The sequence below is a fragment of the Vitis riparia genome, chromosome 16, assembly GCF_004353265.1.
Source record: "Vitis riparia cultivar Riparia Gloire de Montpellier isolate 1030 chromosome 16, EGFV_Vit.rip_1.0, whole genome shotgun sequence".
Classification (NCBI taxonomy): Eukaryota; Viridiplantae; Streptophyta; class Magnoliopsida; order Vitales; family Vitaceae; genus Vitis; species Vitis riparia.
The window spans coordinates 4,455,823-4,600,001 of record NC_048446.1 but is presented as its reverse complement, the minus strand read 5'-3'; the positions used below and the strand labels follow the sequence as shown (position 1 = coordinate 4,600,001).

General features: G+C 31.9%; 10 protein-coding genes and 1 long non-coding RNA gene across 11 annotated transcripts in view; 3 read left to right on the top strand and 8 right to left on the bottom strand.

Annotated features, from left to right (window-relative positions):
• LOC117934055 (putative germin-like protein 2-1) overlaps positions 1 to 686 on the top strand; it is a 1,021-nt gene extending 335 nt beyond the window's left edge. The window contains exon 2 of the mRNA XM_034855648.1: positions 1 to 686. This exon is cut by the window's left edge and continues 25 nt beyond it. Within this exon, the coding sequence (XP_034711539.1) occupies positions 1 to 532 (532 nt within the window). The 3' untranslated portion in view covers positions 533 to 686.
• Positions 687 to 16,015: 15,329 nt separating this feature from the next.
• On the bottom strand, positions 16,016 to 16,832 carry LOC117934288. Its single transcript, XM_034855966.1, has 2 exons — positions 16,290 to 16,832; positions 16,016 to 16,178 (listed from the first exon to the last, which is right to left on the bottom strand). Exons 1-2 carry the CDS (start codon positions 16,615 to 16,617, stop codon positions 16,162 to 16,164), a joined length of 345 nt encoding a protein of 114 aa, XP_034711857.1. The 5' UTR covers positions 16,618 to 16,832; the 3' UTR covers positions 16,016 to 16,161.
• A 1,821-nt stretch (positions 16,833 to 18,653) lies between these two features.
• LOC117934293 lies at positions 18,654 to 19,263 on the bottom strand. Its single transcript, XR_004654459.1, has 2 exons — positions 18,927 to 19,263; positions 18,654 to 18,824 (listed from the first exon to the last, which is right to left on the bottom strand). It is a non-coding gene; the product is annotated as an uncharacterized LOC117934293 (long non-coding RNA).
• Positions 19,264 to 27,465: 8,202 nt separating this feature from the next.
• Positions 27,466 to 27,807, bottom strand: LOC117933164 (30S ribosomal protein S4, chloroplastic). The gene has a single exon (XM_034854557.1). The coding sequence runs from the start codon at positions 27,805 to 27,807 to the stop codon at positions 27,466 to 27,468; it is 342 nt and encodes a 113-aa protein (XP_034710448.1).
• Positions 27,808 to 39,998: 12,191 nt separating this feature from the next.
• On the bottom strand, positions 39,999 to 40,692 carry LOC117933162 (uncharacterized mitochondrial protein AtMg00810-like). The gene is made up of 2 exons (XM_034854556.1): positions 40,524 to 40,692; positions 39,999 to 40,393 (listed from the first exon to the last, which is right to left on the bottom strand). The coding sequence occupies exons 1-2, from the start codon at positions 40,690 to 40,692 to the stop codon at positions 39,999 to 40,001; spliced, it is 564 nt and encodes a 187-aa protein (XP_034710447.1).
• Positions 40,693 to 51,414: 10,722 nt separating this feature from the next.
• LOC117934297 lies at positions 51,415 to 52,033 on the bottom strand. Its single transcript, XM_034855978.1, has 2 exons — positions 51,697 to 52,033; positions 51,415 to 51,594 (listed from the first exon to the last, which is right to left on the bottom strand). The coding sequence occupies exons 1-2, from the start codon at positions 52,022 to 52,024 to the stop codon at positions 51,578 to 51,580; spliced, it is 345 nt and encodes a 114-aa protein (XP_034711869.1). The 5' UTR covers positions 52,025 to 52,033; the 3' UTR covers positions 51,415 to 51,577.
• Positions 52,034 to 61,307: 9,274 nt separating this feature from the next.
• Positions 61,308 to 61,896, bottom strand: LOC117933161. Its single transcript, XM_034854555.1, has 2 exons — positions 61,584 to 61,896; positions 61,308 to 61,507 (listed from the first exon to the last, which is right to left on the bottom strand). Exons 1-2 carry the CDS (start codon positions 61,894 to 61,896, stop codon positions 61,491 to 61,493), a joined length of 330 nt encoding a protein of 109 aa, XP_034710446.1. The 3' UTR covers positions 61,308 to 61,490.
• An 11,567-nt stretch (positions 61,897 to 73,463) lies between these two features.
• Positions 73,464 to 76,501, top strand: LOC117933160 (putative germin-like protein 2-1). Its single transcript, XM_034854554.1, has 2 exons — positions 73,464 to 73,595; positions 76,079 to 76,501. Exons 1-2 carry the CDS (start codon positions 73,464 to 73,466, stop codon positions 76,499 to 76,501), a joined length of 555 nt encoding a protein of 184 aa, XP_034710445.1.
• Positions 76,502 to 87,708: 11,207 nt separating this feature from the next.
• LOC117934309 lies at positions 87,709 to 88,335 on the bottom strand. The gene is made up of 2 exons (XM_034855995.1): positions 87,999 to 88,335; positions 87,709 to 87,896 (listed from the first exon to the last, which is right to left on the bottom strand). The coding sequence occupies exons 1-2, from the start codon at positions 88,324 to 88,326 to the stop codon at positions 87,880 to 87,882; spliced, it is 345 nt and encodes a 114-aa protein (XP_034711886.1). The 5' UTR covers positions 88,327 to 88,335; the 3' UTR covers positions 87,709 to 87,879.
• Positions 88,336 to 97,788: 9,453 nt separating this feature from the next.
• Positions 97,789 to 98,417, bottom strand: LOC117934135. Its single transcript, XM_034855771.1, has 2 exons — positions 98,071 to 98,417; positions 97,789 to 97,988 (listed from the first exon to the last, which is right to left on the bottom strand). The coding sequence occupies exons 1-2, from the start codon at positions 98,396 to 98,398 to the stop codon at positions 97,972 to 97,974; spliced, it is 345 nt and encodes a 114-aa protein (XP_034711662.1). The 5' UTR covers positions 98,399 to 98,417; the 3' UTR covers positions 97,789 to 97,971.
• Positions 98,418 to 131,572: 33,155 nt separating this feature from the next.
• LOC117934078 (protein FANTASTIC FOUR 1-like) lies at positions 131,573 to 133,323 on the top strand. The gene has a single exon (XM_034855680.1). It carries the CDS (start codon positions 132,216 to 132,218, stop codon positions 133,221 to 133,223), a length of 1,008 nt encoding a protein of 335 aa, XP_034711571.1. The 5' UTR covers positions 131,573 to 132,215; the 3' UTR covers positions 133,224 to 133,323.
• Positions 133,324 to 144,179: the final 10,856 nt, after the last annotated feature.

Genomic DNA, 144,179 nt, shown 5'->3' with positions numbered 1-144,179 from the left:
GGATCCAAAGCTTGCAACGCCAAATGATTTCTTCTTTTCGGGGCTTCGTGTTCCAGGGAATACATCAAACAAACTTGGGTCGATGGTCACACCAGCAAACGTGGCACAGATACCTGGACTCAACACCCTTGGCGTTTCCCTCGCTCGGGTTGACTATGCGCCATACGGTCTCAACCCTCCCCACACCCACCCGCGTGCCACAGAGATCCTCACTGTCTTGGAGGGCACACTTTATGTGGGCTTTGTCACCTCTAACCCTGACAACCGCCTCATCTCCAAGGTCCTTTACAAAGGAGACGTTTTCGTCTTCCCACAAGGTCTCATTCACTTCCAGCTCAATGTGGGAAAAACAAACGCAGTGGCCATTGCTTCATTGAGTAGCCAGAACCCAGGCGTGATCACCATTGCAAATGCAGTGTTTGGATCAAAGCCAGCAATATCAGCTGATGTTCTCACGAAGGCCTTCCAAGTGGACAAGAATGTGGTTAACTATCTTCAATCTCAGTTCTGGACTGACAACCACACCTACTAGGAGGAAACTCACCATGCAGATCCAGCTAATCATTATAATACCATAAATAGATTGTTTCAATATGCAACCATCAAGCTTTGCATATCCCTATGAAAATAATTATATTTAATTTTCATCATTCAGCTATCCAATGAATTTTCCGTTTTTTTTTGTTTTTTTTTCTCCTAAAGGCAAAGCTCCTGTACCATGATAACTAATTATCAACTGAATTAATTCAAAAGGTTAAAAAGCAATAGTAATAATTTCTGGATAAAAAGAAGAAACTTTTATAAAATAAAAAAAATAAAAAGTATTATTTTATGCATCTAAAAATTACTTTCAAAAATTTTAAATTTTAAATTTTATAAAGCATTTGTAATTGCATATAAAGTATTTATCTCTAGTTAAATGCCAACAAAACAATGAAACAAAGGGTAGTAAGAAGGGAGGTAAGATTTCGAAGTTATGCACAAGTTCCAAAATAATTCATGTTATATACTCTCGAAAGATAATTAGACTTGTATGTACTCTAAAGTTAAAGGTATTACCCATTCAAATGAAATGCAGTACATATATCATTAAAAAATGGTAATTCGTATTATCTTAGTTAGACTTAGATGTGCATAAGACAACAAATATTTTGGGATTACATAATATCATTTAAAATATGTAAATACAAATTATCATTTTTTATATATTTCAATGAGTACAAAAAACACAATTTTCCTTTTATAAGAATGAGGTTGATTAGGTTGAATAATTCAAATTAGACATCATATTTTATTGGACTTGGACCAAATATTTTTAAGTTTTGATCTTTTTAGCAACTTGATCTAATTTGTACCCTGAGAAAAGTTGAGTGGATGCCATTGGGATTTGTTAGTATATTTTTTGACAAGGTTTTCATACAAGGGATTTGTATGAAAATCTAAGATTTTGAAACCTCATGATCATATTAGATTGTCTTGAAGAGCATAATTTATTGAAGAGAGTTTTTAAATTTTAAATATTTCATACTATGAAGTCATTTCATTTGTATAAGGCATTATAAAACTCTTCAATAATGAGAAAGATCTTTTGCATATTTGAACTTCTGCATAGGGTGTAATGATTTGATTTCTTATATACATTGATGCAATTACAAGATGAATCATAAATAATAGTTGTGCTTTTTTTATATGCTTTAAAAAAAATTAAAAGTTTTGGTTAACAAATTATGTTGATTTATTTTGTTAATAATATTTTTAATAAATTATTTAAAAATGACTTAGATTGTAAATTATATCAATTTTAAATAAATTAAATCAAATATATTAAATTAATACTTGAACTAATGAATTGTACATGCCAAATTCAACAATTAGTTGGCATATATATTAGAAGAATACAAAATTGTATGTATATCTTATTATTCTGATTAAAATATTCTGATATCATTAAAAAACAAATAATCTTAAAAAGCAAAAGGGTTTTTTTTATTTTATTTTTATTTTCTATTTACATGTAACGAATCTAAAAAATAAAAAATAAAAAATAAATAAAAAAGAACTTGTATTTAAACACATTTTCGTATTTTTATTTTTTAAAAACAAAGAAGTGATAGAAAAAAAAATAAAAACAAACCATTTTTAAGGGAAATTCAACTATTTAAACATAAACTTCTCTCAGTTTTTGTCTCTTATATTAATGGAAAAATGCATTTAAACAATTAATTTGATTTCTAAATACTCTATTTACTTATGATTCATCATCAAAGAAATTGTAATAATTAATATTAGTTGAAATATTGTTTTAAAAATGAAAAAAAAGGCCACAAATATATTGTTTTGCGGTGGTCTAAGCTACCATTTACTAGTTTGGATTGTTATTTCCTCTCTTCTATTATTTATATTTTGGTAAGACCGAAACTTTTGAGTGTGGTGATTTTTGTTGAAATCCTAAGTTATTGATGAATGATACCTTCTAGTTTTATTACTAAAGAACTCGTTGTACCGATCAATTTTTATTAGTGGAAGATTTTAGTGGACTGTATCTTGTATTTTTTCTCTTCACATTAGAGGATTTGCTTCGTAAAAATTGTTGTACTCTTAATGTTTGTAGATTCTGTTAATTTATCTTGTTTGAATTATTCATTTAATATTGCTAAGTATGCATATGCCTGGTTCCTTGTACAAAAGGAAAAAATGATTTATTTGTTTTGTTTAGATTTGTTTCTATGAGGAAGATTGCTAGTTTTTTCAACAAGTGATGATACAGCAACCTTATTTGGGAAATTTTTTAGCCCTAATTAAATGGGGGATTCGGGTAATAATAGTAATATTATTATCAAACTCACGACTACAAACTATTCAATTTGAAAGTCATGAATGAAGAATTTGCTTTGAGTATGAAGATAGTTTGTTAGGTGATAGTTACAAACCAAATAATTCGTCTAATAAGGATTGGGTAAAACTAAACAAAAACACAATTAGAAAGATTAGGCAATTGGTTGACTAAAATGTATATCAATGTGTTACATATGAAACTAATGCTTATAAAGTGTGGAATACTCTACAGGAGTTCTATGAAAAGAATAATACACAAGGCAAAGCTTTTCTTAATTAAAAAAAAAAAAAAAAAAAACCCTATTTTTTTGAAATATCATGATGAAACCTCTACTTTTGAGCACTTAAATGTTTTTCAAGGTATATCAAACCAATTGGATGCAACGGAAATTAATTTGGATGATGAGATTTATGTTCTATGTTTGATTGGTTTGTTGTCCGATGGTTGGGAGACTCTTATTGTTTCTTTTTTTATTATACTCCAAACAATGCAGTCACTTTGAAAATAGTAAAAGAAAGCATGTTGATGAGAAAAACCACAAAAATGACTGAGATGTAATTGCATAGAGTCCAATGTTGCTTACTAAAAGATGAGGTAGAAGCAATAGCAGAAATATGAATCATGGTAGTAGTGACAAGACATAAGGAACATCCAACTCAAGGAAAGAGATTAAGTGTTATCATTGTAGCAAGCTACGACACACAAGAAGTTTCAATATAAAGTACTTGAAGGGAATAATATAGAAAAAGGTGAGGAAAATAAAGGAGTCAATCTTGCAATTGTAGTTGTCATTGATGTTTATATTGTTTGTGATGATGGTAGCATCAATCTCACATATTAAGATTCACGTTGGGTCGTAGACTTTAATGCTTTGCGTCATGTCACTTTGCTTCGTGATGTTTTCTCCTCTTATACTAGTGGCTAGTTTTGTTATATGATGATGGGGAATGATGTTGAGTGCTAAATTGATAGCATGAGAGATATCTATCTAAATATAAACATTGCTTAATTATAAATTGTTTATGAAGAATAATGTGAGGCATGTTAATGAAATTCATCTTAATTTAATTTCCACTAGTTTATTTGACAACGAGGGTTATCACAACCACTTAGGTGAAGGAAAATGAAAGCTCATAAAGGGGCATTTACTAGTAGCTAGAGGAAGTAAATGTAATTCTCTTTATGTGACAGAGGCTACATCTTACGGGAGGGGTAATTACAGTTGAAGATTCTTCCACTCAACTGTAGTACGTACACTTGGTCACTTGAGTCAGAATGGTATGTCCATTCTTTCTAAGAAGCATAATCTTCCTAGATTGAAATTTATAGATTTGAAGGTATGCACTTATTGTATGATAGGTAAACAAGATAGGGTTGTATTTAAAAGTTTCTATTCATCTAGGAAACCAAATGGTTTAAATTTGGTCCATATTGATATTTGTTCCATGGATGCTATGAGTCTTCGTAATACTCATTCTTATCTTACTTTTATTGATGATCATTCTAGAAAAGTGTGGGCTTATTATTTTTTTTGGAAAAAAGAAAACAAGGACTAGGATCTAGATTTTTTCAAGCTCTTTGATGTTGTAGTTGAGTAGGAAACTAAAAGGAAGTTGAAGTACATGTGTGCAAATAATGGTAATGAATATAGAGGGCCATTTGTAGAGTAGGAAAAGGAAAAATTGCATTACAACCTCATATCAGTAAAAGCATTTTAGATTTTCTAGACAATTAAAAGAAACCAAACAACTTCAACCAAATTTTAATTATCTAGCAAAATATTATAAAAATACTTACCTCACAACATCATGATGAGGAATACCCTAATTTGTCAACCTAGCAAAAATGCATGAGCTTTAGTGAAGGCTTTCATTAAGAATGATTGAGAAGAATCTTTGATTGACCTTAAGAGAGTCTTTCTAGAAAAAAAATTAAGAAACTAATGGAATTAGAAGTCAACCCTTACAATTTTAGAAGTCCAATAAGAGAATTGTTTGTAAGTTAACAAACGAACCAACTAGAAACAATTTATGGCAAATCTTAATATTTTGTATACAATTTATTTGTTGATTTTTGTTAGGTATCTTATATCCATCGAAATAGTTACTGTCACTTATCATTAAGTCTCTTATAATCAATTACAAGTCTAAATTTTCCCTTATTGATTTCATTCCTATTTCTAACCATAAAAGCTAATGTTTGTTGTTTTGTCTTGTCACTCCTAACTTAATTAATTCACTTATCTATTCTTTAAAAATTTTTTATATCTAACAAGGTGTTATATGCATTTTTGACCTTTTGAACTATGTTTCCAACTCATTTTCTCATTTTTTTTTCTTTTTATCATTCATCATGAAGATTTGATACGAATACATGAATCACCAAGGTTATCCAAATCAAACCCCTATTACAACCAGATCACCATTATCCTCCGTCATTTGCAGAAAATTTCAATAAATATTAATAAGAAAATCATTTTTTTAATAATAATTGAAAATTTTGTAGTTCTGCATATGCTATTGACAAATATGAGAAGTTGAGCCATTTACTTCATTTATTGGAATTAATTCTTCTCCATATAAAATTTTTTAATCTCATGGTAAATGTTCATAATGAATAATTGTTATTAAAAACTAGTATATCATCTACATGCACCCAAAAAAAATTACAATATTTAAAGAAATTATCCATCTTTGGCTGCAATATTGTTGGTGCCTTTTTTAATCCAAATGCTAACACTAGCCATTTATAGTGTCCCTTATGGGCATGAAAATTCCGTCCAAAGAATTGAATCTTTATCTAAAGTTTTGTGCTCTAAGCAAAGACATTGAGATGGAATATCATATGCATGTAATACATTTAACAATTGATTTTAAGTTTTTGTTCTTGAACATCATATCTTGATGTATTTTATGGAAAAATGTACATATAATTAAGGATATAATGGATGTCTAAATATTTATGCATTTTAATAAGTTCTTTTTCTTTTAATGCCACAACCACGCCTTTAAATAAAACCAAAGCAATTGACTCATTTTTCTACTTTAATAAAATGGATTGTGGGTTTATTTACTATGGGATATTCTTCTTTACTTGCTATAAACATTTATATTTAGAAATTGTGTTTGTCAATGTCAATTGCTATAAAAGATTAAAGACTTAAGGCATTGGGTAAAACTTAATATTTAATAGTTAATAACTTAAGTTGACTTTAAGTTAAATTATACTCAAGTTATTGACTTGAAACTTATTACTTATTTCTTACTTTAAGTATTAAGGTTATTTAATAAAATTAATTTAAAATTTTTTCGAAATCATTAAATTGATATATTTATCCTCATAAATTTTAAGTAGAGCAAAGGATGTTGAATGATAATGAAGGTTGTGGAGTAGCAAAAGAAATTGTGTAGATAATTATAACAAATAATGGTAATAAATTAAAATAAAGATATGAACTTAAGAATAAGTTAATTGTTTTTATTTATTAATTGAAGTTGTTTTTTTACTTTTAATCATATCAGTAAGTTGTTTTATCAAATATACTTAATTTATTTACTGACTTAAATTAAGTTATTAAGTTGGTTTACTAAACACTCACTTAATATGTAATTAAATGAACTAATTTGACTTTCTATTAAATTAGACTTAAGTTATTAACTTCAAACTTATTAATAAATTCTTGTTTCAAGTATATATATATATATTTAGTTCCTAAAAAGTGTTAGAAAAGGAAAATAAAAGAAAACAAATATAAAATATTTTCCTTATTGGTTATCAAGGAAAACAAAAGGAAATTAGAAATAAAAACACTATCCATGGTGAATTAAGATTATGCATGGCTCATGGAAAGTACTAATTAAGGAAAAAAATATATATTTTTCTTTATATTTATATTTAGATATTACAACAAGATGCGAGGAAAAAAAAATATTTAAAAAAAAAACCCTTTACTAAAAGAATTTCCTTTTAATTTCCTTCGAATAAAAATAAAGAAAGTTTGAGAAAATTTTATTATATTCATCATCTACATTTTCTTTCATTCAAAAATTTCTTACACTTCTTATGTAGTCTTATTGTTTTAAGTTACTTGGTTCTATTTATTTATATATTACTTTTATATATTTGTGTTTTTATTTAGGGAAAATTGTGTTTTCGACCTAATTGGACCCAAAAATTAAGCTTTGGTCCATATAAGCTCACTATTTAAGCCCAAAACCTAGAAGAATTGTGAAAATTGAGAAGAATAATATGAATTTTTTATCTTTTCAAAAATGATCTTTATTGACTATAAAAAAAAAGAGTAAATAAACATTAATTTAAATTTTATTCATTTTGTAAACCTCAATAAAATTTAATTTAATTTAATTTAGTGATTTGGAAAAAAATACACCCTTTTCCAAAAAAATAAAAATAAATTATTATTATTATTATTATTTTATTAAATTTTCATCATTCAGCTATGCAATAAATTTCATTTTTTTTTCCTCGTAAAGGCAAAGCTCCTGTACCATGATAACTAACTATCACTGAATTAATTCAAAAGGTTAAAAGGTTGCTTTCTAGTAAATAATAATAACTTCCGGATAAAAAGAAGAAACTTCTATAAAATAAAAAATAAATAAATAAAAAGTATTAGTTTATGTATCTAAAAATTACTTTCAAAAATTTTAAAAGTCAAGATAGTAAAAGTTATTTAATACCTGGTTTTTTTACTTAATATCATTTTAAGTCTGGTAAGAGTCTTATATTTTATATAGAAGGTTTGGTGTTTGAATGCAACTCCTATTTTTTAATTTTTTTTTAAAAAAAAGTTATATACAAATTATATAAGAACTCTTATATAAAAATAAGATATTTACATTATCTTCTTAAAATGCTTTTCAAAATTTTAAAATATGTATGAGAAAAAAAAAATTTACTTTTTAAATTTTATAAAGCATTTGTAATTACATATAGAGTATTTATCTCTAGTTAAATGCCAATAAAACAATGAAACAAAGGGTAGTGAGAAGGGAGGTAAGATTTCGAAGTTATGCACAAGTTCCAAAATAATTCATGTTATATACTCTCGAAAGATAATTAGACTTGTATGTACTCTAAAGTTAAAGGTATTACCCATTCAAATGAAATGCAGTACATATATCATTAGAAAATGGTAACTCGTATTATCTTAGTTCAACTTAGATGTGCATAAGAAAACAAACATTTTGGGATTACATAATATCATTTAAAATATGAAAATACCAATTATCATTTTCTATACATTTCAATGAGTACAAAAAACACAATTTTCCTTTTATAAGAATGAGGTTGATTAGGTTGAATAATTCAAATTAGACATCATATTTTATTGGACTTGGACCAAATATTTTAAGTTTTGATTTTTTTTTTTTTTTTTTTTTAAGCAACTTGATCTAATTTGTACCTTGAAAAAAGTTGAGTGGATGTCATTGGGGATTTGTTAGAATATTTTTTTTACAAGGTTTTCATACAAGGGATTTGTATGAAAATATAAGACTTCGAAACCTCTTCATATTAGCTTGTCTTCAAGAACATAATTTATTGAAGGGAGTTTTTAAATTTTAAATATTTTATTGTACTTTCAAGTCATTTAATATGTATAAGGCATTATAAACTCTTCAATAACGAGAAAGATCTTTTGCATATTTGAACTTCTGCATAGGGTGTAATGATTTGATTTCTTATATAACATTGATGCAATTATAACATGAATCATAAATAATAGTTGTGCTTTTTATATGCTTTAAAAAAAAAAAACAAAAAAAGCTTTGGTTAACAAATTATGTTTTTGTTAATAATATTTGTAATAAATTATTTAAAAATAACTTAAATTGTAAATTATATAAATTTTAAATATATTAAATCAAATATATTAAATTAATACTTGAACTAATGAATTGTACATGCCAAATTCAACAATTAGTTGGCATATATATTAGAAGAATACAAAATTATGTATATCTTATTATTCTGATTAAAAAAATTCCGATATAATTATATAACAAATAATCTTAAAATGCAAGAGGGTTTTTTATTTTATTTTATTTTATTTTTCTATTTACATGTAACATATTTTAAAAAATAAATAAAAAAAGAACTTGTATTTAAACACATTTTGTATTTTTATTTTTATTTTTAAAAAAAGTGATAGAAAAAAAAACCATTTTTAAGGGAAATTCAACTATTTAAACATAAACTTCTCTCAATTTTTGTCTCTTATATTAATGCAAAAAATGCATTTAAACAATTAATTTGATTTCTAAATACACTATTTACTTATGATGCATTGTCAAAGAAATTTTAATCATTAATATTAGTTGAAATATTCTTTTCAAAATGAAAAAAAAAATGCCCCAAATATATGATTTGTTTTGCCGTGGTCTGAGCTACGATTTATTGCTATTTTCTCTCTTCTATTGTTTATATTTTGGTAAGACCGAAACTTTTGAGTGTGGTGATTTTTGTTGAAATATGAATGATAGCCTCTAGTTTTATTACTAAAGAACTCATTGTACCCGATCAATTTTTATTAGATGAAGATTTGAGTGGACCATATCATGTATTTTTTCTCCACATTAGAGGATTTGCTTCATAAAAATTGTTGTAGTCTTAATGTTTGTAGATTATGTTAATTTGTCTTGTCTGAATTATTCATTTAATATTGCTAAGTATGCATATGTCTGGTTCCTTGCATAAAAGGAAAAAAGGATTTATTTGTTTTGTTTATATTTGTTTCTATGAGGAATTGTTTTAAGATTGCTAGTTTTTTCAACAAGTAATGTTAGAGGCAAGTTATTTGGGGAATTTTTTAGCCCTAATTAAATAGAGGATTCATGTTGTAATAATAATACTATGATCAAACTCACAGCTACAAAATATTCAATTTGAAAGTCATGAATGAAGAATTTGCTTTGAGTATGAAGATACTCTATTAGGTGATAGTAGCAAACTAAATAATTCGTCTAATAAGGATTGGGTAAAACTAAACAAAAAGACAATTAAAAAGATTAGGCAATTAGTTGACTACAATGTATATCAATGTGTTACACATGAAACTAATGCTTATAAAGTGTGGAATACTCTACAGGAGTTGTATGAAAAGAATAATGCACATGACAAAGCTTTTCTTAATTAAAAAGAAAAAAACCTTATTTTTTTTAAATATCATGATGAAACCTCTACTTTTGAGCACTTAAATGTTTTTCAAGATATATTGAACTAATTGGATACAATGGAAATTAATTTGGATGATGAGATTTATGCTCCATGTTTGATTGGTTTGTTGTCTTATATATGGTTGGGAGACTCTTATTGTCTCTTTTATTTATTATACTCCAAACAATGTAGTCACTTTGAAAAAAGTAAAAGAAAGCATGTTGATGAGAAAAATAATCAAAACGATTAAGATGTAATTGCATAGACTCAAGTGTTGCTTACTTAAAGATGAGGTAGAAGCAATAGCAGAAATATGAATCATGGTAGTAGTGACAAGACATAAGGAACATTCAACTCAAGGAAAGAGATTAAGTGTTATCATTGTGGCAAGCAAGGACACACAAGAAGTTTCAATATAAAGTACTTGAAGGGAATAAATATAGAAAAAGGTAAGGAAAACAAAGGAGTCAATCTTGCAGTTGTAGTTATCATTGATGTTTATATTGTTTGTGATGATGGTAGCATTAATCTCACATGTTAGGATTCATGCTGGGTCATAGACTTCAATGCTTTGCGTCATGTCACTTTGCTTCGTGATGTTTTCTCCTCTTATACTAGTGGCTAGTTTTGTTATATGAAGATGGAGAATGATGTTGAGTGCAAAATTGCTAGCATGAGAGATATCTATCTAAATATAAACATTGCTTAATTATAAATTATTTATGAAGAACAATGTGAGGCATGTTAATGAAATTCATCTTAATTTAATTTCAACTAGTTTATTTGATGACAAAGGTTATCATAACCATTTTGGTGAAGGAAAATGAAAGCTCATAAAGGGATATTTAGTAGTAGCTAGAGGAAGTAAATGTAATTCTCTTTATGTGACAAAGGCTACATCCTATGGGAGAGGTAATTACAGTTGAAGATTCTTCCACTCAACTTTAGTATGTACGCTTGTTCGCTTGTGTCAAAATGGTATGTCGATTCTTTCTAAGAAGCATAATCTTCCTAGATTGAAATTTATAGATTTGAAGGTATGCACTTATTGTATGATAGGTAAACGACACAAGGTTGTATTTAAAAGTTTCTATTCATCTAGGAAACCAAATGGTTTAAATTTTGTCCATATTGATATTTGTTCCATGGATGTTGTGAGTTTTCACAATACTCATTCTTATCTTACTTTCATTGATGATCATTCGAGAAAAACGTGGGCTTATTAATTTTTTGGAAAAAAAAAAAAAGAAAACAAGGACTAGAATCCAGATTTTTTCAAGCTCTTTGATATTGTAGTTGAGTGGGAAACTTAAAGGAAGTTGAAATACATGTGTGCAAATAATGGTAATGAATATAGAGGGCCATTTTAGAGTAGGAAAAGGAAAAATTGCATTACAACCTCATATCAGTAAAAACATTTTAGATTTTCTAGACAAGTTAAAAGAAACCAAACAACTTCAACCAAATTTTAATTATCTAGCAAAATACTATAAAAATACTCAATTCACAACGTCATCATGAGGAATACCCTAATTTGTCAACCTATCAAAATGTATGAGCTTCATTGAAGGCTTTCATTAAGATTGATTGAGAAGAATCTTTGATTGACCTCAAGAGAGTCTTTTTAGAAAAATTTAAGAAACTAATGGAATTAAGAGTCAACCTTTACAATTTTATATATCTAATAAGAGAACTGCTTGTAAATTAACAAATGAACCAACTAAAAACAATATATGGCAAACCTTAGCATTTTGTATACAATTTATCAGGTGATTTTTGTTAGGTATCTTATATCCATCGAAATAGTTATTGTCAATCATCATTAAGTCTCTTATGATCAATTACAAGTCTAGATTTCCCCTATTGATTTTGTTCCTATTGCTAACCATAAAAGTTGATGTTTGTTGTTTTGTCCTATTATTGCTAACTTAAGTAATTCACATATATATTCTCTAAACTTTTGTATATCTAACGAGGTGTAATTTGCATTTTCTACCTTTTGAACTATGTTTAATTTCCAACTCATTTTCTCTTTTTTTTTTTTTTCTTTTTATCATTCATTGTGAAGATTTGATAAGAATATATGGATCACAAAGGTTATCCAAATCAAACCCCTATCATCACCATTATCCTCCGTCATTTGCAGAAAATTTCAATAAATATTAATAAGAAAATCTTTTTTCTTTTTAATAATAATTGAGAATTTGGTAGTTCTACATATTTAATTGATGAATATGAGAAGTGAACCACTTACTTCATTTATTGGAATTAATTCTTCTCCATATAAAAATTTTTAATCTCATGGTAAATGTTCATAATGAATAATTGTTATTAAGAACTAGTATATCATATACATGCATCAAAACAAAATTATAATATTTAAAGAAATTATCCATCTTTGGCTACAATATTGTTGGTGCCCTTTTTTAATCCAAATGCTAATACTAGCTATTTATAATGTCCCTTATGGGCATGAAAATTCCGTCCAAAGAATTGAATCTTTATCTAAAGTTTTTTAATCTAAGCAAAGACATTAAGATGGAATATCATATGCATGTAATACATTTTACAATTGATTTTAAGTTTTTGTTCTTGAACATCATATCTTGATGTATTTTATGGAAAAATGTACATATAATTAAGGATATAATGGATGTCTAAATATTTATGCATTTTAATAAGTTCTTTTTCTTTTCATGCCACAACCACACCCTTTACTTGCTCTAAATATTTATATTTAGAAATTGTGTTTGTCAATGTCAATTGTTGCAAAAGATTAAAGTTTGATAGTTGATAACTTAAGATGACTTTTAAGTTAAATTATACTCAAGTTATTGACTTAAAACTTATTACTTAATTCTTACTTTAAGTATTAAGGTTATTCAATAAAATTAATTTAAAATTTATTCCATATTATTAAATTGACATATTTATCCTCATAAATTATAAGTAAAGCAAATGATGTCAAATGATAATGAAGGTCGTGGAGTATCAAAAGAAATTGTGTAGGTAATTATAACAAATAATAGTAAAAAGATAAAATAAAGATATGGAATTAATAATAAACTAATTGTTTTTATTTATTAATTAAAGTTATTTTTTACTTTTAATCATATCATTAAGTTTTTTTTATCAAACATCCTTAATTTATTTAATGACTTAAATTAAGTTATTAAGTCACTTTAACTTATTAAGTTTATTTACTAAACACTCACTTAATATGTAGTTAAATGAATTAATTTGATTTTATGTTAAATTAGACTTAAGTTATTGATTTAAAACTTATTAATAAATTCTTGTTTCAAGTGTATATGTATTTAGTTCATAAATATAAAAGTGTTAGAGAAAGAAAATAAAAGAAAACAAATATAAAATATTTTCCTTAGTGGGTTATCAAGGAAAACAAAAGGAAATTAGAAATAAAAACACTATCCATGGTGAATTAAGATTATGCATGGCTCATGGAAAGTACTAATTAAGGAAAAAAAACCATTTTCTTTATATTTATATTTAGATATTACGACAAGATGCGAGGAAAAAATTCTTTAAAAAAGAAAAAAGAAAAAAAGAACATCTACTAAAAGATTTTCCTTTTAATTTCCTTCAAAGAAAAATAAAAAAAGTTTGAGAAAATTTTATTATATTCATCATCTACATTTGCTTTCGTTCAAAAATTTCATGCACTTCTTATGTGATCTTATTGTTTTAAGTTACTTTGTTCTATTTATTTATATATTACTTTTATATATTTGTGTTTTTATTTAAAGATTTGGATTTTGTCATACGGGCTTTCAACGGCTGAAATTTAAAGTTGGATAGCTAATACCATAAAATTTTCCTTTTTATCTTGATCTGAATTGTTGCTCTTGTAATGGTTCTCATACCATAAATGTATGTATGAGAGTGTTAGAAAAGAATTTAGATTTTATTGTCAAGAGAAAATGATTAATAGGTAAAACTTCCAAGCACCCATATTGACCAAAGGACTCGAAAACCGCCCACTTGACACCCATACACTAGTGGAGGCATATTCCAAATTTCCAACTAGGCAACTACCAACAACTTTTGCCCCGTGTAAATCTTGAACAAGTAGGTCCCACCACGTCAATCACATAGCCATGTCTGAGCAAGCCAGTTGTTTTTAAGTTGATTTTGAAAAAAATAAAAATAAAATAATTTTTAAAAGAACGAAGTTTTAAAAAAATAGAGAAGAATTTGATAATAAATTGATTTTTTTAAACACAATTGTAATTATCTTTTCAAAAAACAACTTTCAATCGATATCTTCAAAAATATTTCAGTGGTCTCAAATTTTAAAAAGAAATATTTTTTGTGTTTTAAAGAATAATTGGTGTTTTTCAAATCTCTAAGAAACTTGGGGTCGTTTGGTTGCTGTTTTTAAAAAATTGTTTTAGAAAACAGTTTTTTGTATTTTTAGAAAAAAAAAAAAATTGTGTTTGGAAACTGAATTTTGAAAAACAGATTTTGTTCTCAAAAAAAAAAAAAAACTTGTTTGGTTGAATTAATAAAAAGGTTTTTTACAATAAGTAAAACAAAAAATATGTTTAAAAGTTTTTTTTAATTAATAAAGTATTTTCTTCCATTAACTTGATATTATAAATATATAAATAATTTTCATATACACAATTCACTTAAATTAAAAAAAATCATTTTGAAATTTTGGCACCAATTATAATTTTCTTAAACAAATGATAACTTTGTTAACATGTATAAGTATATTAATTTCAATAATTTAAAGAAGAAGAAAGGGTTTGTGGGTGGGGGTATGATAGTTGGGTGGAACTCACCTTTGTGGAAATAAAAAAAAAACAACTAAGAAAACACAAAAATAAAGAAGAGAAAACATGAAAAATAATCTATTCTTTGAACAGTGAAAAAATAATGAAAACATCTTTTTATTGTTATCGAAAATGTGGTTTTTGAAAACACAAAAAACATAAAAAATAAAAACACCCCCCCTACCGCAAACTAGTTTTTTTGTATTTTTTTTTTTTTTTTTTTTCAAGAACAGAAAACAGTTATTAAAAATAAGAACCAAACAGACCCTTAGTATTTGTTTTTAGAACCAAACATTTTCCCAAGCATTTGAGGTTATATACCAAAATGAATTAAAAAAATCTCTTAATCATTAGATTAATATATCTATCCTAAACAAGGAAGAAAGATACATTTTAAAAATTAATTATATAAATTTTAAAAATTAATTATTTTTATTCATTATGTTAAGTTATTTTTTAAAAAATTTAGCTTATGATATTAATTTATTTTATAAAACATATTTACATACTTCATAACTTAATCTAAAGTATTATTTAGATTGACTTTTGTTAAGTTAAGAATTCTTTTTTAAGCTTCACAAAAGCTTTTTATATGTTGGGTTAATTTTGTTGGAAAAAAATATATATATACTTAAAAAAATTCCTATGAAATATATAAAGAAAAAAAAAATGTTATTTCTTATAGAAACTTTATTTTTTAATACAACTTTTACAGTATTAATATTATTCTATAAAAATTATTATTATAACTTAATTTTCACATCAAAGTATTATTTAGCTTGAGTTGTTATAAGTTAAGTTTTATATGCTCACCGATTCAAAGGTAGTACTTATATTATTAAAAGGTAGTACATTTGGCAAAAAAAATATATATGAAATACTAATTTAAATAACAATTTGAAATTTGTATTTTATAAACTTAAGTTCCTATTTTGTGATTTTTGATTTTTCATATGAATGTATGAAAATACACTTTTCTTATTTCAATAAAAGCTTTGTAGATGTTTGACTAAAAAGAAAAAAAAGAAAGAAAATTATAATAGAAGGTAGAAAAATGTCAATTTTTTTATTTTAACTTATAAGATATCTAATTAAAAACTAAACTTTCCATGTCATAAGCCATTAAAAGCCAAAATTTCCATATCATAAGCCATAAATTTGATTTTAAAAAGTCAAAGTAAAGTTATTTGGTAATATACTCTTGTTTTATTCATAGTAAAGTCATAGTAGCACAACAGGAGCACAAGGAGATATTCGACTCACAAACATGGCAAGAGTAGCTAACACTCAGTACTTAAACATGGTAACTGATCAAACTATATTCATATCAAAGCGAGCAGGGTGTCTTCCTCATGGAGTGGTGATACCTGCAGAAACCAATAATCAAGTCAATTACATCAAACAAGTGCATTAATTAACCATCATCGTCAATTAATCAATAATGGCCTCCAATTAAAATATTAACAAAGCTAACTTACTCCCACACTTGAATTTTCGAGGAACTGTCCTTCCACACCCTTCAATTTTCTTAACCACGTATGGAACACCAAGGCCTCCAATGATGGCGGCGGTCTTGGTACTGACGTAGGGGCACACACACTCAACATGGCTCACTCGAACGCGCTGGCAGCAGTCTGCAGATGGGCTGCGCCAGTATAGCACTGGCCTGCAAGCGTTAACCAGCAGGTTCCTCTCCTCTTTGCACTCGCTGGGACTCGTGTCTGCGCTCGCCATGTGATTATTCCCCCAAATGCATACTAAGACTGCAGCCACCAGCACCAGAACCGCCCTTATGCTTCTCATCATTTTTTTTCCCCACAAGTTCAAAACATTGCTGAGGAGCAGCTGAAATATATAGAAATGAGTTGAGTACCCAAGTGGCCGTGTCCATTCCTTTGTGCACAAAGTCTATGGCATTTTCTTACAATATGTGTATTGCTTTTTTAGTTTTGGGTTGGTTGGAGCCCATCAACATGGTGGAGGATGCCATTTTCTTACCATTATCACTTTGAAGAACATTCCAAGTGTATTCTTTGTGGGAAAATTTATGTCTATGTGCTAGGTCGTGGTTAATTCTGTTTCAAAATTCAAGATAAATGCTCTATGGGACCCAAGCCAGTGGCTTGGTGAGGTTTCTGACGGAACCGATCATGCTTACGTTTCGCTTTATTTTTTCATTATGTGTATTGAGTGCTTTGACTAGATTATTAGGAAAATCTATCAGAGCTCTTCTGGTATGTACCCTGCACAAGAGAACCTCAAAGCAATAAAAAATATTGGGCATTCAATCCATCTCGGTTAGACGAACAGTAAGATGTACTAGTAATACTTTGAACTTGCCACTGTAGTTTTGGCAAGAGAATAGGTAATAATAAAATAAAATAAAACAATAACACATAGATTTAGGTGAAAAACCCTAAATGGGAAAAATCATAGATAGAGAAGAAAATCCATTATATTAAAATATTAGTATAAGAGGGGAGAGTAGTGAGTGGCTATGGCAGCAGCATAATCATCATAACTTCTTCACTAAGAAATTGAATGTGAGCTTCTTCAATGGTTCTACACTACACTTGGAATTCATGGGGAAAAAATGAAGATTTAAGCACCATGGCAAAAAAGCTTGACGCCCTCTGCCAATGTCCTAAAACTCAATTCTCTCGCCAGTAGGAACTCATCAAACCCAGCAGTGATCTAGGCCCAACAGTGAAGAGTCCCAAGTTTTGAGACCAAAAGCTATTAATTAAGGTACCATCAAAGCAATCTTCTTACTGACCATGTTAAGTTTGCTTTTGGTAAGACAAAAGTTTCACCATATTTTGATTTTTTTTTTTTCATGCATGTAAATAGTATACTATTTCAATTGACTTCTGATAAATCAAGAATTTTTTCTAAGTTTAATAAAAACTTTTATATCTATTTAATTAATTTTATTTATAAAAAAAGTTTATAACTTAGAAAAAACCTTAATATGGAAGTTAGCTTGAGTTCCACATGTTGAATAAAACTTTATCACGAATTCCTTAGGGCTAATAAAACTTTTATAATATTAATATTATTTTTTAAATTTATTACTATAACTTAATTTTGCATATTAAAGCACTATTTAGCCTGGGTTTTTATAAATCACCTTTTTCTTTTTCTTTTTTCTTTCTTTTTTTTGAAGTTCAATGACAGACTTATAGAAGTTGAATAATTTTGCTAAACAACTTATGATTTAAGAAAAAGGAACTTTCATAGAGAAGATAGAAAAATACCACTTTTTTTTTTTTTTTTTTGGAATAAAGCTCAATCTAATTAAAAACTAAAATTTTAATATTATAAGTAATTAAAAAGTTAAGGTCGTGTTTGGTAACTGTTTTTTAAAGTATTTATGAAAAATGGTTTTTGAAAATAGTTTTTGACAACCATTCTTTGATATTTTGTAGAACAAAAGTCTGTTTAGAAATTGAATTTTTTTTTAACTTATTTTTAATATTTTTAAATATGTTTTAAAAATAATTTTTATATCTAATGTTTTTTTTTAATCATTTTACATATTTGTATAATTATTTTTAAAACAGTTCTCAAAAAACAAGTAAAAATAATTAAAAATAATTAAAAGATGTTATTTGAAAACACCTTATTTTTTATTCTTACTAGAAAACAATTTTTTAGTTGTTAAATATATTTTTCTATTTTTATGTTTTAAATAATGAAAAACTATTCTCAAAAATAGTTTTCAAAGATACTTCAAAATTTCCATAGCATAAGCCATCAATTTGATTTTAAAAAGTCAAAGTTATTTGGTAATAGACTAATAATATATCCACCCATAGAAAATACAAGAAACATGCCATTCCTTTCCGATAAAATTTCCATAGTAAAGTCATACTAGCACAACAGAAGCACAAGGAGATATTCGACTCACAAACATGGCAAGAGTAGGACTGACACTCAGTATTTAAACATGGTAACTCAAACTATATCCATATTAAACCGAGTAGGGTTTCTTCCTCATGGAGTAGTGATACCTGCAGAAAGCAACAATCAAATTAACCAAAAACAATTAAATTAGCCGTCATGATCTATCATCAATGGCCTCCAAAATATGAAAAAAGACATAGAGAACTTACTCCCACACTTGAAATTGTGAGGAACTGCCCTTCCACACCCTTCAATTTTCTTAATGAGCTTGTTAAGACCATAGGCTCGAACGATGGAAGCGACCTTGGGAGAGACGTAGGGGCATATACACTCAACATGGGTAACTCGAATACGCTAGCAGCAGTTTGCAGATGGGTTTTGCCCATAGAGCACTGGCCGGCACGCGTTACCAGCGAGTTTCCTCTCCTCTTTGCACTCGGTGGGGCTCATGTCTGCGCTCGCCAAGTGAATATTCCCCCAAAATGCATACTAAGACTGCAACCACCAGAACTGCCCTCATGCTTCTCATCATTTTTTGCCCACACAATCACAAAACATTGAGAAGCAGCTGAAATTTATAGAAATGAGTTGGGTACCCAAGTGGCCGTGTCCATTACTATGAGCATGAAGTCTATTGCCATCCACAAACCTTAGGTTATTGGGGTTAAGCTGAGGATACATTATGTGTATTACTTTTTTAGTTTTTGGTTGGTTGGATCCCGTCAACATGGTAGAGGATGTCATTTTCTTGCAATTATTAATTTGAAGAACATTCAAATTAAGTGTATTCTTTGTGGGGAAATAGGTCCTAGTCAGATGTCCCATAATTGAAGCCAAATGCGCCATGGGACCCAAGCCAGTGACTTTGGTGCTTATGTTTCGGTTGTTTTTCCATTATGTGTATTGAGTACTTGACGGGATTGTTAGGAAAATCTATCAGAGTTTGTCTGGTATGTGCCTTGTACAAGAAAACCTGAAAACAATAAAAAAATATCTTGGGCATTCAATCCATCTTGGGTAGACAAACAGTAAGATGTACTCGTTATACTTTGAACTTTGCACTGTGGTTTTACCCTATATGGCAAAAACTTAGTCCTGATGAACTTAGTTTCTTGGTTGATTTCCACTTGATTATACACAAAGGAAAAGTCGTCATCCAGTTCAGTCACAATGAGCTTCACCAGATAAAAATCTAACTTGGTGGATTTTTCGATGACTTGATTGCTCTGTGTTGGGGATTTCTATTCCAATACATTTTCTCATCTCCATGCATTCCATAACCTGAGGTTATCATATTCCAAGAGATGACATTTTTTTCATTGATTGAAGTGAAATTTTCTCTTGATTTATGAGGTCGTTCACATTTTTTTAACATGTAAACCAATGCACTAGCTAGAGATGGTTCCAATTTAAACTATATAACTTCTTCGTAACGAAATGGAGCGTGAGCTAATTCTTCCATTGTACTACACTACAGTTGGACTTCATGGGGAAAAAGCAAAGATTTAAGCCGTTTTTGGTAATTGTTTTTTACCACAATTTTTTGTTCTTTAAAATAAATAAAAAATAAAAAATACTACATATAAAATTTATTTTTGAAACATATTTAAAAACATAGAAAAAAAGGCTAAAAGCATTGCAGGTTATCAAAGAGACATTTATTTAATAAAAATCAGAGAATACTTTTTAAAAATTACTTTATAGAACTATTTCTGAAAACAATTACCAAACATGGTCTAAGACTTTGTTTGGTAACTGTTTTTGAAAATAATTTTCGCAAATTTTTCTCTAATGTTTTGTAAAACAAAAGTTTATTTAGAAACATGAAATATTTTTAATCTATTTTCTATGTTCTAAAATATGATTTAAAAATAACTTTTATATATGGTATTTTATTTTTAATCATTCTCCATATTTATATTATTATTTTAAAAATAATCATTAAAAAATAAATAAAAACAATTGAAAATAATTAAAATATGAACGTGTTTTCTATAATAAATGTGAGGTAAATTATAGTATGGTTGATCGTGACCGGAATGACTTGGATTAAAGAATCGCTTGGCTAGGCTTGAGCCTATGACCGGGGGTATGCAAAACACAAACTCTAACCACCAACGCAACTTGTCCTTGGATATTATAAGTCACATATATTAATTATATACTATATATATGATTGTGCCATTTAAAACTTTTTTCGAAACTAATAAAATATAAAGATTGTTATGAAATGAAAAACAAGCTAACAAAATACAAATTGTAAAGAGGATTTAGAGGAGAGAAAAAAAGAATGAGAGAAAGAATATCAAATGACTATCGTACTCGGAGAATAGTCCTTACCCAAGGTATGAGAAGTCTTTTATAGGTTTCACCATATGAAGTCCCATTGCTCATCTTTAAGATTAGCAAATGGAAGTTCATAAATGAACTTCAATATTTCTTTGGATTAAATGATTAAAAAGGATGAAAACATCCCAAATTTGTAAAACCATCCTCTCCCATTTTGGAACTTGAAGAGTAACCCATTTTTGATGTAATACCCTCCAATAATTTAATTATTTACATGTATATTTTAAAAGAAAATGTTAGTTTTGCCAAAAAAAAGATGAGGGTATTTTTGTCCAAAATGAGTATGTTTTAGGTAGAAAAAAGGTGAAGGGTTGATTTTCCAAAGTGGGGATGATTTCATCCCTTTTAATCAGTTATCCCTATTTCTTTCAATGTGGTCATTCACCACTTATTTACAACACTCCCCCTTAGATGACCACCATATTAAAAGAGCATGCCTCATTAAAACCTTGCTAGTAAAAAACTTTATGGGAAAAACTATCAAAGGAAAAAAAAAAAAAAAAAAAGTACCACATTTTTATACTTTAAGTTATTCTTAATCTATTAGGACTGTCTCATTAAAAACCTTGTGAGTAAAACCTAGTGGAATAAAACTTAGACAAAAGGAAAAAATAGTACAATACACTAACATTCTTTTATAAGCATACTCCCCCTTATGTCAATATCCTTGAGTTGACGCATTCAATCTTGTATAGTAACTTCTTGAATGTTGAAGTTGGTAATGACTTTGTGAATAAATATGTTAGATTATCACTTAAGTATATTTGTTGAACATCTTTTGGAGTTCATGTGTGTAAAAGAATTTTGGTGAAATGTGTTTAGTTCTATCTCTTTTAATATAACCCCCTTTTATCTGTGCAATGTATGCAACATTATCTTCAAATAATATTATTAGGTTGCCTTTGATGGAGGAGAGTCCATATGATTCCCGAATATATTGGATCATACATCTTAGCTATATACATTCATGACTTGCTTCATGAATTGTAAATAATTCTAAATGATTTGATGATGTGAATGTCATTGTTTGTTTAATAGATCCCCATGAAATAGCAGTACCATTACAATTAAACACATACCTTATTTATGACCTAACTTTATGTGGATTTGAAAGGTATTCTGCATCTACATATCCAAGCAATTGTAGCTTTGATTCCTTTAAGTAAAATATACCCATATTTGTAGTTTCACGAAGATAGCACAATATATGCTTGATATCATTCCAATGTCTTTGGGTTGGAGTAGAACTGCATCGTGCTAATAAATTGATAAACAAAGCAATTTCTAAGGGTGTACAATTGGTGAGATACATAAGTGCACCAATAACACTAAGATATGGTACTTCAAGACCAAGTAATTATTCATCTTTTTTGCAATGATGAAATCGGTCTTTTTTTACGTCAAGTGATCAGATAACCGTTTGAGAATTTAAAGGATGCACTTTATCCATATAAAAATGCTCCAAAATTTTCTTAATGTATGTTGATTGATGTACTAAAACTCCATTTGGAAAATGCTCAATTTGCAAGCTGAGACAAAAAAAAAATAAAAAATCTAAGATCTTTCATCTCAAATTCATTTTTCAAATAACTTATTGTTCTTGTGATATCTTTAGGAGTCCCAACAAGATTTTAAGTCATCAACATATATTGCAATAGTTACAAATCTGGTTTCTGAATTCTAAATAAAAATACATGGACATATATAGTTATTCATAGATGGTTCTTTTAGCAAGTATTCGCTAAGGCAATTGTACCACATGTGTTAGGATTGCTTTAATCTATACAAGGATCGCTGTAACTTGATTAAGTTCATGCTACAAGGCTTTGTATTATTTTCTTCAGGCAATTTAAATCCTTCAAGGGTTTTCATGTATACATCATTATCCATGAATCCATATAAATATGTTGTAGTAGCATCCATGAGACGCATATCCAGTTCTTATGAGACTACCAAGCTAATTAAGAAATGAAATGTCATTGCATCCATGATGGAAGAGTATATTTCCTTGTAGTGAATACCAGGTCTCCATGAGAAATCTTGTGCTACTAATCGCACTTTATATCTTATGATCTCATTATTCTCATTGTGCTTTCATACAAATACCCATTTGTACCCAACAAATTTTGCATCTTTAGGCATTTAGACTACAGGCCCAAAAACTTCTCATTTTGTTAGTGAGTTTAACTCTACCTGAATAACTTCTTTCTATTTTGGTCAATCATTTCTATGTTGGCATTCTTCCACATTTCATTGTTTGGGATCTTCATCATTTCTTATGATATCAAAGGCCACTTGGAAAGTGAAAATATTGTTAATAATAATATTATTTCAATCCCATTTTTCTCTTGTGTGTACATAACTTATTGAGATCTCACAATTTTCAAGTTGTTATGCCTCTTTAGGGGTTGTTTGTTCAATTTGTACCTCTTCAGGGGTTTCTTGTTCAATATGTGCCTCTTTAGGGGTTTTCTTCTTCATTTGTGTCTTTTTTGAGGCTATAAATTTATCAATTTTAGACTAATCAGTCATTTTGATGGCCTCTTCTAGAGTGCCAGGTTTTCCTTGTGTTCTCCTCTTCTAAGGAGTTACATCATTTGGGCCAACAGGTCTACCACGCTTCAAACGTATCTTAAATTCATTTGTTAACTATCCTATAAGGACATCAATTGGTGTTGGAGTATTTCCAGCTAGGATATGTGACTTTGTCACTTTCTTTATATCAATGAATGTATCTGGTAATTGGTTAGCAAGATTTTGCAAATGAATGATCCTTCGAACTTCTAGTTCACATTGATTTGTAAAAGGATCAAGATGACATAGTAAATATATTCCAATTAATTTCTCATCGTTGATTTGGAATTGGTTTTTCTCTCTCTAATGGCGGAAAAACACTCTCATTAAAATGATAATTTGCAAAGCGAGCTATAAAAACATCTGTTGTCAAGGGTTTGAGATATCTTATGATAGATGGAGAATCAAAACCTACATAAATCCTAACATTGGGGACCCATTTTAGTGTGTTGTGTAGGTGCAATCAGTACTTATACTAGACAACCAAAGATTCATAAGTAAGAGATATTTAGATGTTTTCCAAGCACGAGTTGTGAAATGGAGTATTCATGGTAAGTTGTAAGTCAAATATAAACTAAAGTTGCAGCATGCATAATAGCATGTCCCCAGGTAAAAGTAGGTAATTTGGTTTTCATTAGTAATGGTCGAGCTATTAATTTGAGACGTTTGATGAAGGATTCTACTAAACCATTTTGGGTACATGTATGAGCAATAGGATGCTCAATATTTATCCCTACTAACATGCTATAGTCAATGAATGTTTGAGAAGTAAATTCGTCAGCATTATCAAGATGTATTGTCTTGATTCGATAGTCTAGAAATTGTGCTTGTAATTTGATCACTTGTGCAAGGAGCCTAGCAAAGGCAATATTATGTGTAGAAAGGAAATACACATGTGACCACCTAGTAAAGACATCTATTAAGATCATAAAATAACGAAATATTCCACATGGTGGATAGATAAACCCACATATGTCCCCATGTATTCTTTCTAAAAAGATCAATGACTTGGATATGACTTTAGTAAAAGATGGTATAACTATCAATTTCCCTTGTGAGCAAGCAACACATGAGTATTCATTAGGAAAAAGACTCTTTTGGTTTTTTAGTGAATGTCAATGTGGGTATTCTATTCTTTGATGCATCATTGAAGACCCTAGTTGACCAAGTATGTTTTGCCAAAGAATAAAAAATTTTGGGTCATTGAATTTCTGGTTCACAACAACATATGATTCAATAATCTTTATAGTTGTGTGATACAACACAAAGGAAAAACCTAAGAGTTTTCCCATCATAAGCTTTTTGCCAAAAATAATAGAAGTGATGTAAATATTTTCTACTTTACCTTCATTCATGATTTCAATATGATATCCATTTCTACAAATATCTTTAAAACCAAGAAAATTTCTTTTGGATTTTCTAGAATATAAAGCATCATTTATATGGGATCTAGTACCATGTGTTAGCATTAGATTTGCTCTTCCAAAGCCTTCAACCAAGTTTGTAATTCTAGATATGGTACTTACATTAGCTTTTATTAATGTCAATTTGAGAAAGTATCTTTTATCTAGAAGAATTGTGCGTGGTCACATAGTCTACAAGACATTCATCATCCTCATTCATCGTGAGACCCAATAACACATGGATTTTAGATATAACTAATATTTAGAGAAAAAAAACAAGACATAATGTAAATAATGATATAATAAATGTAATAACAAGATGTAAAATAAGACATAATGATATATTAATTAATACATAAAGTAACATCAATCAACACAAGTATTTTCATCATTTATTAAATAGTCAGTTTTTTCACTAGGACTTCCAATGAAATCAATGTCATAGTAGGTTCAGTTCAATCTGTCATGATCAGTGAAGTTCATCTATATCTCTTTTCCTTTTACTTTTATTGATTCTTGGTAAAGGTCGGTTAAATGTTTAAGCATACGACAAGTACGCACCCAATACCCTTTCATACCACATCTATAACAATTGTTCCCATGGTTTTTAGGAGGTTTATTTTGTATAAACTTCTCATTTTATTGTTTTGCCTTAGTATTACTCCACTTCTAATGGTGCAATGAGACTTTCTTTTTGTGAGAATTTGAGGAATAACTACCATGAGAACCATAGCATCAAGGATGCCTTCCATGATCATGACCACGACCCCATCCTTGTCCTCGTCCATGACCACGTCCACAAGTTTAGGACAATATTGCATTCACTTCAAGGAACCATTCAGAACTAATTGGACAAGACAAGTGATTTCTCATCAAAAGCTCATTATATTTTTTGGCAACAAGAAGACATGATATTAATTCAGAGTATTTTATAAATCTACGCTCTTGATATTGCTACTATAGGAACACATTTGAAGCATGAAATGTAGTAAAAGTTTTTTTAACATGTTTTGTTCTATGATTTTATTTTTTTTCTCTCTCTACATAGCCTTAATTGAGAGTTGATTTTGAATAATGTGGAGTTTTATTCATTAACAATTTTAAAATCTTACAACCTCAAGTGCATCTAGTCATATCGAGCTTTTAGGAGAATCACAGTTTTTTGGTGGCCATATCTTTCCTTCAAATCACTCCATAGAGTAAAAGGATCCCTTACTATAAGATATTTTTAAAATCTTCATGGAGATGATGGTGAAGGAAAATTAGCGTTTTTGTGTGATCCTACAAAGATCCTTGATTTCCTTCTTTGATCATAGCTTCAAGATTCATTGCATCAAGATATATTTCAACATCAAGGATCCAAGATATATAGTTCTTTCCCTAAATATCAAGACCACAAATTTGAGTTTTGTGAGATTCAACATTGTCAAAGAACTTTAGAGATATGATAAAATAATATTATTAGAATCAGTTACAATAAATTGATAACATTAGTATAATTTTTTATTATAATCAAAACCAAATAATTTGATTATCGCTTCTAATAATATATAACATTTTTTAAATGAACAAAATCAATAGTAATAAAAATATTTAAAATTTATTCTACACAAACAACTTCAAGTTTAAAATACAACAATTACATTCAGAGCAATTCATGTTGATAACGTATTATAAAGCAAAAAACAAACTAACAAAATATAAATTGTAAAAAAATAAATAAAAATAAAGGAGAGAATGAGTGAAAGAATGTCAAATGACTTTCTTACTCGGGGAATGGTCCTTACACAAGGTATGAGAAGCCTTTTATAGGCTTTCACCCTCTGAACTCCCATTAGTCATCTTTAAAATGAACAAATGGAAGTTTAAGAATGAACTTCAATACTTTATTCAATGTGGTCATTACCACTTATTTACAATAAAAATAAAATTCTAATAAATCAACTAAATTTAATTATCTCATGATATAAAAACATCATAATTACTTTTATAATGAGTAATTTTATAATTAAACAAATGTATATAAATTTTAACTAATAAATAAGTTATAAACATTTTAAAACAAAATAATAATTACATAAATCATTTTTTTTATCAAATGTATTCATGTAATTTTTTTTTTAGTAAAACAACTTTAATATGTAAATTATTACTTTTATTATTTCTTAAACTTTTTATGGATATAAGTTTTTAAAAATTTTATCGAAATTTTGTATATTTCCCTAAAATTTAAGTATAGATATTTTCATAAATTTTGATATTTTACTCATTCAAGGTTGTTTGCTTAATATAATAATGAGATGGTCAACTCACATTTAATATGCTAGTGAAAAGAGAACCATTGGAGCCACGTGCATGACAAACCAATGTTTTCAATTAATGTGATGTCTTGTACTTTCCCGTATTGCTTAACACAAATATGTCAACGATTAACTAATTGGCGGGCTCCAGGAATAGTCGAAGCCATACCCAATCGAAAAAGGATGTTATCCAAACGCATTTCAAGTAATTGGAGTAAAACCCGACCTGTTGCCCCTTTGGCTTTTCCGGCGATACGAACATAGTTAAGTAATTGGCGTTCTGTAAGACCATAATGAAAACGCAATTTTTGTTTTTCTTCTAGACGAATACGATATTGAGATCTTTTCCCGGAACGCGATTGGTTTCTAAGATCACTTCCGGCTCTAGGCCTTTTACTAGTTAGTCCCGGTAAAGCCCCCAGACGGCGTATTTTTTTGAAACGAGGCCCTCGGTAACGCGACATAAAGACTCCTTATTTTATTGAAATTTCATTTTACAGAAAAACTTAAATTAAAACTGAACTAAATGATAAATGAAGCGAAATCTACTGAAGTATTGTACTACAAAGAATAATGAGATGAATTGTCTCAATATCCAGACCCTTTTGTATTGTTCTTGATTTGTTCTGCAGAGATCTAACTCCTTCTATTTTGTATTATATAAGGATGAAAATATCAATAAATACAGAAATTATCAAAAAATATAGATATAGCAATATATGAATTTTATAAATATAAAAAAAAATATTGATAAAAATATCAATGAATATTTTAATAAAAATATTGGTGAGATAGAAATTATTTAAAATTTAATAAAATAATTAGAAAAACTTTAAATGATAAAATAAGTAAGAAAACATATGTTATAGTGTAAACCCCAAAATTTATCCCAATTTTAATTTTACATTAATTTTGAGCCTAATTTTAAATTTCGATTACATGTGTTATTTTAGGCCCACTCACCCTTTAATTTTTAGTTTTCATTATTTTGTAAATTATTTTTTATTTTACTTTATTTTATTTTTTTATTTATTCATTTTATTTGTTATTATTATTATTATTATATTATATTATATTTTTATTTTATTTATTCTTTATTTTATTATTTTATTTTTCCTCTCTCTTCTCTTCCTTTTCTCCTCCACCTATCCTCACCCACCCACTCTTCTCTCTCTACCCCCAAATTCTCTTTGGCCGGCCACCCTTTTTTTTCCTCCCCAAGTTTTCCCCCATTTTCTTCCCTAACAGCTCTCCATTCATCTCTCCTCCGTTACTCCTACACCGTGGCCCCCCCTCCCCCCATCCTTCTTCACTTCCCCCTCATTTTTTTTCCCTGGCCCATCTCCTTACTTCTTCTCACACACACGACGGGCGCCATTCCCACTTCCATTTTTTTCACTCCTCCTCACAACCCCATTTTTCTTTTTATTTTTTTATTTTCTTCTTCCCATAACACCCATTCTGGACGGCTAGGAACCTCCCACTTCTTCTCCCCATTTGATTTTTTTCTTCTTCCCCATTTTCCCAAGAAACGACCAGTTGATTTTTTTCTCATTTCCTTTCCATTCTTCATCTCCTTCCTCCCACACATAGCCACTCATTCCCAGAAGACCGGTCGGCCTCCTATTTTCCTCTTCCTTTTTTTTTTTTCTGTTTCTCTCCCTAAACTCTCATTCTCACGACCCCATTTTTTTATTTTATTTATTTATATTTAATATTTATTATTTATTTACTTTTTTTCTCTTCATTTTCTTCTTCACACCACTTTCTTTCTTTAGCAATCTCCATCCCCACTGCTGGCGGTATGACGCCGGCGAGCCACTACTGGCTGGCGACTCCCATTTTCTCCTATTCCCCCACTTTCCCATCCCACTCATTTTCTATTATTATTATTATTATTATTATTATTATTATTATTATTATTATTATTATTATTGTTATTGTTATTGATATTGTTATTGTTATTGTTGTTGATATTGTTATTGTTATTGATATTGTTATTGTTATGGTTATTGTTATTGTTGTTATTTTCTTTTATTTTAACAGTAATTGTTGTTTGTGAAATTTGGATTGTTGAATTAATATGAAATTTGGACTAATCTATTGTTGGTGAATTAATTTGGAATTTGTTAATTTGGGCTAAATTAGTTGATAATTTATATAGTTGTATTCATTTGAATTATTTAATTTTGACATGATGTAATATTGTAGTATATTTTGGATGTGGGTTTGAATATTAAATTGGGTTGATTTTGGTTGTGGATTTAGGTTTGCATGTTAAATTAGGCTGGAATGATGAGATATTAAATTTAGGCCTAATGAGATTTATTTTAATTTATTATGTTTTGGGTTTGATTAATTGGGCTTATATTTTGGCTATTAATTTGAAAATTTTAGATTAGGGCTTATGACATGTGAGATATTTTTTGTTTGGTTATATTCGTTAATTTGGGCCTATTTCTGAAATTTATTGGACTAATTTGAAACTTGAATAATTATTTTGGACTTTACATATTTTTGGATATTTACATTTGTGCTATTCTTGTTTTTTTGCATGGGTTTATTCTGCAATCTTATTGACTGAGTACGAATTGATGACACGTGGAGCTTGTTGTAAGTTTATTTGGGTACATATTTTATTTTCCACTTTTATTTGATTTTATTTTTATTAGTTTTTGTAAATATTCGTTTGTATATATATTTATTGAGTGTGTACAGAATTGAACATCGAACAAATTAGAAATTTTGTTTAATTAAGAAGAAGAATTCAGTAAATATGTTTTAATAAAATATTCTTTTTAATAAGAGAGTTTTTTTATTTATAAAAACTCAGAAAAATGCATTTAGAAAAATCCAAAAGAATTGTTTTTGATATAATTTGAAAATTTGTTTTTAATAAAATTGTCCAAAAATTGTTTTGTAAATAAAGTTGTCCCAAAAATTAATTTTTAATAAAATTGTCCAAAAAAATATTTTTTTGAATTCTTTTTCTTTAATTAAAATGGGATTAAAAGTGTTTTTTAGAAATAGAGGATTTTAAATATTTGTTTTTCTTTTTAATTAAAATTTCTTTTGCAAATAAAGTTATATCGTTTTAAATAATTTGTAAAAATCACATTTTTTTTAAATGAAAATGAATCAAAATACTTTTGTAAATAATTGTAAAAATTCATTATTTTCTAAAAAGAAAGCAAGTAAAATAATTTTTGTTGCCAAATTAAAATTTTGTGATAAATTTTTTTGATACAATAAGTATAAATAATTTTTTTTTGAAAATTAAATACAAATGAAATTGAATCAAATCATTAATTGAAAACAAATTGAAACGTTTTTTTTTTTTTTTTTGTAAATAAATAAATTGAAATCATTAATTCAAAATCATTTTTTATAAAATCCTTTGAAATTTCTTGAAAACCATTTTTTTAATACCTTTTATTTTTTAGTTCAATAAATCAGTTTTGCACAATTCTCTTGTTATTCATTTTATGTACTCTTATAATTAGATTTCATCATTATTTTTGTCTATATTAATTTTCATCATGACTTGTACATTGATTATTTTTCTTAGTATCCATAATTAATTAATTAATTACCATAATTCCCTTGATTCGTTTAGTAGAGGTCATATGTATACGGGCTTAGAGGGGTGCTATAGCTCACCACCGTACCTTCCCAATAAGTAACCTGACCCCCGAACCCGACTTTGGTTTTCCACAGACCTATTTTTCCTTCAAGAGTCACACTTAGGGTTTTTCTTTCTTATTTTGTTTTTCCCTTAAAAAAAAAATTAAAATAAGTGGCAACTCCAAGTCTTTCTAAAAATCAAATTTTCACTAAATAAATAAAAAATCGAGTCATGCTATCGAGTGGGAACGCTCGTGAAAATGTGGGATCCACAAAATGGCGACTCCACTGGGGATTTTTTTTAGAGGGTCAAACTTGAACTCAAGTTGAGAGAAATGTGGCGTTTGATTAGTTGATCAGTTGATACCCCTCTCTACGTGTCTTTGTATGATTGGGTGTTGATTACGTGTTGAGAGTTTTGATATGTTTATCTGTGATGCATGTTTGGTTATTATTGTTCATGGGAGATGTTGACATGTTGATTACATCGATTGATTCTCTTACCTACTTTAGCATAGTGACTCTTCTTGTTGTATGATTATCTTACTTTCTTGTACATGTATATTCTCATTTTTGTATATCTCATTCATCTTGGCATGATTGATTCTATTTGTTGTATATTATCTTGTTTATCTCAACATATTGTCTATTCTTGTTATATTCCTATTTTTCTTATCATATTTTTGCCTAGCTTGTGTGTAAATATGAGTGATATACTTGTTATTTGCATGACTGCTATTCTTTTATGTGATGCATGTATTACTTGTCTATGTGGGACACACATCTATCCCCTTACCTCCAACTCCCTAGACTCGGTCGACCTTGTTTCACTTAATCTCTTATTTGATATGAGACTTGTTACTTTGTTTGCTCTTCGACTGAGCTAGCGGTTAGGACTAGGGTCTAGCGACGGGCAATATCGATGTTTGGGAGCATTCTGAAGGAGGCCGACACATTGATTCTTATTGGAGTCCGATCTTGGAAGACCTGTATAGCCCAAAGCTAGGTTTCATGGATATTTGTGTGATCAGTGTGTTTCTTTGTCTACTTTAACTTCATAGGATTTTCGGATGCACCCACACCACTCACTGTGCACTTTAATCGACTACTGAGTGTTAAGAGTTTTGAGAGGTTTCACCATAGGAAACCCCCTGGGATGTTGAGGTAGTGCATGTGTGGAGGTGATGACCACCTTACATGGAAGTGCCCCGTCTCTTAGGAGGTGTGTAGAGGGTTGCATACTGTCGGAGGGTATGATCGCTTCTGCTAAGGATCTTTTAAAGTCCACCCTTATCCTTTTAAAGCCACCTTGACCTTGTAAGTTGAGTCGTAGATCCTTCGATTAGGACTCCTTTCCTACACGTGGGTGCATCTAAGGGCCTTCAGAGCCTCTCTGGTCATAGTTTGGATTCAATATTCCCTCTTTTAGTCTCCAGTTGAGAGTGCACCGAGATTAGTATGAGTTTGAGTTACAGTCGAACAATCCTTCTACACTTTGATGTCTTGCTCATTCCAGTTCAAACTAGCATTTCTTCCATGTTTTCCCTGTGCATACCATATCTCGTGTTTCATGTTCTTTGGGATTGGTTTTTCATTCTCAGTATGGATTTACCACCTTGGGTCAGAGTAGAGGGGAGCTTAGTTTGCTTTTCTGAGAGATCAGACGTGGATCAACGGGTTGTCATAGTTGATCAGTTCACGCCCGCCATGGCTTCTATTTAGGAGGCCTTGGCCAGTCTTAGACAGGAGATAGACAATCAATAGAGTAGACAACTTGTAGTTCAGGATGAGACGCCTTATGATTCATTGCCACCTCCATCACCACCACTTGGTCCGATAGTGCCACAGGCCCCACCTTATCTATTACATGGTCATTATGAGATTGCCTCACCAACAGTAGTACATACCACAGTCCTTGAGGACTCACGAATGCATGGATCGTATTGAGCAGTGTATCGGGCAGTTGAGGGTATCTGACAGTTCAACAGCTTAGGATGATCTTGAGGGTCATTAGGGGATTGATTAGAGGTCCTAGAGGGAAGTTCAGACTCAATTGGAGCGGACCTTATTTCATTAGGGAGCTGACCCTAGAGGGCACTACATGGTTGATGGGTCTAGATGGAAACCGATTCTCGAAGCCAACTAATGTAGATCAGCTGAAGAAGTATTATGTTTGAGATCACGGTCGTAAGATGGGTGGCCATCATTTCGGTTAGCCATATACCTTGTTATACCCTTTGGATATATAGACCGTTGCTAGCCCATTGAGCCTCGCATGTGCATCATAACCTTTCTTTCTTTTTACCTTGCTGACACTTCTATACCAGGATAAGGGCCCTTTAGTGTATGCATGCTTCATTTAGGAGTTTTGTGAGCCTTGGGTCTATGGCACATCTTTATCTCATTATTTTTCTTACCATCGCACTACTACATTCCTTCATATCTCATTAGTTGTGTTCTTCATCTCTCCTTCTTTATTCTATCTACTACTTGTTTTGCTTAATATTCTCTCCACTGTGAGTGGTGATCCTCTTCAGTTCATTACATGGGGGATAGTCACATCATTTCCACTATCTATCCTACAGACACTGATTTAGAGATCCTTAGTTTGAGAAGGTCATCTTGTCAAAGAGAGTTTTTTGTTACCTTAGCACTTGGGAATGTGTCTATTCATTATTGATATCATTTTTGGGGTTCATTTGTTTATGTTCAGGGTATGTGTATTTGTATATATGTAAAACAAAAAAAAAAAAATTGAAAAAAAAATTGATGAAACAAAAAATATAAGAAAAAAAAAAATTAAGCACATGTGTGTATGTGCATACTATTCTCCATCATTGAGCGTGTATATTGATATCTGATGGTCATTTTATTGAGTATGTTTGTTGTTAAGAATTCGTATTTGAGCTTTCTAGGATCCTATTTTCTTTGTATTCACTTTGTCATATTTTTTTTGGAGTAAGATGAGTGACTTTGGGTCATTGTCTTTTCCATCATTACCTTCATTATTGATGTGACTTCACTCCATGTTTGACTTGAGTTGATCATCACTTTTCTTCATATATTCTTTGTTTTGCTATCATCCCCGTCATTGCTTGTAATTCATCTCGTTCACTTCACCCATTTGTTCTTTTCTTACACTGACCTATTCCAGGTTTGATATTTCTTTTGTATTATTCTTACGTATCTCATTATCAGTTTGATTTGCTTCATCATCTCATTATTAATATTATATTCACATTGTGCACCCTCAGGTTCATGGCTCACGAGCTTTTCTATACATGTTGCATTTTATACATAAGGGCATGAGTTTTTTATCATTGGGTATTTGGGCCTAGTTTCCCTTCATTTATATTACCTTATCGCCCAAGCCTACATTATGTCTAGTGTCTTAAGACCACCCTGAGATCATAGGATTAGATGTCGTCTTCAACAGCCCCTACTTGGACAGGTATTTAAGATTTTGTTGATATTTAGATATCATCATGCTTCTTCTTCTAGGAGACTCCTCTTTGATGTTTGGACTTTATTCAATTGTGGATATGGATGACTGGGATCGCACATTTGATGATGGATGATTTGAGGTTGTTCGATTTTCCGATCGACCATACATTTGATGCCATACTGGGGCATATTTCCCTTTCAATTGAGATTTACAGATCTTCATAGAGTCACATGATCTTCACCACTCACGAGATGCATGTCGAGTTGATAGTCTATTGTTATCTTATCATGATCCCCCAGTGGAGTCCCTCTTTGGTCATTCAGTCAAGCTCACACTTTTCGACATTTAGATATCATCATCCTTCTTCTTCCAGGAGACGTCTTCTTGATGTTTGGGTTTGATTCAGCTATGGATTTGGGTGACAGAGATCACACGTTTGATGATGGATGATTTAATGTTGTCCGATTTTTAGCTTATTCTACATTTGATTTCATACTGGGGTATATTTCCATTTCAATTGAGATTTATAGATCTTCATGGAGTTGCATGCTTATCCTCACTTACGAGATTCACGTCGTGATGATGAACTGTTTGTCATCTTATCATGATCTCCTAAGAGAGCCTCTCTTGGGTCATCCAATCAGGCTCACACTTTTTTGCATTTGGTTGTCATCATGCTCCTCATTATGGGGTATGCCTTTTGATCTGTGGGTCCGATTCAATTACAGACATGGATGACTAGGATTGCACATTCAATGATGGATGATTTGATATCATCTGATTTTTTGACCTATCACGCATTCGATGCCATACTGGGACATATTTCCTATGTCGGTTGAGATTTGTAGATCTTCATTGATTTGCATGATCATCCTCAGTTGCGAGATGTACGTCAGGATGATGACCCGATTTCATTTTGTCATAATTCTCTAGTAGAGCCTTTCTTAAGTCATTCAATTGGGCTCGTGCTTTCTGATATTGTCGTGATTCTTAGGTGGAGTTACCTCAGATGCATAGCCTCCCATATCATCGTTTCAGTGGAGTACATGTTAGATTTCTTATACATCCCATGGAGCTATTCTCGAGTTATCAGGATAGATTGGATGCACTAGTTGTTATACTGGGGCATATTTCCCTCATTTAGCTGTGGAGATGATTGTTTTCTCGCAAATATATTACGATCTTCATTACTCTGTTGAGGGATGTTTATTTTCATTACTGTGTCACTATTTCAATGATTTTAACCGAGACGAGCCTCTAGATGATCACGACTTTCGAGTTTTGACTGTCCCACCATCCATGACTCTTCAGTATATTGTTATGTTGAGGTTATGATAGTTACCCTAGTGGCTTATTCTCATGTGACTCCCCAGTGGATCATTCCTTTGAGACGACGATGAGTTCTTCCAATAGAGCATGTCGAGTTAGAGGCGTCTAACTTATTGTGACACATCATCAGGTCTCGTGATTCAGTCAGATGGGTTGTGAGACCATATTTATAGTCGGTTTGACCATCCCGACTCATCAGCGAAGCATCTTTTGAGACGCATGGAGTCTCTTTCAAACCCTTCCAATGGATTGAGAGTTGTAGCAGCACACTTCATTAGGGAATATTTCCCTCTCATTATTCCAATGCATTTTCAGCTTAACATTCAAAGCCATCATGTCTCTTTTTCGTTTGACATTCAGAGCCGCATTATCGGTTTCAGCGTTCAAATTCGTCATTTGTCCTTAGTTAGACATTCAGAGCCCTCATGTATCTTTTCCGTTTGACGTTCAAAGTCACATTTTCATTTTGACATTCAAAACCGCATTCTCAGTTTTGGCGTTCAAAGCCGTCATTTGTCCTCAGTTCGACATTCGGAGCCACCATGTCTCTTTTTTGTCTGACATTCAGAGTCTCATTTTCATTTTGGCCTTCAGAGCCACATCTTTAATTTGACATTCAGATTCATCATTTATCTTTAGTTCGACATTCAGAGACACCATGTCTCTTTTCCTTTTTACGTTCACAGTCGCATTTTCATTTTGGCGTTCAGAGCCGTCATTTGTCCTCAATTCGACATTTGGAGTCATCATATCTCTTTTCTGTTTGACGTTCAGAGTCGCTTTTTCATTTTGACATTTAGAGTTGCATCATCAGTTTGGGGTTCAGAGTCGTCATTTATCCTCAGTTCGACATTCAGAGCCATCATGTATCTTTTCCATTTGACGTTCAGAGTCGCCTTTTCATTTTGACATTCAAAGTCACATTCTCAGTTTTGGTGTTTGGTTCGGTCATCTATCCTAGGTTTGACATTTCTTGCGTTCAGAGCTTTTAGTATCTTTAGTTTGGCTTTCAGAGCCTTCATTCTTTCGAGTTCGGCATTCAGAGCCATGTTTTCGATTTGGAATTCTGAGCCTTCATCTTCTTCAGTTTGGTGTTTGGAGCCGCATCTCCAGTTTGACGTTCAGAGCCACCATCTCTTCTCTGTTACGACATTCAGAGTCGTCATTCTCAATTTGACATTCAAAGATGTCAGTTCTTCCAATTGGCATTCAGAGCCACCACTCTTTCTCAGTTACGACGTTCAGAGTCATCTTTCTCAGTTTGGCATTCAGAGATGTTAGTTCTTAGTTATGGCGTTCAGAGCCATCATTGTTTCTCGGTTATGACGTTCAGAGTCATTTTCCTTAGTTTTGGAGTTCAAAGCCACCATCTCCTTATAGCTCGACGTTTAGGGCCATCCGTTTCTCAGTTTCGACGTTCAGAGTCGTCCTTCTAAGTTTGACATTCAAGGATATCAGTTCTCAGTTTGGCATTCAGAGCCGCCATATCTTCTCAGTTTGGTTTTCAGAGCCATGTTTTTAATTTGGCGTTTAGAGTCGCATCTCCAGTTTGGCGTTTAAAGCCACTATCCCTTCACGGTTTAGCATTCAAAGCCATCATCCTATCTTGATCGAGCATTCGTCGCCACATTTCCAGTGCTCAGAGCCACCATCTCTTTTTAGTTTAGCGTTCAAAGCCACTTTTTTAGTTTGGCATTCAGAGTCGTTGTTTGCTCTTAGTTCGGCATTCAGAGTCATCATGTCTTTTTTTCGATTGGCATTCAGAGCCACCATCCTTCCTCAATTATGGCGTTCACAACCACCATTTTTTTTTAGTTTGGCATTTAGAGTCATGTTCACAGTTTGGTGTTCAGAGCCACTATCTCTTCTCAGTTTTGGTGCTCAGAGCCATAATCTTTTCTCAATTTAAGCGTTCAGAGCCACCATCTCTTTACAGCTTAGCGTTTAGAGCCGTCATATCTTCTCAGTTACGACGTTTAGAGTCATCATGTCTTTCTTCAGTTAGGTGTTCAGATCCACCATATCTCTTTCAGTTCGACGTTTAGAGCTGCATCTTCATTTTGGTGTTCAGAGTCGTTGTTTGTTTCAGTTTGACATTTAGAGCCGTGTTTTTAGTTTGGCATTCAAAGCCATTGTTCAGTTTAGCGTTTAGAGTTGTACCTTCATTTTGGCGTTCAGAGTCGTTATGTGTTTCAGTTTGACATTTAGAGCCGTGTTTTTAGTTTGGCATTCAGAGCCACTGTTGAGTTTGGCATTCAGAGTCATATATTTAGTTTGGTGTTTAGAGCCGTCGTTCACAGTCAGACATTCAAATCCATTAGTCAGCTTGGTGTTCAGAGCTACATTCCTAGAATTTAGAGTTGTCATTCTCTTTTAGTTTGGTGTTCAGAGCCACGTTACTAGCATTTAGAGTTGTCGTTTTCTTTTAGTTTAGTATTCAGAGTCATCTTCTTCACTTTAGATGTTTAGATCCCTGAGCTCACAACCCAGAGTCGTTCTTTTTTATTTGTGACCCAGAGTCATTCTTTCTGTTAGAGCCTTGAGCTCACGACCCAAATTTGTTCTTCTTATTCATGACCCAGAGTCATTCTTTCCATTTAAAGCCCTAAACTCAAGACCCAAAGTCATTTTTCTCATTTAAGACCCAGAGTCTTTCCAACCCTGAGTTGAGCCTTCATCAGTTGGTCAGCTAGGAGTGGTATGACCTGGAGTTTGCGTATCACATTCTCTTTCGAGCCGATCAATCATAGAGCCCGGAGCCCATAGCCTTAAGTTGTTCACTTAGCCTTGAGCTATTCATTGTAACCCTGAGTTAGCATCATGACCTAGAATCATTCATGGCATTTCAAGCCCTGATCTCACGACTCGGAGTCTTTCCTATCCTTCACATCCTTGAGATGTTTCATTTTCATCATTTTAGACACATGTGAGTGGGCTCGACCTAACACCACGAACCGGAAAGCATCCTGACCGGCTATTCATTTAGAGCCCTGAGCTCATGACCCAGAGTTGTTTTTTTCATTAATGACCCAGAGTCATTCTTAACATTCAGAGCCCTGAGCTCACGACCCATAGTAGTTCTTCTTATTTATGATCCAGAGTCATTCTCAGCATTTAGAGCCCTGAGCTCACGACTTAGATTCGTTCTTCTCATTGATGACCTGGAGTCATTCTTAGCACTCAAAGCCACTCAAAGTCGTTCTTCTCATTTATGACCTAGAGTCATTCTTAGCATTTAGAGCCCTAAGCTCACAATCCAGATCCATTTTCACCATTTAGGCATTTAAAGCCACAATTTTCTTTCATAGGTATTCAGAGCTATCTTTTCTAGTTTTAAGCGTTTAGAGCCATGTCTTTAGTACAAGCGTTCAGAGCCATGTCTTTAGTACAGGCGTTCAAGGCCATTTCTTCCAGTTTCAGGCATTCATAGCCACTTTCATCAGTTTTAGGTATTCAAAGCCATCTCTTTCAGTTTTAGGAGTTCAGAGCCATGTCTTCGGTTTGGTGTTCAAAGTCATGTCTTCAGTTTGACATTTAGAGCCATCATCTTCTCTCATGTCATACTGGGACAAATTTGGTGGTCTTTCTTGTTCTTCGATAAAGTTCACTTCGTTTCGTTTGTGTATACACTCACTTTACTTGTGAACTCTACCGAAGAAGGGCATATTTGTAGACACCAAAATTTGTCCCAATTTTAATTTTACATTAATTTTAAGCCTAATTTTAAATCCCGATTACATGTGTTATTTTAAGCCCACTCGCCCTTTAATTTTTAGTTTTCATTATTTTGTAAATTATTATTTTTTTTTTTAATTTTTTTTATTTATTTAGTTTATTTGTTATTATTATATTATATTATATTATTATTTTATTTATTCTTTATTTTATTATTTTATTTTTCCTCTCTCCTCTCTCTTCTTTTTCTCCTCCACCTACCCTCACCCACCCTGAGATATAACTCCATCAAAAAATCACGAAAATATAAAAAAGTATGAGCTGGATTGAATGGCTCAAGAAAGGCTCCACTAGGGAATCATCGTAAACTTTGAAGCTCCATCCTTCAAATTCAAATATTTGAAGTACAAACACCAAGTAGCTTCCTAAACTTCTGAAATGTAGGAAACTTGAGAGACTTGGTTAGAATATCAGTGATCTGATCTTCACTTTTGCAGTAGATAAGATTAATGACTCCATCATTTGTGAGATCCCTCAAGAAATGATACTTCACATCTATATGTTTGCTTCGACCATGTAAAACTAGATTTTTTGAAAGTTTATGGCTGGACTGTTGTCACAATAAATCTGAGTAGGTCCCTTCTCTTTGAAATGCAGCTCTTTAAGAATTTTCTTTAACCAAATAGCTTGACAAGCATAAGCTGTTGCAGCAACAAATTCATCTTTAGTGGATGATAATGTGACAATAGGTTGCTTCTTTGATGACCATGAAACAGCTCCAGTCCCCATCATGAAAACGTACCCAGATGTGCTTTTTCGATCATCTAGATCTCCTACATAATCACTATCTGTAAAGCCAAACAAATATGACTTTTCTCCATTCTTGTAGAACAACCCAAACTCCTTAGTACCTTGCAAGTATTGAAAAATTCCTTTTGCAGCCAAGAGATGAATCTCTGTAAGGACATTCCATGTATCTGCTAATCACACTTATAACATGCATTATATCAAGTCTTGTTGCCATCAAATACATTAAAATCCCCACTATTTGTTTGTAAAGAGTGTCATCAACCTTCTTTCCTCCATCATCTTTGTTTAGCTTCATACCAAACTCAGATGGAGTATTTACAGGATTACAATCCTTCATCTGAAACCTGTCCAAGATTTCTCCCACATACTTCTTTTGAGAAATAAAAATTCCAGTAGAAGACTGCATCACTTCAATGCCAAGAAAATAATGCATCATGTCAAGATCAGACATCTCAAATTCAGCCATCATGGATTTCTTAAAACTTTCAAACATGGCTGTATTATTTCCTGTGTAGATTAAATCATCTACATATAAGCAAACAATGAGCATTTTTCCTCCATCTTCAATCTTTATAAAAAGTGTATGTTCATAAGGACATTTTTTAAATCCTTCCTTCAAAAAATAAGTTTCTATACGATTATACCAAGCCCGTGGAGCTTGTTTTAATCCATATAGAGCTTTCTTTAACTTATACACTTTATGCTCATTGCCAAGTTTTGCATAACCAGGAGGTTGATCGATAAATACCTCTTCTTTCAAATCTCTATGGAGGATGCTGATTTCACGTCCAACTGGAAGATAAGCCATGTGTTTTGAGCTGCCATTGCAATCACCAATCTGATTGTATCATACCTTGCAACTGGAGCAAAGACTTCTTTATAATCAACACCAAACTCTTGCTTGTAACCCTTAGCTACCAAGCATGCCTTGTGCTTGTCAACCTCACCATTGTCCTTCAACTTTGTTTTGTAAACCCACTTTACACCAATTGTCTTCTACCTTTTTGGAAGATCACATAGCTCCCATGTATCATTTCTTTCAATGGTTGTAATTTCAGCATCCATAGCCTTTCTCCATTTAGGTTCTTTGACAGCCGCTTCAAAAATGGTAGGATCACAATCTGAAAACATAGCAAAATATGTGAGTGGGTCATCACCTTGATCAACTCCAGTTACCTCATAATTAGTCATCCATGCTGGTCTTTTTTATAACACGTTGAGGCCTTTGTGACTCAGCTGCAAGTGGGCTTTGATCAGCTATTGGAACATTTTGAGTGACTTCCTCTTCTTGCTCATTCTCCATAGGTTGCTGCCCTTTCTCATCATCATCAAAATCTACTGGAATATTTTCTTTAACACCATTTTGTTTCCATGACCAGGTGTCTTTTTCATCAAATACCACATCACGGCTGATGACAATTTTCATGGTGTTAGGATTGTATAGTTTATAAGCTTTTGACTTATCACTAACACCAAGAAAAATGCATTTTTCTCCCTTGTTATCTAGCTTCCTTCTCTTCTCATCTGGAATATGGGCATAGGCAATACACCCAAAAATCTGGAAATGATCTATAGCAGGTTTCCTTCCGCTCCATGCTTCTTCCGGTGTCATATTTTGAATGGCAAGTGTGGGACTTCTATTCAATATATGAATGCTCTAATTAACTGCTCCAGGCCAGAAACTTTTTGGAATGCCACTTGTTGTCAAAAGGTTTCGCACCATATTCATAATAGTGCAGTTCTTCCTCTCGTATACACCATTCTGTTAGGGTGTATAAGCTGTTGTAAGTTGTCTCCTGATTTAATGGTTCTCACAAAAATTTTCAAATTCATGTGAGTTATATTCTCCACCGCGATCCGTGCGAAGAACTTTTATTGGGTTGCCAACTTCTTTCTCAACAAGTGCTTTATAGCTTTTAAAAGCTACAAAGGCTTCAGATTTTTCTTGCAAAAAATAAACCCATATCTTACGACTATAATCATCAATGAAGGTAATTATATACCTTTTACCCCCATTAGAATTTGGTATTATTGGCCCACAAATGTCAGAATGAACAAGCTCCAACGCCTTTTTTGCTCTCCAAGATTTTCCTTGTGGGAATTGATTACGATGTTGTTTGCTAACAATACATTCTTCACAAAATTGAGAAGAAGCTGTAATTTGAGGAAGCCCCGTCACCATGTTCTTTTGTTGTAGTGTTTTAAATCCACTAAAATTCAGATGCCCATAGCGAAAATGCCATAGCCATGCCTCTTCTTTTAATTTTGCTAAGAAGCACAAATGAGCGGTGTTGTGGAGATAAAGTGGGAACATACGATTCGCCGTCATGTTAACTTGAGCAATTAAGCCCAACTTTGCATCTTGAATTTGACATACTCCATCTTTGATAAAAATCTCGTATCCTTTTTCTTGTAATTGACCCACAATAAGCAAATTGGTCTTTAAATTTGGCACAAAAAAAAAAACATTGGCAATAGTGTGAGGAGAATTTCCTTTGGTTTGGATTGTTACCTTTCCTTTTCCCATAACAGAAATTTTGGAGTTGTCACCAAACTTAACAGAGCTGTGAAATGACTCATCCAACTCATAGAATGCCTTCTTTTCTCCACACATGTGGTTGCTGCAGCCAGTATCTAAATACCACATGTTTTGTTGAGTTTCTTCATTCGCGTGACATACCATCAAAAGAGACACCTCTTCTTCCTTTTCTACAAAGTTAGTTTGATCTCGACTTTGTTTATTCAAATCAGTTTGACATTCTGATTTATAATGGCCATACCTATGACATCTGTAACATTCAACATTGGACTTGTCTGTTGACTTTGATCTATAAGTTGTTGAGTGGTGGCCTCCACGTCCTCTGCCTCTTTCTTGAAATTGACACTCTTGATGACAATGATTTTGTTGTTGGTTCCCACGATCATTGTTATTTCTGCCTCCTCTACCTTGACCTCTGCCTCTTCCTCGTCCTCTATCAGCTCTACTGGGTGTAGAATGATTTTCTGATAAGGCCTTCAATGTTTGTTCTTCTTTTTCTTGTTGGTTAATTTTTTGCTCATGAACCAACAGAGAACTTTGTAATTCATCAATTGAAAGTAAACCAACATCATTAGCTTCTTCTATAGAACAGACAACAAAATTAAAGTTTGGTGTTAAGAATCGAAGAATCTTCTCAACAATGAGAACATCCTTTGTCTTGTCGCCATGGATCCGCATCTTGTTAACGATTGCCATTGTTCTTGAAAAATAGTCTGTAACTTATTCTCCTGACTTCATTTGAAGCATTTCGAATTCCGAACGAAGTGCTTGAAGCTGCTACCTCTTAGCTCTTGTTGTACCTTGGTACTTCTTCTTCATGGAATCCCAAATATGCTTGGCAGTGTCCTTGTAAAGAATGGTTTCCAAGATTGAACGATCAATAGCTTCGAAAAGATAATTCTTTGCTTTAAGGTCCTTTAACTTTAGCCCTTGAAGCTCTGTCTTTTGCGTATTTGTCAGCACAACACCTTCTGTTGGTTCTGCTACTCCAGAAACAACAATCGTCCAATATTCTTTGGACCTCAAGAAGTTCTCCATGAGCATGCTCCAACGGTCATAGTGACCATCAAAGCGTGGAATGGCGGGTTGTACAAAACTTTTAGAAGCCATTAATTTCACTTTTACTCTCCCCGGAACCCTGCTCTGATACCATTGATATAAACAAACAGCAAACATAACATTTTTCCCTCTAACAATGGTAAGTAGAGGATATGCTTTCTACTCTTTTTATTGATAAACAAACAGCCTGTAAATAGGCTAATACATAACTGAAAGCAACATAAAAATAGGCACTATCCCACATTAAAAACAAACTCCTATGACTAAGTAAACAAACACACTAAAGACTTGGACAACTCATGTGCAAATTTTTTAAATTTCCTCAACAGTATTATCTTAGTTCAACTTAGATGTGCATAAGAAAACAAACATTTTGGGATTACATAATATCATTTAAAATATGAAAATACCAATTATCATTTTCTATACATTTCAATGAGTACAAAAAACACAATTTTCCTTTTATAAGAATGAGGTTGATTAGGTTGAATAATTCAAATTAGACATCATATTTTATTGGACTTGGACCAAATATTTTTAAGTTTTGATTTTTTTTTTTTTTTTAGCAACTTGATCTAATTTGTACCCTGAGAAAAGTTGAGTGGATGTCATTGGGGATTTGTTAGAACATTTTTTTTTACAAGGTTTTCATACAAGGGATTTGTATGAAAATATAAGATTTCGAAACCTCTTCATATTAGCTTGTCTTCAAGAACATAATTTATTGAAGGGAGTTTTTAAATTTTAAATATTTCATTGTACTTTCAAGCCATTTAATATGTATAAGGCATTGTAAAACTCTTCAATAACGAGAAAGATCTTTTGCATATTTGAACTTCTACATAGGGTGTAATGATTTGATTTCTTATATAGCATTGATGCAATTACAACATGAATCATAAATAATAGTTGTGCTTTTTATATGCTTTTTTTAAAAAAAAAAAAAAAAAAAAGCTTTGGTTAACAAATTATGTTTTTGTTAATAATATTTTTAATAAATTATTTAAAAATAACTTAAATTGTAAATTATATAAATTTTAAATAAATTAAATCAAATATATTAAATTAATACTTGAACTAATGAATTGTAGATGCCAAATTCAACAATTAGTTGGCATATATATTAGAAGAATACAAAATTATGTATATCTTATTATTCTGATTAAAAAATTATGATATAATTATAACAAATAATCTTAAAATGCAAGAGGGTTTTTTATTTTATTTTATTTTTCTATTTACATGTAACATATTTTAAAAAATAAATAAAAAAAGAACTTGTATTTAAACACATTTTATATTTTTATTTTTTAAAAACAAAAAAGTGATAGAAAAAAAAACCATTTTTAAGGGAAATTCAACTATTTAAACATAAAATTCTCTCAATTTTTGTCTCTTATATTAATGGAAAAAATGCATTTAAACAATTAATTTGATTTCTAAATACACTATTTACTTATGATGCATTGTCAAGGAAATTTTAATCATTAATATTAGTTGAAATATTCTTTTCAAAATGAAAAAAAAAAATGCCCCAAATATATTATTTGTTTTGCCGTAGTCTTAGCTACGATTTACTAGTTTGGATTGCTATTTTCTCTCTTCTATTGTTTATATTTTGGTAAGACCGAAACTTTTGAGTGTGGTGATTTTTGTTGAAATATGAATGATAGCCTCTAGTTTTATTACTAAAGAACTCATTGTACCCGATCAATTTTTATTAGTGGAAGATTTGAGTGGACCATATCATGTATTTTTTTCTCTTCACATTAGAGGATTTGCTTCATAAAAATTGTTGTAGTCTTAATGTTTGTATATTATGTTAATTTATCTTGTCTGAATTATTCATTTAGTATTGCTAAGTATGCATATGCCTGGTTCCTTGCATAAAAGGAAAAAAGGATTTATTTGTTATGTTTAGATTTGTTTCTATGAGGAATTGTTCTAAGATTGCTAGTTTTTTCAACAAGTAATGTTAGAGCCAAGTTATTTGGGGAATTTTTTTGCCCTAATTAAATAGAGGATTCATGTAATAATAATAATACTATGATCAAACTCACAGCTACAAATTATTCAATTTGAAAGTTATGAATGAAGAATTTGCTTTGAGTATGAAGATACTCTGTTAGGTGATAGTAGCAAACTAAATAATTCGTCTAATAAGGATTGGGAAAAACTAAACAAAAAGACAATTGGAAAGATTAGGCAATTAGTTGACTACAATGTATATCAATGTGTTACACATGAAACTAATGCTTATAAAGTGTGGAATACTCTATAGGAGTTGTATGAAAAGAATAATGCACAAGACAAAGCTTTTCTTAATTAAAAAAAAAAAAAAAAACCTTATTTTTTTTAAATAACATGATGAAACCTCTACTTTTGGGCACTTAAATGTTTTTCAAGATATATTGAACTAATTGGATACAATGGAAATTAATTTGGATGATGAGATTTATGCTCTATGTTTGATTGGTTTGTTGTCTTATGGTTGGGAGACTCTTATTGTCTCTTTTATTTATTATACTCCAAACAATGTAGTCACTTTGAAAATAGTAAAAGAAAGCATGTTGATGAGAAAAATAATCAAAATGACTAAGATGTAATTGCATAGACTCAAGTGTTGCTTACTTAAAGATGAGGTAGAAGCAATAGCCGAAATATGAATCATGGTAGTAGTGACAAGACATAAGGAACATTCAACTCGAGGAAAGAGATTAAGTGTTATCATTGTGGCAAGCTAGGACACACAAGAAGTTTCAATATAAAGTACTTGAAGGGAATAAATAAAGAAAAAGGTAAGGAAAACAAAGGAGTCAATCTTGCAGTTGTAGTTGTCATTGATGTTTATATTGTTTGTGATGATGGTAGCAAAAATCTCACATGTTAGGATTCATGCTGGGTCGTAGACTTCAATGCTTTGCGTCATGTCACTTTGTTTCGTGATGTTTTCTCCTCTTATACTAGTGGCTAGTTTTGTTATATGAAGATGGAGAATGATGTTGAGTGCAAAATTGCTAGCATGAGAGATATCTATCTAAATATAAATATTGCTTAATTATAAATTGTTTATGAAGAATAATGTGAGGCATGTTAATGAAATTCATCTTAAATTAATTTCCACTAGTTTCTTTGATGACAAGGGTTATCACAACCACTTTGGTGAAGGAAAATGAAAGCTCATAAAGGGGCATTTACTAGTAGCTAGAGGAAGTAAATGTAATTCTCTTTATGTGACAGAGGCTACATCCTACGGGAGAGGTAATTACAATTGAAGAGTCTTCCACTCAACTTTAGTACGTATGCTTGGTCACTTGAGTCAGAATGGTATGTCAATTCTTTCTAAGAAGCATAATCTTCCTAGATTGAAATTTATAGATTTGAAGGTATGCACTTATTGTATGATAGGTAAACAACATAGGGTTGTATTTAAAAGTTTCTATTCATCTAGGAAACCAAATGGTTTAAATTTGGTCCAAATTGATATTTGTTCCATGGATGCTATGAGTCTTTGTAGTACTCATTTTTATCTTACTTTCATTGATGTTCATTCTAGAAAAGTGTGGGCCTATTATTTTTTTTGGAAAAAAGAAAACAAGGACTAGGATCTAGATTTTTTTCAAGCTCTTTGATGTTGTAGTTGAGTGGGAAACTAAAAGGAAGTTGAAATACATGTGTGGAAATAATGGTAACGAATATAGAGGGCCATTTGTAGAGTAGGAAAAGGAAAAATTGCATTACAGCCTCATATCAGTAAAAGCATTTTAGATTTTCTAGACAAGTTGAAAGAAACCAAACAACTTCAACCAAATTTTAATTATCTAGCAAAATACTATGTTGAGAAGAATACCCTAATTTGTCAACCTAGAAAAATGTATGAGCTTCGTTGAAGGCTTTCACTAAGATTGATCAAGAAGAATCTTTGATTGACCTCAAGAGTCTCTAGAAAAAAATTAAGAAACTAATGGAATTAGAAGTCAACCCTTACAATTTTAGAAGTCTAATAAGAGAATTGTTTGTAAGTTAACAAATGAACCAACTAGAAACAATTTATGGCAAATCTTTGCATTTTGTATACAATTTATTAGTTGATTTTTGTTAGGTATCTTATATCCATCGAAATAGTTATTGTCACTTATCATTAAGTCTCTTATAATCAATTACAAGTCTAGATTTTCCCCTATTGATTTCGTTCCTATTTCTAACCATAAAATCCAATGTTTGTTGTTTTGTCTTATCACTCCTAACTTAAGTAATTCACTTATCTATTTTCTAAATTTTTTTTATATCTAACAAGATGTAATATGCGTTTTCAACCTTTTGAACTATGTTTCCAACTCATTTTCTCAATTTTTTTTCTTTTTATCATTCATCATGAAGATTTGATAGGAATATACGAATCACCAAGGTTATCTAAATACCCCTATTACAACCACATCACCATTATCCTCCATCATTTGCAGAAATTGTCAATAAATATTAATAAGAAAATCATTTTTTTTAATAATAATTGAAAATTTTGTAGTTCTACATATTCTATTGACGAATATGAGAAGTTGAACCATTTACTTCATTTATTGGAATTAATTCTTCTTCATATAAAATATTTTTAATCTCATGGTAAATGTTCATAATGAATAATTGTTATTAAAAACTAGTACATCATCTACATGCACCAAAACAAAATTATAATAGTTAAAGAAATTATCCATTTTGGGCGCAATATTGTTGGTGCCTTTTTTAAATCCAAATGCTAATACTAGCCATTTATAATGTCCCTTATAGGCATGAAAATTCCGTCCAAAGAATTGAATCTTTATCTAAAATTTTGTACTCTAAGCAAAGACATTGCGATGGAATATCATATGCATCTAAAATATTTTACAATTGATTTTAAGTTTTGGTTCTTGAACATCGTATCTTGATGTATTTTATAGAAAAATGTACGTAATTAAGGATATAATGGATGTCTAAATATTTATGCTTTTTAATAAGTTCTTTTTCCTTTCATGCCACAACCACGGCCTTAAATAAAACCAAAGCAATTGACTCATTTTTCTTGTTTGAATATCCAATAAAATGGATATTCTTCTTGACTTGCTATAAACATTTATATTTAGAAATTGTGTTTGTCAATGTCAATTGCTACAAAAGATTAAAGACTTAGGGCCTTGGGTAAAACTTAATATTTGATAGTTAATAACTTAAGTTAACTTTAAGTTAGATTCTATTCGAGTTATTAACTTAAAATTTATTACTTAATTCTTACTTTAAGTATTAAGGCTATTTAATAAAATTAATTTAAAATTTATTCTAAATTATTAAATTGACATATTTATCCTCATAAATTATAAGTAGAGCAAAAGATGTCAAATAACAATGAAGGTCGTGGAGTAGTAAAAGAAATTGTGTATGTAATTATAACAAATAATGGTTGAAAGATAAAATAAAGATATGGACTTAATAATAAGTTAATTATTTTTATTTATTAATTAAAGTTGTTTTATACTTTTAGACATATCATTAAATTGTTTTATCAAACATACTTTATTTATTTTATGACTTAAATTAAGTTATTAAGTCACTTTAAGTAATTAAGTTGGTTTACTAAACACTCACTTAATATGTAGTTAAATGAATTAATTTGACTTTCTATCAAATTAGACTTAAGTTATTAACTTAAAACTTATTAATAAATTCTTGTTTCAAGTGTATATATATTTAGTTCCTAAAAAGTGTTAGACAAAGAACATAAAAGAAAACAAATATAAAATATTTTCCATATTTGGTTATCAAGGAAAACAAAAGGAAATTAGAAATAAAAACACTATCCATGGTGAATTAAGATTATGCATGGCTCATGGAAAGTACTAATTAAGGAAAAAAAACATTTTTTTTATATTTATATTTAGATATTACGATATGAGGAAAAAAACCTTTGAAAAAAAAAAAACCTCTACTAAAAGATTTTCCTTTTAATTTCCTTCGAAGAAAAATAAAGAAAGTTTGAGAAAATTTTATTATATTCATCATCTACATTTTCTTTCGTTCAAAAATTTCATGCACTTCTTATGTGGTCTTATTTTTTTTACCTTGATCTGAATTGTTGCTCTTATAATCGCTCTCATACCATAAATGTATGTATGAGTGTTAGAAAAGAATTTAAATTTTATTGTCAAGAGAAAATGATTAATGGGTACAACTTCCAAGCACCCAGATTGACCAAAAGGACTCGAAAACCACCCACTTGACACCCATACACTAGTGGAGGCATATTCCAATTTTCCAACTAGGCAACTACCAACAACTTTAGCCACGTGTAAATCTTGAACAAGTAGGTCCCACCACGTCAATCACTTAGCCATGTCTAAGCAAGCCAGTTGTTTTTAAGTTGATTTTGAAAAAATAAAATAAAATTTTAAAATATTTTTTAAAAGAATGAAGTTTTAAAAAAATAGAGAAGAATTCGATAATAAATTAACTTTTTTAAACACGATTGTAATTATTTTTTCAAAAGATAACTTTCAATCGATATCTTCAAAAATATTTTAGGTAGTCTCGAAATTAAAAAAAGATTTTTTTTTTTTAAAGAATAATTGGTGTTTTTAAAATCCCAAGAAACTTGCCATTTGTTTTTAGAACCAAACATTTTCCCAAGCATTTGAGGTTATTTACCAAAATGAATTAAAAAAATTTCTTAATCATTAGATTAATATATCTATCCTAAACAAGGAAGAAAGATAAATTTTAAAAATTAATTATTTTTATTCATTATGTTAATTTATTTTTAAAAACAATTTAGCTTATGATATTAATTTATTTTATAAAACATATTTGTATACTTCATGACTTCATTTTCATGTTAAAGTGTTATTTAGATTCACTTTTGTTAAGTCAAGAATTCTTTTTTAAGCTCCACAAAAGCTTTTTATACGTTGGGTTAATTTTGTTAAAAAAAAAAGTTATACTTAAAAAAAACTTTCCTATGAAATATAAAAAAAAATGTTATTTTTTATAAAAATTTTATTTTTTTAATACAACTTTTATAGCATTAATATTATTCTTTAAAAATTATTATTATTATAACTTAATTTCAATAGAAAAAAGTGAGTTTTCACACACTAACATAAAAATAATTACAAAGTATAAACATCTAAAAATAATTAAAGTTTTATACGCTCACCAATTCAAAGGTAGTAAGTAGAATGCTCAAAGATAGTACCTATATTATTAAAAGGTAGTAGTACCTTGATATTGAAGATAATACATTCGACAAAAAAATATATGAAATACTATTTTAGATAACGGTTATAAATTTGTATTTTATAAACTTGAGTTCCTATTTTGTGATTTTTTTTTTCATATGAATGTATGAAAATACACTTTTCTAATTTTAATAAAAGCTTTGTAGATATTTGACTAAAAAGAAAAAAAGAACTTTGGAATAGAAGGTAGAAAAATACCAATTCTTTATTTTAACTTATAAGATAAGTTATCTAATAAAAAACTAAACTTTCCATGTCATAAGCCATTAAAAGCCAAAATTTCCATATCATAAGCCATAAATTTGATTTAAAAAAGTCAGAGTTATTTGGTAATATACTCTTGTTTTATTCATAGTAAAGTCATACTAGCACAACAGCAGCACAAGGAGATATTCGACTCACAAACATGGCAAGAGTAGGACTGACACTCAGTATTTAAACATGGTAACTCAAACTATATCCATATTAAACCGAGTAGGGTTTCTTCCTCATGGAGTAGTGATACCTGCGGAAAGCAACAATCAAGTTAACCAAAAACAATTAAATTAACCATCATGATCTATCATCAATGGCCTCCAAAATATTAAAAAAGGCATAGAGAACTTACTCCCACACTTGAAATTGTGAGGAATTGCCCTTCCACACCCTTCAATTTTCTTAATGAGCTTTTCAAGACCATAGGCTCGAACGATGGAAGCGACCTTGGGAGAGACGTAGGGGCATATACACTCAACATGGGTAACTCGAATACGCTGGCAGCAGTTTGCAGATGGGTTTTGCCCATAGAGCATTGGCCGGCACGCGTTAGCACCGAGTTTCCTCTCCTCTTTGCACTCGGTGGGGCTCATGTCTGCACTCGCCAAGTGAATATTCCCCCAGATGCATACTAAGACTGCAACCACCAGCACCAGAACTGCCCTCATGCTTCTCATCATTTTTTGCCCACACAATCACAAAACATTGAGAAGCAGCTGAAATTTATAGAAATGAGTTGGGTACCAAAGTGGCCGTGTCCATTACCATGAGCACGAAGTCTAGTGCCATCCACAAACCATAGGTTATTGGGATACAATATGGGTATTATTTATTTTAGTTTTGGGTTGGTTGGATCCCGTCAACATGGTAGAGGATGTCATTTTCTTGAAATTATTAATTTGAAGAAAATTCAAATTAAGTGTATTCTTTGTGGGGAAATAGGTCCTAATTAGATGTCTCATAATTGAAGCCAAATGCGCCATGGGACCCAAGCCAGTGACTTTGGTGCTTATGTTTCGGTTGTTTTTCCATTATGTGTATTGAGTACTTGACGGGATTGTTAGGAAAATCTATCAGAGTTTTTCTGGTATGTGCCTTGTACAAGAAAACTTGAAAACAATAAAAAACATCTTGGGCATTCAATCCATCTTGGGTAGACAAACAGTAAGATGTACTGGTTATGCTTTGAACTTTGCACTGTGGTTTTACCCTATATGGCAAAAATTTAGTCCTGATGAACTTGTTTCTTGGTTGATTTCCACTTGATTATACACAAAGGAAAAGTCGTCATCCAACAGTTCAGTCACAGTGAAGTGAAATTTTCTCTTGATTTATGGGGTCGTTCACATTAATTTTTTACATGTAAACCAATGAACTTGTTCCAATTCAAACTATATAACTTCTTCGTAACGAAATGGAGCGTGAGCTAATTCTTCCATTGTACTACACTACACTTGGACTTCATGGGAAAAAAAAAAACAAATATTTAGGCCGTTTTTGGTAATTGTCTTTGAAAACAATTTTTTGTTCTTTAAAATTTTAAAATAAAAATGAAAAACACTACATATAAAGGTTGTTTTTGAAACATATTAAAAAACATAGCAAATAGGCTAAAAATATTGCAGGTTATCAAAGAGACATTTGTTTAATAAAAATCAGAGAATATTTTTTTAAAACTACTTTTCAAAACTATTTTTAAAAACAATTACCAAATATGGCCTAAGACTTTGTTTTGAAACTATTTTTGAAAACTTTCCTCTAATGTTTTGCAGAACAAAAGTTTATTTAGAAATATGAATATTTTTAATCTATTTTCTATGCTCTAAAATATGATTTAAAAATAACTTTTATATATGGTATTTTATTTTTAATCATTCTTCATATTTATATAATTATGTTTAAAATAATCGTTAAAAAATAAATAAAAATAATTGAAAATATGAACGTGTTTTCAATAATCAATGTCAAGTAAATGTATAGTATGGTTAATCATGATATATTAGGAATGACTTGGAGGTAAATGTATATATGGTTGATCGTGATTCGAATGACTTGGATTAAAAAATCGCTTGGCTAGGCTTGAGCCCATGACCGGGAGTATGCAAAACACAAACTCTAACCACCAACGCAACTTGTCCTTAGATATTTTAAGTCACATATATTAATTATATACTATATATATGATTGTGCCATTTAAAACTTTTTCCAAAACTAATAAAATATAAAAATTGTTATAAAATGAAAAACAAGCTAATGAAATATAAATTGTAAAGAGGATTTAGAGGAGAGAAAAAAAGAATGAGAGAAAGAATATCAAATGACTTTCTTACTTGGAGGATAGTCCTTACCCAAGGTATGAGAAGCCTTTTATAGGCTTCACCATATGAACTCCCATTACTCATCTTTAAGATGAGCAAATGGAAGCTCATAAATGAACTTCAATATTTCTTTGGATTAATTGATTAAAGGGGATGTAAACATCCCAAATTTGGAAAACTATCCTCCCCCATTTTGGAACTTGAAGAGTAACCCATTTTTTATATAATACCCTTCAATAATTTCATTATTTACATGTATGTTTTAAAAGAAAGGGTTGCTTTTCCAGAAAAAAAAAAAAACAAAAAACAAAAAAAAAAAACAAAAACAAAAAACAAAAAACAAAAAACAAAAAAAAACAAAAATGATGAGGGGATTTTTGTCCAAAATGAGTATTTTTTTTAGGTTGAAAAAAGGTGAAGGATTAGTTTTCCAAAGTGGAGATGATTTCGTTCCTTTTAATCGGTTATCCCTACTTCTTTCAATGTGGTCATTCACCACTTATTTACAACACTCCCCCTTAGATGACCACCATATTAGAAGAAAATGTCTCATTAAAACCTTGCTAGTAAAAAACTCTATGGGAAAAACTATCAAAGGAAAAAAAAAAAGTACAACATTCTTATACTTTAAGTTATTCTTGATATGTTAGGACTGCCTCATTAAAAACCTTATCAATAAAACCCAGCGGAATAAAACTTAGACAAAAGGAAAAAAGAATACAATACACTAACATTCTTTTATAAGCATATTCCCCCTTATGTCAATATCCTTGAGTTGACGCATTCCAATCTTGTGTATTAACTTCTTGAATGTTGAGGTTGGCAATGACTTTGTGAATAAATTTGCTAGATTATCACTTAAGCATATTTGTTGAACATCAATTTCACCACTCTTTTGGAGTTCATGTGTGTAAAAGAATTTTGGTGAAAGGTGTTTAGTTCTATCTCTTTTAATATAACCCCCTTTTATCTGTGCAATGTATGCAACATTATCTTCAAATAATATTATTGGGTTGCCTTGGATGGAGAAGAGTCCATATGATTCCCAAGTATGTTCGATCATACATCTTAGCTATATACATTCATGACTTGCTTCATGAATTGCAAATATTTCTAAATGATTTGATGACGTGGCTACCATTATTTGTTTAATAGATCTCCATGAAATAGCAGTACCATTACAATTAAACACATACCCTATTTGTGACCTAACTTTATGTGCATCTGAAAGGTATTTTGCATCTACATATCCAAGCAATTGTAGATTTGATTCCCTTGAGTAAAATAGACCCATATTTGTAGTTTCTCGAAGATAGCATAATATATATTTGATATCATTCCAATGTCTTCGAGTTGGAGTAAAACTACATCATGATAATAAATGGATAGACAAAGCAATGTCTCGGGGTGTACAATTGGCAAGATACATAAGTGCACCAATAACACTAAGATATGGTACTTTAAGACCAAGTAATTCTTCATCTTTTTTGCAAGGATGAAATTAGTCTTTTTTTTTTATGTCAAGTGATCAGATAACCATTGGAGAACTTAAAGGATGCACTTTTATCCATATAAAAATGCTTCAAATTTTTCTTAATGTATGTTGATTGATGTACTAAAACTCCATTTGGAAAATGCTCAATTTGTAGGCTGAGACAAAAATAAAAAATTCCAAGATCTTTCATCTTAAATAACTTGTTGTTCTTGTGATCTCTTTAGAAGTCCTAACAAGATTTAAGTCATTAACATATATTGCAATAGTTGCAAATCTAGTTTCTGATTTCTAAATAAAAATACATGGACATATATGGTTATCCATATACCATTCTTTTAGCAAGTATTTGCTAAGGCGATTGTACCACATGCGTTAGGATTGCTTTAATCCATACAAAGATCGTTGTAACTTGATTGAGTTCATGCTACAAGGCTTTGTATTATTTGCTTTAGGCAATTTAAATCCTTCAAGGATTTTCATGTATATATCATTATCCATGAATCCATATAAATATGTTGTAATAACATCCATGTGATGCATATTCAGTTCTTCTGAGACTGTCAAGCTAATTAAGAAACAAAATGTCATTACATCCATGATGGGAGAGTATATTTCCTCAGTGAATATCAAGTCTCTATGAGAAACCTTGTGCTACTAATCGCACTTTATATCTTATGATCTCATTATTCTCATTATGTTTTCATACAAATACCCATTTGTACCCAACAAGTTTTACATCTTTAAGCATTTAGACTACAAGTCCAAAAACTTCTCATTTTGTTAATGAGTTTAACTCTACTTGCATAACTTCTTTCTATGTTGGTCAATCATTTCTATGTTGGCATTCTTCCACATTTCATGGTTCAAGATCTTCATCATTTCTTATGATATTATAGGCCACTTGGAAAGTGAAAATATTGTTAATAACAATATCATTTCGATCCCATTTTTCTCATGTGTGTACATAACTTATTGACATCTCACAATTTTCAAGTTGTTATGCCTCTTTAGGGGATGCTTGTTCAATTTGTACCTCTTCAGGGGCTTCTTGTTCGATATGTGCCTCTTTTAAGATTATAGATTTATCAATTTTAGACTAATAAGTCATTTTGATGGCCTCTTCTAAAGTGCCAAGTTTTCCTTGTGTTCTCCTGTTCTAAGGAGTTACATCATTTGGGCTAACAAGTCTACCACACTTCAAACGCATCTAAATTCATCAGTTAACTATCCTATAAGGACATCAATCTGTGTTGGAGTATTTGCAGCTAGGATATGTGACTTTGTCACTTTCTTTATATCAATGAACGTATCTGGTAATTGGTTTGCAAGATTTTGCAAACGAATGATCCTTTGAACTTCTAGTTCACATTGATTTGTAAAAGGATCAAGATGAGACATAGTAAATGTATTCCAATTAATTTCTCATCGTTCTCCTGGAATTAGTTTTTCTCTCCCTAATAGCGGGAAAACACTCTCATTAAAATGACAATCTGCAAAGTGGGTTATAAAAACATATCTTGTCAAGGGTTTGAGATATCTTATGATAAATGGAGAATCAAAACCTACATAAATCCTAAGTTGTCATTGGAGACCCATTTTAGTGCGTTGTGTAGGCGCAATTAGTACTTATACTACACAACCAAAGATTCATAAGAGATATTTGGTTGTTTTCCAAGTATGAGTTGTGAAAGGGAAAATTCATGGTAAGTTCTAGGTCAAATACAAACTAAAGTTGCAGCATGCATAATAGCATGTCCCCATGTAAAAGTAAGTAATTTGGTTTTCATTAGTAATGGTCAAGCTATTAATTGGAGACGTTTGATAAAGGATTCTACTAAACCATTTTGGGTATGAGTATGAGCAACAGAATGCTCAATATTTATCCTTACTAACATGCAGTAGTTAATGATTTGAGAAGTAAATTTGTCAGCATTATCAAGATGTATTGTCTTGATTCGATAGTCTAGAAATTGTGCTTGTAATTTGATCACTTGTGTAAGGAGCCTAGCAAAGGCAATATTATGTGTAGAAAGAAAACAAACACATGACCACCTAGTAGAGGCATCTATTAAGATCATAAAATAACGAAATAGTCCACATATTGGATAAATAAACACACATATGTCCCCACGTATTCTTTCTAAAAAGATCAATGACTCGGATGACTTTAGTAAAAGATGGTCTAACTATCAATTTACCTTGTGAACAAGCAACACATGAGTATTCATTAGGCAATAGAATCTTTTGGTTTTTTTAGTGAATGCCAATGTGAGTATTCTATTAGTCGATGTATTATTGAAGACCCTATGTGATCTAGTATGTTTTTCTAAAGGATAAAAAAAATTGGGTCGTTGAATTTCTAGTTCACAACAACATAAGATTCAATAATCTTTATAGTTGTATGATCACAACACAAAGGAAAAAACTGAGAGTTTTCCCATTATAAGCTTTTGGCCAAAAATAATAAAAATGATGTAAAGATTTTCTACATTACCTTCATTCATGGTTTCAATATAATATCCATTTCTACGAATATCTTTAAAATTACTAAGAAAATTTCTTCTATATTTGCTAGAATATAAAGCATCATTTATATGGGATCTAGTTCCATTTGTTAGCATTAGGTTTGCTCTTCCAAAGCCTTCAACCAAGTTTGTAGTTCTAGATATGGTACTAACATTAGCTTTTGTTAATGTCAATTCGAGAAAGTATCTCATCTAGAAGAATTTTGTGTGTGGTACATAGTTTACAAGACATTCATCATCCTCATTCATTGTGAGACCCAATAACACATGGATTTTTAGATATAACTAATATTTAGAGAAAAAAAAAAACAAGGCATAATGTAAATAATGTTATAATAAATGTAATAACAAGATGTAAATATAAGACATAATGATATACTAATTAATACATAAAGTAACATCAATCAATGCAAGTATTTTCATCGTTTATTAAATAGTCGGTCTTTTCATTAGGACCTCCAAAGAAATCAATGTCATAGTAGGTTCAGTTCAATATGTCACTATCAATGAAATTCATCTCTCTCTCTTTTCCTTTTGCTTTTATTGATGCTTGGTAAAGGTCGGTTAAATGTTTAAGCATACAATAGGTACACACCCAATGCCTTTTCATACCACATCTATAACAATTGTTCCCATGGTTCTTGGGAGGTTTATTTTGTCTAAACTTCCCATTTTCTTGTTTTGCCTTAGTATTACTCCACTTCTGATGGTGCAATGAAGCTTCCTTTTTATGAGAATTTGAGGAATAACTACCATGAGAACCATAGTATCAAGGATGCCTTCCATGACCACGACCACATCCTTGTCCTCGTCCACATCCATGAGTTTGGACGATATTGCATTCACTTCAAGGAATGGTTTAGATCTAGTTGGACAAAACAAGTGATTTCTCATCAAAAGCTCATTATATTGTTTGGCAACAAGAAGCATGATATTAATTTGGAGTGTTTTGTAAATCTATTCTCTTAATATTGCTATTGGAGGAACACATTTGAAGCATGAAATGTAGTAAAAGTTTTTTTTTTAACATGTCTTGCTCTATGATTTTTTATTTTTTATTTTTTCTCTACATAGCCTTAATTAAGAGTTGATTTTGAACAATGTTGAGTTATATTCATTAACAGTTTTAAAATCTTACAACCTCAAGTGGATCTAGTCATTTAAGCTTTTAAGAGAATCACAATTTTTTAGTGGTCATATCTTTCCTTCAAATCACTCCATAGAGTAAAAGGATCCCTTACTGTAAGATACTTATTTTTTGAATCTTCATGGAGATGATGGTGAAGGAAAATCAACGTTTTTACACGATCCTACAAAAATCCTTGATTTCCTTCTTTGGTCATAGCTCCAAGATTCATTGCATCAAGATATATTTCAACATTAAAGATTCAAGATAGATAACTCTTTCCCAAAATATCAAGACCACAAATTTGAGTTTTGTGAGATTCAACATTGTCAAAGAACTTTAGAGATATGATAAAATAATATTATTAGAATCGGTTACAATAAATTGATAACATTAGTATAACTTTTTATTATAATCAAAACCAAATAATTTGCTTATAACTTCTTATAATATATAACATAATTTAAATGAACAAAATCAATAGTAATATAAATATTTAAAATTTATTCTATACAAACAACCTCAAGTTTAAGATACGAGAATTACATTCAGAGCAATTCATGTTAATAATGTGTTATAAAACAAAAAACAAACTAACAAAATATAAATTGTAAAATAAAATAAAATTAGAGGAGAGAATGAGTGAAAGAATATCAAATGACTTTCTTACTCAGGGAATGATCCTTACACGAGGCATGAGAAGCCTTTTATAAGCTTTCACCATATGAACTCCCATTCCTCATCTTTAAGATGAACAAATGGAATTTCGCGAATGAACTTCAATATTTTATTCAATATGGTCATTCACCACTTATTTACAATAAAAATAAAATTCTAATAAATCAATTAAATTTAATTATCTCATGATATAAAAACATCATAATTACTTTTATAATGAATAATTTTATAATTAAACAAATGTATATAAATTTGATCTAATAAATAAGTCAAACATTTTTAAACAAAAAATAATTACATAAATCATTTCCTTTTTTATCAAATGTATTCATGTAAATTTTTTTTTTTTTTATAGTAAAACAACTTTAATATGTAAATTATTACTTTTATTTTTTCTTAAACTTTTTATGGATATAAATTTTAAAATTTTTTATCAATATTTTTTATATTTCCCTAAAATTTAAGTATAGATAATTTCGTAAATTTAGATATTTTACTCATTCAGTAGAGGTTGTTGGGTTAATATAATAATGAGATGGTCAACTCACATTTAATATGCTAGTGACAAGAGGACCATCGGAGCCACGTGCGTGACAAATCAATGTTTTCAATTAATGTGACGTCTTATACTTTCCCGTATTGCTTAACACATCAACGATTGTATTATATAAGGATGAAAATATTGATAAATATAGAAATTATAAAAAATTATAGATATATCGATATTTGAATTTTATAAATATATCAAAAATATCGATAAAATATCAGTGAATATTTTAATAAAAATATCGGTGAGATAGAAGTTATTTAAAATTTATTAAAATAATTATAAAAACTTTAAATGATAAAATAAGTAAGTAAACATATGTTATAGTTAAAGTTATTTTGTAAATATAATTGATGTAAGTATAGTTAAACATAATATTTATCAAAAAATTTTAGAAAAAACTATCTCAAATCCCTTTAGTATATTTATATTCATTTATTTTTAAAATTAAAAATTACTTTTATTAAAATACGTTTTATTTCAATTTAAATATAAAAAAAGCCTTTTTAAGATTTATATAAAATATTTTATTTGAGATTTAATTTCTAAAATTTTAGTACTTGTGGTGACAACTTTTTTCTATTGACATTAATTTATTTAATAATTAAATTACTAAAAATTATATTAATAATTTATCTTATCAAATTAATTTTAATTTATAAAATATTATAACTTTGTTATTATTTTTTTATATTTTAGTTATTTTTTGAATAAATTTATATTTTTAATATTTTAAAATAAAAATATTCAAAATTAAATAAAATTAAAAACATAAATACAAAAACATAAGAGTAAAGTGATAGCAATTTTTTAAAATAGGATTAATGAAATAAATGATGATACGTTTAATATTAAAACTATAATTTATGCATATATGATTTTTTTTAATGTTTATATTTTTATATTTAATTATCATATAAATGGTATAAAAAAAAAAGTCTTGTTAAGAAAATTATAGTAATGGTTTTTTATACTTTTATTAATCAATTAAATAAAATTTAAAATAAAGCAATTAGAATTAATTAATTTATTCTTTTAATAATGAACTTTAACATATTTATGTTGGTTAACATATATTAACAAAGGTGGATTTGGCCTGGCCTTCAACCCAAACCTTTTGGTCCGAGTTCTGTGGTGATATTTTTAAAATTTTGCTGAAAAATGGACTGCCCAACTTTTATGGAATATCATCGTGTCGACTCTCCCCGATAAGTGAAATATCTACTATATTTCACGAAATTTCAAACCATACTTATATCCACAGGCTAGCAATATATTGAAATCGTTCTCTTGTTTTATTGGTAGTGGAGTTATTGGAGGTTTCTAGCTCCCACATAACACAAGGAGATAATCAAATCTCAAACATGAGAAAAATTACACCCCATTGTACAAAGTACATGAACATATATAATAGTACTTCAAACGTGATTCATACGAAGCCGAGTAGGGTGTCTTCCTCATGGAGTGGTGATACCTGCAGAAACCAATCATCAATGTCCTCCAAAATATGAAAAATAAATAAAAGCCGTAGAGAAGTAACTTAAACTTACTCCCACACTTGAATTTGCGAGGCACTGTCCTTCCACACCCTTCAATTTTCTTAACCACGTTGTCAACACCAATGACCCCAATGATGGAGGCGGTCTTGGGAGTGACGTAGGGGCACACACACTCCACATGGCTCACTCGAACGCGCTGGCAGCAGTCCGCAGATGGGCTGCGCCCGTAGATCACTGGCCTGCAAGCGTTAACCAGCAGGTTCCTCTCCTCTTTGCACTGGCTGGGACTCGTGTCCGCACTTGCCATCTGAACATTCCCCCAACCGCATACCACCAATGCAGCCACCACCACTGCCCCCCTCATGCTTCTCACCATTTTTTTTTCTTTTTTCTCTACAATTATCATATTAACACTTCGGAGGAGCTGCTCCAATATATAGAAATGAGATGGGACCCAAGTGGATTTTCTACTTGCCGTGTCCATTACTTTGCGCAGAAAGTCTATGGCCTCCCGGGTGGTGTTCAAACCAGAGGTTGTTGGGTTTAAGCTGCGGGTACAGACTCATATCCATAAGACTGTAACAATGGAGACAATGTCACTTTCATGATGACTATGAAGAACTTTCTCTACATGTAGTCTTTATTGATTGTGGAATTAATTTGTCTCTAGGTGTTGGGCTTTAGTTACCATCTCCCAAAATTCACGCCAACCCCCCTATGAGACCCAACTCAGCTGCATGCATGTGACTTTTCCCAGGGGTTTCTGAAGGGACGTGCTCATGTTTTGGTCTCACTGAGATTATGTATTAAATAATTTGGCTGGCTATAATATTGTTTGGAAAATCTTGCAGTGTTCTTTTAGTACGCACACCAAAACCTGGAATCAATAAAATGTTCGGGATTCAATCCTTCTTAGGTAGAGCAGTTGCACTTTATCTTTGTAGAGCGGTTTTCAAAATTAGAACCAAATCAATCATTGAACCGAAAATATTATCAAATCCTAATTCATTGGTTGTATGGATGATTCAACAATAATCAAATCTAATATTAATATGCAATATCATAAATATATAATTTATATATTATAAAATTTAAAAATAAATATAATAAGGAAATGCCATAGCCAAAGAGTAGAGAGAGGACATGATTATTATACCAGCGGCGTTTGTATCGTTAACAGTTACACAGAAGTCCCAAAGAATCTGAGGAAATGCCATAGCCAAGAGTGCAATGCATGCAAGGGTGTTAACTACCATCTTCTTCATGTCTATGCAATGGATTCTCAAAAAAACTGAGGAAAGAGCAACAAATTTACTACTGCAATGAAGTTCTATGTTGGATACAACTATTTTTGCTATGGATTAGCATCAAAAGTACCTTTATATATTGCTTGATAGATAATAATGAAAGCTTTTTTGTCTTTTTTCCTCATATTTTTTAAAAAATCCCTTTGATTTGGGGACAAAGTGGTTTCATCCTATGGTTCTTTATGGTCTTCCATATCTCTTAATTACAAAGCAAAGTTTTTATCTTGATACTCCAATTGTATTAATTATCTTTGTTGAGTTGCAAACCTTGAAACAAATACATCCCACTTGCCATATTTTTCACATGCCTCTGATACAAATTTGTTGGGCATTCAGAAACTTTGATCCTAATTTGTTGGAGTAATATGGTTAATAGAGAAATACAAATTTATTGTATTCCACCACTCTCTTATTCAAATATTACAAAATCTCTTATTTAGAGTTACTCACACTTAACAAAATAGAAACTCCTAATAATAACATATGAAACCTTCCATGATTTAACAAGTCAAAAATAGAAACTAAAATAACCAATCAAAAATAAAATATTCTCTTCATTTTTAGGAACTAAATCTGATTCCATTATTTAGAAAGTTTCTAAATCAAGTTTAACTTTTCAACAATACTAACTATTCTAATCCAAATGAAAAACAAATTATGTAAATTACCAAGTCCTCAAAGTTTGTCTTAGCTTGTTGATTTCTACAACCATTTAAATATTGCACGTATACAAAAAGTAACAACTTAATTAATTCAGTCTTACTACATAATTAATTATTATACAATGCATGATGTTATGCTGGTTGATCGATGTTCGCAAGATCCTTTCAATTTGTAAAATCTTTGTTTAATAAACCAGTGTCTTGTTGAGATATTAGGAATGTTTTCCTTATATCATTCTTTCCTTATATTATTTAGTGTTGAGATATTAGGAAAGTTGAGATATTAAGAATATTGAGATATTAGGAATATTGAGACATTAGGAATATTGAGATATTAGGAAAGTTGAGATATTAAGATATTAGTTGTTATTTCCTTATATTACTCTTTCCTTGTATCATTCTTTCCCATTCTTAGAATGGTGATTGCCCTCTATATATACTCTGTACATGATTGAATGAAAGGACAAATGAAAAAAACTACCATTTATCAATTTGAAGATGGTATCAGAGCCATGGAACTGAAATCCTGGATATTTTGTCGCTATGGTAGTCCGATAGCGATCATCCATCATAATCCGATAGTGATCATCCATCCTAAGACAAGCCCTAATATTGATAAGTCAACCTTCAAATGCACTCAATGCAAGAAGACTGATCCCACCAGTCTGGATATCCCACAATTTCAAAGCAACGACTCTTGGTATGACCAGGAAAACAATGAGGAACCGAGGGTTTGAACCATGGACCTTTAGATCATGTTTAGGCTATCAACACTTTGTTATTAATACTAATAATCGTGATCAACGGAATAAGGATTTCAAGAAAACCTCGACTACAACTGTTGCCGATATAAAAACAAAGGCTAATGTTGTTGAGAAAGCCTCTGCATTGGTAGCTGTTACAGATCATGGTGGTAAGTTTTTAAATACTTTTACACGTATTATTAATAGTGCATGGATAATTGATTCTGGTGCTACAGATAATATGACTTTTGATTCTAGACAGGTTTCACCCCTTAGACCTTCCCTATAAAAAGTTGTTTCCACAACCAATGGTAACACAACCCTAGTCATTGGGGAAGGATCCTTAACTCTTACTGATACTTTGAATTTGGATTCTATTTTAGTTGTTCCATCTTTAGATTACAATCTTTTGTCAGTTTCTCAAATCACTGCAGCCTTATCTTGTATTGTAATTTTTTAGCCTGAATTTTGTGTGATTAAGGACATCCAAACAAGATAGACGATTGCTTGTGGTATTAAGCAGGGAAAACTCTATTACTTGGACTTGCAGTCAAATGATTCAAATAAGTTGCAATAAGCCTTGATGGTAGATGGATCTAAGGGGGAGAAGAAAAAGTCTGAAATTTGGTTGTGGCATCGACGTCTGGGACATGCTTCATTTGGTTATTTAAAAAAAGTGTTTCCTAGTTTGTTTGCAAAGAGTGATATTTCTGGTTTCCATTGTGATATTTGTGAATTGGCTAAAAGCCATCGTGTTTCGTTTCCGTTAATTTTGAACAAAAGTCCTTTTCCTTTTATGGTTATACATTCTGATGTTTGGGGCCCATCCAAAGTCCCAACTTTGAGTGACTCACATTGGTTTGTTACTTTTATTGATGATTGTACCAGAATGACATGGTTATGCTTGATGAAGACCAAAGATGAAGTGAACTTGTTGTTTCAAAATTTTCATAAAATTATTGAAACTCAGTACAATGCAAAGGTTCGGGTTCTACGTAGTGATAATGCTGGAGAATATCAAAGTTCTAATCTTCAAAAGTATTTGGAAGGACATGGCATAATTCATCAGACTACTTGTTCCAATACACCCCAGCAAAATGAAGTTGTTGAACGAAAAAATCGGCATTTGTTAGAGGTTGTTCGTGCTTCCTTGATAGCAGCAAAAACACCGATATCTTATTGGGGAGAAGCAATCACATCTGTCGCATACTTGATCAATCGGGTACCTTCCAGCTCAATTAACTTCCAAACACCTCTCCAAGCTCTTACTAATGTCGTAGTTGCCCCAACTGTCCCAAATCTACCTCCTCGTGTTTTTGGTTGCGTGGCATTTGTGCATCTACACAAACACCAATGCACCCAGTTAACTTTCCATGCATTGCAATGTGTGTTTGTTGGATATGCATTGCACAAAAAGGGATATCGATGTTACCATCCTCCAACTCGACAAATGTATATTACAATGGATGTGGTGCTTCATGAAGATTCGATGTATTTTTCATCTGAGTCTGAACTTTAGGGGGAATACCATAAGGACATTCAGACTCTCGATTATGATTATCATATCTCTGAGGAGAATGAATCTGGACAATCTGAACTAGTGAACCAGGAAGCGGGTGAGTTGGATATGAGTAGTCAACAATTTGGGTCCGAAGATGTCTTCACTGAAATACCAAACCAATCGTCGTCTGTTGAGGGTGTTCTTAATTTGGAACCTGATCCATTCATGAAACGGTTACCACATCGTTATAATAGAGGTATTCCTAAACCCACATATGAACCTGAATTGTCTACCAAAGTCAAATATCCCATGAGCAACTATGTGTCTAACCATCGTTTGTTTGAATCAAATAAGTCATTTGTAAATCAATTATCTACTGTAGCTATTCCTAACAGTGTGCAGGAAGCCTTAGCTGATCCAAGGTGGAAAGCAGCCATGAATGAAGAGATGAAATCATTGCAGAAGAATGAAACATGGGAACTCGTAGAATGTCCACCAGGAAAGAAGCCAGTTGGGTGTCATTGGATCTATACTGTGAAGTACAAGGCAGATGGTAGTATTGAACGATTTAAAGCAAGACTGGTAGCAAAAGGGTACACTCAAACTTATGGAATTGACTATATAGAGACATTTGCACCTATAGTTTAGATCAACACAGTTCTAGTATTACTATCTTTAGCTGCAAACCTAGATTGGCCATTACAACAGTTCGATGTGAAAAATGCCTTTCTGCATGGCGAGTTATCTGAAGAAGTATATATGGATCTTCCACCAGGATGCATGGTGTCAAAAAAGCAATGTCAGAAGGTGTGCAAATTGAAGAAGTCATTGTATGGGTTGAAGCAATCCCCCAGAGCATGGTTTGGAAGGTTCACAAAGTCAATGAGAGCTTTTGGCTATCGTCAAAGTAATTCAAATCACACTTTGTTCCTGAAAAAACAACATGGTAAGATTACGGCACTCATTGTATATGTGGATGACATGGTAGTTATAGGAAATGATCCTGAAGAAAGAAAAGCTCTGCAAAATTATCTATCTAGAGAATTTGAAATGAAATATCTAGGTCCTCTAAAATACTTTCTTAGGATTGAAGTTTCTCAATCAAGTGAAGGAATTTTTCTATCTCAAAGAAAGTATGCCTTATATATTTTACAAGAGACTGGAATGTCGGGATGTCAACCTGTTAATACACCAATAGAAGAAGTCTGAAATTGTGTGTTGAGCCTAATCAAGTATCAACCGATAAGGGAAGATACTAAAGACTTATGGGGAGATTAATGTACTTAGCTCATACAAGACCAGATCTTGCTTATGCATTGAGTGTAGTGAGTCAATACATGCATAATCCTGGAGAGCAACATATGAATGCAGTCATGCATATTTTGAGGTATTTGAAGAATGCTCCTAGGAAGGGAATTTTGTTCGCTAAAAATGTTAATCATCAGAGTATAGAAGTATATACTGATGCTGATTGGGCCAGTGCAGTGGATGATAGGCGATCTACATCTGGTTACTTTACCTTTGTAGGTGGTAATCTTGTGACATGGAAAAGTAAGAAGTAGAATGTCGTCGCTCGTTCAAGTGCAGAAGCAGAATTTAGAGGTATGGCTCTAGGACTTTGTGAGGCATTATGGCTAAGACTCCTCTTACAGGATTTAGGTTACCTATCTAGGCAACCAATCCGATTGTTTTGTGACAATAAAGTCGCATGTGACATTGCTCATAATCCAGTACAACATGATCGTACAAAGCATGTCGAGGTGGATAGATTTTTCATTAAGGAAAAGTTGGATGATAAGATTGTGGAATTGCCTAAGATTCGATCAGAAGATCAATTGGTCGATATCCCCACCAAAGCTATCTCAAGTCAAGTGTTCTCAAAATTTTTAGACAAGTTGGGCATGTGTGACATCTATGCACCAACTTGAGGGGGAGTGTTGAGATATTAGGAATGTTTTCCTTATATCATTCTTTCCTTATATTATTTAGTGTTGAGATATTAGGAAAGTTGAGATATTAAGAATATTGAGATATTAGGAATATTGAGACATTAGGAATATTGAGATATTAGGAAAGTTGAGATATTAGGATATTAGTTGTTATTTCCTTATATTACTCTTTCCTTGTATCATTCTTTCCCATTCTTAGAATGGTGATTACCCTCTATATATACTCTGTATATGAACGAATGAAAGGACGAATGAAAAAACTACCATTTATCAATTTGAAGATGTCTATATGATGAACTTATATGAATTAATTCATATTTTATGTAAGTTTTAATGAGAGAACCCAAAATGGAAGATTTCTTTGACTACAACTAATAATTTTTTTTTAATATTCCAATACAATTGAGTAGAAGAAATAGAAGAGTTCAACATATAATTGTTTGAAGTCAGCTCCTTGGTGGGTCCTTAGTGCTTGGTTTGTGTCCGACATCCCATCATTGAGATAAATGAAAAGTCAGTGAACAAATCAAAGCAGAGGGAATCGGTTAAATGAAGAGTCAAATTGAACAATTACTAATGATCTTGCCCATCCTGGTCCAATTTAATTTCATTGACGTACTTTTAATTGAAATGATTTCTTTAAAAAGTGTTTTTGGGAGTGTTTTTGGGAGATACACTAGTAAGTGCTTCTCAAGAAAGCACGAAAAGTCATTTTTCAAAAATTTTAAAATATTTTCTAGTATTACCAAATATCTACTTAATTTTTCTCTAAAAGTACTTTTGTATTAGAAATCACAAGTACTTTTGTATTAGAAATGATTTTGAAAAGCTCTATCAAAGGGAAGTCCCTTGAGCAACTTGAGTTGCAAAGTTTCTTAAATAAGTAGAACTAGTCTTATAACCTTCCTTGGATCTCTTCTAATTACATATCTCAGTTCTGGCAAAATATTAACATATTCTTCACCTAAAGCAACCTGGTAGACGGCATGGGACGTGATCAAAACTACTATAGCATAATAAATAAACCAAAAATAAAGATCTTATATATCACAGATTCACAGACCTGTTAGCCGGCTAGAGGTAACTCAAAGGTTATCCAAAACCATGATCTTGGTAATCCAAAGTGTAGGCAATGAAAAGGAGGAAGCTTTGGCTCTCTCTCTCTCTTTGGATATGGAAGAAGACTAATTGAAAGTCATTAGGAAACTCTAACTCCTAAGGGGGAATTTATAAGGTTGCCTACTAGGCTTAAGTGACTTAAGCCCATCAAAGCTTAGGTCACTTAATCTAGCCTAAAATAGGTCCTCATTAATTAATCAACCATATCAGACCATTTAATCATTCAATTGGCTCAATCCAAAGACCTCGTTTACTATTTCATATGTAACCTTGCATAATTACTAAAAGTCCCTTATGCATAAGAGTGAACCTTGAGTCAATCCAACCCTTATAAATTGTGTCATCCTAGTATATGAGCTCAGAGTAGGAACCACTAGAAACTAGAATCCAATTTTAAAGTTTATTCAACATTCCATTATAGAGAATCAACTACACTCGAATAAACTACATAAATAATAACGACACGGAGCTTGGGCCCATGGCCTACTATCCACTGCATGCAAATCCCTTGTGAACTGGTATCTATAATCTAACAAGATAGTACTATCATCTATCAAGATTACCTCTACAATCCTTGGGTTACAGATCTCACTTATTATGTGATCAATTAACACACTTTACCTCAAAGGAGCAACATATGTCAAATTCATGCTAAACTTCTATTAAACATATGGAACTAAAACTAGCTTCCATACCAAGGTTTTTCCTAAGTTATAAACTTTTTTTAATAAATAAAATTAATTAAATAGATATTAAATCTCTTATAAAGATTAGAAAATAATTCCTGACTTGTCAAAAGTCAATTTGAATAATGCTTTAATATGAAAATTAAGCCATGAAATATATAAATATGTTTGATAAAATGGCTTACTATAATAATTTAATTTTTTTTTAAAAAATTAATAAAAAAATAAAAATAATTAATTTTTTAAATTTCTCTTCTTCTCCCATATTTAGGATGGATATATTAATTTAATAATTTAGAAAAAATTTCAATTCATTTTTGTAAATAACCTCAAATAGTTAGGAGTATGTTTGGTTCTAAAAACAAATTCCAAGTTTGTTGCACTATAATTAGGATTTCGAAAGAAGAAATCATTCTTTTTTTAAAATATTTTTAAAATACGACCATTCCAAAATAATAAAAAAAAACATCTTCAATTTAAGTATTAAAATTATAAAGACGTCTTTAATTTAAATATTAAAGTTATTTTTTCCAAAGATAATTTCAAAATTCAACTAAAATTATCTTTTTTTTAAAACAATTTGTTATCTAGTTTTTCTAATTTTTAATCACCCTTTTAAAAAAAATATATTTTTTAAAACTGTTGATTTTTTATTTTTTATTTTTTTTTGTAAAAATCAACTTATCAAACAACTAATCAATGACAAAAATAACGGTTTCAATTGATATATCGGTAACTTGATTTATGGATATATTGGGATATATTGAGAAATATCAATGAATATTTTGATACAAAATATATAAAATTTTGAGAAAAAAATGAAAAAAATAATACAAAATAATTGTTACTCTTAAATAATTGTTGTGGAATTCCCATGTATCGGGGAAATATGGACATTTTTAACCATGCTTGTAAGGACCCATCCCTGATGACACGTGGCACGCGATCCTATCCGGAGTATCCCCATCTGGATTTCCCCAAGAGTACACATGGCGCGCTTCTCCTATCCGGACTTCCTAAAAGGAGAAGCACACGGCACTCACAAATAACACATCTGGACGACCGCCATAACACATCCGGACGACCGCCATAACCTATCCGGATATGTTTATCCGGATCATTGACAGAAGTAAGCAAGTCTTGCACATCATCACAACAGCCTGTCATGGCCCACGTTCCGCCACCTGCAGAGTGAAAGGACAGGAATGAAGTGATGGCAAGTCACTTCCCACGATCTCTGACAGTCACTGCGCCTCCCATATCTCTATCAGCCGCCCGTAGGGTGATGATGATTCTGCCACCACCTAGTGGCATCATGACAAGCCAAAATATCTCCCTACCATTAAAGAGGGAAACAGTGTTTTTGGTACTATATATATGAGCCTTCGCACAAAGAGGAAGGTAAGCTTACAATACCTAGTAAAAGGTCAACTGATTATTCTCTCTAACCATGGCTGACAAAACCATCGGAGGGTGTGTCCAAACACCCTATCCGAACGCCTTTTGCAGGAACAGCTAAACCAGAAATCTATATTGGTTGAGATCGTACGTCCATCCATTTGGCAACTACGTGGATCATCAGGGACGCGAGGCCTCAACAATGCTTACTACATAATTAATTATTATACACACCATGATGTCAATTAATACATAATTGATGATCGCAAGATCGTTTCAATTTGTAAAATTTGTGTTTAATACCAATTAAAATTGACGGAGGAGAAAATGTGAAATCTCAAGATACGGATACGGATGGGTTTTTGTATAACTTCATATATAAATTAACCAGTGAACTTATATATGAACTAATAAGAGAGCTGGATGAGGAAGATTTCTTTTACTACAACTGAGTAAAAGAAATAGAAGAGTTTAACATCTTATATCCCAGTGAGATATCTACCCAACAAAGTTTTCTAAAAAGACAGGATCAGCTGAGGTATATATTTCTTTAGCTCCTCTTGGGACTATTTAAGTCTGGGCGTACACATCGTGGGTCCTTGGTGCTCGGTCTATGTCCGGCATCCCATCATTGATATAAATTAGCTTAATTTGTGTCATAGCCGCTGCAGTGGGAATGTGTTAAATGAGTTGCAAAGTTTCTTAAATAAGTAGAACGAGTCTTATATCCTTCCTTAGATCTCTTCTAATTATATATCTAAGTTCTGGCAAAATATTAACATATTCTTCACCTGAAGCAGCCTGGTAGATTGCATGGGACGTGGTCAAAACTATTATATTATGGCAGACCTGTTAGCCGGCTAAAGATAACTCGAAGGTTATCCAAAATATTAATTAATACACAAAGTACCCGATCAATTAAGTAGCTTCTTTGTCAAATTTTGACTTTTGCTTAATTAATATTATGAGACTGGTTCAAAGTTGGAACATATCAGAGACTCTTCATCTATAAATAGACAATCAGGTAATCCTCAAAATTGCAAATCATAGAAACTCTAGCTACCATAGTGTTGTGCCAGCGAAAGCTTTGATGCCAACAATGTTAGTTCAAGAACACAAAGATAAAACAATCACACATATGGTACACGAGGTTTTAACGTGATTCGGCCAACCATGCCTACGTCCACGGATGAGAGAGAATGATTCCACTATACAATAGAGAATATTACAGAGGATAGAACTAGATACAACTATTAGGTTCCCGAAACATCCTATGTTTCCCCACTCCTTGTATCCATACCCTACTACGAGCTCTCTCGCTCCACCGAGTACCTCCCGTTCTTCCTCACATCTCTATCCACCCCGTATAGTCTCTACAAGTCCATCTCCATCTCATAACTTTTTCCCCTCATGACCTAAAATATTTATAGAGATATTTTCAACAACCTTCCTTATTCTATAAGGAAGTCTAATATTATAATAATATATCAACTTAGAAATATTTTATATAATATTCTTTACAAAAAAAGAATCTATACTAATTAGGAATTTGGGACACTTCCTAACAATCTCCACCTTGGACCAAATTCCATAAAGTTAATCTTCAATCTCTCCATGACACAAACCTTTTTGTATCATATCACCACGAAAGAGCAATCGACTCCACCTGCAGTGAAAATTCCTTTTGTTTTCATCTTGTGTGCTTTGTGATCTTTTACTCTTCCAGAAATCTTCAACCTAAGCTCTGATACCAGTTGTAGGGAATTAAACCGAATTCCCAACCTATGAGAAACAAAAAAAATAGAGAAAACACATGCCAAAGAAAAACAATCACACACACAAGACAGTGTTTACGTGGTTCGGCAATTTGTCTACGTCCACGGAGTTGCAGGGATATCACTATTATGAGGGAAAAATACAGAGTACAACCATAGCGGCTACAATATTTTCTCTCTATATGCAACACGACAACCACACCACACTAAAAAATCCTAATTACCAAAATGTGGTTCCACAATGGGCTAAATGGGCCTAACAAGCCTCAGTAAAACTCCCATTAAAAAGCCATGCAATATTATTCGGATTGGGTCACCAAACCGGATCAAACAAAACTAGACTCCACAAAGCCCAACACATAGCACTCCATTGTATAAGTAAAATTCCTTGCTCTTCCATCAGAGATTACTCGGAGAGAATTCATTGTATAACATGAAGAAGATAGGAGCTAACACCCTTGCATACATTGTACTCTTGGCTGTGTCATTTTCTGTTGCCTCTGCCTCTAACCTCAGTCCTCTTCAAGACTTCTGTGTAGTTGTTAATGATACTAACGACTCTGGTAAAATACTCATGCTCTCTCTATTATTCTTGTCTAGACATGATATATTCTCATCTATGTATACTGATCTTTCCAAGGATACATTAGTCCTAATATAATTGGTGCTTTACAGTGTTTGTGAATGGGAAAGGCACGGACGATGAACCAAATTCATCAATGCTCACCTTGCTCCTGAAGAAGTGATGCAGTATACCCAACTCCTCCAAGAGTTCTTTTTCGCATTCCGCTATGCAGAGATGCCAGGGAAAAAGGCCTTCCATGAGCTCCAAATTCGGGAAGCCAAAGCTTGCAACGCCAAATGATTTCTTCTTTTCGGGGCTTCGTGTTCCAGGGAATACATCAAACAAACTTGGGTCGATGGTCACACCATCAAACGTGGCACAGATACCTAGACTCAACACCCTTGGTGTCATGCCCCATGACCCACTCCAAGGGCGTGACGGTCATTTCACACTTCAAACCCGAAGGCTTACATTGTAACCTGACCCAAACACTTATCTTGTAATCGGAAGTTACCAATTACCAAGTACCTGTTCAAAGTAGCGGAACAAATCTAAAATCCTCAAAATTAAATTTCAAAACTAAAACATCCACTATCCAAAATCCATGGTCCAAATATTTGCAAACTTAAATAATTCAAGTACTAGAACAAATTTCAAAATCTCCAAAACTCAACTTTGATCTAACATAAAATTTGAAGGATCAATATCCAAATAACTTCCAAATACCAAAAGATCCAAATGAACACAACTAACAGTTAAACAAAATCCAATATAAAATCCTAAGTCAAATTCTAATGATGACCATTCCTCAGCCTAGCCATCACTCCTCACCCGAACTAAGGGAACCTGAAAAGTAGTCAACAAATGGGAATGAGCTCACAGCCCAATAAGGAACATTAATGCAGTCCATGGATCAAACATTTCAAACTCACTTGCAAAATAGGAGATATTGTAATCAATCATTTTCATAAAGCTGTGAGTAAATTTTTTTTTTTTTTTTCCAATACATTCAAAATTTCTAACTATATGCATTTATTTATGATTCAAACAATTTCATATCAAATTCAATCAGAACATTCCAATAATTTATTTACTCTAGTCATCAAACATCAAAGGGTTGCCCAGTTAGGTGGGACTTTTCAAATGGGTGACTAGCCTCAAATTGTTCCTTTAAGGTGGGCGGAACTAAACACTACTAGTACTAGTAACCTCTAACCGAAACCCCTAAAGGCTGGGGTTCAAATCCATTACATTCCCCGCCAAGAAATGTAAAGGTCAATTATTATATCCCATTGACAAAGGCCAAAAGCCAACTATTATATCCCGTTGACAAGGGCCAAACAAACCAGAGTCAAATATTTATTTCATTTATTCAAATTTACAACATATAATATCTCCACATTTATTTGTCAAAAACATAATATAAAATTCTAACATACTTTTCATGTAAAACAGGTTTGATCCATACATAAAACGGAATATAACTCAAACGTTTTCAAATAATGTATATATATATATATATATAAATTGTTTAAAAAAAAAAGAATTTAACAACTGTATTAATTTTCCTTACCTCAAAAGAAATCCTCAAAAACTTTGGAGAGAAAAATCTTGAAAATCTACTCTTCACCTAACAAAATATAAGAGAAATAATTATTACTATTTATCTAAAATTATAGGTTTGACAATCCTAAAATTTTAGGTATTCAAATTAATTTTTTCTTTTTTTTTATATATTTATGAAAGATAGTTTAATCTATTCATATTTTAAAAATTAATAAATTTCTAATTCATATAAAATTGAATTTATTTATTTATTTATTTATTTTAAAATTTATTTCTTGGGACACAACTTAATTAAACTATAATTTATTTCAATAATTAATTTCTATGTTATTTATTAACTTACGCTCATAATTATAATATATATATAAAAAAAAACTTTACTTCCTTTTTATTTAAAACTTCTATTCTCTCATTTTTATTTTTATTTTAAACATAAACTTTATTCCCAACAATACTCCATTATTGTCAACAAAATAATAGAATATAACCACCCTCCATCCGTATACACCCACATACCCACATATATATATATATATATATATATATATATATATATATATATATATATATATATAGATATATATATATTTTCATTCTCCAATTCCACCGGTGTAATCCTTAAGCCTTTCTCCAATTCCACAGTGCACACGCGTCCTCCATTTTTATTTTTATTTTCCCTAAAAGTTTAAGAATTTCCAATTTCCAACAATAAATCAAAATCTTAAATTTTCACTATTTTGATATTAAAACGAAATAATAATAATAATAATAATAATAATAATAATAATAAACTAACCCTAATCTAAATCGAAATCTTCATAGGAATCTTTTTTTTTTTTTTTCTAATAAAAAAACTTAAGATCTCCCCAATTCCAATAATAAATCAAAATCTTAAATTTTCACTATTTGATATTAAAACAAATTAAAAAAAATAATCTAACCCTAATCTAGATTTAGGGTTTTTAAAATATATATATATATCTAATGTGCTTGAAATTAACTAATGAATCTAAAATAATAATCTAGGGGTTAAAAACTTATCTATAAAGGTTTGTTCTTCAAACTTTGAAATCTGACCTCAACTTCACGTTCTCTGGAAACTTTTCTGCGAACAGGAATACGATTCAAAAAAAGAACAGGAAGAAGAGAATTTTCTATTTATACTTAGGGTATTATTCATAAAATTACCTTTTCACCACTCTTCCATTTTATTAAATTAATTAATTAATTAATTTAATATCATTATTAAGAATTTCCTAAATTACCCTTTAAAAGGAAAACTTGGGCGTTACACTTGGCGTTTCCCGCGCTCGGGTTGACTATGTGCCATACGGTCTCAACCTTCCCCACACCCACCCGCGTACCACAGAGATCCTCACTGTCTTGGAGGGCACACTTTATGTGGGCTTTGTCACCTCTAACCCTGACAACCGCCTCATCTCCAAGGTCCTTTACAAAGGAGACGTTTTCGTCTTCCCACAAGGTCTCATTCACTTCCAGCTCAATGTGGGAAAAACAAACGCAGTGGCCATTGCTTCATTGAGTAGCCAGAACCCAGGCGTGATCACCATTGCAAATGCAGTGTTTGGATCAAAGCCAGCAATATCAGCTGACGTTCTCACGAAGGCCTTCCAAGTGGACAAGAATGTGGTTAACTATCTTCAATCTCAGTTCTGGACTGACAACCACACCTACTAGGAGGAAGGACTCACCATGCAGATCCAGCTACTCATTATAATACCATAAATAGATTGTTTAAATATGCAACCATCAAGCTTTGCATATCCCTATGAAAATAATTATATTTAATTTTCATCATTCAGCTATCCAATGAATTTCTTTTTTTTTTTTTTCTCCTAAAGGTAAAGCTCCTGTACCTTTAAACTAATTATCACTGGATTAATTCAAAAGGTTAAAAAGCAATAGTAATAACTTCTGGATAAAAAGAACAAACTTTTATAAAATAAAATAAAAATAAAAATAAAAAGTATTATTTTATGTATCTAAAAATTACTTTCACAAATTTTAAAAGTCAAGACAGTAAAAGCATAATACCTGATTTTAAAATATAAAAGGTTTGGTGTTTGAATGCAACTCCTATTTTTTAATTTTTAAAAATAAAAATTTATATACAAATCATGTAAGAACTCTTATATAAAAATAAGAAATTTACATTCTCTACTTAAAATGTTTTCAAAATTTTAAAATATGAGAAAATAAAAAAAATATTACTTTTAAAATTTTATAAAACATTTTTAATTGCATATAAAGTATTTATCTCCTGTTAAATGCCAACAAAACAATGAAACAAATGGTAGTGAGAAGGGAGGTAAGATTTCGAAGTTATGCACAAGTTCCAAAATAATTCATGTTATAGACTTTCGAAAGATAATTAGAATTTTATGTAATTTAAAGTTAAAGGTATTACCCATTCAAATGAAATGCAATACATATATCATTAAAAAATGTATCTCGTATTATCTTAGTTCAACTTAGACGTGCATAAGGCAACAAACATTTTGGGATTACATAATATCATTTAAAATATGAAAATACGAATTATCATTTTGTATATATTTTCAAATGAGTACAAGAAATACAATTTTCCTTTTATAAGAATGAGGTTGATTAGGTTGAATAATTCAAATTAGACGTCATATTCTATTGGACTTAGGACCGAATATTTTTAAGTTTTGATTTTTTTAGCAACTTGATCTAATGTGTACCCTAAGAAAAGTGGAGTGGATACCATTGGGATTTGTTAGTATATTTTTTGGCAAGGTTTTCATACAATGGATTTGTATGAAAATATAAGATTTTGAAACCTCATGATCATATTAGCTTGTCTTGAAGAGCATAATTTATTGAAGAGAGTTTTAAAATTTTAAATATTTCATACTATGAAGTCATTTCATATGTAATGAGAAAGATCTTTTGCATATTTAAACTTCTGCATAAAGACCTTCTGAACTATGTTTCCAACTCATTTTCTCTTCTTTTTTTTCTTTTTATCATTCATCATGAAGACTTGATAGGAATATACGGATCACCAAGGTTATCCAAATCAAACCCCTATTACAACCAGATCACCATTATCCTTCGTCATTTGTAGAAATTTTCAATAAATATTAATAAGAAAATCATTTTTTTTAATAATAATTAAAAAATTTGTAGTTCTGCATATGCTATTGACGAATATGAGAAGTTGAGCCATTTACTTCATTTATTGGAATTAATTCTTCTCCATATAAAATTTTTTAATCTCATGGTAAATGTTCATAATGAATAATTGTTATTAAAAACTATTATATCATCTACATGCACCAAAACAAAATTACAATATTTAAAGAAATTATCCATCTTTGGCTGCAATACTGTTGGTGCTTTTTTTAATCCAAATGCTAATACTAGCCATTTATAATGTCTTATGGGCATGAAAATTCCGTCCAAAGAATTGAATCTTTATCTAAAGTTTTGTACTCTAAGCAAAGACATTGAGATGGAATATCATATGCATGTAATACATTTAACAATTGATTTTAAGTTTTTGTTCTTGAACATCGTATCTTGATGTATTTTATGGAAAAATTTACCTAATTAAGGATATAATGGATGTGCAAATATTTATTCATTTTAATAAGTTCTTTTTCTTTTGATGCCACAACCACGCCCTTAAATAAAACCAAAGCAATTGACTCATTTTTCTACTTTAATAAAATCGATTGTGGGTTTGTTTACTATGGGATATTCTTCTTTACTTGCTATAAACATTTATATTTGGAAATTGTGTTTGTCAATGTAAATTGCTGCAAAAGATTAAAGACTTAAGGCATTGGGTAAAACTTAATATTTAATAGTTAATAACTTAAGTTGATTTTAAGTTAAATTATACTCAAATTATTGACTTAAAACTTGTTACTTAATTCTTACTTTAAGTATTAAGGCTATTTAATAAAATTAATTTAATTTTTTTTCTAAATCATTAAATTGATATATTTATCCTCATAAATTATAAGTAGAGCAAATGATCTTGAATGATAATGAAGGTTGTGGAGTAGCAAAAGAAATTGTGTAGGTAATTATAACAAATAATGGTAAAAAATTAAAATAAAGATATGGACTTAAGAATAAGTTAATTGAATTTATTTATTAATTATAATTATTTTTTACTTTTAATTATATCATTAAGTTGTTTTATCAAACATACTTAATTTATTTACTGACTTAAATTAAGTTATTAAATCACTTTAAATTATTAAATTAATTTATCAAACACTCACTTAATATGTAGTTAGATGTAGTTAAATAAACTAATTTGACTTTCTATTAAATTAGACTTAAGTTATTAACTTCAAACTTATTAATAAATTCTTGTTTCAAGTATATATATATATTTAATTCCTAAAAAGTGTTAGACAAAGAAAATAAAAGAAAACAAATATAAAATATTTTCCTTATTTGATTATCAAGGAAAACAAAAGGAAATCAGAAATAATAACACTACCTGTCCAAGTGAATTAAGATTGTGCATGGCTCATGGAAAGTACTAATTAAGGAAAACAAAAACATTTTTTTTATATTTATATTTAAATATTACAACAAGATGCAAGGAAAAAAAATATTTAAAAAAAAACCTTTATTAAAAGAATTTCCTTTTCATTTCCTTCAAAGAAAAATAAAGAAGGTTTGAGAAAATTTTATTATATTCATCATCTACATTTTCTTTCCTTCAAAAATTTCATACACTTCTTATGTGATCTTATTATTTAAGTTACTTAGTTCTATTTATTTATATATTACTTTTATATATTTGTGTTTTTATTTAACGATTCGGATTTTGTCATACGGGCTTTCAACGACTGAAATTTAAAGTTGGATAGATAATACCATAAAATTTTCCTTTTTACCTTGATCTGAATTGTTGCTCTTATAATCGCTCTCATACCATAAATGTATGTATGAGAGTGTTAGAAAAGAATTTAAATTTTATTGTCAAGAGAAAATGATTAATAGGTACAACTTCCAAGCACCCACTTGACACCCATACACTAGTGGAGGCATGTTCCAAATTTCCAACTAGGCAACTACCGACAACTTTTGCCATGTGATAATCTTGAACAAGTAGGTCCCACCACGTCAATCACTTAGCCATGTCTGAGCAAGCCAATTGTTTTTAAGTTGATTTTGAAAAAAAAAAAAAAAAAGAAAATAATTTTTTTAAATATTTTTTAAAAGAATGTAGTTTTAAAAAAAAATTTGAGAAGAATTCGATAATAAATCGAATTTTTAAAATACGATTGTAATTATTTTTTCAAAAGACAATTTCCAATTCGATATCTTCAAAAATATTTTAGGTGGTCTCTAATTTTAAAAAATATATATATTTTTTTTAAAGAATAATTGGAGTTTTTAAAATCCCTAAAATGCTTGGCATTTCTTTTTAGAACCAAACATTTTCCCAAGCATTTGAGGTTATTCACCAAAATGAATTAAATTTTTTTCTTAATCATGAGATTAATATATCTATCCTAAACAAGGGAGAAGGATAAATTTTAAAAATTAATTATTTTTATTCATTATGTTAATTTATTTTTTTTTTAAAAATAGCTTATAATATTAATTTATTTTATAAAACATATTTATATACTTCATATAAATACCTTTAACAAAAAAATATGTGAAATACTAATTTAGCTAACTGTTTGAAATTTGTATTTTATAAACTTGAATTCTTATTTTATGATTTGTTTTTTTCATATGAATGTGTGAAAATACACTTTTCTAATTTTAATAAAAGCTTTGTAGATGTTTGACTAAAAAGAAAAAAAAGAACATTGGAATAGAAGGTAGAAAAATACCAATTATTTATTTTAACTTATAAGATAAGTTATCTAATTAAAAACTAAACTTCCAATGTCATAAGCAAAAGCCAAAATTTCCATATCATAAGCCATAAATTTGATTTTAAAAAGTCAAAGTTATTTGGTAATATACTCTTATTTTATTCATAGTAAAGTCATACTAGCACAAGGAGATATTCGACTCACAAACATGGCAAGAGTAGGACTGACACTCAGTATTTAAACATGGTAACTCAAACTATATCCATATTAAACCGAGTAGGGTTTCTTCTTCATGGAGTAGTGATACCTGCAGAAAGCAACAATCAAGTTAACCAAAAACAATTAAATTAACCAATAATTTAATTGATATTCGACTCACAACAGGAGCACAAGGAGATATTCGACTCACAAACATGGCAAGAGTAGCACTAACACTCAGTACTTAAACATGGTAACTGATCAAACTATATTCATATTAAAGCGAGCAGGGTGTCTTCCTCGTGGAGTGGTGATACCTGCAGAAACCAATAATCAAGTCAATTACATCACCAGAACAAGTGCATTTTCTTACATCACCAGAACAATTACATCATCAATTAAAATATGAACAAAGCTAACTTACTCCCACACTTGAAATTTCGAGGAACTGTCCTTCCACACGCTTCAATTTTCTTAACCACTTTGGGAACACACCAAGGACTTCAATGATGGCGGCGGTTTTGGTGCTGACGTAGGGGCACACATACTCAACATGGCTCACTCGAAACCAGCAGGTTCCTCTCCTCTTTGCACTCGCTGGGACTCGTGTCTGCGCTCGCCATGTGAATATTCCCCCAAATGCATACTAAGACTGCAGCCACCAGCACCAGAACCGCCCTCATGCTTCTCATCATTTTTTTCCCCACAAGTTCAAAACATTCCTGAGGAGCAGCTGAAATATATAGAAATGAGTTGAGTACCCAAGTGGCCATGTCCATTCCTTTGTGCACAAAGTCTATGGCCATCCACAAGCCGTAGGTTATTGGGGTTAAGCTGAAGATACAATGTGTATTGCCTTTTTAGTTTTGGGTTGGTTGGAGCCCATCAACAGGGTGGAGGATGCCATTTTCTTACAATTATTACTTTGAAGAAAATTCCAAGTGTATTCTTTATGGGAAAATTTTCTTCAAATTGATGAATGGTAGTTTTTCATTTATTATTTCATTTGTTCATGTACAGAGTATATATAGAAGGTAATCACCATTCTAAGAATGGGAAAGAATGATATAAGGAAAGAACAACTAATATCCTAATATCTCAACATTCCTAATATCTCAACACTCCCCCTCAAGTTGGTGCATAGATGTCACACATGCCCAACTTGTCTAAAATTTTTTAGACCATTAGACTTGAGACTGTAGCTTTGGTGAAGATATCGACCAATTGATCTTCTGATCGAATCTTATGCAATTCCACAATCTTATCATCCAATTTCTCTTTAATGAAGAATTTGTCCACCTCGACATGCTTTGTACAATCATGAGCAATATCACATGCGGCTTTATTGTCACAAAACAATCGGATAAGTTGCCTAGATAGGTAACCTAAATCCTGTAAGAGGAGTCTTACCCATAATGCCTCACAAAATCCCAGAGTCATACCCCTAAATTCCGCTTCTGCACTTGAACGAGCGACAACATTCTGCTTCTTACTTTTCCATGTCACAAGATTACCACCTACAAAGGTAAAGTAACCAGATGTAGATCCCCTATCATCCACTACATCGGCTCAATCAGCATCAGTATATACTTCTATACTTTGATGATCAACATTTTTAGTGAACAAAATTCCCTTGCCAGGAGCATTCTTCAAATACCTTACAATACGCATGACTGCATTCATATGTTGCTCTCCAGGATTATGCATGTATTGACTTACTATATCAATGCATAAGCAAGATCTGGTCTTGTATGAGCTAAGTACATTAATCTCCCCACAAGTCTCTGGTATCTTCCCTTATCGGTTGATACTTGGTTAGGCTCAACACACAATTCCAAACATTCTTTTATTGGTGTATCAACAAGTTGACATCCCGACATTCCAGTCTCCTATAAAAGATATAAGACATACTTTCTTTGAGACAAAAAAATTCCTTTACTTGATCGAGAAACTTCAATTGCAAGAAAGTATTTCAGAGGACCTAGATCTTTCATTTCGAATTCTCTAGATAGATAATTTTGCAGAGCTTTTCTTTCTTCAGGATCATTTCCTATAACTATCATGTCATCCACATATACGATGAGTGTCGTAATCTTACCATGTTGCTTTTTCAAGAACAAAGTGTGATATGAATTACTTTGACGATAGCCAAAAGCTCTCATTGACTTTGTGAACCTTCCAAACCATGCTCTTGGGGATTGCTTTAACCCATACAATGACTTCTTCAATTTGCACACCTTTTGACATTGCTTTTCTGACACCATGCATTTTGGTGGAAGATCCACGGATAACTCGCCATGCAGAAAGGCATTTTTCACATCGAATTGTTGTAATGGTCAATCTAGGTTTGCAGCTATAAACAATAATACTCGAATTGTGTTGATCTTAGCTACAGGTGCAAATGTCTCTATGTAGTCAATTCCATAAGTTTAAGTGTACCCTTTTGCTACCAATCTTGCTTTAAATCGTTCAATACTATCATTTGCCTTGTACTTCACAATATAGATCCAACGACACCCAACTGGCTTCTTTCCTGGTGGACATTCTATGAGTTCCCATGTTTCATTCTTCTGCAATGATTTCATCTCTTCATTCATGGCTGCTTTCCACCTTGGATCAACTAAGGCTTCCTGCACACTGTTAGGAATAGCTATAGTAGATAATTGATTTATAAATGACTTATTTGATTCAGACAAATGATGGTTAGACACATAGTTGCTCATGGGATATTTGATTTTGTAGACAATTTAGGTTCATATGTGGGTTTAGAAATACCTCTATTATGAGGGTGTGGTAACCGTTTCATGAATGGATCAGGTTCCAAATTAAGAACACCCGCAATAGACGACGATTGGTTTGGTATTTCAGTGAAAACATCTTCGAACCCAAATTGTTCAGATGGTGGTGATGGTTCAATTATACCGTTTCTTCCTTCTTCTATCACTTCTTTAGTTTCTGGTTGGTCATTACTACTTGGTTCCAAAGTTGTACCACTCATATCTAACTCACCTGCTTCCTGGTTCACTAGTTCGGATTGTCCAGATTCATCCTCCTCAGAGATATGATAATCATAATCGAGAATCTGAATTTCCTTCTAGTACTCCTCTTGAAGTTTAGACTCAAATGAAGTAAACATCGAATCTTCATGAAACACCACATCCATTGTAATATACATTCGTCGAGTTGGAATATGGTAACATCGATATCCCTTTTTGTTCAATGCATATCCAACAAACACACATTGCAATGCATGGAAGTTAACTTGGTGTGTTGGTGTTTGTGTAAATGCACAAATGTCACGCAACCAAAAACACAAGGAGGTAGATTTGGGATGGTTGGAGCAACTACGACATTAGTAAGAGCTTGGAGAGGTGTATGGAAGTTAATTGAGCTGGAAGGTACCCGATTGATCAATTATACAGCAGATGTGATTGCTTCTCCCCAATAAGGTATCGGTATTTTTGCTGCTATCAAGGAAGCACGAACAACCTCTAACAAGTGTCGATTTTTTCGTTCAGCGACTCCATTTTGCTGGGGTGTATTGGAACAAGTAGTCTGATGAATGATGTCATGTCCTTCCAAATACTTTTGAAGATCAAAACTTTGATATTCTCCACCATTATCGTTACGCAGAACCTGAACCTTTGCATTGTACTGAGTTTCAATCATTTTATGAAAATTTTTAAACAACAAGTTCACTTCATCTTTGGTCTTCATCAAGCATAACCATGTCATTCTGGTATAATCATCAATAAAAGTAATAAACCAACGCGAACCACTCAAAGTTGGGACTTTGGATGGGCCCCAAACATTAGAATGTATAACCATAAAAGGAAACGAACTTTTATTCAAAATTAATGGAAATGAAGCACAATGTCTTTTAGCCAATTCACAAATATCACAACAGAAACCAGAAATATCACTCTTTGCAAACAAACTAGGAAACTATTTTTTTAAATAACCAAAGGAAGCATGTCCCAAACGTCAATGCCACAACCAAATTTCAGACTTTTTCTTCTCCCCCTCAGATCCATCTGCCACTACGGCTTGTCGTAACTTACTTGAATCCTATGACTGCAAGTCTAAGTAATAGAGTTTTCCCCGCTTAATACCACTACCAATCGTCTATCTTGTTTGTATTTCCTTAATCACACAAAATTCAGACCAAAAAATGACAATACAAGATAAGGTTGCAGTGATTTGAGAAACTGACAAAAGATTGTAATCTAAAGATGGAACAACTAAAACAGAATCCAAATTCAAAGTATCAGTAAGAGTTAAGGATCCTTCCCTAATGACTGGGGTTGTGTTACCATTGGCTGTGGAAACAATTTTTTGTGAGGAAGGTCTAAGGGGTGAGACCTGTGTAGAATCAAAAGGCATATGATCTGTAGCACTAGAATAAATTATCCATGCACTATTAATAAAGAGGTGTAGAAGTATTTAAAAACTTACCACCATAATTTGTAGCAGCTACCAATGCAGAGGCTTTCTCAGCAACATTAGCCTCTCTTTTTATTTCGGCAACAACTGCGGTCAAGGTTTTCTTGGAATTCTTCTTCCATTGATCACGATTATGATCCCACCGGTCTGGATATCCCACAATGTCAAAGCAACGACTCTTGGTATGACCAGTCTTATTGCAGTGAGTGCATTTGAAGGTTGACTTATCAATATTAGGGTCTGTCTTAGGATGGTTGGTCTTGGATTGTCCTGCCAATTCTAGGTTGATTGCTGTCGGACTATCATAGCTGAGGTGTCAGGGTTTTCAGATTCTACTTTCATACTAGCATGACACACTGCCTCTTGTCGAATCAGTGCATAGCATTCTTCCAAATCGGGAAAAGGATCTTTGCGTAGAATCTCTCCTCGAACTTGCTTAAAGTCACCATCCAATCCAGCAAGAAAGATGTGCACCCGTTGTCGTTCAATGGATTTTCGGTATGCTACAATGTCCTCAGGGTCTTTCATGACTACCTCATCCCGATGATCCAATTCACAAAAAAAATCAGTTAACTCTCCATAATATTCAGAAAGAGACCTACCACTTCGTTTGGCAGTGAAGGCTTTTTGATTCAAAGTGAAAACTTGTAATTCATCACTTCCATCATAGAAGGCCTTTGATAATGCACTTCAAATTTCTTGAGCGGTGGGTAAACATAAGTAACGCTTCATAATTTATGAACTCGTGGACATTAACAACCATCTCTTCACCTTTTGATTCTCAGCATACCATTTTTCATATCCATCTTCTGACTCTTTTGGTGGATTTGTCTTACCTTGAATGTAGGAAAGTTTTTCCCATTCGGGAATATGCATCTCCACAAGTTGTGACCAAACATCATAGTTTGATTCAGTCAAAATAATTCCTGGATTAAAAGTACCCTCAGATTGAAAAACAATAGTATTTTTCACTTTTTTCTTTTTTTATCGTGAAGGAGGGGCGATGGCTGGCCTTACCGACAAAATATCCAGGATTTCAGTTCCATGGCTCTGATACCATCTTCAAATTGATGAATGGTAGTTTTTCATTGATTATTTCATTCGTTCATGTACAGAGTATATGTAGAGGGTAATCACCATGCTAAGAATGGGAGAGAATGATACAAGGAAGGAATGATATAAGGAAAGAACAACTAATATCCTAATATCTCAACATTCCTAATATCTCAACTTTCCTAATATCTAAACATTCCTAATATCACAACAAATTTATGTCTATTCATTAGGTCGTGGTTAATTCTGTTTCAAAATTCAAGACAAATGCTCTATGGGACCCAAGCTAGTGACTTGGTGAGGTTTCTGAAGGAACTCATGCTTACGTTTCACTTATTTTTTTCATTCTGTGTGTTGAGTGCTTTGACTAGATTATTAGGAAAATCTATTAGAGCTCTTCTAGTATGTACCTTGCACAAGAGAGCCTGGAAGCAATAAAAAAATATTGGGCATTCAATCCATTTTAGGTAGACGAACAGTAAGATGTACTAGTAATACTTTGAACTTGCCTCTGTAGTTTTGGCAAAAACTTATGTTACACAATAATAAGAATAGGTAATAAAAAAAATTAAATAAAATAATAGCACGTAGATTTACATAAAAATAAATAAAAATAAAAAATAAAAAAACCCCTAAATGGGAAATATCATGGATAGAGGAGAATGAAATCCATTTTTTATTTTTTTTGAAGTTCAATGAGAGACCTATAGAAGTTTGAATAATTTTTCTAAACAACTTATGATTTAAGAAAAAAGAACTTTCATAGAGAAGATAGAAAAATACCATTTTTTATTTTTGGAATAAAGCTCTCCTTTAACTTATAACATAAGTTAATCTAATTAAAAACTAAAATTTTAATGTTATAAGTAATTAAAAAGTTAAGGTTCTGTTTGGTAACTGTTTTTTAAAGTATTTATGAAAAATGGTTTTTGAGAATAGTTTTTCACAACCATTCTCTGATATTTTGTAGAACAAAAGTTTGTTTCTAAACTTGAAATTTGTTTAACTTATTTTCAATATTTTTAAATATGTTTTAAAAATAATTTTTATATCTAATACTTTTTTTTTTTTAATCATTTTACATCTTTGTATAATTATTTTTTAAAACAGTTCTAAAAAACAAGGGAAAATAACTAAAAATAATTAAAAGATGTTATATCAAAACAACTTATTTTTATTTTTTAACAATAAACAACTTTTTAGTTGTTAAACATGTTTTCCTATTTTTATGTTTTAAAAAATAAAATACTATTCTCAAAAATAGTTTTCAAACCGACTTTAAAATTTCCATATCATAAGCCATCGATTTGATTTTAAAAAGTCAAAGTTATTTGGTAATAGACTAACAATATATCCACCAATAGAAAATACAAGAAACATGCCATTCTCTCTTGTTTTATTCATAGTAAAGTCATACTAGCACAACAGGACCACAAGGAGATATTCGACTCACAAACATGGCAAGAGTAGGACTGACACTCTGTATTTAAACATGGTAACTCAAACTATATTCATATTAAACCGAGTAGGGTTTCTTCCTCATGGAACAGTGATACCTGCAGGAAGCAACAATCAAGTTAACCAAAAACAATTATATTAACCATCATGATCTATCATCAATGGCCTCCAAAATATGAAAAAAGGCATAGAGAACTTACTCCCACACTTGAAATTGTGAGGAACTGCCCTTCCACACCCTTCAACTTCCTTAATGAGCTTTTTAAGACCATAGGCTCGAACGATGGAAGCGACCTTGGGAGAGACGTAGGGGCATATACACTCAACATGGGTAACTCGAACACACTGGCAGCAGTTTGCAGATGGGTCTTTCCCATAGAGCACTGGCCGGCACGCGTTACCAGCGAGTTTCCTCTCCTCTTTGCACTCGGTGGGGCTCATGTCTGCGCTCGCCAAGTGAATATTCCCCCAGATGCATACTAAGACTGCAACCACCAGCACCAGAACTGCCCTCATGCTTCTCATCATTTTTTGCCCACACAATCACAAAACATTGAGAAGCAGCTGAAATTTATAGAAATGAGTTGGGTACCCAAGTGGCCGTGTCCATTACCATGAGCACGAAGTCTAGTGCCATCCACAAACCATAGGTTATTGGGATACAATATGGGAATTATTTATTTTAGTTTTGGGTTGGTTGGATCCCGTCAACATGGTAGAGGATGTCATTTTCTTGAAATTATTAATTTGAAGAAAATTCTAAGTGTATTCTTAGGGGGGAAATAGGTTCTAGTCAGGTGTCCCATAATTGAAGCCAAATGCGCCACGGGACCCAAGCCATTGACTTTGGTGCTCATGCTTCGGTTATTTTTTTCCCTTATGTTTATCGAGTACTTGACGGGATTATTAGGAAAATCTATCAGAGTTTGTCTGGTATGTGCCTTGTACAAGAAAACCTGAAAACAATAAAAAATATCTTGGGCATTCAATCCATCTTGGGTAGACAAACAGTAAGATGTACTGGTTATACTTTGAACTTTGCACTGTGGTTTTACCCTATATGGCAAAAACTTAGTCCTGATGATCTTGTTTCTTGGTTGATTTCCATTTGATTATACAGACAGGAAAAGTCGCCATCCAACAGTTCAGTCACAATGAGCTTCACCTGATAAAAATCTAACTTGGTGGATTTTTGGGTGACTTGATTGCTCTGTGTTGGGGATTTCTATTGCAATACATTTTCTCATCTCCATGCATTCCATAACCTGAGGTTATCATATTCCAAGAGATGACATTGATTGAAGTGAAATTTTCTCTTGATTTATGACTGATTTATGAGGTCGTTCACATTTTTTTTACATGTAAACCAATGCACTAGCTAGAGATGGTTCCAATTCAAACTATATAACTTCTTCGTAACGAAATGGAGCGTGAGCTAATTCTTCCATTGTACTATACTACACTTGGACTTCATGGGAAAAAAAACAAAGATTTAGGCCATTTCTGGTAATTGTTTTTTAAAACAATTTTTTATTCTTTAAAATAAAAAACACTACATATAAAAATTATTTTTGAAACATATTAAAAAACATAGAAAATAGGCTAAAAACATTGCAGGTTATCAAAGAGATATTTGTTTAATAAAAATCAAAGAATGTTTTTTAAAAATTACTTTTTAGAACTATTTTCGAAAACAATGACCAAACATGGCCTAAGACTTTGTTGGAAACTGTTTTTTAAAATAGTTTTTGAAAACTTTTTTTTTAATGTTTTGTAGAGCAAAAGTTTATTTAGAAGCATGAAATATTTTTAATCTATTTTCTATGTTTAAAAATATGATTTAAAAATAACTTTTATATATGGTATTTTATTTTTAATCATTCTTCATATTTATATAATTATTTTTAAAATAATCATTAAAAAATAAATAAAAACAATTGAAAATAATTAAAATATGAACGTGTTTTCTATAATCAATGCAAGGTAAATGTATAGTCTGGTTGATCGTGATCTATTAGGAATGACTTGGAGGTAAATGTATATATGGTTGATCGTGATCGGAATGACTTGGATTAAAAAATCGCTTGGCTAGGCTTTAGCCCATGATTGGGGGTATGCAAAACAATAACTCTAACCATCAACGCAACTTGGCCTTAGATATTTTAAGTCACATATATTAATTATATACTATATATATGATTGTGCCATTTAAAACTTTTTCCAAAACTAATAAAATATAAAAATTGTTATAAAATGAAAAACAAGCTAATGAAATATAACTTGTATAGAAGATTTAGAGGAGAGAAAAAAATAATGACAAAAAGAATATCAAATGACTTTCTTACTCGGAGGACAGTCCTTACCCAAGATATGAGAAGCCTTTTATAGGCTTCACCATATGAACTCCCATTACTCATCTTTAAGATGAGCAAATTGAAGTTCATAAATGAACTTCAATATTTCTTTGGATAAAAAGATTAAAAGGGATGAAAACATCCCAAATTTGTAAAACTATTCTCCCCCCTTTTAGAAATTAAAGAGTAACCCCTTTTTTTATATAATACCCTTCAATAATTTCATTATATTACATGTATGTTTTAAAAGAAAGGGTTGCTTTTGCAAGAAAAAGATGAGGGTATTTTTGTCCAAAATGAGTATATTTTAGGTTGAAAAAAGGTGAAGGGTTAGTTTTCTAAAGTGGGGATGATTTCATCCCTTTTAATCGGTTATCCCTATTTCTTTCAATGTGGTCATTCACCACTTATTTACAACACTCCCCCTTAGATAACCACCATATTAAAAGAACATTCCTCATTAAAACCTTGCTAGTAAAAAACTCTATGGGAAAAACTATCAAAGGAAAAAAAAAAAGTACAACATTCTTATACTTTAAGTTATTCTTGATCTGTTATGACTGCCTCATCATAAACCTTGTCAGTACAAGCCAGTGGAATAAAACTTAGACAAAAGGAAAAAAGAGTGTAGTACACTAACATTCTTTTATAAGCATACTCCCTCATATGTCAATATTTGACACATTTCAATCTTGTGTATTAACTTCTTGAATGTAGAGGTTGGTAATGACTTTGTGAACAAATTTGCTAGATTATCACTTAAGCATATTTTTTGAACATCAATTTCACCACTCTTTTGGAGTTCACGTATGTAAAAGAATTTTGGTGACATGTGTTTAGTTCTATCTCTTTTAATATAACCCCCTTTTATCTGTGTAATGTATGCAACATTATCTTCAAATAATATTATTGGGTTGCCTTTGATGGAGGAGAGTCCATATGATTCCCAAATATGTTGGATCATACATCTTAGCTATATACATTCATGACTTGCTTCATGAATTGCAAATATTTCCAAATGATTTGATGATGTGGCTACCATTGTTTGTTTAATAGATCTCTATGAAATAGCAGTACCATTACAATTAAACACATACCCTATTTGTGACCTAAATTTATGTGGATCTAAAAGGTATTCTGCATCTACATATCCAAGAAACTATAGCTTTGATTCCCTTGAGTAAAATAGACCCATATTTGTAGTTTCGCGAAAATAGCGCAATATATGTTTGATATCATTCCAATGTCTTCAAGTTGGAGTAGAACTGCATCATGCTAATAAATTGATAGACAAAGCAATATCTATGGGTGTATAATTGGCAAGATAAATAAGTGCACCAATAACACTAAGATATGGTACTTCAAGACCAAGTAATTCTTCATTTTTTTTGCAAGGATGAAATTGGTCTTTTTTATGTCAAGTGATCGGGTAATCATTGGAGAACTTAAAGGATACATTTTATCCATATAAAAATGCTTCAAAATTTTCTTTGTATGTTGATTGTTGTACTAAAACTTTATTTGGAAAATGATCGATTTACAGGTCAAGACAAAAATAAATAATTAAATAAATAAATTCAAAATCTTTCATCTCAAATTCTTTTTTCAAATAACTTGTTGTTCTTGTGATCTCTTTAGGAGTCCCAACAAGATTTAAGTCATCAACACATATTGCAATAGTTGCAAATCTGGTTTCTGATTTATAAATAAAAATACATGGACATATATGGTTATTCATATATCATTTTTTAGCAAGTATTCGCTAAGGCAATTGTACCACATGTGTTAGGATTGCTTTAATCCATACAAGGATCACTGTAACTTGATCGAGTTCATGCTACAAGACTTTGTATTATTTGTTTCAGGCAATTTAAATCCTTCAAGGATTTTCATGTATATATCATTATCCATGAATCCATATAAATATGTTGTAATAACATCCATGATACACATATTGTAAGACTGTCAAGCTAATTAAGAAACAAAATGTCATTTCATCCATGAAGGGAGAGTATATTTCCTCGTAGTGAATATCAAGTCTCTATGAGAAACCCTGTGCTATTAATCGCACTTTATATCATATGATCTCATTATTCTCATTGTGTTTTCATACAAATACCCATTTGTACCCAACAAGCTTTACATCTTTAGGCATTTAGACTATAGGTCCAAAAACTTCTCATTTTGTTAATGAGTTTAACTCTACCTACATATCTTCTTTCTATTTTGGTCAATCATTTTTATGTTGGCATTTTTCCACATTTCATGGTTTGGGATCTTCATAATTTATTATGATATTAGAGGCCATTTGGAAAGTGAAAATATTGTTAATAACAATTTTATTTCAATCTCATTTTTCTCCTATGTGTACATAACTTATTGACGTCTCACAATTTTCAAGTTGTTATGCCTCTTTAGGGGCTACTTGTTCAATTTGTACCTCTTCAAGGGTTTCTTGTTCAATATGTGCCTCTTTAGGGACTTTCTTCTTTATTTTTGCCTTTTTTGAGGATATAGATTTATCAATTTTAGACTAATCAATCATTTTGATGGCCTCTTCTAGAGTGCCAAGTTTTCTTTGTGTTCTTATCTTCCACGCTTCAAACGTACCTTAAATTCATTTGTTAACTATCCTATAAAGACATCAATTTGTGTTGAAGTATTTGCAGCTAAGATATGTGACTTTGTCACTTTCTTTATATCAATGAATGTAACTGGTAATTGGTTTGCAAGATTTTGCAAATGAATGATCCTTTGAACTTCTAATTCACATTGATTTATAAAATGATCAAGATAAGACATAGTAAATGTATTTCAATTAATTTCTCATCGTGCTTCTGGAATTGGTTTTTCTTTCTCTAATGGCAGGAAAACACTCTCATTAAAATGACAATCTGCAAAGCAAGCTATAAAAACATCCCTTGTCAAGGGTTTGAGATATCTTATGATAAATGGAGAATCAAAACCTACATAAATCCTAAGTTGTCATTGGGGACCCATTTTAGTGCGTTGTGTAGGTGCAATTAGTACTTATACTACACAACTAAAGATTCATAAGTAAGAGATATTTGGTTTTTTTTCCAAGCACGAGTTGTGAAATGGAGTATTCATGGTAAGTTGTAGGTCAAATAAAAACTAAAGTTGCAGCATGCATAATAACATGTCCCTATGTAAAAGTAGGTAATTTGGTTTTCATTAGTAATGGTCGAGCTATTAATTGGAGACGTTTGATGAAGGATTCAACTAAATCATTTTGGGTATAACTATGAGCAACGAATTCTATATATTTATCCGAACTAACATGCAATAGTTAATGAATGTTTGAGAAGTAAATTCGTCAGCATTATCAAGATGTATTGTCTTGATTCGATAGTCTGGAAACTGTGCTTATAATGTGATCACTTGTGCAAGGAGCCTAGCAAATGCAATATTATGTGTAGAAAGGAAACAAACATGTGACCACCTAGTAGAGGCATCTATTAAGATCATAAAATAACGAAATAGTCCACATGGTGGATAGATAAACCCACATATGTCCCCATGTATTCTTTCTAAAAAGATCAATGACTTGGATATGGCTTTAGTAAAAGACGGTCTAACTATCAATTTACCTTGTGAGCAAGCAACACATGAGTATTCATTAGGCAAAAGAATCTTTTGGCTTTTTAGTGAATGCCAATGTGAGTATTCTATTATTCGACATATTATTGAAGACCCTAGGTGACCTAGTATGTTTTGCCAAAGGATAAAAAATTTTGGGTTGTTGAATTTTTGGTTTACAACAACATATGATTCAATAATCTTTATAGTTGTATGATACAACACAAAGGAAAAAGCTGAAAGTTTTCCCATTATAAGTTTTTTGGCCAAAAATAATAGAAGTGATGTAAAGATTTTCCACATTACCTTCATTCATGGTTTAATATGATATCCATTTCTACGAATATCTTTAAAACTAAGAAAATTTCTTCTGGATTTGCTAGAATATAAAGCATCATTTATATGGGATCTAGTTCCATTTGTTAGCATTAGGTTTGCTCTTCCAAAGCCTTCAACCAAGTTTGTAGTTCTAGATATGGTACTTACATTAGCTTTTGTTAATGTCAATTTGAGAAAGTATCTTTTATCTAGAAGAATTGTGTGTGTGGTTACATAGTCTACAAGACATTCATCATCCTCATTCATCGTGAGACCCAATAACACATGGATTTTAGATATAACTAATATTTAGAGAAAAAAAACAAAGCGTGATGTAAATAATGATATAATAAATGTAATAACAAGATGTAAATATAAGACATAATGATATATTAATTAATACATAAAGTAACATAAATCAACGCAAGTATTTTCATCGTTTATTAAATAGTCAGTTTTTTCACTAGGACCTCTAAAGAAATCAATGTCATAGTAGGTTCAGTTCAATCTGTCACGATCAGTGAAGTTCATCTCTATCTCTTTTCTTTTTGCTTTTATTGATGCTTGGTAAAGGTCGGTTAAATATTTAAGCATATGACAGGTATGTGCCAAATGCCTTTTCATACCACATCTATAACAATTGTTCCCATGGTTCTTGGGAGGTTTATTTTGTATACACCTCCCATTTTCTTGTTTTCCCTTGGTATTACTCCACTTCTGATGGTGCAATGAGGCTTTCTTTTTATGAGAATTTGAGGAATAACTACCATGAGAACCATAGTATCAAGGATGCCTTCCATGACCATGACCACATCCTTGTCCTCGTCCACATCCACAAGTTTGGGACGATATTGCAATTACTTCAGGGAATGGTTTAGATCTAGTTGGACAAGACTAGTGATTTCTCATCAAAAGCTCATTATATTGTTTGGCAACAAGAAGACATGATACTAATTCAAAGTATTTTGTAAATCTACGCTCTTAATATTGCTACTGTAGGAACACATTAGAAGCATGAAATGTGGTAAAAAAAATTAACATGTCTTGTTCTATGATTTCTTTTTTTTCTTTTTTTCTCTACATAGCCTTAATTAAGAGTTGATTTTGAACAACGCGGAGTTATATTCATTAACAGTTTTAAAATCTTACAACCTCAAGTGCATCTAGTCATATCAAGCTTTTAGGAGAATCATAGTTTTTTAGTGGTCATATCTTTCCTTCAAATCACTCCATAGAGTAAAAGGATCCCTTACTATAAGATACTTATTTTTTAAATCTTCATGGAGATGATGGTGAAGGACAATCAGTGTTTTTGTGCAATTCTACAAAGATCCTTGATTTCCTTCTTTGATCATACCTCCAAGATTCATTGCATCAAGATATATTTCAACACCAAGGATCCAAGATAGATAATTCTTTCCCGAAATATCAAGACCACAAATTTGAGTTTTGTGAGATTCAACATAGTCAAAGAACTTTAGAGATATGATAAAATAATATTATTAGAATCGGTTACAATAAATTGATAACATTAGTATAACTTTTGATTATAATTAAAACCAAATAATTTGCTTATAACTTCTAATAATATATAACATAATTTAAATGAACAAAATCAATAGTAATATAAATATTTAAACTTTATTCTATACAAACGACCTCAAGTTTAAGAATACGAGATTTACATTTAGAGCAATTCATGTTGATAATGTGTTATAAAACAAAAAAACAAACTAACGAAATATAAATTGTAAAAAAAAAAAAAAGATTTAGAGGAGAGAATGAGTGAATGAGTGAAAGAATATCAAATGACTTTCTTACTTAGGGAATGGTCCTTAGGTATGAAAAACCTTTTATATGCTTTCACAGTATAAACTTCCATTACTCATCTTTAAGATGAACAAATGTAAGTTCACAAATGAACTTCAATACTTTATTCAATGTGGTCACTCACCACTTATTTACAATAAAAATAAAATTCTAATAAATCAATTAAATTTAATTATCTCATGATATAAAAACATCATAATTACTTTTATAATGAATAATTTTATAATTAAACAAATGTATATAAATTTGAACTAATAAATAAGTCATAAACATTTTTAAACAAAAAATAATTACATAAATCATCTTTTTTTATCAAATGTATTCATGTAATTTTTTTTTTTTTTTTGTAGTAAAACAATTTTAATATGTAAATTATTACTTTTATTATTTCTTAAACTTTTTATGGATATAAATTTTTATCAATATTTTTTATATTTCCCTAAAATTTAAGTATGGATATTTTCATAAATTTTGAGGTTGTTGGGTGAATATAATATTGAGATGGTCAACTCACATTTAATATGCTAGTGAAAAGAGGACCATTGGACCCACGTGCGTGACCAACCAATGTTTTCAATTAATGTGATGTCTTCTACTTTCCCGTATTGCTTAACACATCAATGTATTATATAAGGATGAAAATTTCGACAAATACAGAAATTGTGGAAAAATATAAATATATTGATATTTGAATTTTATAAATATATCAAAAATATTGATAAAATATTAATAAATATTTTAATAAAAATATGGTGAGACAGAAATTATTTAAAATTTATTAAAATAATTATAAAGACTTTGAAGGATAAAATAAGTAAGAAAACATATGTTATAGTTAAAGTTATTTTGTAAATATAATTGATGTAAGTATGGTTAAAGATAATATTTATCAATTTTTTTTAGAAAAAAATATCTCAAATTTCTTTAATATATTTATATTCATTTAATTTAAAAATTAAAAACTGCTTTTATTAAAATATGTTTTATTTCATTTTAAATAAAATAAATAAATAAAGCCTTTTTAAGATTTATATAAAATATTTTATTTAAGATTTAATTTCTAAAATTTTATTACTTGTGATGACAACTTTTTTCTATTGAAATTAATTTTTTATATTAATAATTTATCTTATCAAATTAATTTTAATTTATAAAATATTATACGTTTATTATTATTATTTTTATATTTTAGTAATTTTTTGAATAAATTTATATTTTTAATATTTTAAAATAAAAATATTCAAAATTAAATAAAATCAAAAAGATAAATATAAAAAATTTAAGAGTAAAGTGACAGTAATTTTTTAAAATATGATTAATGAGATAAATGATGATACGTTTAATATTAAAGCTATAATTTATACATATATGATTTTTTTTTAATATTTATATTTTAATATTTAATTGTCATATAAATGATATAAAAAAAAGTCTTGTCAAGAAAATTATAGTAATGGTTTTTTATACTTTTATTAATCAATTAAATAAAATTGAAATTAAAGCAATTAGAATTAATTAATTTATTCTTTTAATAATGGACTTTAACATATTTATGTTTGTGAACATTTATTAACAAAGGTGGATTTGGCCCGGTCTTCAACCCAAGCCTTTTGGGCCGAGTTCGCGGCACAAAAAATTTGGAGTTACCACGTTGGCCAAAGTTGATCCATGTTGATTTCTCAAAATAATTGGAAATTTTCTTTAAAAATAGGTTTAAAAAAAAACACTGATAAACGAGTCGATATTTTGGTGATATTTTTAAAATTTTGCTGAAAAATGGACTGCCCAACTTTTATGGAATATCATCGTGTCGACTCTCCCCATAAGTGAAATATCTACTATATTTCACGAAATTTCAAACCATACTTATATCCACAGGCTAGCAATATATTGAAATCATTCTCTTGTTTTATTGGTAGTGGAGTTATTGGAGGTTTCTAGCTCCCACATAACACAAGGAGATAATCAAATCTCAAACATGAGAAAAATTACACCCCATTGTACAAAGTACATGAACATATATAATAGGACTTCAAACGTGATTCATAAGAAGCCGAGTAGGGTGTCTTCCTCATGGAGTGGTGATACCTGCAGAAACCAATCATCAATGGCCTCCAAAATATGAAAAATAAAATAAAATAAAAGCCGTAGAGAAGTAACTTAAACTTACTCCCACACTTGAATTTGCGAGGCACTGTCCTTCCACACCCTTCAATTTTCTTAACCACGTTGTCAACACCAATGACCCCAATGATGGAGGCGGTCTTGGGAGTGACGTAGGGGCACACACACTCCACATGGCTCACTCGAACGCGCTGGCAGCAGTCGGCAGATGGGCTGCGCCCGTAGATCACTGGCCTGCAAGCGTTAACCAGCAGGTTCCTCTCCTCTTTGCACTGGCTGGGACTCGTGTCCGCACTTGCCATCTGAATATTCCCCCAACCGCATACCACCAATGCAGCCACCACCACCACCGCCGCCACCACTGCCTCCTTCATGCTTCTCACCAATTTTTTTTCTTTTTTCTCTACAATTAGCATATAACACTTCGGAAGAGCCGCTCCAATATATAGAAATGAGATGGGACCCAAGTGAATTTTCTACTTGCCGTGTCCATTACTTTGCGCAGAAAGTCTATGGCCTCCCGGGTGGTGTTCAAACCAGAGGTTGTTGGGTTTAAGCTGCGGGTACAGACTCATATCCATAAGACTGTAACAATGGAGACAATGTCACTTTCATGATGACTATGAAGAACTTTCTCTACATGTAGTCTTTATTGATTGTGGAATTAATTTGTCTCTAGTTTCCATTGACTATGAAGAACATTTTATTGATTGGGCTTTAGTTTCCATCTCCCAAAATTCACGCCAACCTCTCTATGGGACTTTCCCAGGGGTTTCTGAAGGGACGTGCTCATGTTTTGGTCTCACTGAGATTGACATTTTCTTTTTTCTAATATTATCATACAATATTAAATAATATTGTTTGGAAAATCTTGCAGTGTTCTTTTAGTAGGCACACCAAAACCTGGAATCAATAAAATGTTCGAGATTCAATCCATCTTAGGTAGAGCGGTTGTACTTGATCTTTGTAGAGCGGTTACATACGTTTTCAAAATTAAAATCAAATCAATCATTGAACCGTATCGAATCCTAATTTATTGGTTGTATAGGTGATTCAACAATAATCAAATATAATATTAATATGCAATATCATAAATATATAATTTATATATTATAAAATTTGAAAATAAATATAATAAAAAAAAATATAAATAAATAAAGTTAAAAATCTCTTATATTTCTATCTTTAATTAAAATTATTGAGTTTTGTACAATTTCAAATTATTTAATATTTATCTAAAAAAAGTTAAAATAAATTAAATTAATATAAAGTAATGTATAAAAATAATATATTAACTTCAATTTTTTTTTCTTTTCTACGTTTTCTCATATTTTCCATCAATTTTTCCCAAAACCAAAACATAAGCTAAAAGTGGGTCTCTTGGTAATACGAGCTGATCATCAAACAACTGCAGTGAATTAGGCCCAACAGTGAAGAGTCCCAAGATTTGAGACCAACCCCATGAATGATCCTGCCATAATTCATCATAGAGATGGTGAAATGGTCAAGGCAGAGCGTCAGAGACACCCTTGCTCACCCATTGACTTAAAACAATTTAGTAAGCCCCATTGGAGAAACTAGCTTTGATTTTTTTTATTTTTTTTTCCCCTTCTTTCATCTTACAAAATGTTCTCCTTGCAACCCAAATTCCCACTTTGTCGGTACATATCTATGACCCAATCGGTGAATTCTCTCATTCCTCAAACTTTGCATCATGGCAATGAGGAACATGAAGAAATCATAGATATAAAACTGTTTGAATCAGGTTGATCAAGGTCTAGATGATGCGTTTCTCTTAAGAGTTTGAGAGTCTATTAGAGGTTATTTTTAAGAACTTAAATATGGAAAATAGTTTTCTCAATTTATTCTATATAAAATTAATGTTGATTTTATATACAATATAAAACTTCTCAAAGTATTAATATTCATATTTTCAATTGCTTTTCAAAACTTATACTATAAAAAAATTCCAAAAGACATCTTAAATTTGTTTTAAAAAGTAACTTGTTTTTTAACAAATTTTTAAAATATTTTCTTCATAAATTTTTTTGTTAAATGTGCTTTTTAATTGAGAAAATAGCTTTTATGTTCTAAAGAATAAAAAATTGTTTGGAAAAGCATGTTCCAAAGACACTTTTATATAGCAATTCCAAAACCCATCAAGAATAATCAAATTTCTAGCTCATTATATAGGTTAGAGCAATCAAGTTGTAGCCAAAAACCAAGGAGAAAAGAAAACTTACGAACTCTTAATTTGTGTTGTCTCACAAATTTGTAGGAAATTGAAGTCTTTAATAAGATTCATTAATGTGATAGTTGAAATCAGTTATCCTACTTAAAGTTGAGTTAGAAGAATTTTAGAATTTGAGAAACATTGGGAATTATTATTTATTCAAGTTTCTTATTGTTAACTAAGAGTCCTAGACTAATTATGAAGTGGAGTCATAGTGCAAGTATGATTAGTCTATTATAAATAATGGATTGTTATTATGTTATAGAGAGAGAGAGAGAGGAGGGAAAGAGAATAAAATGTAATAAAATATCATTTTAGCAAACTATTGTCAACAACCATTCATGTGGATTCCAACAAGTGTATCAAAGTCAAGTTGATCAAGGAAGGTGCAAAATCTAGAAGATCAAAGCTAGAATACTAGGGACTATGCATTTAGATAATTAGTGCATTCAAATATGTGTATTGTTTAGATCTTCAGATTTATGGGATCTAGTAAATATTGACCAATATAAAAGATTTGTGAAAATAAACTTGAAAGAAAGATTAGAAAGCATCATATGCAATATTCTAAGCAGTAAATGAATTCATATTTGAGAAAATCTCAAAGACAAAAATAGCAAAAAAGGCATAGGTTATTCTATAAAGATTATTTGAATGAAATTGCAAACATTAAAAGGTGAATTTGAGTCTCTTGGATGACTAATTCTAAATCAATCTCAAATTATTTTCACCAAGTACATACCATTGTAAACCAAATACAAGTTAAAGTGAGAAGCTTGATGACCAAAGAATAGTAGCGAAAGTCATGTGATCTTTAAGTGTGAAATTCAAATATGTTTTAGTGATTGAAGAAGGAAAGGATATATTTCTCATAGTTGAAGGCTTGATGAATTCATTGTGTTCACATGAACAAAGAATGAATAAGAGAATCAACTTTACTAATTTGAAGCAAGCTTACAGAGTAGAGCATCTACAAGAGGTTATGGTGGGCAACAAGGTCGTAGATGTTGTGGTCATGCCTAAGGTGGAGGAGTACACAACAACTCCAATAATAGAGATGGACATGGTGAGCAAAATTATTCTAGAGGAAGGTGCAACACTCTTGAATCTAAAGACAAGTTGCACAAACAATATTTCAAATGTATGAGGTGCAAACACTATATAAGTTAGAATGTTGAACGAAATTACAGAATGAACAAATAAAGCATGCAAATACCATTGAGGTAGTTCAAAATTTAGCATTAGCCTATAATATAACATCAAACACAGACTACAAAGATGTTTGGTACCTTGATGTAAGATGCAACAATCACATGTGTTGTCAAAAGGAATTGTTTTTTACACTTTGATGAATAAGTTAAAAGAGAAGTTCATTTTGGAAATAAATTCAAAGTCTCAATCATAGGCAAAGGTGATATTAAAATACATTCTAAAGATGGTACTAATATTACTATAACAAATGCATTTTTTATTTCAAATATTTTCTTCAAATTTAATTTGTTAAGCATAGGACAATTAATAGGAAAAAGGCGTAGCATTAATATATCTAATGGAGTTTACATTCTTAGTGGTAAAAATAAGAAGATGATTGCAAAAGTACATATGACAAAGAATAGGATGTTTTCTATATTTCTTCAAGTAGAAATTTTATTTAATGTGAAGACAACAATAGAATATAACAATGGGCTTTGATATTTTCACTTTGGTCATCTTAATTTTTGTAGGTTGAAGCTATTAGTGTATAAGAATATGGTAACAAAATTACCACTTATTGATGTTCTAGATTGTATCAATGAAGGATGTTTCCTAAAGAACTAACATAAGGATTTTTTTTCTAGTTGTAAGATTCAAAAGAGCTAAACAACCTTTAGAATTGACGCATATAGATGTATGTGATCCTAGTAAGGTAAAATCTCTTGGTCATAACAAATCACTTTGATGAAATTAATGATCAAGCTTTAGTTAACTTTTGTATGTTTGCATATTGTGATCTAATTTCATATGAAGAAGTAGCAAGTGATGAGAATTGGATTAAAGTAATAAAAATTCAACCAATAGAGAAGAACAATACATGGGAGCCAACTACTCTACCAATTGGAAAGAAGCTAATAGGTGTTAAATGAGTTTATAATACAAACTATGAATCTGATTGTAAAGTTAATCGATTTAAGGTAAGATTGGTGACAAAAGGTTACAAACAAAAGCTACGTATTGATTATTTTAAAGTTTTTACACCAGTTGCCAAGCTAGATACCATTCACATGACAATTGCACTTACAGTTCTGAAAATGTGAAAAATTCACCAAATTGATAAGTCACCTTTTTCTTAATGGTGTATTTGAAGAAGAAGTTTTTATTAAACAACCACTAAGATATATTAAGGAATGAAAAGAGAAATAAGTTTATAAACATAAAAAATAATTGTAAGGGTTAAAGTAGGCACTACATGCTTAGTACATGTGGATTGACACATACTTATTGAAGCATGATTATTAAAAGTGTCCTTTTAAGCAAACACTTTACATCAAATCAAATTCTAACGTTGGTGTGATTGATTTATGTCTTTATATGAATAATTTAATTTTTACAAGAAATTGTTGGCAGATGTTTCAAGATTTCATAAAGGCATACACAACAATTTGAAATGATAGATTACAAATTAGTGTCATATTTTCTTCGAACTGAAATTCAACAAACATCTGATGGTATCTTCTTCTCACAAAAAAGAACTATGCCATAGACATTCTAAAATGATTTAAGATGGAATCATCATCATCAACAATTTGTACTCCTATTGTAGAGTGATTAAAGAGGAAAAAGCAAGCCACTGCAGAATTATTAAATCTCATATTTCAAGGGGATAGTAGGAAGTCTTCATTGTTTTACTTCTACTAGATTAGATATTGTTTATAAAGTAGGAATTGTTTATCGATTTATGGAAAAACCATATCATTCATACTTGCAAATAGTATAGTGAAGTTTTAGGTAAGTAAATAGTACTCATGATCATGAAATTTTATACTCTTACTCAAGTAACTTCAATTTAGTGGGTTACACAAATAATCATTGGGAAGGTGATGTAGAGATTATAAAAAGTATAGGTTTTTTTTTTTTTTTGAAACATGAACTTTCTCCCGATCATCAAAGAAGTAATAAGTTGTAGCATTATCAACTACAAAAGCTAAACACATGGCAATGACTTTCACATCATGCCAAACAATTTCGCTTTATAGGATGTTTGTTGAGTTGGACATAAACAAAAAAAAAAATCCTACAAAGATCTTGTGTGATATTAAGTTTGCTATTGCATTGATAAGGAATTTGATATTTCATGATAGAAGCAAATCTATAAGCATCAAGCTTCATTATATATATATATATATTAGTGAACTCATGAAAAATAGTGAAATCAAGCTTGAGTTTTGTAGATCAAAAAATCAAATTGCCAATATATTTACAAAGCTACTAAAAGTGGATGTGTTGAATAAGTTGAAGATAATACTTGATTTAATCGACTGATGGGAGGATATTGAAATTAGTAATCCAACTTAAAGACAAATAAAAAGAATTTTGGAAATTTGAGAAATATTAAGAATTATTATTTCTTTAGGTTTCTTATATTAATTAGGACTCCTAGTCTAATTATGAATTAGAGTCATAGAACAAATATTATTAATTTATTATAAATATAGCTTTGTTATTATGCTAAAAAAAAACAAAATGTAATAAAATATTATTTTAGTAAAATATTGTCAATACCCAATCTAGAGGGTTCCAACCATGCTTATGTTGTGCATGTGGTGGATAAGACTTTGTTAGAATGCCTTGCATATAATTCCAAAGTACCATCCATTGTGCTCATATTTTATAATTTAAACTCTTATTTATTTAAAAATAATGTAATATAATATACTCAGGTTTTTTGCAGAACTACGTATCTTTAAAAAGATTATAAAATATATTTGAAAAATACAGTATCTTTCAAAATTGTTTTTTAATTTGTTGTAGATCCTCCATTTTATCTTCCTAGCACATGTGACACTAGATGTTTTCTTGTATTTCTCTTTTGACTCGTAGTTATCCCTTGGTGGCCCATTGACACTCATACAGTTTACTTCTTTTGAGCCACTTTGGAGACTTTAATTAAGGGCTTTATTTGACCCCTTATTGTGACGACCTTGACTGTCTTCGAGTTTAGATTAGGTTTTACTTAGGTGCACTTTAGGTTAGACACCCTAGGTCACTTAGGCACTGTCCTAATCACCTTGTATCACTTAGACACCTTTTAGATCCACCTAGGTTCACCTAGACCCATTTAGGTTACTTAGGCCCATTTAGGTTCACTGGTAAGACACCTAAGTACCCTAGCCCACTTAGGTCATCTTTTAAGTAATTTTTGCATGATTGCATGTTCTTTCTTCTTTGTTTATTTATTTATCTATTTGTTTTTGTTTATTTATTTATTTATTTTAGGAAATTGTTTGTGGTTAATGATTTTAATTCTTTTTAAGTTGCATGAAATAATATTTCGTTCTTCTCAAATATGCATGTGATTGGCTTGCCTTATTTTAATTGCATAATTCTGTTTCTGAATTTTCAATTACATCATTCTTACTTTAGTTTTAATTATATTATTGCATGAGATCATGGATCGTGCACGAACTGAATATGAGCACTCCTATGGGTTGATTTTTAATAAGAAAATATTGTGGCTATATGAGAGATTCTTTGGGGGGACAAAATCATAGACTTTACACATGGGTAGCCATGTATTCCATATTGGAAGCCATACTTTCCATGCTGAAGAGGCCATCACACGCATAATTAAAATGTAGGGTGCCAGAGAAGATGAGAGGGGTATTTTGATTTTCTCGGGGAAGAAATGAGAAAGAAAAGTGGACATTAGAGGAGAGGGCCTACAAAAAAGAAAGCAGAGATAAAAGAAGGAAGAAATGAGGCTCATTTTGGGTCTGGATAATTTCTTTGGAAGAAGATACAACTTATTAGAAGTGTAGCAATATTCTTTGAGGAGAGTTTTCCAGGTATGATCACTATTGGCTTTAGATTTTTCAGGGCTTTAACTCGTTGATTGGCATGGACATTAAAGTTCAAAAGGTGGTTTTGCTGAGTTAGATTTTGTTTTCGTATCAACTCTGTTTTGGTTCTTTCACGTTTTCTTTCACTTTTTTTTCTGTGAATAACTGATGTATGGGTTGTTGTTTTTTTTTTTTTTTTTTTTTTTGTGCTTGATATTTGATTAATCACCCTACTGCTCTCTGCTTGTCTCACCCTTTGGGTCTTTATTAACTTATTGATTATTTTGTTTTGAGCATGCTATGTTTCTTGAATCCTCTCTTCTTCCTTTTGAAAAAGTACCAACCTTATTCTTTGAAAACTATCTGGTATTTATGAGATAATGGTAATAATATGTGTGTGTGTGTGTGTGTGTGTGTGTGTGTGTGTGTTTCAACTCCTAGTGGTTTCTAGGTTTGATGGACTGAGGGAATCGAAAGCTTAAGTTATTGGTATGGTCTTTGCTGCTGTCGGAATGGGTGAAGGAATTGGCTCTAGTGGGATTTCTCAATATTTCTCTTTATGTGCTCATGGTGTGTATGCTGGTTAATTATGGTGCCCTCAATAGGCTAAGGGTGTTCAAGATATGGTAGCAATCACAAGTGCATAGAAACGACCCCAAGTTTGGCATATGCCAATAAAAATGTTTTCTGTCGGAGACACCATTTTGGTTCTGTAGGAGAAGGGTCGGCACTGGAAGATGGGTGATCCTTTAGAGGCTATGAATTATGCCTTTGACCTCCACAAGAAAATGATTGAAATGTATTCTTGATGTTAAAATAGAATGGATATCAAAAAGTCTGTCATTGAGGCTTTTTGCCAGTGAACTTATAGTGTATCCAGAAACAAGCTTACTCATGGATGTGTTATTTGTTCTCCATTATCACCTAAGACAAAAACTGGATATATATATATATATATATATATATATATATATATATATATATATATATATATATATCAAGCATAGAAAAACATGCCTTCTAGGAACATACTTGAGTCCATTTTTGGAGTTGAATAAGGTATGGATCTTCTCCACAAGAAAATGATTGAAATGTATTCTTGATGTTAAAATAGAATGGATATCAAAAAGTCTGTCATTGAGGCTTTTTGCCGGTGAACTTATAGTGTATCCAGAAACAAGCTTACTCATGGATGTGTTATTTGTTCTCCATTATCACCTAAGACAAAAACCGGATATATATATATATATGTATCAAGCATAGAAAAACATGCCTTCTAGGAACATACTTGAGTCCATTTTCGGAGTTGAATAAGGTATGGATCTTCTAAGGCTGTAGAGGGGAAACCACCGTCTTTGTAATCTCTCTAGCGATGGGAAGTGGGAGAGAACATTTTTTGTCTATTCAAATGATATCCAAATAAATGAACAGATACCAGCCTTATATACCCCTCTATGCTTTAGGGACCATTCCCTTTAAATATTGGGTCATATGTGTCTTGGACTGATCATATGAGACACATATGGTATCTGGCTCTACACATGAGGTGGCCCATACTTTAGAACAAATAGAAGACAAATACATGAATGCGAATAGCTTAATCATAAACTATATTACATATGTGAGTCCATAGTTATTTTAAAAATCTTCCACTTGGACCACATATATTATAGAACAATATTCATGATAGTACTTTATTGAGCTCATCTTTGCTATTCTATCTAAATATCCTTAAACAATCCAGTCTACTAATTATGCTAACACAGGATTAAAGTGGCCTTCGTTAATCATAATTATTAATAGACCCATCAATGATCACAACATTAACAAAATTAGCAACATGGATCAAATATGGATGTGTAGCATGAAATTACATAGAATGTGATCTTTATATGTCAATTTCCAATTGGTCCTACTTTATGACTAAAAAATAGTCAAATTTCTCTTTCAACACTTGATGCTAAACTGCTTCTGAAAGTCATCATTTCAATTCAGAGTATTCAAACACAATAGTTTTTAAAATCAAGGTCTGTACAGATAACACAAACATAGTTATACTTTAAGAAAACAAACACAAAAATTAAATTCAAACTCCCATTATTCTAGCACATCATTAATATGTACAACACCCATATGTGTGACATGCTCATGATATACTTTGGGTGGCAAACCCTTAGTGAGCGGATCCGTAATCATGGAGTTTGTGCTTATGTATTCAACTGATACTTCAAGACTATGAACTCTTTTTTCACAACCAAGAACTTGATGTCAATGTGTTTAGACTTTGAAGAACTTCGGTTGTTCTTATAATACAATTATGTGGCCTTATTATCACAATTGATTCTCATTGGTTTCTCAATCCCATCAACAATTCGCAACTGAGTGATAAAATTCCGCAGCCATATCCCATGGTTTGATGCCTCGTAGCAGGCTATGAATTCTATCTCCATGGTGGAAGAAGCAATAAGTGTTTGTTTAACACTTTTCCATGAAACTTCTCCTCCAGCCAACATGAAAATGTAGCCTAAAGTGGATCTCTTGTTGTCAAGACATCCCACGAAATCGGAGTCTGAATATCCCACGATCTCTAAATGACTGGATCTACAATATGTGAGCATATAATCTTTAGTTCTTTGTAAATACCACATAACCAGTTTTGCCTTTTTCTAGTGATTCATACCTGGGTTACTCAAATATCTGCTTAACATTCCAACAATGTACGCAATATCCGGACGCATACAGACTTGTGCATACATGAGACTTCCTATTACTAAGGCATAGGGAAACCTCTCCATATCCTTCTTCTTGAGTTCATTTTTCAGACATTGGTGCAAACTAAATTTATCACCTTTTGCCATAGATGTGTCTCCTGATGCACAATTGCTCATCCCAAATCTACTCAACACCTTATCGATGTAGGCCTTTTGTAATAGCCTAAGTATACCTCTTGAACGATCCCTATAGATCTGTATACCCAGCACAAAAGATCCATTTCCAAGATCCTTCATGTCAAATTTACTGGAAAGAAATCACTTGGTTCATGCAAAAGTTCCACATCACTACTTGCAAATAGAATATCATCTACATATAGCACCAAGATAATGAATTTGCTCCCATTGAACTTGAGATATATGCATTGATCAACGGTGTTCTCCTTAAAACTAAATGAAGTAATCACCTGATCAAAATTTCGGTACCATTGTCGGGATGCCTGCTTTAAACCATATATGGACCTTTTTAATTTACATACAAGTTGCTTTGAATCATTAGACTCAAAGTTCTCTGGTTGCACCATGTATATTGTCTCATCAATGTTACCATTAAGAAAAGTAATTTTAACATCCATTTGATGCAGCTCTAAATCATAATGAGACACAAGTGCTATGATGATTTTAAAGGAGTCCTTTGACCAAACCAGCGAAAAGGTCTCCTTATAATCAGTGCCTTCCTTTTAAGTGAAACCTTTTACGACTAAGCGTGTCTTATACCTAACAATGTTGCCTTTTGAATCCCATTTGATCTTAAGAATCTATTTACAATCAATCAATTTTACACCTACAGACAACTCTACTAGGTCCCAAACTCCGTTGTCGTTCATTGATTTCATCTCATCCTTCATGGCTTCTATCCACTTTTCAGAGGCAAAACTTTATTTGACTTGACTAACTGAAATTGGATTGTCTTCCAAACCCATGTCAAACTCATGTTCTTGGAGATATATAACATAATCATCTGAAATTGTACTTCTCATTTCTCTAGTGGATCTCCTCAGTGACACTTGTACTTGAGATTCTTGAGGTTGTTGAGTTACCTCTTCATGAACTTGAATTGGTTCCATAACTTGAGTAGGAAGAACCTCAAGTGTGTCTACAATCTCTGTTATTGGTTGTACATTTTGGATAGTGTCATTAAACATAATATGACCAAGTCCAGTTGTAATAATAGGAATACTAACAGATTCCTCTTCAAATACCACCTTTCTTAATGATTCTCTCTCACTTAACTCAACATCCTCACTAAACTTAGCATTGACCGTTTCAAAGAAGGATCTAGTTGAGGGGTCATAAAACTTGAAACCTCTCGACCTTTCAAAATACCCTACAAAGTAGCAGCTCACAGTTCTAGAGTCTAATTTCTTTTCATTTGGCTTGTAAGGCCTAGCCTCAATTGGACATCCCCAGACATGCAAATGCCTAATACTAGGTTTCTTGCTAGTCCATAACTCATATGACTTTTGGCTACTACTTTGCTTGGGACTCTGTTGAAAATGTAAACTGGAATTTTGACAGCTTTACCCCAAAGTGATTCTAGTAAGGTGGAATGATTGATCATACTTCTTACTATATCCTTAAGAGTACGATTTCGCCTCTCTACTACACCATTTTGGCTTGGAGTCCCTGACATGTTGTACTGAGGAACGATACCACACTCCATCAAATATTTGGCAAATGGCCTTGGACGTTGTTCATCGGATCCGTCATATCTATCATACTATTCACCTTCACGGTCAAATCTGACGGCCTTTATTTTGTTGCTTAGTTGGTTCTCAACTTCTGCTTTAAAATTCTTGAACACATCCAATGACTGAGACTCCTCATGAATCAAATAAAGATAGTCATAGCTTTGAGTAATCGTCAATGAAAGTGATAAAATATTGTTGTCCATTCCAAGAAGGGGTAGGAAATGGACCACAAATGTTCGTATGTATCAATTCCAAGACGTCACCGCACCTATTAGCATCATTTTTCCTCATATTTGTTTGTTTTACCTTTAATACATTCTATACAGACTTGAAAGTCAGAAAAATCAAGTGTATCAAGAATTCTTTCTAACACAAGCCTTTGAATACGTTGATTTGAAATATGACCCAAACACCTGTGCCATAACATTGATGAATTCTTATTTGTTACTTTTCGCTTAATGCCATAATTACTTGAATGCAAGGTTTCATTTCTATTAGAGGCCTTTATGTTCAATTTGTATAATTTGTCTGTTAGACTACCTGTACCAATAACATTTGAATTTAGATAAAGACTAACCATTCCATTTCTAAATGAACAATTATATCCACATTTGTCCAGACATGAAACATAAATTAAATTCAAAGTCTCTTCCAAATCCAAAGTACATCCAAAGTCTAACTGTAATCTAAAAATACCAATAGTCTTCACTTCAGCCTTGTTGTCATTTCCCACATAGATGTATCTTTCACCATCAGTTGGCATTCGACTCCTTAGGCAACCCTACATCGTGACACTTATGTGAGTAGTTGCACCCGTATCTATCCACCAAGTGTCAATAGGCACTATAGCTAAATTAATTTTTGAACCAGCAAAGTTGAGAAGTGTACCTTTCTTTTCACGTCAAGCAACGTATTTGGTACATGTCTTTTTTATATGACCAGTCTTCTTACAAAAGAAACAAGTGATCTCCTTATCTTGTTTCTTCTGCACCTTTTGCTTTGATGTCCTAGAAAATGTAGTTTGTTTTCTTTTATTGTCCCTCTTTCTTTTCTTGCTGGTACCAAATCCCTGAGATGTGGAAGCCAAGTGAGCACTTTCTATCTTTTCTTGTTTCAATCTCTCTCTCTCTTGCACACACTAAGCAATAAGCTCATTCAAAGTCCATTTTTCTTTTTGTTTGTTATAAATGATCTTGAATGGACTAAATTGTGTAGGTAGAGAGATCAAGACCAAGTGCACGAGTATGTCTTCTGACAACTCCAACTTTAAAGCCTTGAGTCTAGTTACAAGATTAGACATTTTCATTATGTACTCCCTTATATTCTTTTTCCTTTTGTACCGCATGGAGACAAGCTTACTAAGAATAGTGTTTGTCTCAACCTTTTCATTTGCAACGAATCGGTTTGCTATCTTGTCCAAGAATGTCTTGGCTCGGGTCTTCTCAGGTATTACACCCCTTATAGCTTCTGGAATTGAGTGCTTCATTATCATTAGACTCATGCAATTGGATCGCTCCCATTTTTCCATAGCAGACCTTTGCTCAGCAATGCTGGCACTCATAAGGTCTGGAGGGCAATCCTCTCTTAATGCATAGTCCAAATCCAAGCACAATTATAACATGCTCCTTCCATTTCTTGAAGTTTGTGCCATTAAGCATAGGAATGTTATTAACATTTGCAGATATAGATGATGTTGAATTCATAACAATAAAACTCACAATTAGTCACAATAATATCATACATACATGAATAAATAAAAATTTAACATATATATGTATATGCATGTGGGCCTATTACAAGATACCTAACACAAACATTAATATTCATTCTTTGGACAAAAATATCAACTTGTAATTAGTATCATTTTCAAAATTAATTCATAAATATTGATAATAAAACCAAAGCAATATGCCTGTCTTTGGACTAACATATAGCATGCAAGATAAACTTTATATGTCACATATTTATGACTACTTTATTTATTACTATATTAAAATAATCTTCCTTTAGGTCGATTATTTTATACAATAATAACATGTTTACATATTATAAAATAAATAAATTATATAATATAAGTTACTTTGGCAACAAATATACATAATTCATTTATTTTAAAATAATAAACACAAATGTAGCAAGAAAATGCTAAATCCATTATTTAACCTCTATGCGAATAACCTGAATTATCATTTCAGTTGAGTTTATCTCTCTAAAACTGAATCCATAACTCAAATACTAGTGTTTCTCACCAAAGTTGAATGAGAAACACATAACAAGTGTCTATCTTCCCATAGCATGGATCAGTTTAGATAAATAAAAGTAAATAAATTTCCAATGAGATAACGTTAATATAATTCATGCTTGGAATGCCTTAATAGAGGAGGGATTACATGTCAATCTCATTAAGACCTTTATTTATATATTTATTTATCAAACCACCACAAGTCCTTTATTATCAATAGCTTAAAGAGGGCATTCATTTTAGATGCATAAACCCATGTATATATATATATATATTTACTGTAGCCCAAACAAAAGCCCAATAAAAAAACACCAATTAGAGGCATTTTCATCTTTTTAAGGGATGCCGGCAGCGGCGTCATCTGTGGTGCCAAAAAGGCGTTGGAACGGTCCCGACAGTGGCATCTAAAACGGTCTTCTGTGACCGTTGAACGACACCAAAACGGCATCATCTTCTCCAATCGTCAACGACGCCAAGAGCGGGGTCGCAAGGAGTGCCATCATCGGAACGACGACACCATCACTGGAAAGACGTTGTAACGGTGTCGTTGGGAAGCCTACAACAACGCCCAAAATGGTGCTTCTCATTGGCACTTGAACCGAGGACGCCACCGATCTGGAAGCAATAATGCCTAAAAAAATGGCACTTCTCATCGGTGCCTGAATGGAGAACGCCACCAATCTAGAAGCAACAATGCCCAAAAATGGCGCTTCTCACCAACGTTTGAACGGAGTCGTTGGAAACGATGCCATAACGGAGTCTCGATCCCCTGAAACGGCGCGAGAATGGCGCCTTTTCCAACTTCCATACGGCACATGGCAACGCCCAGTGCTACTCCGACCGCCTGACATGCACCAAAGCCGCACACCTCATAGGCGTCGCTGCGTCACCATCGTTACCGATAGCGATGCCCAAAATGACACAGTGCTTAGACGACATCGCTCCAAATGGCATTGGAAGGAAGACATTCCGCCTTCTCCATTAATTCCTAACCCGTTTGCAAGTATAAATACCCATTTGTTGGCAAAGATTCATTCATAAGCCCATTTGTTTTGTTTCAATTTTCTGTTGTTTCCATCCGCACGCTCTGGATCTTTTTTTTGTGTTTTAAAATGTGTTTTGTTTGATTCCCAATGAGAAAAGGAAGAACCAAAATGCGGGTTTTGGTGAAAATGGGAACCTTCATTAACGCAACAAGGCTCTGATACCAATTGTTATTTGTTTTCCATTATCACCTAAGACAGAAATTGGATATATATATATATCAAGCATAGAAAAACATGTCTTCATGTCCACGGATTGGGAACATACCTGAGTCCATTTTAGGAGTTGAATAAGGTATGGATATTTTAAGGTTGTAGAGGGGAAACCATCGTCTCTGTAATCTCTTTAGCGATGGGAAGCGGGAGAGGACATTTTTTGAAAATTCAAAAGATATCCAAATAAATGAACAGATACCAACCTTATATACCCCTCTATGCCTTAGGGACCATTCCCTTTAAATATTGGGTCATATGTGTCTTAGGCTCATCATTTGAGACACATATGGTATCGGGATCTACACATGAAGTGGCCCATGCTTTAGAACAAACATAAGACAAATACGTGAATGCGAATAGCTTAATCATAAACTATGTTACATATGTGAGTCCATAGTTATTTTAACAAGATGCACTATGTCCAGGTGAGGACGAGGTAGTATACAACCAAAATGATGAAAATATGAGGCATTTTAAGGAGAAAGACAAAGAGAGCAGTAGCAACAAAAACATGGTATTATGGGCACTAACTGGCGAGATATTAACAAAGATGGTGGATCATATTTCCATTGTCTGTTTTGTTTATTCTCATGCATCTAGAATCATTGTCAGTGGTAGTGAAGATTATTTTAATATAGGGGATTAAAGTTGTGGTTTCTAGTGACCTTCAGAGGTTGAGTGGGCATGAAGAAAAGGCTCTAAAAGTCCTAAGGCTAGAACAGAGGACTCATCTGATCATACTGTCATGAATATGAGATGGAATTCCAAACAATGGCTCTGATGAAGATCAAATCAGAACAACGGAAAATCTGTAGGTCTACTGTTTATTCGGCTCCTACGTTAAAAAAAATTGTAGTTTAACCTTTGGATTTCTCGAAAATCAGCAACACGGCACAGGGACATGCAAGCTTGAAAGCCAAACACCTTGAAAACTTGAGACGGACCCCCACTTGAGATGCAGAAAGACAATCAAATTCGGGAGAGCTCATCTCATATGCAAGCACCCATTGAAGACTTTTATGGAAAGCATGTCAGATGGGCCCCCACTCTATCAGTTCTGATGCTCTTAACGACACACTCCAGTGTGTTTTGGCAGAGACCGAAAAGATTAAAGACATGGCTCACTGGGAAGATGATGTTCAAGAGGATTTTTTTCATGTAAAATCTAGAGCAAACTGTTAGAAGGAGTTGGTGTTGTAGTTCATGTGTAACTGCTATATCGGAACTTGCTCAAGAGATTTCTCAATAGATTCATGGAATTAAGCCGACTTCTTCTCCTTCAATGCACTGGCTTGTCACCTGGTACTTGAATGTGGGAAACAATGGGAAAATCCATGCATTGAAAAGATACAACCAAGTGTTTTGGTTGTCAGTGGGTTACACTCGAGCCGAGAAACAGGATATCTCTTTGAAACCATCCGGAAAACAACCCTCTATTATTGAGGAAAGTTGGTGAGACAGTTCTATATGGACTCGAATGGAGATAGAAGTGATTTAATAATAAAATTCCTCTCTATTCAGAAAGTCCTATGCCTTAATTCCCCTTTGGACTCACTCCTAGATTTCTTCCGCAAAGCTTGTTAAATCAGACTCAAAATCTTGGCAAAAAGTTGAATTGGATTATCAATGGGTTGGGTTTGATGATGTTCATCACCATGCTCAGTTGCCAATGAAAAATCCACAAAACAGAAAGGTGAAAACTAGTTTCTAAGGAAGGACATTGCAGACTCGATACTTGAAGAAAGAAAAAACCTCATTTGAACATTGTGCAATCTGATTAGACTTTAACTCCCTCCAGAGCCGACTTGCCATCCATATCATAATGGTTCAAAATTCCAGTCATTTGAGGTGAAGTTAAAAGGCACTCTTATCCATCTTCCTGTAGAGACCTGGCTCAAAATAATTGTGCAGATGCTTTAATCCTAGTTTTTGAGGAGGCAGATTGTGATGAAAGATCAAGTGACACACCTAATGATTTTTTTTGTGCGAACAGAATATAGAGGCCTTTAAAACGTCAAAAACTGCAGAACAGAATATAGAGGCCTTTAAAACGTCAAAAACTGCAGAAAAGTCTAAACCAGATTCGAGAATAGCAAGACCTCCATAAGGCGTGGAACTTTATCTTTACCTACACGGCAGTCCATACATGTTTCAAGAGAGAAGTGAATATGCTCAGAACCTAACTCTCAAGGAGGTGATTAGTGGTTATGAATCAAGACCGGGATTTAACGCCTAGCATTGCTTGTTCAGAATCTTATCACAAAAGCACGTCCTTAAGCGAGGGATTTTTGCTTAAAACTAAAGGCATTGGAATCTTTCCAGAATTGGTGCTTAACCAAGTATAGATGAAGCAATGAGCAATTAAGGTATGGCACTATCAGCGACCCTAACGATACTGTAGGTTCTGAATCTAGGTCATGAAATTCGGATTTGAGGATCAATATAGTATTCCCCACCTCAACCGGACACACCAGTAGGTTAATACCTAACCTGCATGAATGCGATCAGTTGGCTCACTTTACTTTGATTGCTCTTTTGTTGATGATCTCCAAACAAGCAAAAGGTGGCAGGTGCAAATATCAGAGGGAATGGGGTTGCTTAGTGACGAGAGCAAACGAAGAAACTGTAGATTGCTCGAATGGTTCCAAGATTGCTCATAGATATACTTCACATTTTCAAGAATTCCTTCAACACTCTTGTAGACATAAAATAAATAAATAAATAATGGATTAAATTACCACTAATTTGGTCTTCAAAATGAATAAATTTAAAAAAAAATCCTCTTATGGATAAGTTTCCCTAATCTCCAACTATAAAAAGGATAATAATAATAATAATAATGATAATAACAATAAGAAAATTATTATTATTATTATTATTATTATTATTATTATTATTATTATCTTGTTGGTAAAACCTCCCAAGAAAATTTGTTAAAATCAAGGAAATAAATCCCTTGAATTAAGTAACTAAAATTTGGGAATTTGAAATTCAAATTCCTTATCTTCACCTATAAAGATAGATGTCTTCTATCAAGAAGGGATGAGGAAATTCAGAAATTAGAAAAATCCAAAAAAAAAGGAAAATCTTAGGAAGAAAATCTAAAGGCAACTTCGTACGAGAAAAGAGGCTTCACAACAAAATAAAAAGCTTGATCAAATCTCCTTGCAAGTTTGATAAATGGTAAAAGAACCGATATACGCATTCTTCACCATTCAACGAGTTCATTCGAGAATAAGCCAATTGTGACCCTCGATTGATCTTCGAAATCCAAAAAATGTCATTGTCATCTTCCAAAGTGTGATCAAGGCAAAAGAATCAGAGGGAAAATATTCTTTTGGAAAGAATATTATTTTAGAGATTGTACCCACAATATTTTTATTTTAATAAATATTTTGTTTGCGTTATTTTCCTATTTGTTTTGCTAATTTTGCAGGACCAATTTATCAAATTTGTGCATACAAATTTCTGGCATGCCCGGTGGGACATCTTTGCCTCTCATCTCTTTTGTTAGAATATTGATCTCTATTACATCGATAGCACCCAAAAGAACTCAAGTTGTGCATGTCAACAAGGGCGATGACAATATCGTCATTGCACAATCGACACATGATGCTACTACGGGCCCCATGACTCATAGCAAAGCAAAATCAACATCTTCACTCTCAACAAAACAAACAAGAGAGTCTACTTGTTTGCTAAAACTAGTAAGAACACGTGATAAGCACCAACCACTCATCACCTTGGTCTCTTTGGGGGCAAAGAGCCATAGTTCTCATAGTAGGGGAAAATTCCCTTCAATACTATAGGACTTTGGGGATAAATCTCCTTGCTCTATTACCGATGCCAACTCTAGCATTGGCTCACGCTCTGGATCGCCAACTAGAATGTCAAATGAGGAAAACTAATCCAATCATTCTGACTCTTTTACTTCTCCCTTCTTGATGACTATCTCGATAATGGCAACTGGCACTACATCTGTAAAGGAACAATTAACAGAGATGGCTCGTGCCATCGCCAAACTCACAAAGACAATCGACGAAAAGGATACGCAAACAGCATCCCTTATAAACAAGGTTGAGGCACAAGTACAAAATATGAGTGAGTCAAGTCAAGGATTCAACCACCTTCTGAATGTTGCATTTCCTCTCGATGATGCACCACATATGTATAGAACAATGCAAGTTGAGAGACAAATGGCGGAATCTACCTCAATGACATCATTATCTATCCAACAACTTCAAGACATGATAACTAACACCATTAGAGCGCAGTACAGTGGACCCTCACATAGTACGCTCGTACTCTAAACCTTACACTTAAAGGATTGATAACCTACGTATGCTTGTGGGTTATCAACCTCCAAAATTTCAATCATTTAACGGGAAGGGAAATCCAAAATAACATGTTGCCCATTTCGTTGAAACTTGTAACAAAGCAGGTACAGATGGTGACTTATTAGTTAAACAATTCGTATGTTCTCTCCGAGGGAATGCTTTCGATTGGTACCTAGACCTTGCACCAGAGTGTATCGATAGTTAGGACCAAATGGAACGTGAATTCCTCATCTGTTTCTATAGCACCCGACGAACTGTAAGCATGATGGAACTTGCTAACACTAAGTAATGGAAAGACAAGCCGGTTGTAGACTATATCAACTGTTGGCGTTCCTTAAGCCTTAACTGTAAAGATAGATTATCTGATGTATCAACCTTGGAGATGTGCATACAGGGAATGCATTGGGGTCTCTTATACATTCTCCAAGGGATACGACCCCGTACCTTTGAAGAATTAGCTACACGAGCACATGACATGGAGCTCGGCATAGCCAACCATGGTTCTAAGAAGGACCTTACCGTTGATCACCAAAGAAAGAGACATGAAGGGAAAATGAGTGACAAGACCTCGAAGAAACCTATCCAAGAGTCAATGACGATAAATATGGCTCCCATCAAAATCTCAACAAGAGATAAAAAGAAGAAAGTAAAAGAGACTGGATCAACCTAAGAAAATAAGAGGCGTCGATTCACCTTGAAGGAATTAGATGAGAAGAAGTATTATTTTCCTAACTCTGATGTGCCTAACATGTTGAAAGACTTGCTCCAGAAAAAGGTTATTAAGTTACATGAGTGCAAGAATCCAAAAGAAATAGGTCGTGTTAATGATCCAAACTACCATTATTACCATCAAATTGTCAATCATCCTGTGGAGAAATGTTTCATTTTAAAAGATCTCATAATGAAACTTGCAAAGCAAGGAATAATTTATGTAGATCTGGATGAAGTAGTAGAGTCAAATAATGCTACAGTCACATTTGGATCATTTTATCTTGTTCCATTACATGTTCCACTTAAGAAACTAGGGGCATGTGCCAGTACTATTCAATGTGAGTCACTGAAACCAAAGCAAACACAAGTGTTATGTCAGGATAGCCTTCTTCGCCTTTGCTCTGACAATAAATCAATGTCATATGACGAAGAAGGTTGGACATTGGTGACATAAAGAAGACCTCGCAAGAAGCAAGTGTCACATTCATACCCTAACCTTCCTAGGAGGAGACGACATGAGTGGAATACTCGTCAACATCAAAAGAAAAAAGAAAAAAAGAATCCTGAAAAAAAATAAGTGATTGTACGAATAGACGACCTTTTGATCCAGAAACTCATCACCCCTATCACCCTAGAGGAATACTTCCTCTTAGGGTTCTTTAATAAAATGGTGACAATATCAACTCATATAGTCTCTTACAATGAGACTTCAAAAGAAGAAGGGTTAACTGAAGATGATAAAAGTATTCTTGGTGTTGAGCCAAGAAAAACTAAGAAAGAAGAGGGAGTAGTAGCAAGCTTACAACACCTACCATCATAGTTTAGTAGCCATGAAATGCTACAACTTCCTAATGAGATGCGGAATGCGTTGATTCAGGTACGTAAGAATCCAACACTCTATGCCACCAAAATAAATGGGGCAAAAAGACTTGAGAATGAAAGCCACAATTGTGCCAAATGTTGTCCAGCCATCATCTTTACCGATGAAGACCTTCAATTAGGTCAAAACCAAATAATTGACCTTTGTTTGTTACCGAGTACATACGAGAACAAAATATCACTCGCATCTTAATTGATGGAGGGTTTGTAGTAAATACCATGCCCAAAGCAACAATGAAACGACTCAGGATTGCTATGAAAGAAGTAACTCGAAGTTGCCTAATGATCCAAGGCTTTAATCAAGGGGAAAACAAGCTATTGGTATGATTCACCTAGAGCTTGTTACGAGTGAGTTGAGTTTAAACACATTGTTTCATGTAATCGATACAAAAACATCTTACAACGTATTACTTGGGAGACCATGGCTTCATGAGAATGGGGTAATTCCTTCGACACTACACCAGTGTTTCAAATTCTATAAAGGATGGGTAAATAAAGTAGAGGTTGATACTAAGCCATTTATAGAAGTCCAGTCTTATTTTGCTAACGTTAAATTTTACATAGAAAATGATGCTATGGAGAAAGTCCCTCCTGTAATCATTCCCTTCACTGGAAAACTAAACTTAAGGGAAAAGTTGAGCAATGAAAGTTGACATTATCAAAGAAAATTCACAACCAATGATGACTCAAATTGAAGAAAAAAAGAAATCCTTAAAAAAATCGACACTGGACTTGACGATTGTCACTACTTCTCCAGTTTTTAGGTATATCCCAAGATCTCGACGAAGTGAGGGTCAACCACTTTTCATAGAAGACAAAAGCAAAGTACAACGTCGAAGATTAGAAAATGGGGACCTTCAAGTCTTGAAAGAAGATGTGATCATTCCTCTTCCAAACTTACAACTTATCTCTAGGGATGAGACACAAAAATTCATCAAATCCTCAAGAGATCAAACAAAGCAATAATTCTTTCCTGGTAAAATAATAGATGAAGGGTTCAACCCTAAGGCTTACAAGTTATTAGCTAAGGTAGGGTATGACTTCACTTCATCATCACAATTAGGAGAACTTAGCCTCGAGACTATAGGTGAAAAGATGCATGGCCTTAACAAAACTCAAAAGAAGTTGAAACAACAAGGATATGCAGTCAAACATTCTAGGGCAGGTTTAGGGTTTGTACCTTTCGAGACTATCAAAATTTCAACTAATACTAAGAATACTAAGGCAAATACACGACATATCACTGTAGAAAACATGAAGGAGAGTAGTGGGTCAAATTCTCCTCCTCGAATTTCAGTATTTGATCGGATTGAAGCTCTAATTGCACGAGTTTTAGTGTTCACTAGGTTGGGCAATTTTAACCAATGTAGAACGTAATTTAGCATATATTCCACAAAGGTCAATACAACAAAGATTTGGGACTCTACCCCAAAATTCATGGTGACGAACTCTCAATACGAAGTAGTGTATTGAACTAAAAGAGGATGCAAAGACAAGGAGTATTATGCCATCAAGGATGAAGCACCATTCAACTTGGGAAATTTGTATTAATGGTTCATTAAAAGTAAAATGATGTATCATTGTGATCACCAAGCAGTCGAACAAGGGATGCCTTAAAAATGTTGAAGAAAGTTCGATGCACAGTAGCTACCATGTTACAGTAGAAGTTGACTCTAATTTAGAATTTTCAGAAGATGAACCAAGGAAAGCTCCTCAAGTATTTGAGGACGGGAGGCAAGCCACTGTAGATGAGTTAAAAGAGCTCAATTTATGAACAAATGAAAACCCAAGCCAATCTATGTAAGTAGGCTTTTAAGTCATTCTGAAGAGAAAATTTATTTTCAGTTGTTACTCAATTATAAAGATGTCTTTGCATGGTGGTATAAAGAAATGCCTGGTCTTGATCCAAAAGTTGTAGTACATCAACTCATGGTGAAGCATGGTGCCTGGCCGATTAAGCAAGCCCAAATTCTGGGGAGCATTGGTGTGGAACTTTAACAGTGAAGGGATCATTTGAAACCGAGGAATATTAGTAGCAATGACAACCACCAGCAATGCAAGTCACAATTGCATCCCCGGGTTGCACTCCTAAACAGCCATTCTAGCGCACACTCTCCTCTTCCTTTTGCACACTTCTTGTTCACCTCATGATTTTATATGCTTTAAATTGTGCTTTCAAATTTGTTTTCATCCAAATAATTTTGACTTTAAAGAATCATCCTCAGACCTTCCTTAAGCAGTAAGATCTAAATTTTAACAAACTTTTTGCTACTAATTTTCTTTCTAATATGCATTTTCATTGTTTTCAAATTATTTTTCTTGATTTTCTTGTTTTTTTTTTTAATAAGCATGAACAAACTTCATGGTTCCAAATAATGGAATTCATTGAATAAATTCATGCAAAAGTAATTTGGACCTTGGTGGGGGTCCGACATTCTTGATATTTTCTTTGATTATGATTCAAATGAGGAGATTATTCGATATTTGATTGATATTGATTCTTCTCTATGATATATATGAGATTATTTATACCTGTTATTGGGCTAACCTTGTTTTCCATAGAGGTCTTGATGTTTGCTAACCAGGTATACTCTCTTTGTCCTCTAATTTCGAAATTTTATGAACATATATGTTATTGAGGACTATATCCATGTTTGATGCTATCTTTGGATGCCATGATATTTGTTTGATTTTCTTTGATAAAATTCATGTTGCATGTCATATTTATGAGTTAACTTTGATGTTTTGTGATAGCTCTTAAGAAGCAATTCAGGTACGCATACTATCCCTTCTTTATGATTGTGTTTTTTCTTTTTTCTTTTTTGAAATTTTGAATTTTAAATTTTAGTTTGGCATGCTAGTCTTGAAATCACCTTAGCCCGTCTAGTAATCCTCAATCAACCAACTAATAGCCATATTTCCCTCAACTTGGCCAATAGAGACCTCTTTTAAGGTCTAGAGGGGTGTTACCTCTTTGAGGTACCTTCCCAATAGGTAATATGATCTACGGACCAAGACTCGGGTTTTCTGAAGACATGCTTTTCCAAAACTATGGAGTCACTTCTTTAGGATTTTCCTTTTTGTTTTATTTCCCTTATTAAAGTGACGATTTCAACTTTTCCAAAACTAATTTTTCATCATTAAAAAGCGAGTCTCGCCCATTGAGTGGGAGCACACATGAAAAATACGGATCCACATTTGTGTTTATGTTATAATCTTATTTTAAAAAGACGATTTTAACTAAAATAGGACAAATTGTGAATAAAATATTAAAGATGAGGTATAATTTTTTTTGAAAATAGGATATCAATATATATAATCATTTTTAAAAAAATATATATTATTTTAAAATTATTGCATTTTTGCAAATTTTTTTTAAAAAAATAATATCATTTAAATAAAGTCCAAATATTTGGGTCAAGTGAAGCCCAAATCTATCTCAAACCCCATCTTACCATGGATGATGTGTATTTAAGTAATTTTACTTCAAAAAATTTTAGTTTTTTTTTTTTTTTTTTACCATTTAGGTGACATGTAGTTATTAAACCTCTAAAGCATTTAAAACCATATTAATCACTTTTAAGTTTTTTATCACATTTGATCATCACTTATCATTTAGATTAAGGATACAACTTAAATTAATTAACCTAACTCAACCTAATATTTGATAGGGTTTGGATAAGTATTTTTAATACTCTAGTTAGACTGGAATTGAGAAAATTCAACCTAAATTCAATTCAAGTTGGGCTTGGTCAAAAGTTTGAGCAACCTAAATTTAATATTTTATGTTATTTATAATTTATATTATTATATATAACTATTGAACTACCAATTTTCCTCAAAACTCAAACTTGCATGATTTGGGTTCAATATGCATATCATGCTCCTTAATACCCTCCCTCACGTGCAGCCACATACCCACACATAAAGAAATAGACATAATTTGAATTCATATCCAACAGATAGAAGCAGACATAATTTAAATTCATATCCAACAAATAAATGGAGGAAATGCAAATTATGGAGAGAGAGCTCAAACCCACGACTTCTCGTCAAACCAAGCTCTAATTAATTCCATGTTGAAATCCAAAAAAGATTCAAAACAAAAATAGAAAATCTAGGGTTTCTTATTAACCATTCAAGTTTAAATAAACCTAATAAAAGGAAATAAAGACTAATTTACCCTTACTCCTAAAAATAAAGAGAATAATTCTAATATTGTAACTAAATAAGATCGAAAGAAAAATAGTAACTAAATAAATAACTATAACATCTTGCCACAAATTTACGATCGATATGACTATAAGAAGCATTGAGAGTTTGCCAACCAAAAACCGAAAACGGGGAAGTAGGTGTGACTTGGTAAACAAATTCACAATCTATAGGGAAGAAGGAACAAAAGGCAAAGTGAGAGTGTTATGATGAAGGTGATGACGAGTGAGGTGATAGTAAATCTCAATATGCTTGATCCTTTCAAAAAAGACAGAGTTGTGAGTAATTTGAATAGCACTTTTGTTGACATAATACATCAAAGTAGGATAAGAAAGAGAAACACACATATCAACAAGTAACCAACTTAACCAAACAATCTCATTGGTGGTAGACATCAAAGTATGATACTCAGCTTCTTTGGAAGATTGAGAAACAATAGTTTATTTTTTGCCCGTTCAAGAAATAAGAGAATTTCCCAAAATATACAAAAAGCCAGTGGTAAACTTGTGATCTTTAAGATCACTGGCCCAGTCAACATCAGAATAGGCACATAGCTTTAAAGAGGAAGTGGATGGAAATAAAAGACTCCACATAATACGAAAAACAATAGCCTAATGAACTATAGTAGGAGAAGTAACAAGCTAATTAATAATGTGAACAACATAAACAATGTTTGGACATGTAATAGTGAGATAAACTAAGTTGTCAACCGTAATATGATATAAAGTAAGGTCTAGCAAAGGGTTACCATCAAAAGAAGAATACTAGACATTAACCTCAAGAGATGTATCTGATAGGAATTTTAGGCTAATCCAACCTATGGTAATCACCCTAGAGGGGGAGTGAATAGGGTGATGGTCTCTTTTGCAAATTTAAACTAAGTGAATGTAAGAGATAATTATATGCAAGTATATATAATAAACAATATAAAAACAATTGCATATAAATTAAAAGAGTAGGGAAGAGAGAATGCAAACACAAGATTTATAGTGGTTCGGCACAACCCGGCCTACATCCACTCTCCTCTAGCTTCAATCCCAAGCTTGAGGTTCCACTAATTCAAGGCTTCCAAACCAAGCCTTCAAGCAATACAATTGGATTATGGTTCCAATCCACCCTCTTGGACTTTTGGCTCCAAGCACCCTTTACACTTCTCAAGAGATACCACACTCTTGGAAAACTTCCTCTCAAAGATTTACAATTACAAGATCTCACAAAATCCTAGTACAAAAGCTTTAAGCTCAAATGATACAAGAAACTAAGATTGAATGGTGCACTAATGATATGCAAGTTTTGGAATAATGGTGCACTCAAAACACTTCTTCAAAGGCTCAAATATATTCAAGAAAGGTTTAGGAAGGTTAAGCTCTTGAAACAATGAAGATTGGAGCCTTTTTATAGAAGAAAAAAGCCAAACTAGCCGTTTGGGGTTCGACCGGTCGAGCTGGGGGTCGACCGGTTGACTAGCCGTTAGCATTTAATGCTTGGCAGGTGACCGTTGGGCCTCGATCGGGCCTCGATCGGACCTTGACCAATTGAACAACCGTTTTGGAAGAAAGAGAAAATTTTTGCATTTTTCGAACGGTCGATCGGTTACTGTTCATACCCCTCAACCGGTTGAGCTAGGGGTCAACCGGTTACTGTTCATCCGGTTCAACCGATTGAGCCATTTTTGGCTCAACACCCAACTTTTTCAACTTAAAGCCTTTAAAACAAGTTTGGAAAATATTTGACACAAGGTTTTAATTGAAAACATGAAATCATCCAATTTTAAAAGGATTTAAAATGAATTAATTCTTGGATGATTTTGGTGCATAAGTAAAGAATGTAATGCATGAAAAAACCTAGTGCACCAACAACCTTACAAAGAGATCTTATGAAGCTTGGGTCTTGAAAATCACTTCTCTTTGAGGTGGTCTTCTTCTTCATGATTTCTCTTTGGCTTGATATGTCTTTGTAATTGCCACTTTGGAAATCATCTTGCCTAATCACACTTAAAATATAATCATTAGTTCTAAACCTTGTTTTGTTATCATCAAAATCAAGATTAACCAAACCTTGGTTTCACAGTATTAATAGTCATAGTATTAGTAAAGTGAGCTTGATCAAAAAAATCAACTATGTACTTAGATTGTGAGACCTTTTGGAGAAAAGTTTACCTCAATACCTAAAACGTATCATAGAGTACCTAAATCATTTGTTTCAAAACTGGAATCTAAATTAGATTTCAATACTACAATCCCATCAAAATCATCACTTGTAATAATCATATTATAAACATACAGAGAAAGAAAAATACAACCAGTAAAGGTGCACTTTAGAAAAATTGCAGGATCATAATGACTAGGGTGAAAACCAAGAGAAGTAAGCACATCAAAGAACTTTGCAAACCAAGCACAAGGTGCTTGTTTGAGACTGTATAAAGCTTTCGTAAGCCTACAAACTTCTCCAGGGTTATGAGAAACACCAGGAAGGAGGATTAATGAACATAAACAACTGAAATAAGAGTACAGAGAGTAGTCATCTTTGTAACAAGAGCAAAAGTCTCCTCATAATCCATACCATACTGTTAAGAAAACCTCTTAACAACCAATCGGGCTTTGTAACGCTTAATTGAACCATTAGACTTAGTTTTGATTTTATAGACCCAACAAGAACCAATGACACTCTTACCAGGTGGCAAAGTTACCAAATCCCAAGTATCAATCTTATGCAAAGCAGAAAGTTCCTCACTCATAGCCTGCTACCAAAGTGGATTAAGAACAACTTCTCTATATGATAGAGGCTTAGAAAGGTTATGAATAGAAGTTAAAAATAATATAAAAGAATATAAATAAGAGGAATAAACAAAATCTGGTAATCGAGTAGACTTACAAAGACATTGAGAAGAACATAAGATGAAGGATCTATAGTCTCATAAGGTGTTGAAGTAACGATAAGAAAATAAGAAGAAGCATGATGATCAGGAACCAAAGTACTAGTATCTACAAGAAAACTATCTATTTCATCCAAGAAATGATCAATGTGAACAAGTTTAGACTCAAAGATATTATGAGACTCAAAAGGAATAGAAAAGAAAGGTATATGATCAATGAAGAAAACATGACAATGAAACATATAATTTATGGTTGATTGGATCAAAACAACAATATTCCTTTTAACCTTCACCATATCCTAGAAAAACATAAATGATAGAGCGATCAAATAACTTACTATGTTTTGCATGAGGACGAAGAACAAAACAAGCACAACTAAAGACTCTTAAGGAAGAGTAATCAGGAGCATAACCATACAACTTTTCAAACGATGACAAACCAGAAGTGTGGGATAAAGGGATTTTATTAATTAAGTGAACTAGAGTAAAAACCATTTCCCCTTAAAATTCAGTAGAAACACATGCATACAATAAAAGAGAATGAACAATTTCAACAATATGTCTATGTTTCCTTTCAACAACATCATTTTGCTCTAGAGTGTTAGTGCAAGACATGTAGTAAAGACGTGTAGTGAATAGTTCCATGTGAATCAAATAATTTACAAAATGCATTAGAAGTATATTTCTCATCCAAATCACACTTAAAACACTTGATAATAACATAATATTGAGTTTTAATATAGGCTTGAAATGCATTATAAATATTTAAAAAATCAAAAAGACATTTCATACTATAAACCCAAAAATAACGAGTATAATCATCAATAAAGGAAACATAATATCGAGACCCTCCTTTTTTAGAAACTGGAGAAATTACCTACACATCAAAATGTACCAAATCGGATGGGATGGAAGAAAATGAAACATTTCTATTAAAAGGTAAGGTGCAAAATTTTGCCAATTTATAACCACTGCAATAAAAAATATCTTATGTTTGCAAATTTCCTTATGCTCCTATAGAAATTAAATACTTTAAACGAGAAGTTGAAACATGTCCTAAACAAAAATGTCATAAATAAAAACTAGATGAAAAAACACTTAAACAAAAATAAGACTAATCAAGACTAGGAGCTACAATTGTTGGTACTTTTAGCTCATCCAAAATATATAATCCCCTCGCTTACAGCTTGTTCAAATCAACTTCTAGGATTGAGGATCTTGCATAAAACAAAAAGTAGAAGAAAAAAAACTGAGTAACCAGAGTCACACAATAAACCAACAAAGACAAGATTCACTGTAAGATAGGGAATATGATAGAAATGAGAAAAAAAATAAATGAGGCGTAATTATAGAACCAATACCAACTAAGGGCATGCCATTAGCCATCATAACAGACATAGAAGATGTAGGAGATAAATATGGAAAAAGATAATAAATCAGGAGACATATGGTGAGTAGCTTTGAAGTCCAAGACCCATATGGAAAAAGACATACCTAAAGAACTAGTGGTTGACAAACCTGAAGAGATAGACATAGCATGTGGCCATGTGGCAAGGAACTTTTGGAACTATTTAGTAAGGGAAGCTACTATTAGATTAGAGGATAATGTGGGTTCAAATCTAGACAAGTCAGAAAAAGGAACAACTATTGCGGTATTAAACTATGGAGACCTGTAAAAATGTTGTTGCCTAGCATTAAACTGACTATGATGAGACTGTTGAGAAAATTGGTTTTACACTATGCTAAGGGAGATCATCGGACATTGAGCCTTCCAGTGACCCTTTTGCTTACAATAGCTACATTCATCTCAGCAACCCCTTGAGTAAGACTTGTTCTAATTATTAGAAAGTGGCCTAGAAGGGACTACCAAAATAAATATAGGAGGTGTAAAGAGAATGCCTATTCCTACTAAAGACTTAAAATGTATCTCCTCATCCAACAATTCACTAACCACTAAATCAACAGAAAAAAGTGGTTTGCAATACAAAATAGTCCCATATAATGCTTCAATTAAAATCAATATGAAGGTCTATCAAAAATTGAACCAGGCGTTCCTCTCTACAAGCAATATAAGGTGCAAAGGCTCAAAGTTTTACTGATTCCATGAGAGTCAAGTAGTCCCAAAGATTATTCATAATGGAATAAAAGTCTTGAATACTCATGTCTTTCTGTTCAAGGGCTCTCTATGTGATATTGTTGTGCAAAATTAGACTGTGTATACAATCTTCCCAAATGTTCTCAAATTTCCTTAGCAGCTTCATACTTTTCCAACTATATACGTATTGATAATGGAGTTGGTGATCCAAGTAATAATTATTGAATTTCTTACTTCCTAAACATCTAACTGTTCTGCATATTTTTCATCATTTTCATTCATAGGTTTGCATAGAGTGTCAATAATATAACCCTACATCTTTTTATTCTTTAGAAAATTTTTCATTGTATACCTCCAATACGAATAATTTTTCCATCCAATCTCACACTAATAGATTGAAGGGAATCATCTCGTTCACTAGCCATGATGAATAAACAACAAATAACTACCAAATAAAATAAAATAGATACAAACTCAAGAAAACAAATACGAAATCAAATACCAGGATCAAAAAAGAAAAGAATGATACCACTACGATATCTCATAATTGTTGATGCCTCGTGTCCCAGGGATCCACGCAGCTGCCAAGTGGACGCGCGCTTTCAACTAAGAATGAATTCTAGCTCAGTCAATCCTGCAAAAGATGTCCGGACAGGATGTCCGGACACACCCTCCGATGGTTTTGTTAGCCATGGCTCAAAGGATCAGGCTGTTGCCCTTTTTTTTAGTTAGCTGGCTTACCTTCTTCTTTGCGTGAAGGTTCTTTTATATAGTGTCAGAAGCTCTGCTCCCCTCTTTAACGGTGGGAAGACTTTTTAGCTTATCATGATGTCTCTGAGGTGATGGCAGAATCATCATCACCTCCCAGGCAGCTGTCAGAAATCGTAGGAGGTGACTTGTCATCACTCCTGTCCTTTCGCTCTGCAGGCGGCAAAACGTGGGCTGTGACAGGTTGTCTGGGGTGACTCAGCATGGCTTGCTTTTTACGGTCAATGATCCGGACAATGTATCCGGATAGAATAGAGCACCGTCCGGGTATAATATTTGAGAGTATTGTGTGCCCCCCCTGGGGGACCCGGATAGAGCTGGCGTGCCACGTGCCCCCTTGGGAGGGGGGGGGGGGGTGTGCACGGATAGAGTTGATCCGGACAAAGGTGGCGTGCCACGTGGACTCTGGGGGGGGGGGGGGGGGGGGGGGGGGTCCCTACAACAATCAAACACCACAAAAATGAATTTCATGATCAAACAAATACGAAAAAAAAAAAAAGATTAAACTCTCTTCCATGAGATCACAAATCAAAAGTTCCATTAAAGATCAATTAACTACCAATTTTTCTAAAAGTTTAAACTTACATGATTTGGGTTCAATATGCATATCATGCTCCTTAACAAAAACAATAATATTTCTATGTTTTTCAAATGTTTCTTTAAAAAAAAATGTGAAATTTGATTGTATTGTGTATTTTTTTTAAAAGAATAAGTAGATTTTTTAATTATTATCTCAAAATAATGTGTTATATGAAAATTTTTGGTATAAACATACAAAAAATAAAATTAAAAAAGTCATTATAGATGGGTGCAACCTGACCTAACCCAAATTGACTTGTATAGTCCATCTTACCAAATTAACTCAACTCTAACCTAAACTAACTTTGGAAAAATATCGATGAGTTAGATTTGAATTGAGCATCTTGGGTTAGGTTAGGGTTCTAGTTGAATACTAATTCAAGTTGGGCTCAATTCAAGTTACAATCATAATATAAATAGATATAGATAGTAAAAATTTATAATAATAACAACAACAACAACAATAAAAACAATAATAATAATAAAGAAAAGTTAATACCAAGGCTAAAGTAGTACTAATGAATAGTCAGCACCTTGAGCTTAGCAAAAAAGAAATAGATAAGTTAATACAAAGGCTAGATCAATACAAATTAATAATCAATAGCTTGAGCTTTGCAAAAAAGAAATAGAAGATTTATTGAAGAAAAATGTAATAAGGATAAGCTATTCACCAAGGTTTTACCCAATGTTTTATGTTGAAAATGTTATTAAAATAGAAAGAGGAGCTTCAAGGCTTGTCATTAATTACAAGTCACTAAACAACACTCTAAAATGTATAAGATATCATATCCCTAATAAAAGGGATCTTTTGAACATACTCTATGAGACCAAAGTTTCCTCAAATTTTGATATGAACAGAGGGTATTGGCAAATCCAAATTGCAAAAGAGGATAGATGTAAAACTGTCTTCACAGTACCATTCAAATATTTCGAATAAAAATAATAATAATAATAATAATATTGTTTTATTCATTTTAAGAATATCAATATAGGCTTTGAAGTTTGACCCTCTAGAAATTAAAGTAGAATAATGTTGTTTTATCTATTTATTTTAAGGACATCAATGTAGGCTTTGAAGTTTGACCCTCTAGAAATTAAAGTGGTTAGTGAGAATGCTAAGACAAATGTGACAAAGGAAAGGACATCAAGGCTTTGAAATTTGACCCTCTAGAAATTAAAGTGAGTAGTGAGAATGCCAAGAAAATTGTGAGAAAGGGAAGGGTAAAAAAAAAAAAGCCTTGAGGGGACATCAAAAGAAGAGAACACTATTTTTTGGTCCCTTTTGTTGGGCTTTCATTTTGGCAGTGAGGAAAAGTTATTCTCAGAATGAGCATTTCTTAATAACCCATCAACTAATAATTATACGTTATATTTTGTCATTTATTTCTTTTTAAATTCTATTTTATTATTTTATTTTATTTTTGTTTTTATAAAATGGAAAATTATACCTTTCTAAGTGTATTATAATATTCATCGAAAATATTAGTTCTATATAGAAACCAGCTACAAATATTCTTAATTTTGTAAAAAAAATTATTCTATGTCTTGAGTTGATTGAAGATGCATTTTGGAAAATTGAATAAGAGAATAACTTATTTTTCATTTTTAATTGAACTCTTATTTCTTCGTCAAATGAGTTACCTAAACATCTTGTAATTTTTTTTATATAAAAAAAATTAAAAGAATTTATGTATTATATTTTCTCAAAAAAACATATCTTCGGAACCCAACAGCCAACACCCACCCAACTATTGTATACCTTGGCCTACTTTCCCACTCTCCCATTCATTCATGTTTGCTTTAATTCTTTTTGTCTATATAAACGTGTGGCAGTGTAGAAGTTTTGCAATTCTAGTGGCAAAAAAGGCTTCTCTTCCGCTTCACTACAAACTCCTCTGTTCCTCCCCCACTACAAATTCACACCCACCCCTTTCACGTTTCTCTCTTGTTCACTCCTTTCTTCCACACATCTCCCCTTCTCAGCTCATCCATCTTCATGGGTTTCAACTCCATATCTTCTCTTCCATCTTAAATCTCTAAAAAGAAGTTTCACTTAATCCAAACCCTGCTTCTCTGTTCTTCCTCTGTTCCAGTTTATATCTCTGTTTTTTCCCGTTTTAATCCCACAAAAAGTCCTTTCTTTCTCCCTCCCTTCATTTCATATATCTGCTTTTTGCAATCCCTTCAGAAAAAAACCTCCTCCATTCTTCCCTGTTTCAGTCTGAAAAAAAGGGCAACGGAGAGGAAAAAAAAAACACTCTTCTGTTCTTCTCCTGTTTCAGTTCATATATCTTTTTTTTAATTTTTTTTTGTGACATTTTGATTGAAAACCCAACTCTTCTCTTCCCCTGTTTCAGTTTCTAATCTCAGTTTTCTCACAGTTGAATGCCAAATCCAAGTCCTCTGTTTCTCCCCTGTTTCAGCTCCTATATCAGCTGTTCAAGTTATCTGTTCTTCCCCTGTTTCAGTTCCTCTGTTTTCTCACATTTTAACTGTGGCCAACATGTCTTCCAGTGTGTGCCAAGGGTTGCAATCATGCCTGGAGCCCCTGATAATCGAACCACGTGCTTCAAAGCTCAAATTGGCTCCACCAAAACCCAACTTTTCAGAGTCATTTCGATTGTCTCCCCGGCATTGTTTGCCCTGCTCTGACCTCCGAAAACCCGAAGAGCAGCCTGTTAATGAAGAAAACAACAACAGAAGCAGCAAAGGTGTCGATGATGTTGACCTAGAAGGCCACAAAAATGGTAAATTGGGTGGTTGGGACTTCATCCAAGCTCTCACCAACACTTCCAACACCTACAAGGAAGCATTTGACAATGAAAAAGCCTATGTTCACCCTCTCATGAAGCGCTCCACATCCATGATTCTAAACCAAAAGGGCTTGGAAATGTGCACAGAGAGTTTAGGCAGCGAAACAGGCAGTTACACCAGCAAAAGTAACGATGAAGATCCTTTGCTCGCACTAAAGAGTGGGAAGATATTCACAGCGCGGGAGCCATCAAAAGAACCCGAAATTGGTGTGACTAGGAAGACGAATGGCAGCAGAAGCTTTCCACCCCCTCTATCGTCTATCAGTAGCTTGGACTGTGTCCAAGTAAGGCCTCACCGGGTGGGCGGTCGCCTGGTTATAAAGGCAGTCAGTGTCGGCACATGCCATACCTACTTTCATGCTGAGCGCGGCGATGGCAGGCTTAGGCTTCGGTTTTTGAAGGGCTGCTCTCAGAATTTTGACCATGAAGATGATGAAGACGATCATGAAGATGAATTTTTCGAGGAAGTTGAAGATTTTGAAGGTGGAGAAGAGGAGGAAGAAGATGACTATTATGAAGATTGTGATGAGGATGATGGTGACTCCCTGTACTGGTGCGAGGACATAGAAGGAAAAAGTGGGAATGTTGGGGTTGAAATTGGAATAGAAAAGTTGCAAAGGCCAACAAGGTGTATGAAAGGTGGTGGGCATGGGGGCAATAGTCTTTTGAATTGGGAGACCCTTTGGGTTGCCACTTAGGGTTCTTTGGAGAACCCTTCCATATGATTTACTACCATCATTTTGTCCTTTCTAATTACTATCATTTTCTTGCTTTTGTCATAATTCTCTCATTTGGCTCTTTAATAAGATATGATATAAACGATCTTTTATTATAAAACTAAGATCATGCATTATATTTTATTAAAAATATTTTGATTTTTTTTCATTATTTTAACATTAACTTTCTCACCTTCTTTTCTTATTATTGGTGATTATGGTTGTTGTCATGTTTAGCATTTTTTTTTTTCACCTGTCTCTTTCTTTGTATGGCTTTATCGATGATTTGTTATATCACACCTTCAAAATAATCGCACACTTTATTATAATTTTCAAAACAACCCTTAACATTGTAATAAGAGATATAAACATCATTATTTATTAATATACAATTCAAATTTTATAAATATTTACATTTTAACACATCTATAATAATCTAATGAATTCGCCCATCTCTTAATTGCAATTAAATGATGAATAATGTTTTAGACCATCTAGTTAGTGATTTTAAACATGAAAAAAGGAGATTTTTATTAACCAAAATGATACAATTAATAGACACTTAACAACATTACAATACTTGTTGGGTGGCAATTTGGAAATTCTTCCATATCCTAAGGGCAAAAATATTTATGCACTCTACTTTTAAAACGTTGGTCCTAAGAGAGCAACATGCACTCAATATATGATTATCGGTCCATTCCTTTGATGTAGATAAGATTCAAATGTACTTGATATATCCATTAGACACTTCAATAAAAATTACAAGACATATTATTGTCTTCAAATGCTAGTATATTCATATGGTGAAGTGATACTTTAAACATGAAAAAGGACATTTTTTATTTAAATGTTTTATTAACCAAAATGATATAATTAATACACTTAACAACGTTACATAACTTGTTTGGTGGCAATTTGGAAATTCTTCCATATCCCAAGGGCAAAAATGCTTATGCATTCTACTTTCAAACATGGGTCCTAAGAGAGCAACATGCACTCAACAACGTATGATCGACGGTCCATACCTTTGACGTAGATAAGATTCAAATACTTCTATTTCTATTAAACTCTTCAATTTATAAAAACATATAATTTTGTTCATAGAAGAAAAAACTTAAAATCAATTTAAGATTTTTATTTTTCAATCTATAACCACGTGCTCTTTATATTGTGTCTAGCTATAAGGTTTGCAATAAAATTACCCAAACATCTTTTGCCATGGGAGCTTAGAAGCACATGACAATGCTAGAAAGGTAAAGTTGTAGGGGCTATGAGACTTTGAAAAAGGTTACATTCATTAAAGGAGAGCAACATTGGTTTGGGAGCCTTGGTTCTTTATTAAAGGACATTTTCTTTTACCATATCACATCCCAAGTAGGCAAACGTTGGGCCATTCAATATGTCACATTTCCATTGCCATAGAAAAAAAAATTGCATACAAATATCATGTGAAAGGTGATACCTAAATCAAAGAAAAATGAAGTGATCGCTCCACATGAAAGCACAAAATTATCTACATACATTTTCTACTTTCATCAACTTGTATACATATAAGAAGAGGAAATAATTGAGTTTGGTTTACATTTTTCATGTGTGTTTGTCACTTTGGTGTCTTCATTTTAATCCTTAGCTAACCCTAACTTGATTGTGTGTGACTATATAATAACCATGTTTAAAATTCGTTAAATAAATATAATGACCAAATCTTTTAGTAAGAATTAGTAAAGAAGATTATTTAATAAAAGATTCTTCGTCAAATATTGTTTGGATATTTATTTCATCTTTTCAATAAATGGGTCTAAACTTTAACTTAGTTAAGTCATATCGGGTTTGCTACATTTTTATCATTTATTCCATCAATAGATATCTGACTAATAATTGCATAAGAATCTATTTAAGCATATTTAATAGATCTTTAAATTGGATCGTAGAAAGATCTCAAAATTTTGGTTATTAGAAAGTAAATTAATAATAAATATGAATATAAAGTTGACTAATACTTAAAACCTATGTTTAAAGAAGATGGACTACTTGAATTAAAATATATGAGCTATGTATAATTGGTTAGAAAAAGGTGGTTTTTGATATTTATACAAGTTTTTAAATAAAATATTTGTTAGAAAAAAAATCATAGTTACTTAGAAATATAATTTGGAGTTTATGGTAGTTGTAAAACTACTTTCAAATCGATGTAATTTTGAAACACAAATAGAAAGTTGTCTTTTAAAATATAATCAAGTTGTCTCATGAAAAAAATAATTTAAATATAAATTCTAAAATTTAAAGTAATTTATTTTTAAACCAAACATCAAAATTTAATATTTAAAATAAAATTATCTTTTTAAAAAATAACTTTCTAATTAACTTTTTATCAACTATAGTAAAATTGAAAATAATTTCTCCACTTCATATTTTAAAAAATATTTGAGATGGGTAGCCTCCATCCCAACCCTGCCTCATTTATTCAAAATAATTCTCATCATCATCCCATTAAAAAAATTAAACAAGACGAGGTGAGGTGGGGCAAGGTGGTATGGGTATGAGAAATTCTCATATTTGCGCTACCCCACCCCATTTAACTTTTTTTTTTTAACTTATTTTATTGGAAAGTATTTTATTATTATTATTATTATTATTATTATTATTATAATCATCATTATCATCATCATTATCTATATATTAAAAATAGGAAAATAAAAATTAAATTAATTTTATATATAATTGAAGTAGGGCAAGACAAGGCAACACACGAACCCACCCCAAACTTGTCCTAGGTTTAAAAAAAAAAAATTCAAATTCATCTCAAATCCGTTTATTTAAATTTCAAACTCATTTCATTAGAGCAAAACAAGATGGGTACCTAAAAAAAAATCACTTCATTCTCATCCCTAAAAGGGATAAAATAAAAATAAAAATAAAAATGAAAATCCAGTTTTTATAAAGGTGATTTTTAATATTTATATCAGTTTTTAAATAAAATATTTGTAAAAAAAAAGGTATTTACTTAAAAATATAAAAACCAAAGGTAGTTAATTGCTTATAAATATAGTTTAGAATTTATGATAGTTAAAAAACTACTTCCAAATCAATATAATTTTTAAAACATAAATAGAAAGTTGTCTTTTGAAGAGTTAAGAATATATATTGAAGTTGTCTTTTAAAAATTAATTTCAGTATAAATTCTAAAATTTAAAGTTGTTTTTCTAAAAGATAACATCATAATTCAGTACTTAAATTGAAGTCGTGTCTTCAAATGATTACTTCCCAATTAACTTTTTTTCAACTATAGTAAAATTAAAAATAATTTTTCAACTATCATATTTTGAAAAATAATTTTTTTAAAAGGGATAAAATGAAAATGAAAAGCTTTTGTTGGGACTATACAAAGTCCATCACCACCGACAAAAGTCCAATTCTCCCCACCCAAGCCAACCCCACCACTCATTTTTTGCAATCCAAAACTTTGGACACAAGTGAAACCACAATCCCAGAAGGGGACACCATGAAGAAATTGGCTTTATCTGACTTTATCCTCCCTTGAGCTGTGAGTGATATGCCTTGTTACCTTGCTTGAACAACAACCTCCCAGACCCCTCAATCTCCCTCACATAGCTAGCTAAGCTTTGCTTGTCCTTTGTCCTTTGTCCTTGTCCTTGTGTGGATGACATCTCATGCATTATTCCACCTGAAAAATGCACCATATATAACATATACACAGAATGTTGCTTACTAAGGAGGAGCTAGCCAGACATGCATGGCTCATTGTCAGCCTCATCGTGCCAGCGCGACCAAGACGATCCATAGTCCCCACCATTTCTTGTGGCCTTCCCCTCATGTCACACCAGCCCACTTCGTCTACGTGTTCAAGTTCATTGCTCTCCACATATGGCCAACATTCCACCCCAACCCTCCACCCCATACGTATTATTGTCTTCTACTTGTTTCACATCCATGTCTTCAACCTAATCCTATTCTTATCTTGAAAGTAACTTCAAACTTGAATACATGAAGTCCTTAAGATTAGTATCAAAATCAAGATTTGGAATGACTAACAAGCAACTAGTTACAATATTCTGTATGGTTATACAGATAAAACAAGACTGAATAATTAGATTTGCTGCATAGCTAGGAAGAGGGTTTGAAGGGGAAGAGAAGATAAGGACAATAGGCACAGGAAGGGCCCATGAAAATAGAGGGTTTGAACCAAGGCCACCAGAGGCTTTGGAGCTTATCTTTTCAAAATCATTGGGTGGCACCGATTGGAAAAAGACAAGCAAACACTTTCTTGGGGGCCTTTAATACCTTTAACTTGTGAAGAACAAACTGATAATTTAGCAGCTTTTTAACTATTTTTGGGACATCACGAGAAGACTTGATCAATATGTGAGCTTCATCCATAATCCATCCACATCAATTCACCTCACTTATGATTAAGTCTATTTGAGATCATCGTTCATCCTTCAAATCAGGCTCATACTATCATGTGAAAAATGAGTCTCTCCTTGAAATCAACATTATTGTGTTATTCAAAGTGTGTATGCAATTTTTCATGCATGTTGAGTTTGCCACTTTGTTAATTTTGCCCAAATATGAAGAAATAATTCACTATTTATCTAGAAGAGGAGAAAAAAATAAATATCTTTGAAGTACGCAAATTTATTAAGTTCAAACAATCTTTAATTTTTCTTTACTTGTTATTTAATTTCTTCCATTTTTCCGCTATTTTCTTTTGCAGCTACTTTGGGTTATGTTTAGAATTCTAATATTGATGAGGGAAAATCCCTTTCTTACCTTTAGGTTATGTTTAGATAATATTAATTCCAAAATCCCTATCAAAGTTTTGTTTTACTTTTTTGAGCTATAATTGGGGACAAAATGCCTTATCAAGATATTTTCTTTGAAATTTTAGGTATTAGGGAGATTATGGTTTCGTTATATTTTCATTTATTGAACATTAATTTGTCACATCCCAAGACCATTCCAAGGGCATGACAGTGATTTCACATTTCAAGCGTTTAAAAGTCATGAGGTCCCTTTAAACTCAAAGCATATAATATTTACACAATTAAGTACGAATCACTATGAAACAATTTTGAGGAGAAAATGAGAGACTTTTGTCATTTTTACCTTTCAAATAAGTGGGCACATATTCCACATATTTTCTCATATTCCATATATTTTCTCGAGAAAAATAAAAAAATTTTAAGCATGACATGATTGGATGACTTAATTATTTAGAGTTTTTTCTTGTATAATTGTGAGGTTTCATGTGATTGACTGTTTGCCAATGTTTTCAGAATCGGACCGGTCATTGAACCGAAAAAAATCAGCGGTTCAAGGTTCATTAGTCAGACCAACGGTCGAAGTGCGGTTGAACCGATGATGTAATAAATAATTATGTATATAATTTATATATTATATAAAATTAAAATATAATTATAAAAATTTAAAATATATAAAATTAAAAATTTTAATAATGTTTGATTTTTATATTTGGTATATTAAATTAAATGATAAAGTTTAATATTTTAAATTTTATTAAATAGAAATATGTAATATTTAAGAATGAAGATATATTTAAGATGAAAAAATTTATAATATTTAATTTTATTTTTTTGTCTTTGTATTTTATTGTTTTAAAATTATTCTATTAATTAATTTATATTATTTTTTATAATAATTATTACATTATTATTATAAAAATGAACAAGAATTTAAATATTTATATTTTTTAAAAGATTTTATATGATAAAAATTTGAAATAAAAACATTAATATTATATTCTTATAATATATATATATAGATTTTAACAACATTATGGTGCAATGCTCAATGCTTCAAAGTTCAAAGACTTCAAAGTTCCGTACGTCCAACCCTCAAGAGGCAATGTTTTACCTCTAATCAGTCTCATTCCCAATCCCACATCAGAAGCACATGAATTTTATGTGCTCCATGTCCTCTATAAATACCTTGCAACATGCCTTTAAGCTAAACAAGCCAGCAAATTGGACGGAGGCATGACCCAAATAAAAGTGTTATATTTAAGCCAAACATGCCAATAAATTGGGCCTAGAGGCATGGCCCAAATAAAAGTGTTACAAGTTTTTTTGTCATTGGACTGAGCCTAGTGGCTTGGAGCAAAGATGGGCTTATTAGTTTCAGTTTTGAAAGTATTGGGCACGGAATGGCCTGGTGGATAATGTGCCTCTTAAATGGTAAACAAATATTTGTAGGATTGAGGTGTGGCCAGTTTGCAAAAAACTAGACAGTTTGTCCGGTTTGACAATTAAATTGTCGGTTTGAACGATTCAATGTCATTTTGATCACAAAACAGTTCGTTGAGATGGACCAAATTGGAAAGTTCAAAGTTCACCGATTGACAATTGGACCGATCGGTCCAGTCCAATTTTTAAAACCATGTCTTTTGCTCTTGTTTTATGAAATTGATGTTACAATGAACATGATACTTTTAAATAATCAAGTATTTAGTAAAATTTTAAAACCATTTCAAAGAAACACTTACATGTTTTTTCAAATTTATGATGACACATGAGAATATCTAAGATTATCAAGGACGTAATGCCAATATTTCTTAGTCAAAATTTAGTTGGTTAAAGAAATCAAAATATTTGTATATTAAGAATCAATAATTATAAAACAAGACAAAGTCTCCAATATCGGGTGTCCATTCCAAAAAAGGAAAACTAGTTGACAAATTTCTCCTAATTTATGAGACAAATTTTTATTTATATGCTATATTTTATATTAATAGTAAAATGTTTACTTCATTTACATTTTATGAGTCACCATTAGTTTCAAATTTCATCAGTTAATATTCTTACTGACTTATTTCAAATATAAATTTTCTTTTTTAAAGAATTATTAAACACATCCCTAAAATCTTTTTACTAAAATCTTTCTTAAAAAATAAATAAAATAAATTTATGGGTACTAACCGACAAAATTTGAAACTAATTGTAGTTAGATGTATTTCCTCTGAGTATTTGAGTGAAATAAACCCTAATGATAAACAATGTTAACTATTAAGTCAAACACTCTCGAGGTAGGGTTTGGACCTAGAGAAATCCAAATTTTTTACTTGTTTTGTGACAAAAATTTAAAATGGCATGTTTGGTCATTTTCAATCTCCATGAAATTAATCAACCATGAAAACTAGGGTCATCCTCCTTCAATGTTTTAAGTGCCCAAGTAAGATGTTTGAGTTTTCCTTTCCCTCGAATAATTAATTTGACGTATCGAGATCATTACAAGTCATTTTTACTATTCAACTTGTGGGTTGTAAAACGTTATCTCCTCATGCAATATTTATGTTGTTACTATGTTTGTTGAGGTGGCCCAAAATAATGAAACTAATATGTAATAGCTATATATTTTTAAATATGAATATTAGCAAAGTTAAATATAAAAAACTTGATTTTAAATAATGTTATCTATAATATAAAAATCATTTTTCTTAATGCATTAAGACATTGATTTTTAAAGATATAAAAACAAACAATCTAACACTTAACAAAATAAAACATTTAAAAACCAAACCACTAATTTTAATACTATTAAATTATATTTAACTATTTAGACTGAAATAAAAAAATAAAACAAATTCCACCTAAAAAAAGAAATTATTCCTATCAATAAATAAAAAAGGCTATCCCTTCCTGATAACCAAAATGCATCCAGCTAGGAAGAAATGAATGTTTTTTCTTAATTGTCCTTTTGCTATGGGCTTATGTACCAAGTTATTTTTCACTCATATGTAATGTAAAAGTTTCTAAAATATTCTGTATATTTTAAATTATTTAACATACAACTCTACTGGTTGGCATTCCTATCAACTCTTAAAAAAAATATTTTTAGCAACGATTGTTGAACATATTTGGATAAAATGAGTTTCCACACACTCATGTAAAAATACTTATAAAATAGGAATCTTCTAAAAATAATTCAAATTTAATGTATTAATTATCAGTCAAATATAGTACTTATATCATTAAAAGGTAGTATTTGAATCGTTAAAAATAGTGTATTTGACTAAAAAATATATAAAATGCTAATTATTTTTAAATAAGTATCTGAAATTTGTATTTTATAAATTGAAATTCCTATTTTATTATTATTTTCATATGAGTGTATGAAAACGTATTTTCAAAAATAATTTTCAAGCCCTTGGATTTTAATTTAATTTAATAAATTGTAGACCCCCGTTTTGGGGCTCATTTTTCTCACTTTTCTGCGGGCTTTTCTTACCGGGTGGAGGGCTCTCAAGGAGTCACTTGTCACCTCATGGTTGGTTGCTATGAAATCATGTTAGTGGGTTGAGCAGGAGTAGGAAATTGACAGGTGTTGAGAGAATATTCTGGAAGACCGTATTCTCGGAGGGCAAGACATAGGGGAGTCTAGGGGGTTACAGAGAGAGTTTTCTTTTTAGAGAAAACGAGGGAGCTGGGGAATGAGCGTATTCTGTTGAGTGATATTTTCTGGCTTGAGGAGCAAATTTGAGGAGGGAGGAGGATATTTTTCTGGGTTATTAGAGAGGAGCGTAGTGTCACGGACTTAGTCGTTTCCTAAGCTCATGCGGCACTTAGACAAGTCAAGGTGCTTGATCTTGCTAAGTTAGCCTTACTCCCAATGCTTAGCTTGCTAGGCTAAGATGCTCACGACTCGGAAGCTTTTATTACTTAAGGAAGCTTTTACAAGTGCTTTAGAAACTCACTTGCTTGGTACCTTGGTCAAATGAGGCCCTCACCTATTTATAGGCACCAATAGCACTCTCTGAAACCTTGGAGGGTTCCTTACAATTCAAGAATATTCTAGAATGTCCTACAATATTTTATGTACAAGCCTATGTAAAGAGACCTCTAGAATTCTCTAAAAAGCCCTAGACTCTTCTCATGGCTCCCATCATAATGTAGAGGTGTGTGGATTTCTCTAGGCATTTCTAAAATCTTCCACACTCTTCCCACCAATAGCTAAGTGTAGGGGTCTTCATAAGCTTTCTGGGCTCTATATAAACCCATGGGGAGGCTCATTTTAATCATCCTGTGACAATAGGGTGGCTTGGGGAGGAAGTTTTTCTGGAGTTGCAAGTTGTTTGAGATAGGGGATATTTTTTTAGCAAGAATAGAAAACCAACTGCGAGACAGAAGTGAGAGGTTGAGCTGAGCAGAGGAAGGCGATTTGGAGCCAAGCAAACTCCTGTTTGAGAGAAACATTGCCTGGTAGGATTGTTTAAGGTTCGTCGTTCATTATATCATCATCCTATTCTCATCTCTTTTTCATGTGATTATTCTGCATCATTTGTGAGTTTGTTTTGGTTTAGTCATTGTATTTTCATCCCATGTCTCTCTGCTTTCATTTAACGATGATCTAATTATGCTTTGATTGGTGGTTCCATATTTGAAAACCTTCTCATATCTTAGTTTTTTTTAGACATTTTTCTGGTTTAATCCACCGATATTTGAGCCCACAGATGAAGAAAAAAATGAAATGGGTCTCCTCATATTTATTGGGTATTTGGTCCTCACTTATTCTCTTTTAAAAATTTCACTCCATTGTATTCCTTGTTTCTCATCCTTCTATACGTGGGTGTTTCAATATAAGTCACTGTTTTGGCTTCCACACTTGAGCTCCCTTCTGTAAGCGATGATTCGGAAATGGAGGTTGGCTTCTTGTACTTGGTAAAACCGCTGGAGCTATCCATTGGTTCATATGAAGCAAGGATGTTAATTAGGTTGTGATCATCAACGGGAAGGAGACTGGTCTTGTTTCTATCCTTGTGGATCTGAAAGTTATCAGAAGGTCCAGGCTGGAAACGGAAACAGGTGGTGAGGAAGGCTTTAGGAGAGAACACACAAGCTCACCTCTGACCTCTCACACACTTGAGTCTATGCTGAGTCAGCCACCGAGTCACCAACTTAGGGTTTCGGAAACCACCTCCCACGATATGATTTCACCTTTCCGTTTTTAAAAATGGTTTCTGGGCTGCTCCCTATCTTCAAGTGTCGGTATGTTGCTGTGAGCTGTTTTTAGATATACAGTCGAGGAACATAGGGCTTTATTTTGTGGATCTCAATGTCGCCAAGAGGGTCAATGGAACTATGGATTGTCTACAGTCCATTACTCATCATAAGGGTTCTCTATGCGCTTTTACTGCAGGCGTGAGGGTTTGGGAGATTGTATATTCAAATGATGGTTCAGTCAAAGAGGTTTTAAATGTTCTGCAGCTTAAGGGGTGTAAGAGTGCATGGCAACCTTCGTGTGTGCCATTTTCAAAACCCACAGCCGCCTTAAATGTAAATGATGAAGATGACTCCTTCAAATGCTTCTTCCAGGAAAAGGTTTGATCAGTACCGCATTCTCAAATGCCTTTTCGTCACCGAACTCATGATGTAATAAGGTGAGGACAGCAATTGGTCTACATGCATGGTGTCAGAGCGTTTCTTTTGTGATTGAAGGTACTATATCTTCCTTTGCTCCACCACTCTCTCTCCTATATACCTATTTCTATGGTGCATGAACCTCTATGTATACCTCTCCACAAGTCGTTTCACTGATCAACCTTTATGCTCATATCCCCTTACCCCATTCACATCCATCTTTCATGCCCATCACTCCTCATTTCTCTCACCACCCTTCACTATACAGGAGTTTGCTTCTTTCTCTACATTATCACCCACACCCATTAAACTCATTTTCCTCCCATGTCCCTCTTGTTCATTTTTCCATATATTCCCTTGCATATTCCTTTTCTCATTTCCACCCCAGACGCATGCATGGCTAACCATCACACCCAACATGCCCATCTCTTCGCACCATGTATCGAATAAACCCATTTTCTTACCACATTTCCAATACCCATCTCACCATCATCCTCCAATACCCATTAATCCACTCCTCTCATCATCCATTTCACTAATG

What these genes read in the sequence shown, in the direction of transcription:
- LOC117934288 (XM_034855966.1), bottom strand. Translation starts at nt 16,617, where the DNA reads ATGATGAGAAGCATAAGGGCGGTTCTGGTGCTGGTGGCTGCAGTCTTA.
- LOC117933164 (XM_034854557.1), bottom strand. Translation starts at nt 27,807, where the DNA reads ATGTCGCGTTACCGAGGGCCTCGTTTCAAAAAAATACGCCGTCTGGGG.
- LOC117933162 (XM_034854556.1), bottom strand. Translation starts at nt 40,692, where the DNA reads ATGGCTGAATTTGAGATGTCTGATCTTGACATGATGCATTATTTTCTT. An exon ending in AAATACTCCATCTGAGTTTG is followed by an intron (nt 40,394 to 40,523) that starts GTATGAAGCTAA and finishes TGTGATTAGCAG; the next exon opens with ATACATGGAATGTCCTTACA.
- LOC117934297 (XM_034855978.1), bottom strand. Translation starts at nt 52,024, where the DNA reads ATGATGAGAAGCATGAGGGCAGTTCTGGTGCTGGTGGTTGCAGTCTTA.
- LOC117933161 (XM_034854555.1), bottom strand. Translation starts at nt 61,896, where the DNA reads ATGAGGGGGGCAGTGGTGGTGGCTGCATTGGTGGTATGCGGTTGGGGG.
- LOC117933160 (XM_034854554.1), top strand. Translation starts at nt 73,464, where the DNA reads ATGCAGAGATGCCAGGGAAAAAGGCCTTCCATGAGCTCCAAATTCGGG. An exon ending in CAAACAAACTTGGGTCGATG is followed by an intron (nt 73,596 to 76,078) that starts GTCACACCATCA and finishes ACCCTTTAAAAG; the next exon opens with GAAAACTTGGGCGTTACACT.
- LOC117934309 (XM_034855995.1), bottom strand. Translation starts at nt 88,326, where the DNA reads ATGATGAGAAGCATGAGGGCAGTTCTGGTGCTGGTGGTTGCAGTCTTA.
- LOC117934135 (XM_034855771.1), bottom strand. Translation starts at nt 98,398, where the DNA reads ATGAAGGAGGCAGTGGTGGCGGCGGTGGTGGTGGTGGCTGCATTGGTG.
- LOC117934078 (XM_034855680.1), top strand. Translation starts at nt 132,216, where the DNA reads ATGTCTTCCAGTGTGTGCCAAGGGTTGCAATCATGCCTGGAGCCCCTG.